The sequence below is a fragment of the Schistocerca gregaria genome, chromosome 3 (genome assembly GCF_023897955.1).
Source record: "Schistocerca gregaria isolate iqSchGreg1 chromosome 3, iqSchGreg1.2, whole genome shotgun sequence".
NCBI classification, from domain to species: Eukaryota; Metazoa; Arthropoda; class Insecta; order Orthoptera; family Acrididae; genus Schistocerca; species Schistocerca gregaria.
Window position 1 is genome coordinate 766,879,631 of NC_064922.1, and position 141,637 is coordinate 767,021,267.

Genomic DNA, 141,637 nt, shown 5'->3' on the forward strand with positions numbered 1-141,637 from the left:
ACACAAACCTACGTTTTTTTAAAAAAAATGGAACCCCTTTAGTTTTGTTAGCACATCTGAAGATATAAACAAATACATAATCAGTGCCGTTTGTTGTATTGTAAAATGTTAATTACATCAGGAGATATTGTAACCTAAAATTGACGCTTGAGTACCACTCCTCCGCTGTTCGATCGTGTGTATCGGAGAGCACCGAATTACGTAGGGATCCAAATAGAACGGTGATGGACCTTAGGTACAGAAGAGACTGGAACAGCACATAACGTCCACATGCTAACACCTTTTTATTGGTCTTTTTCACTGACGCACATGTACATTACCCTGAGGAGTGAGGTACACGTACACACGTGGTTTCCGTTTTCAATTACGGAGTGGAATAGAGTGTGTCCGGACATGTCAGACCAATAGATGTTCAATGTGGTGGCCATCATTTGCTGCACACAATTGCAATCTCTGGCGTAATGAATGTCGTACACGCCGCAGTACATCTGGTGTAATGTCGCCACAGGCTGCCACAATACGTTGTTTCATATCCTCTGGGGTTGTAGGCACATCACAGTACACATTCTCCTTTAACGTATCCCACAGGAAGAAGTCCAGAGGTGTAAGATCAGGAGAACGGGCTGGCCAATTTATGCGTCCTCCACGTCCTACGAAACGCCCGTGGCCCGTGTTTGTTACAACACGCAACTGAACGTCGGAGGTTTTAAGCGTCAACTTTAGGTTACTATATCTCCGGATGTAATTAACATTTTACAATGCAACAAACGGCACTGATTACGTATTTGTTTATATGTTCAAATGTGCTAACAAAACTAACGAGGTTCCATTAAAAAAACGTAGGTTTGTGTTAAAAAACATACTTCCGTGCATTTTTGTATGGTTTGTATTAAACAATTATACTAGACCCTCTCCTCACGTTCGGTCTGTGGAATCGGTTCGTCAGTATTTGATGTGGTTTACGAAATATATCCAGCGGCAACGTTAGGTGACTCACCCTGTATTTTCTTTTTCTTCGTAGATACCTTTTACTGAGACATTGGACATCTCATGGTCTTTAAATTTAACTGCAACAAAAATGACTTAATTAATATATACATGAATTTACGTGCTTATAAACTAGTATGACAAGGATGGGACTGGTAGTCCGCAGTGGGACTATAGACGGAGCCATCCCAGAATCTGCCTGAATCAGTTTTGGAAAACCACGGAAAGCGGATGGCCACATGAACGTTCAAGTCTCCACCCCCCCCCCCCCCCCCCCCCCCCCGAACACAAGGCTATTCAGCTAAAAAGGGGTCAGTGGAAGCGCATCACTGACATCTCCAGCAGAGACGTTTGCTAAAAGAGCGTCCTCCACCTGTCTGGCCATCAAAGGGTTCGATGGACCGTCTGCAATGTCTGCAAGCATCTCAAGGTTAAGGTATTTTCTGAAATAGATGTGACTGTAGTCAACTTCGGAGACTGTTGCGTTGTCCGCCTGTGATACCAACCATCGGCCGGTAAGCACATTTAAAGAACAAATCAGCACTCGTCGACTGCGTCTAAGAACTGCTGTCTTGGCACCGCTTCCACAGACAGTTTGAAAGTCAACAAATCCTTTTGGGCATTGGGCTGCGTCATTTTGAAACTAAAACCGCTATTAAAATAGGCTGTTGTCACATAGCAGCTTATGTCACATTCCCGAACATGTCATTAGACTGTCAAAATGCCTATGGAGTGTGCGACTTTGAGGATGGCTGTTGCCAGTGTCACCCAATCAGACGATTAGCAGGCAACAGTTAATCGATAGCTCGTACACAGAGGCACGGTATCCTGCAGCACTGCAGTTCTCTTATGGCCGTTCGTGAACCCAGGACTTGAGGAGTAGCTGGTTGACGATCACATGCAGCTCATAGTTGTAATGTCCTCGACTGGAAGCGTCAATACCTTTAAACTGGTAATAAAAAAATTACTCTACAATATATTGGATACCAAGCGAGGGAGCAATAATAGATGCAGCGACAGTGAACAAAATAACTCATAGGTTTCAGAATGGGATTTTCACTCTGCAGCGGAGTGTGCGCTGATATGAAACTTCCTGGCAGATTAAAACTGTGTGCCGCACAGAGACTCATAGGTTGTTTTACACGATAAACTACCAACTTAACAACCATCTATATTACATTTAATAGCATACCTTGTTTGTTAACTATCCAGTAGTCTAAATAATTGTACCCCACCTGCAACTATCACTTATATTTGTTGTATTGTTTGTTTCAGCCTTAGGCAATTTTAAAATATGTCGACCTTTGTAGATGTTACATTGTTCCAAAATCAGCGTCGGTAAATGACTCATGAGAATGGCCTAAGGCCGCAATTGTGCTATACTTTTCAAGTGCGGAGGCGATCTAGAGTAATGTGGAATATATAAGTAAAAACTTCAATAACCAAGACCGCACATTATAATTTTATAAATACGTCATTTTGTTCATTAACTGTTTAAAAGCTGCTTTGGGTTAGTATTTTATTTCACCTGCCTAGTTTCTGGAGATGCCCATCATCGGTGGTATCTGCATTGCAGAAAATATACATATTTCCTACAATAAGTTACTTACTGTGTATATTGTAGAGTATCACCAATATGAGATTTTTAAATTCATTGTAATTTGATTTGCCTTATAAGTGATGTTCACTAGTCCATCCCATTCAAAATATTTCGTAATTTGTGTAATAATCCTATTACGTGATTTGTACTGAATATACATATATGCAATCAGTATAAGGATTTTTTTGCGAAATATATCCAGTTGCTCTTGGCAGTTGCTGTACATATTATGTAGATGTACTGAGAGGTATTTGCATAAGATCCGGTGACTAAAACGTACGCCGGCCGGAGTGACCGAGCAGCTCTAGGCACTACTATCTGGAACCGCGTGACCGGTGCGGTCGCAAGTTCGAATCCAGCCTCGGGCATGGAAGTGTGTGATGTCCTTAGGTTAGTTAGGTTTAAGTAGTTATAAGTTCTAGGGGACTGATGACCTCAGACGTTAAGTCCCATTGTGCTCTGAGCCATTTGAACGATTTTTTTGAAAACTTACATTTGCCGTAACCGCCTATCAAAAAGTTGTAATTAGCGATCTTGGTTGTTGAAGCGTTTACTTTTGTATTTCAGATTTAAAAAACTGTAGCAATTATGGACCAAACTTCAATCAAAGCAGTCTATCCAATATTCCTCGAACGGCCAGTTTTCACGCGATTTTTACTACACAAATGGAGTCTTGACCACCGTTTAGTGGCACAGACCTATGACAGGAGAAAATGTTGACAACAAATCGGAGAAACGACGTCTGTAAAACTATTTCTTCTGAAAGCAATGCATCACCAGGAACGTAGCTGACTGCCCGTTATGCGATCATAGATGTTAGAAACAAGTTCTCACTGTTGAGCATGCACCACACTCTCTGTCCTTCAAGACAGATAGCTCATTTGAGTTACTCATGGATGTAATAACGTGAAGATAATCTAAAACTTGTTTTGTTGATGGTAGCATAATGCTAGAAAGAGATTTGAATCTCTCGGAGTAAATGAGAAAGTAACAGGAATTAATTCAGCTTCCTTTGACATCACTGGTGGAAGATCTTCAGTCTTTAAGATAAACTTTACGATCTACGTACTCCAAGATACATAGCAACCGTCCGAGCCATCTGAGATATTAATAACGGCAGTCGAGAAAATACACTCCTGGAAATGGAAAAAAGAACACATTGACACCGGTGTGTCAGACCCACCATACTTGCTCCGGACACTGCGAGAGGGCTGTACAAGCAATGATCACACGCACGGCACAGCGGACACACCAGGAACCGCGGTGTTGGCCGTCGAATGGCGCTAGCTGCGCAGCATTTGTGCACCGCCGCCGTCAGTGTCAGCCAGTTTGCCGTGGCCATCGGAGCTCCACCGCAGTCTTTAACACTGGTAGCATGCCGCGACAGCGTGGACGTGAACCGTATGTGCAGTTGACGGACTTTGAGCGAGGGCGTATAGTGGGCATGCGGGAGGCAGGGTGGACGTACCGCCGAATTGCTCAACACGTGGGGCGTGAGGTCTCCACAGTACATCGATGTTGTCGCCAGTGGTCGGCGGAAGGTGCACGTGCCCGTCGACCTGGGACCGGACCACAGCGACGCACGGATGCACGCCAAAACCGTAGGATCCTACGCAGTGCCGTAGGGGACCGCACCGCCACTTCCCAGAAAATTAGGGACACTGTTGCTCCTGGGGTATCGGCGAGGACCATTCGCAACCGTCTCCATGAAGCTGGGCTACGGTCCCGCACACCGTTAGGCCGTCTTCCGCTCACGCCCCAACATCGTGCAGCCCTCCTCCAGTGGTGTCGCGACAGGCGTGAATGGAGGGACGAATGGACACGTGTCGTCTTCAGCGATGAGAGTCGCTTCTGCCTTGGTGCCAATGATGCTCGTATGCGTGTTTGGCGCCGTGCAGGTGAGCGCCACAATCAGGACTGCATATGACCGAGGCACACAGGGTCAACACCCGCCATCATGGTGTGGGGAGCGATCTCCTACACTGGCCGTACACCTCTGGTGCTCGTCGAGGGGACACTGACTAGTGCACGGTACATCCAAACCGTCATCGAACCCATCGTTCTACCATTCCTAGACCGGCAAGGGAACTTGCTGTTCCAACAGGACAATGCACGTCCGCATGTATCCCGTGCCACCCAACGTGCTCTAGAAGGTGTAAGTCAACTACCCTGGCCAGCAAGATCTCCGGATCTGTCCCCCATTGAGCATGTTAGGGACTGGATGAAGCGTCGTCTCACACGGTCTGCACGTCCAGCGCGAACGCTGGTCCAACTGAGGCGCCAGGTGGAAATGTCATGGCAAGCCGTTCCACAGGACTACATCCAGCATCTCTACGATCGTCTCCATGGGAGAATAGCAGCCTGCATTGCTGCGAAAGGTGGATATACACTGTAGTAGTGCCGACATTGTGCATGCTCTGTTGCCTGTGTCTATGTGCCTGTGGTTCTCTCAGTGTGATCATGTGATGTATCTGACCCCAGGAATGTGTCAATAAAGTTTCCCCTTCCTGGGACAATGAATTCACGGTGTTCTTTTTTCACTTTCCAGGAGTGTAGTTCCTGATCACACAGTCTCTGATGATCGTACTTGAGAAACGAAGTGAATGTCAATTCCTTCCTATGATCAGTGCTTTCTGTTGTTTATATACACTGACAGAAGAAAGTTGCAAAACCAAGAAGGAGTTGTGCGACATATACGAAAGTTAGTATGGGGATTTCTACGTCAGAAAAATGATGTCTAGGCAAGACTGCCTTTAACGCGACAAATACGCCATTATTAACACGCCAGTGAGTTAGAAAGAGGTCGTGTAAAAGAGTTACGAGAATCTGCGATAATGCAAAAAGACTTGGCAGGAATGTAGTCTGTACGTGACTGCTAGCAGAGGTGGTATGGCTGCAAGAAGACTAGGCTCCGGACGGCCACATGGCCCTATCAAGAGGGAAGACGCTCGCGCCCGGCGCATCGTACTGCATCTACAGTGATAGTCTGAGCAGGAGTTGGGACCACAGTGACACAACGACCTGTTAAAAATCGGTTACTTCAAGAACAGGTCCGAGCTAGACACTACGTATCGTGCATTCTACTTACCCCAAACCACCGCTATTTTTGACTTCAGTGATGTCAAGCGAGAACTCAGTAGAGGGCAGGGAGGAGATGGGTTGTGCTTTCTGATGAAAGCTTGTTCTGCCTCGGTGCCACTGATAGCCGTATGTTGATCAGAAGGAGGCCATTTGAGGACCTGCAACCAACCTGTCTACGTGCTAGACACACTGGATCCACATCTGGAGTTAGGTTCTGCGAGGAGATTTCGAATGACAGCAGGAGAACAGTCGTGGTTATCCCGTGCATCCTGACTGCAAATTTGTACGTCAGTATGGTGATTTGACTTGTTGTGCTGCCATTCATGAATAGCATTCTACAGGCTGTGTTCCAATAGGATAACAGTCGGCCACATACCGCCGTTGTAGCCCAGCGTAATCTACAGATCTGTCTCCAGTAGAACACATATGGGACATTACCGGACGGTAACTCCAGCGTCATCCGCACTCGGCATTAATCATCCCTCTATTGGCCGACTATGCGCAACAGGCATGGAAATCCATCCCACAAACTAACATCCTATACAACACAATTCACGCAATTTTGCATGACTGCATTCAACGTTCTGGCGGTTACAATGGTTATGACTGTACCAGCATTTCACATTTGCAATGGCTTATCTCGCACTTACATTAGCCTGTTATCAAGCAGTGAACATCAGTTAAATATGTTACCTAGACAAATGAATTAAAGTAATTTCATCACTCTACACCAATTACTTTTTGGTGTTGCGATTTTTTGTTTCGTCAGTGTATTATGATTTCATAATGGATTCGTATGACTCAAATGTACTGAGTGGAATGTTGTAATCCTTTCTTACACTTGTCAGAAAAAATTTAATTTCTACTGTTTCCAGTTCAAGTGGCTGCTTTCAGGGATTAGCTGATACATGGCAGTAAGTGTAATAAGCTTTATAATTGGGTATCATAATGATATTAGTTTAGATTTTCTTAGCTACCCTGAAATTACTAACTAAAACCCGAGAGCTTTTGTTGTCTTTCGAATATTAGGTAGAATAGTCGCATAAATTCGCTATCTGATATGACCGAGGCTTACTGCTGTTTCCTAGTGTAGTCTGGCGAAATACTTCGCGAGGAATTAAAAAATGTCTTTAAATTGTGTTGTTTATAGAACGAATTATTTTGTCTGTCCACAGATCCACAGAATCCGCGACCTGTACTTGAGGTCTGCCCTGCGGCAGGACATGGCTTGGTACGACGAGAATCAGGCTGGAGACTTCGCCAGCCGCATGTCGGGGTGAGCGCATTATCCTCGCTTCTGATCCTAACATTCTACAAACTTACTTCCTATACACCACGGTCTATAACCATTGTGAATTTACTGAATCAAATACATACTTCACAAGCTTGCGGATACAGGTCGATAATGTAGAGCAAGTGTCTAATTTATTTAAATAAAGTACTGTCAAATGCAGGGTCAAATTCGTTCAAACACTTTCTACATATCCCATGCTGTTCAAGCTACGCCTCACAAAAGCACTAATAACTATAAGAAGTTGGCTGATGCTCCACTGAATAAAATGGAAGACACGTGCAACATCTCAGCGCATTATTATCCCCGTGATGACGTCAACTAGTTCACAGTGGGCTGTAATCATCGTATTGCAGCCTAGATATGCTACTGCGTTTATGGAAAAAATTAGAAATTTAGATGTGCAAAAGGTAGTGTTAGCCCTCGTACAGAGTCGTGACTATTGTACAACCCATGATACACAATACGGAGAAGTTTTCCGGTCTATTTTAGATTGATACCTGTACAAGATCCAAGCGGTGCAGCATCCGAAGCCTCAAGATCCAAAACAATGTTCTGAATTTGCTCTTCGGTTTCTGGCAACGGCCGAAGCTGATGACATGTAGCTGGGAAAAATTCTACCGAGTGACCTGACACAGGGTGCAATGAACCCACAGGACTACCGAATTTTGGGTACTGTTAAACCTCTTGTTGTGCAGGAAGAGCCACTGCTCTCGACATATCCGACTGTGTGGTTTGGATCCACAAGCACCTTTATTCTCGGTCCGTTCTTCTTTCAGGAAAATACGCTCAGAAGAACTATCAGGTGTACTGAGATGTCCGCACGTTATGGAAACCTCCCTGCTTTGTAAAAGGGCAACAGCGTGGGAAGCACCATTTTGATGCAAGATGGAGAAACATCTCATGCCGCTAGGCCAGAGAAAGATCTGCTTAATCCAACCTTCGACAGTCGTGACCAGAGGTTTTTCAGAGATATGACCTGTTAGGTCACCTTATCTGAATCCACATGTGTTTCTCTGGGAATATCTAAAATATCGGGTTCACCAGAGACACTTTTACTCTCTACCTGATCTGAAGTTCATTACAAAGGAAAACATTGTTCGCAATCCATTGGAACTACTGTGAGCAACTTCTGACAAAGTCGTTTTACGAATGAAGGGTCTTGTCGACGTCTCCAGTGCTCGTATTGAACAAATCGTGTAAGCGTCGGTTAATAATAAAATCAACATTATGCCTTCCTCATTCGTTTGACATTTTCTCCCCACGTCCCATTCCTAAATAATTACATATGGAAACATTTCTACATGGATATCTTGCATTCACAGCATCGCCAGATTTACACCTTGTGGCCAAAATTGCAATTAATTTTTTCCAGCTTAAATCAATCCCGCATTAACATACTGGAATACCTACGGGGTTTCGCTGCCATACTGGAAGGCGAAGGATAAAGAACAGCCAGTGATTGAAATAAGTTTGTTTACAAAAAAACGCACATAGCATACTGTCGACATTTGCATTGTTGTGCAGATAGTTTCGTTGTAAAACATATACAACGATGAAAGGGCGTAAGAAAGCAAACGAAACGCAATTTCTCTGTGCCAAGTCACCTGAGAACGTGGCTTCCTTATATCATAACACTCCTAAAGCATCCCTGAAGAACCACTGGAATTTTGTGGACGGAGTTGAGGTTCACCGAGTGTAGTAATGACAAATCGGCTCGCTTCTCAACCATGTGATTCGCTCGAAGATGATGAGCAAATAAATGAAATGTATGCCAATTTCGGCTTGTAACAAGATACAAGCAGCTCCCTAAAAGTATAAGGTAGAGTGGTAGGAAGATTTCTCATTTAAGTATGAATAGGTTACAGATACTGGCGATGATTATAAGGACCTGTGGCAGCAGGATGATGGGAACATGGAGTGGATGGTGATGTTCACCTACAAGTGGGTACGTTGTCACTGTTATGATGGTCAGTCCCATTAGTGTTCAAGACATGTTTTCATTAAATTTAACTGTCATACATAATGAATTTCCTTTGCATCGCGTCTATTGTCACAAATTATTTGACACCAGACTACCGGTTGCGGTCAATAATGACAATCATCAGTTCCATTTTATAAAAAACATGTCCCAATAATTTTATAAAACAGATATGATGAAGGTCATTATAGACCGAAACCGGAAGTCCGATGACAAAAAAAATTGTGACTGCAGACGTGAAGTAAAGGAAATTCATTCTTTATTCGGGTCACTGTTCGATTCGTGACCATGTCGCAGCTTGTGAAGTATGTTGTACACGTTGGCGATGTCGAATGTGGAAGGTGGATCAGGGAATGGACAGAGATGTCCACCAGCGAGATGGCTGAGCATGTGAGCAGAGTGATACTGCCTGGTATATATGAAGTTCGAGACATATTTCAGTTAAATGTACGTCATACGTGTAGGAATGTACACAGGAAGCTGTCGAAACTGGAAAATGGGGATAGGATGGCGACGTTCAGCTTCAATGTGACGGGTTGTCAGCTGCATGATGATGGCCCTGCCGTACATAGGGTTCGAGACGCTGTTCGGTAAAATATACAGTATACAGTACATGTTGGCGATGTCCACACAAAAATGTCGAAGCTAGAAGAGGGAATCGGGAAGATGTTCTGATGTTCACCAGCAAGATGGTGTGCCTAAATCGACTGTTTGGTGTTGGTTTCAATATGCATGGGACTCGAGACTCTTTCAGTTAAACACACGTTATAACTGTTGCCCATGTCCACAGGAACCTGTCAAAGTTGGAAGATGGGATCGGGGAGAAGGTAGTGGTCTTTGCCACCAACATGGTGGGCTGCGTCGGCTGCGTGGTGATGGCCCTGGTGCGTGGCTGGGAGCTGGCCCTCGTCTGCCTGCTGTCCCTGCCTCTGTGCGTGGGCTCGCTCATAGCCACTGACGTTTACTCGTCTCGACTCGCGGACCAGGAGGCGGATGAAGAAGGCAAGGCGGGCGCCATAGCTGAGGAGGTGTTCGCCGCCATCCGCACCGTGGTCGCTTTCGAAGGACAGGACAAGGAAGTCGAGAGGTAAATAGCATAGAAAGTACAGCGCGGCACTATGATGGGGAGCTTCCAATCGATCAAAGGATCGATAACGAAGAAGAAGGAAACGGAGAAATCATTTAGAAAATGGTAGGGAGACAGTGATCTTCATTACAGCTGAATAAATTTTAGTGTTTTGAAAACGATATTATTTCAAAAAATCTTTTTCAAAGCTTGAATTTATCTGGAATTTTTAGGCACCTACGAAATGATAGAACGTTTCCTTTTAAAGAGGTAGTTAAACCACGCAGTCATACAACACTGTAACGCTTCTGACGTCACAGCATTGCCTGGCCCTCTGTCTGCCGGCTGGGGTCGTCACCAGCCAGATTCATGGCGTCATAAAATGAACCCGCAATAATTGCTGCTGCCACTCTTCCTTGGACGGTGCCCAATTTGATCTCCGTGTCCAATCCATATACGTAGATATATGTTTCCCAGATTAATACCAGTTGTACGAAATGCCAAACTCACTGTGCCCAAGAGCTGAAGCTAATATCTCGTTGTATAGAAGTGCTATATCTAAAAACAAATTATTTCACAATATTCGGGTCGTTGAAATGAATTAACACTGTCGCGAAAACTTACAGGAAACTGGTATACGTCTGAAAGTTAATATTGTGGTATTCTTGGAGAGCCTGATAATCACAATGATCAAGCTATTCAGCCGAACTGAAAATATTTCGACGTTGGCCAACGACCTTTGTAAGATGCTTTCGGTGATTATCTCGCTTGTGTTGCCTTCGTAAATTCCAAAATGTCTTTCACATTTTGTCAGCATTGCCTACTTTTTCCACATGAGCTCGTCTCCTAGCGAGCTGATAAATGGATAAGTTCAAGACACCTAATGTAGGCAGTTACTTGTGGCAATGTGCAAAACTGGGCTTAAGGGGCTGTTTTCGTCATTATACATGACTGTTTCTACAGCTGAATATTTCATCTCTTATAAACATAGCCTTGTATACGTAAAATACCGGGTGATCAAAAAGTCAGTATACAGTTGAAAACTTAATAAACCCCTGAATAATGTAGATAGAGAGGTAAAAATTGACACACATGCTTGTAATGACGTAGGGTTTTATTAGAACAAAAAAACATTGTTCACAAAATGTCCGACAGATGGCGCTGGACAGCAAAACGTCAGTGACTGCTACCGTGACGGGTGAGAGGTACGCCGATATGTTACGGAATCACATCATCCCCAGCCTGGCTGATAAACACCTGCTGGAACATACGATGTTTATGCAGGATGACGCTCCACCCCATATTGCCAGACGCGTGAAAGATCTCTTGCGCGCTTCGTTTGGTGATGATCGTGTGCTCAGCCGCCACTTTCATCATGCTTGATCTCCCAGGTCCCCAGACCTCGGTCCGTGCGATTATTGGCTTTGTTGTTACCTGAAGTCGCAAGTGTATCGTGATCGACCGACATCTCTAGGGATGCTGAAAGACAACATCCGACGCCAGTGCGTCACCATAACTCCGGACATGCTTTACAGTGCTGTTCACAACATTATTCCCCGACTACAGCTATTTTTGAGGAATGATGGTGGACATATTGAGCATTTCGTGTAAAGAACATCATCTTTGCTTTGTCTTACTTTGTTATGGTAATTATTGCTATTCTTATCAGACGAAACGTAATCTGTAGGACATTTTTTTAACTTTAGTATTTTTTTGGTTCTAATAAAACCCCATGTCATTCCAAGCATGCGTGTCAATTTGTACCTCTCTGTCTACATTATTCCGAGTTTATTCAGTTTTGAAATTTATACTGACTTTTTGATCACCCGGTACATAGGTAGGAATAGGATGGTAATCTGTACGTCATGCAGCAACCAATATTCAACCTTGTGGAGTCTCCAGCATAATGAATAAGCTCATTTTAAGAATACCAGTCTCCGTCATCCTTGGGTTACCTTACCTAGAAATTTTCCTTATAGGACATTTATAAGGAATTAGTTCAGTCATATAAGGTGGCCAATCCATTCCTGCTGTCTTCGATCTAATTTTTTCCTAAATTACCACTCTTCACCAAATCTTTGCTGGACACCATTGTTGGAGGTTTTACTGTCCACTACATCTTTAACAGGAGCCCATCGCTTCAAGAGATTTCATTTTTCCCTATAGCCCATGCTTCGCATTCATAAATTAGGGTTCAAATGCAGCTTTTAACCATCTATGTTTATGTTGCGTGAACAAAGCTCTTTTCTTTAATTCGTGACCACTGCTGTTTCCTCTCCAATTACTTGTTATATACCTTCTTTGTTTCTTCCTTTTACAATTATCTTACTTACTAAATATTTGTATGAACTTGTTTGTTCTATTTTATTTCCTCTAAAATTAACTTTTATTTATTCTGACTACTTGTAGTTCATGAGTGTTCCTGTATTTTGTGTCATCCGCAAATCTAAGCATCTATATTCCTTCTTTTTTTCATTTATTGTGGTACCTATACAATATTCTTTCCTCTCATGTACTCCACACTGAATGTACGTGTTGAATAGGGATAGGGACAGACTGCACCCTTGTCTAACACGTTTTAGAATTCTAGCATCTTCTTGTTCATTTATTGACTTTATTATCGCAGCTTGTTCTTTGCAAGGTTCTTTAAGGCAAACTGATCTACAGTTGAATTAGCTTCAATTTAGTTCGTAATGCGTCTGTATATCATTCTTGTTAATATTTTCGAAATGTGAGTTAGTGGGCTCAGAGTTCTGTGATTATCAATGGTATCCACTGCCTTATTCTTTGGAAACATTATCATGTCACTTTCCTTAAGGTCTTTATGGGTATTACCAGTTTTCCGCAAATCACTGGCTTGTTTTAGAGTCTGAAACATTTCACGGGGAATGTTAACAATACCATTGCTTCTATTTTATTTCAGATCATTTACAGATTTTTCGAAATTTTCTTTTGCAGTTTGAGGCACCATTTCAATGTTTTCTAGTTTTTCCTAACAAATACTCTTAATAAGGTACATGAAACTACACACCCTTTCTACAATGCTGCAAAAAAAGTTCAAAAAGTTGAAATATGTATTCTTCGAGTTAAGCTTCACCAATTCGGAAAACTAGTTGACCAGTTCGATGTATATATTCCTTCTGAAAGAGAGTAATCTGTTTGTTTATTTATCATAACTATGATTTTTGATTATACCTAATGTGGAGCCTAACTGAATTTTATGATTATCCTATCGACCTACATAATATTCTCCCTCTCCTTCTTTGCTTCTCATTTTAGACAGTAAGCTACCTAGAACAGGAAATGAGTATTTACTCATAAAATCTCAGTGATAAGAGTACTGTGGAGGAACTGTCTGTACCAAGTAGATAACAAGAAAGAGGCTTATGTCTCAGAAACGAAAATAAAATAGCTGTCAGTCACCTTCATACGTTTGCAGTAATATCTCAAAAATAGAGCGTTTTATTCTTGTTTCTGTGTGTTAAAAAAACGTTAAATAATTCCACGACGGAATTTGATAACGTCGTGCCTTGTATCGTTTGTTACTGTCCGAAAAATTTTGAACTGAGGCATACCAAATGTGTTGTTCCAGGTACAGCGAAAAACTGCAATGTGCCGTTAACATCAGCAAGAGAAAGCACTTCGTAAATGGAATAAACGACGCAATCTCGTGGATCTCAATGTTTGGCGGGTACGCTCTGGCGTTCTGGTATGGCGTGGAGCTCATCATCAGAGACAAAGACTATCCTGAGAGTCAAAGAACTTACGACGCTGGCACTATGATTGCTGTAAGTATGAGGGACAGCGTGCAACCTTAGTAAAATAGTTTGACAAATGTGTATCCGCAGAAGAGAATGGATAAGATTAACATGGAAGTCAATTATGTTCCGGCCATCCATCCAAACTGCATATATGTTTATATTCTGCGTGAAAAATGAGAGGCGTGAGAGTCAAAATTGTGACAACGCCAGCAAATATTCGATACACTGATAGTGAGAATAGCAAATGGGAGAAGCAGACAACTGAACGTATTATGTCAACTGAAATTTTCTGACACTAGTATGAAATGACATTCTTTTTTTGTATTCGTATCCGTTAACATCTTTTTCTTTTTCGTCTTCCTCTTCTTTCTTCTGGAGTTTGACATTTGTCTGTTATGTCGTCTTGTTCCGTGCCTTCTTGTCTGTAGTTAGTTGCTATTTGTTCTTTCCGCCTCTTTCTTGGTACAGTTGTTGATCTTCTCCCGCTTGATATTCATTGTTGTTCATTCGTTCTTGTGACATGCTTTATACAATTTAATCTTTTCATTTATGTTTTTTAGTTTAATTCTTGTCTGATTTTTGTACTCCTTATCATATCAGTAGCCTATTACATAATATAAATTGCAGCCTGATACGATAACACGTTTTACTTTCGCATTTATGAGAATGATGCCAAAAATACTTGAGTAAAAATCACATTACATTTCACTAGGTGACGAATATGTAACAAAAGTTGTCTGGTGAATTCCAGAAATGCATTAAATGTTCAGTAACGTTCATAAATTACGTAAGTAATTTATCAAATATTATAAACAGCACTCTTATATTTCTCGAGGACAACGCTCTTATCCTCATGGAAGTACTGTCGGTGTACGGTACTAATGAGTTACGAAACAACTGAGACATTACTGTGACCTGGCATAGTGAAAGTCAGATTTTAATTGAGGATCAGTGGAAAATATCGACTATAAAAAAAGAGAAAAAGTTGATAGTATTTGATTGCAAGCTCACCGAGTCGCATTCGGGAGGACGGCGGTTCAAATCCCCGCCCAGTCATCCAGATTTTGGTTTTCCGTGATTTTCTTAAATCATTCAGGCAAATGCTGGAATGGCTCCCCTTTGCTGAGAACACGGCCGATATCCTTCCCTTCCTTTCGTAATTCGATGATGTGCTCCGTCTCTAATGACCCCGCTGTTGACAGAACGGCAATGTCTAATCTTGCTTCCTTACTTCCTGCTGCTTCCCAAGAAACAACATAATATATGAAGGAGTAAGCAGACCACCACAGGCAAATAAGGCAAGCCTTGCTAAAAGAAGTCTACTTGCATTAAACACTGCAAAATTTTGAGGAAACAATTTCTGAGGATGTGTATCCGTGGCATAAAATTCATGGATTGCTGGAAAAAATGAAGAAAAGAGAAGTGAAGCATTTAATATGTGGTGTTATAGAGAAATGCAGCAAATCAAGTAAAGCGATAAGAATAAAAAATGACGAAATTCTACAGGATCGGCAAGTAAATGCAGTATGCAGACGAGTCTGGATGGAGGAAGGGCCTTAATGATACGACGAATGTTAAGACATTCCCATGATGCTAAAGGACAAGGACTGTAAAGGAAAACAGAGATTGGTGTTAATCCAATAAATAATCGAGGATTTAAAAATTGTAAATTTCTGGTAAGATCTTATGGGACCAAACTGCTTAGGTTAACGGCCCCTAAGCTAACACACTATTTAACTTAAATTATCTTGATCTATGGGCAACACACACCCACGAATGCGAATGCCGAGGGAGGACTCGAACTTCCGACGGGGGGGGGGGGGGGGGGGGGGGGAGCCGCGCGGAATGTGACAAGACGCCCGAGACCGCACGGTTACCCCGCCCGGCTAATCGAGTATGTTACATGTAAGTTCTACTCTGAGACAGAGAGGTAGTGGTAGGCAGCTTAAAACTTGTCTAACAGTGAGGATAATGTCGACTAAAAGGAATATTTGGAAGCAAGAAGACGTTGTTCTTGAGGAATTCTATTGGATACATTAAGAAAACGAGCACTGGAGGGGTTAGTTATCAAGCATGCTATCTTTCACTTCAGTTCTTAAACTACATTGATCGAATTAAGTTTCGACTTGGGGACTTGAGGAGCTGGGCAAAGGATGTATTAGGATATTGGGTTGGTTTTTATTCTTCCTTGCAGATTTTCTATTCTGTGATGGACACGTCGTGGGTGTTCTCTGCTGCGACTCGTCACTTCGAGGCTTTCTCCACCGCCAGAGGCGCCGCCGCCAAGATATTTGCCGTCATAGATCGCGAGTCGCCCATCGACAGTCTATCTGACGAAGGAGAAAGGCCGCATTACGCCCGGGGTGACATCACCTTCAACGACGTCCACTTTGAATATCCGTCACGTCGAGGTGTCAAGGTAACGCAAATAATAATCCCTCTGGACGAATTTTCTCTTCACTTACGCTGTCAGCGTCGTATAGCTTCACTGTCAAGTCCACTGGTAAATGTAGTGTCTGAAAAAGATACTGAACTCATTTTCCGAAGAACGGACTCTAATCTTCATCCTCAATTCCCCATCAGGAACTCCTTTCTTTCCCTCATCGGGTTGTGGGACTGTCCTTTACCCTCTTTCTGATACTTCCCTGTCTGATACATAAGGCAGTGACTGTCATAACTTCCTTTTGTATATGTCCAGTTTTAAACAGACTTTCTGTTGTAAGCAATGAACAGCAGAAACCGTGCATTTGCGCTGCTGCCATATAAGCAATAAAACACCTGCCGGAAAAGTTTAAGAGTCACTAATAAATGCTATGCTTAATTTCAAGCTATTATTACTGAGAGAAACAAATCACAGTGAAAAGAGAAACAGAGCGTTCTTTCAAAGACATCATAGTCACCTTTCCATTACTATCACACTTTTGGCCATTTAGCCAATTTCTGCTTCAGTAAATTGTCTGGCATGTAAATATACGGTGAACCAGCAGGAATGGTCAACATTCAGGAATATGACAAGAACGACCAATCTAAGCAAAATGATCTAGTAAATATGGGCTCTAAACTGCATTCCTTAAGAGCTACATGCACTTTTCATCTTACATACTGTGAAAAAAATCTGTTCTGCTGCAAGTCATTTGCGTCCCATTTGTTGAGAACTACCAGTGTGAAATAAAACAAGAAAAAATGTTCAGTAAACCTAGACTCCAAAATGCATACCTTAAGAGCACTCGTTCATCTTCGCTACTGTGATACACGTGTGTTTTGCTGAGCAAGTGCTCAGAGTTCTTAAGGTGTGCATTTTAGAGTCCATGTTTACTGCATACTTGTTTCTTATTTGGGTCCATACTACTTCCTGGCAACATATGGAAAGCAAAGAGCTTGCAGTAGAAGACATTTGTTACACAATATCGAAGAAGTGCTGATAGTTCTTAAGGTATGTACTTTGCAGCTCTTGTTCAAAAGACTTCTTTGCTTCGAAAGACCGTTCCTGTTATAGCTATGGAATTCTGGCCTACCTCCCTGGTTACATTTAGAAATGTCGGATGTATTAACACAAACTTAAATTAAGCTGTACACAATTTGAAAATGTAATAGGATGTTTTTCGAACAAACAATTTCAGTAAGCTAAGGTATCGATGACATTTTTCAGAAAGTTTTATAGCCTTAACTACTCCAGAGAAAAAAAATCAAGAATTAACTAGAATTGTTAATCCTTCAGGGCCTTATACTGGAAAAAAGTAGCACAGAAGCCAATTATTTATCGTTTACAGAGCTGCTCAGTATTCTGTCGAAGTATCTTGATGCTTGCAGGTCCTTCAAGGCCTCAACCTGAAGATCAAAGCAGGTCAAACGGTGGCGCTTGTCGGAAGTTCCGGCTGTGGGAAGTCCACGTGCATCCAACTCATCCAAAGATTCTACGACCCTCAACTCGGTTCGGTAGGTATTTCATAGAACAATTAGTCTCTGCTTTAGTCAGTGACTTCCCTTAAACGAGTGAGAGTAATGTGAATTACCAGAATAAGTTTTACACTATGACGCTGTGGATACAGTATGCCTCTAGTGTCATCTGATAACCAGATTCGCTTCTGGGTGCACTTGTTCACAAATTTATCTCTTGTGATGAGATTTTAAAGTGAGTGCTGAAAAGGTTAGAAAAAGCTAAGGGCAATGTCATGGGACGTACATATCCGGTTAACAGTGTGAGTGTAGACATATCTGAGTATTCTGTTAAGAAAGAGGAACGTAAAGAACACAGCAGCACGTCGTGAATTAACCAAGTTGAGCGTGTCATGATTAGCGGTGCAAGTTTACACAAAAATACCCGTTTCTGAGGAAATAGTGTCCAGTGTGGATGTTTAGTATCTTTGAGACACTGTTTTCTCATGCATAAACAGCCAATCTGGACCACCACAATGTCTGACGAACAGACTTCACTCAGTTTCAGCAGAGCCATAGGGGCCTCAGGAAACCGTTCCTACTAGAACTGTACGAAGACAAATCTGCTACATAATCTTCATCAGCCCAAGACCGACGAGTGTTTCAGCGCCTTCCACTGACTTTTTGCCACTCAGCGCACATCTTCTCCACCACTTGATACATTCATCCATTATTCTGTATTTTTACTAAGCCTTATATGTGCGACAGTGAAGTCCATTGCCGCCAGTTTTACACTGATAGAAAAAAAAATCAGTATGCCCTTTTCGAGGATTCCATTCATATGTTGAAACACCCATATTTGTACGTGGTGCAGCCTCCACGGGTGTTAATGTAGGCGCTGCCTGGCATCCAGGCGATCATACAGATGGCGAATACTATCCTGGTATACGTTATGTCACGTTTGTTCGACCTGTTTACATAGTTCTTCAAAATGGCTCTGAGCACTATGGGAGTTACCTTCTGTGGTCATCAGTCCCCTAGAACTTAGAACTACTTAAACCTAACTAACCTAAGGACATCCATGCCCGAGGCAGGATTCGAACCTGCGACCGTAGCGGTCACGCGGTTCCAGACTGCAGCATCTAGAACCGCTCGGCCACTTCGGCCAGCTTTACATCGTTCTGTAAGAGTTGTTGGTTAACAAGCTGCACGAGTCACTTCTCGACCCGTCATGTCTCACACGTGCCCGATTGGAGACAAGTCTGGAGGTCGTCCTGGTCAGGGAAGCTGCAGAGCACGTTGAGCTTCACAGTGAGTGGACGAGCATTATCCTGTTAGAACAACACATCATCTTCTTGTTGGGAAAATAGCAAAAGAACGGGTCCAACAACGTACTGCAGGTACCGAGCACTGGTTAGCGCCCCCTGCAGAAAAACCAAAGGTAACATAAAGTTCTGGATTTTCGCACCCCAGACCTATTGGCCTGGGGAGGGGCCAGTGCGGCTTGGGCTAATGCGCTCACCAAATCTACGTCGTACGCGCAAACGGCCATCACTGGGGTCTTTGCAGAATCTACTTTCATCGCTGAAGACTACGGCCCGCCATCTTCCAAGTGATCCTCTGACGGCTCCAGTCGAGCCATTCATGTCGATGCTGTGGTGTGAGTGGAAGACGAGCTAGAGGTGTGCGTCCCTGTAGTCCCACTTCTAGCAACCGGCTCGCAACAGTTCTTGTTGACACTTACGGGCTCACAAGCCCTCTTACCTGTTATGTGGTAGCTGTACGACTTACCTCTGCTGCCCCCACAAAACGACGATCCTGGTGAGCGTCTGTGCTGCGTGTCATCCAGGACCTCGTCTACGTGTGTGAGGATGTACATGCGACCACTGATACTAGCATCATTGCACATTTCATAACATTGATGGAGCATGTCCAACTTCTGTGGCAGTTCTGCGACCCCCCCCCCCCCCCCCACCACCACCACCACACGGGGAAGCCTACAATTTGGGATGTTTCCGACTCGCTCAGTTGGCTGTAGTGCGTGTCCGCGGCATGCTTGCCCGCTTGGCTCTGAGCACTATGGGACTTAATAGCTGTGGTCATCAGTCCCCTAGAACTTATAACTACTTAAACCTAACTAAGCTAAGGACATCACACACATCCATACCCGAGGCAGGATTCGAACCTGCGGCCGTAGCAGTCGCACGGTTCCGGACTGCGCGCCTAGAACCGAGAGACCACATTGGCCGGCTTGCCCGCTTGTTCCGCACGTTTGCAGCACAGTGAACCTTCTAATTGTGAGGATTCCCTATTAAAGGGAGAACGTAGATAGTGCTGCGATAGCTATGTCACAACGCTGTCTGCTGGCGGACGAAGCTGAAATCATTATTAGCATATCCGCTATCCTCCCGGTGGCATATGCCTTCATCGGACCAAAATCGACATCGTCTGTCCAGGTTTAATACTTTATGTCAATGCATTTCAACAATCCAGTGCAACATTTAACATGAGCGTGGGAAAGCGCTTAAGAACCACTCACAGCGTAGCCGATTTAAGAGACCAAAGACCGTTAAATCAGCCACTGGGTTTTGATCCGGGTATGAAACGCTGCCCTGTCACACAAGGTTGTGAGCGGCGCTTTAAGCTCCACTAGCAGTTGACAGTGTGCAGCGCTGTCTGTAGAAACCATTTTCCTGAATCACTTGAATGCTGGGATGTTTCCTTTAACAACGTGACAGGCCTCGGAGTCTTTCGTGGCAGCAGGTCTGGATAAAATCCGCTCGGTTTCCAAGCCGCGTCAATTCGAATAAAATTCTCGCGCTTTCAACGGCCATCTCTGCCATCATCGTCAGGAGCGAAACAACTAACTGTCTAGGCTGGCACGGTTTCTCCCTTATATAGACACGATTGCGGCAACTGGCACTAACGAGAGAGGGTCGAAACGTCACGTGAGCGAAAGCTTATTGGGCAGCTCACTGCAGCTCCGACCGGCTGCGGAACCGCATGACGTGAGTTGGTGCGAGGGGCCGGGGCCACTCTTGAAACTTCCGCTCCTGCCCCGATATAAGCGTCAAGCATTCGTCTTGCTTCTTTTCGACATCCAAAGCCTACCCCCAGTAAGCAATTAAGAATGCTCTACACTTCTAGCGGGATGGAGCGACAGTTTCGGATGTTGTGCCAAATCCTCGCACTAGCTGACGTCACTCGGTCCTCCGCAAGACCCCGAGAAAGACAGGGCGCGGCACGTATGTCACGAAGAAACTCGCTCAGCTCAGCAGACAAAATGCGTTCCCGAACCTGTTAACTCGCAGCTGGGTGTGTACACACTAACGAGAATTGCATCTTGTACTGCAATCTGTTATTATGTAGACTAACTGGTTGACAATACTACAACAAAATTCAATTCTAGGTCAATACTCATTATAAATGATATTACGGCTTGTTAACAGCAATTAGTCTCTTCTGCTTAATAGTTCTCATTTCATACAAGAAGAGCTGCCTTATGCAACTGATAACCATTTTGGGTTGATTTTAATTTCATTGTACCCCAGTACAGCCGCAAAAAATTATTAGTAGGCCTGTGGACTTCCGATCATTGTAGGATTAATTACAGTAAGACCCCATAACAGTGGATTCTAGTAGAAGATGCAGTTCTCGTACACACTCCTAGCTACGAGTTAATGGGTGCAGAAACGCAGTTTGTCGCCTGAGTTGAGCGAGCGAACGAGCTCTAGGCCTACCTTCGTGACGTAAGCGCCGCGGCCTGTCTTTGTCGTAGGTCTTGGTCCAGCGGCTGGCCGGAGCTGCTGTGACCTGCCCAATCAACTTCCGCTCACGCTTGGTTTCGGCCCCGTCTGACTAGTGTCAGAGGCCGTAATTGTGGCTATATAAGGGGAAAACCGTTCCAGTCCCTTTTTGTTCAAAATGGTTCAAATGGCTCTGAGCACTATGGGACTTGACATCTGAGGCCATCAGTCCCCTAGAACTTAGAACTATTTAAACCTAACTAATCTAAGGACATCACACATCCATGCCCGAGGCAGAATTCGAAGCTGCGACCGTAGCGGTCCCGCGGTACCGGACTGAAGTCCCTTTTTGTACCTCTGAATAATAAGTAACGTATTTAGGACGAATTCTCGACATGAAACTGGCATGGAACACACATCTCCTTACCATCCTACACAAAGCCCCAAACCGACTGAAGCTACTAAATTTACTTTCACGGCGTACATGGGGTCTACATCCTTCCGCCATGACCCTCACCTATAAGCCTAAATTACTCATCCACCCCCCCCCCCCCCCCCATCCTATCGTTGCCTGCATGTGTGCCTCCCCTAAATTCTATTGAAAGACATGCACTCCGCCTCTCCTTCCTCATCCGCCTACCTTTCGTAACTCGCATCCTGTACCAACTCATCCATTTTCCACATCTCTTCTCTTCCTAGAACGTCTTCGAATCCGATACGTAAATCGAAAGACTCAGTTCTAGCACCCAATTTCGCTACCCACTGGTCACCAATCCAGGTACCCTGCTGCTCCACTACGTCCATATTCAACCCTCCATCTACCTCCATGCCTTATCCATCCTCTCCCGTCGGATTATTAACCAACTGCTACTCCACAACGATGAATTCCGTCCCGAGATAAACCCCTCTTTCCAACCCTAATCACAACGCTCCACCTCACACCATACTCCAATTTTCGCCTTCCTCTTTCATCCATCTTGCTGACTTGTAGTCGCTACCTGCGGTTCGACAGGGCTCCACAGTCATACTCGCCATAGCATCTTAATCATAATAATTTTTTGTGTGTCACCCCGCGTCACTGTTATACCACGGAATCATTCTCGTTCAAGAGTGACTGTATCTTAACCTTAATATAAAATCATCAAACGAGTTTTAAAAACCGTCAATATTTCCATCGTTTTACAAATCCTCGTTTATTGCCACTTGCTTTTATGTAAAAATCGTCACTATCGTTCACCTACGTATTTTTTACAAAATCATCTCCTGTTGTATGTTTTAACCATTTTTAGAGTTTTTGTAGCCTTTTGCTGAAGAGCGATTTTTTATCTGTTGCCAGCCCGCCTCCCCTGGTGGGGAACTCAAATAACAATAAAGAAAAGAGAAAAAAAAACAGCTCGGCATTCAGTAGTTTTACTCCTGAAGACAAGATTTTATTGACCGAGCGAGGTGGCGCAGTGGTTAGCACACTGGACTCGCATTCGGGAGGACGACGGTTCAATCCCGCGTCCGACCATCCTTGATTTAGGTTTTCCGTGATTTCCCTAGATCACTTCAGGCAAATGCCGGGATGGTTCCTTCGAAAGGGCGCGGCCGATTTCCTTCCCCATCCTTCCCTAATCCGAGCTTGTGCTCCGTCTCTAATGACCTCGTTGTCCGCGGGACGTTAAACACTGATCTCCTCCTCCTCCTCCAAGATTTTATTGACTGTTACACTCATTTCACGTCAGTATTAGTCTATGCCCGTGCTTGGTTTCTAAATCTCGACTGAACGAAACATGAAACTCTAACCTTCTTACGAATCCGAAGAATAATCTGAGACAATATGCACAATTATGTATACATGTAAAGAGTGTCCTGTGCGCTGGCAGGTGGAGCTGGACGGGCGCGACTTGAGGACGCTGAACGTGGGCTGGCTGCGCTCTCAGATAGGTGTGGTGGGCCAGGAGCCGGTGCTCTTCCAGACCACCATAACAGAGAACATCCGCTACGGGCGAGAGGACTGCACCATGGAGGACATTGTTGAGGCTGCCAAGACAGCCAATGCGCACGAATTCATCTGTAAGCTACCGCAGGTAAGGTCTGGTACTTCGTGTTCTTCAAGACAGCAACGTCCGGTTCGCTCTGAATCTTACTGACAAGGAGAGGGGACGCCGTTCGGCTCACAGATTTACTTAGAGTTTGTGTACTTTTAGTAGTCAATTACGACAACATGATGTGCAAGGGATGTTCTATGCGTCAGTGATGTTCCCGTGCGTTGCGACACTGACCACGAGCTCTCGATCACCGTGTGGTTGACGCCGAAGTACCTTAATCGTTGAATCGCAGGATCGAGTCTCGCTCTTGTTTCTTTCTTTTTTTATTATTCACAATTTTTGGACAGTAGGCATATTATTTCACACACATTACATTTGAAACGTAATATGATGACAATACATGTGTATTTCCGTGATCTTTTATTGAATTTCCTATGTTATTTGGTTGTTTGCCAACACTATCAGAGCCGGCCGCGGTCGTCTAGCGGCTCTAGGCGCTCAGTCCGGAACCGCTCGACTGCTGCGGTCGCAGGTTCGAATCCTGCCTCGGGCATGGATGTGTATGATGTACTTAAGTTAGTTAGGTTTAAGTAGTTCTAAGTTCTAGGGGACTGATGACCACAGATGTTAAGTCCCATAGTGCTCAGAACCATTTGAACCATTTGAACCAACACTGTCAGAACAAATGTTATATTTATAATTTCGACACGTAAACGACCAAACGCGTAAAGGTTTTCTGAAAATGTATGTTTCTCGTGATCGAGAAAACCGTTGAACCTATATTCGAGTAACGTACTGAGAACTGCTTTTCATCTGGTCGCTTTGATCTGCAGACACAGGTTTCAAGGACGAGGGACAGGCTTGGCAAGCCCAAGTCAAAATCGGTAAATAAATGTGTAAATACCTTTATTCAATGTTTCTAGTATGCTGGAACAGCTGTGGGGCAGCAACGAAAAACGAGTCCAAAATTGCAATTTTTTAGTTATTCACTCGATCACTAGTTTCGGGCCGAGACCCATTTTCAGGTCACCGTAACATAGTCAGAAATGGTATTTCCGAAGATGTGAAAACCATGTCAGAAATGTGCGACGAACAGTTACAGCGCACACAGATGTAGTGAATTCTCATTTGCGCACAGTGGGATACAAATATCTGTACAGACAGACAAATTTAGGTTTCTACTGGTGTTCCTTCGATTCTTAAGTCAAATGCCAGATTGAATCCTTCGAAAAAGTACGACCTATTTCTTATTCAAGCTTATCCTTCATCTGTAATGACTTCGTCACCAACAGATATAAAAACCTGCCAGGCATGTTCTCCAGATCTATCCTACATTGAAAACATATGGTCAAGTGTTGCAGGGAAACTAGCCAGTCAGCAAACAGCTGCCACTGTCACTGATGAACTCTGGCATATATTTTAAACCGTATGTGTCATCTGAGATAATTTCGATTCGTTGCCTATACAGGTTAGAGCCATTTCACTGCTAAAGAAAGCGACTATGGGTACTATATATCACGTTCTCTATACTACAAAATCACCCATCAGTTTAAAAATGTCTTCTTCCTAGTATGACAAAATTTAGTTACACTCTTGGAAATTGAAATAAGAACACCGTGAATTCATTGTCCCAGGAAGGGGAAACTTTATTGACACATTCCTGGGGTCAGATACATCACATGATCACACTGACAGAACCACAGGCACATAGACACAGGTAACAGAGCATGCACAATGTCGGCACTAGTACAGTGTATATCCACCTTTCGCAGCAATGCAGGCTGCTATTCTCCCATGGATACGATCGTAGAGATGCTGGATGTAGTCCTGTGGAACGGCTTGCCATGCCATTTCCACCTGGCGCCTCAGTTGGACCAGCGTTCGTGCTGGACGTGCAGACCGCGTGAGACGACGCTTCATCCAGTCCCAAACATGCTCAACGGGGGACAGATCAGGAGATCTTGCTGACCAGGGTAGTTGACTTACACCTTCTAGAGCACGTTGGGTGGCACGGGATACATGCGGATGTGCATTGTCCTGTTGGAACAGCAAGTTCCCTTGCCGGTCTAGGAATGGTAGAACGATGGGTTCGATGACGGTTTGGATGTACCGTGCACTATTCAGTGTCCCCTCGACGATCACTAGAGGTGTACGGCCAATGTAGGAGATCGCTCCCCACACCATGATGCCGGGTGTAGGCCCTGTGTGCCTGGGTCGTATGCAGTCCTGATTGTGGCGCTCACCTGCACGGCGCCAAACACGCATACGACCATCATTGGCACCAAGGCAGAAGCGACTCTAATCGCTGAAGACGACACGTCTCCATTCGTCCCTCCATTCACGCCTGTCGCGACACCACTGGAGGCGGGCTGCACGATGTTGGGGCGTGAGCGGAAGGCGGCCTAACGGTGTTCGGGACCGTAGCCCAGCTTCATGGAGACGGTTGCGAATGGTCCTAGCCGATACCCCAGGAGCAACAGTGTCCCTAATTTGCTGGGAAGTGGCGGTGCGGTCCCCTGCGGCACTGCGTAGGATCCTACGGTCTTGGCGTGCATCCGTGGGTCGCTGCGGTCCGGTCCCAGGTCGACGGCCACGTGCGCCTTCCGCCGACCACTGGCGACAACATCGATGTACTGTGGAGACCTCACGCCCCACGTGTTGAGCAATTCGGCGGTACGTCCACCCGGCCTCCCGCATGCCCACTATACGCCCTCGCTCAAAGTCCGTCAACTGCACATACGGTTCACGTCCACGCTGTCGCGGCATGCTACCAGAGTTAAAGACTGCGATGGAGCTCCGATGGCCACGGCAAACTGGCTGCCACTGACGGCGGCGGTGCACAAATGCTGCGCAGCTAGCGCCATTCGACGGCCAACACCGCGGTTCCTGGTGTGTCCGCTGTGCCGTGCGTGTGATCATTGCTTGTACAGCCCTCTCGCAGTGTCCGGAGCAAGTATGGTGGGTCTGACACACAGGTGTCAATGTGTTCTTTTTTCCATTTCCAGGAGTGTATTTGCTGTCCTCCATGATGTAGGGCATTTTATGGCTAGAGGAGTACATAAGATTGTTCAAATATCTGTGATCGGTTTCAGTTTTGTAGGGCTTACATGAAAAACGTCTTTTGGAGTTCCACTTCCAGGATATTATGCAGAAATTGAATGTTGGTAATTCGCATTGCATAATCTGTTCAATTTTCTGTGAATTGTACTACTCTCACAATCATACAGTCATTCAAAAGAAATATTAGATAACAGCTAATGAACATTACACAGCCGTGCGTAGTGGCCGCGCTATTTACGACGCCAAGTCACGGTTAGCGCCCCCCCCCCCCCCCCGCCCCCCTCGGGCATGGGTGTGTGTGTTATCTTAGCATAACTCAGTTTAAATTAGTTTGTCTAAGGACCGACGACCTCAGCAGTTTGGCCCCTTAGGAATTCACACACATTTGAACTTTTTTTAAAGCTTTTTATTTTACAAATCCTTTAGATTTTCAAACCGCGAAGAATACATATAACTCATTTGATGACCAAATAACTGCTGCTCAGGTACGAAATAATAAGCCTCCGGACAGCAAAGTAGTCACCCACAGAGAAACCATTACAAGCATCACTTACGAGAAGTATTCGGAAAGTAAGGTCCGATTAGGAGCGAAAAGGAAACCACTGTGAAAATCCGATGGTCCTTTGCACAGATGTGTTGGGCAGTGTCTTTACAATACATGTCGATCGCTTCACGTCGCTGTTTTCAGATCAGAACGCTGATGAGAGATTTCACATGATGCACTGCAGTCCACATAACGTAAATGTCATGTTTTTCTTTCTTCAAGACAATTTTCAGCCGCATTCTGCAGAGCAATGAAGACGCCCCTGCAGCGTTTTGGATGGGAAGTGTTTGATCACCCACAATACAGCACTTAATTGGCTCTCTCCGTTATTCATCTCTGCTCACATGAACTGCTCCCTCAGAAGGCAACATTTTGGCACAAACAACGAAAGCAGACCAGCGTAGAGATCTGGCGGAATGCACAGGCGGCTGCTTTCTGTTATAAGGGTACTGGAAAGTTTGTACAACGTCACGACAAATGTGTAAGTCGGATCGGCGACTAGTTAGAGAGGTAACTGGAAGGTGTGGTGCCGGCCGCTGAGACCGAGCGCTTCTAGGCGCTTCAGTCCGGAACCGCGATGCTGCTACGGACGCAGGTTCGAATCCTGCGTCGGGCATGGATGTGTGTGATGTCCTTAGGTTACTTAGGTTTAAGGAGTTCTAAGTCTAGGGGACTGATGACCTCAGATGTAGAGTCCCATAATGCTTAGAGCCATTGGAACCATTTTTGAACTGTTGGGAATAAAAAAATTTTGATTTTCTCCTTGGTTTTCACTTCGCGATCGATCGGACCTTATTTTCCGAACAGCCCTCGTAATACCTTGCAGTTCCGCCGCTGGAATTGATAACAGCCTGGATTCGGTTAGGAAGTGAGTCAACAAGGTTGTACAGTTACGTCGCATCCAGTTAAGACATTCGCTGAGAATTCGATAGGACAGTTCCACCCAATTGCGGGGATGCTGATGACGGCTTTTTACCCGTTGTTCCAACATGTCCCACAGACTTTCTGTGGGGATAAATTCAGGTGATCCGACGAGCAAAGGCCTCTTGCGAAGTGACCGACTACAAATGTTCAGTGCATGCGGTTCCCATCGTAATGTTCTCTCGCTAACGGGTGGGGATGGACCTCATTGCAGGCGCAAATTCCTGTCGGCTTTGGAAGCGATTTTGATTCACAAATCGCTAAAGGCGTCTCCATTTCCTCTCAGTCAGGATCTTTCATCGACCACAATTCAGACGTCGTGTTGCGTGGCCACGTGTGTTATACCACTGATTGTAGACACGTTGAACAGTCAGTCGCGAAACACCAAGTCCTGCAACTTCACGCACCGTTTGGGCCACGGCTACGGCGAAATACGACGACCACTTTTTGCCACTGTGCCACGTCCTTACATTTACCGACGTTCACGTACATTGTCCGCATCGAACATAAATGTCTCACTCATCGCTACTGCAGTGTGTTGACGTACAGTCAGTAGTGACAGCTTTTTTATCCGGTGAGCTTAAGAAGAACCAAGAAATTCCAACATATAAAGAAAGAGTTGTGGTAAAACGAAGCCCTCTGAATTCTTACTGTTATTGCGACATTACCGTTGTGTTTCGCGCTACAGTTTTCTATCTGAGATTGGAACCTACTGTCAATGAGATATGTTTTTGCTGAGAAAGAACAGTGTGCTTGATATTACAAGTGTAACATGAGTATACAATGTAATCATCATCATCATATAGCTGTCAGATCCAGGGCAGGCCATATGACAATGTGCAACAGCGTTCTGTATCCGTATCAAGGTCGCATGACCTTGAGGATAGCACACTGCCTAAGAACAAAAGTGAAACGCGAGGAGGCAAGGTGGGATGACAATGAAACTTCGTACTAATACGTACCATCGACGAATATGTAAATGATTAGATTTGAAATTCTCTGTGACCAGTAGAGCGGTCACCTGTGTCCATTTGTGTTATTGCTATTTAGTGCTGTTATCAGGCCCGGTGGAGCATGTAACTAATATGAACAGCATCAAATGTTAAGTAACCTCTGCGAAGGACACGGATGATGTGTACTCGTTAACAGTAATTGACAGTCTTAAATGGGCCTCAGTGTGGTTTTCCATTTGGCCGGCTGCTAGAATCGCGCAATATTCAGATTAGTAGGGCATTCAGATGTGACAGTGGCCCAATGTTGGACTTTGTGGGAACATGAAGGCGAGCATACCCGCTTTCGGTAGACCACATCTGACCAACACAAGGGAATATCGCCGTATTCTGCACCGTCACATAGTAACTCCTTTAAATCTGCACCTGGCATCTGAGAACAAGTAATACCTGCCTCAAATATTTTGTGTCTTTCTGCGCCACTGGACGGAGACTGGAGCAACTGTTAACACCACAACATAAATGACTGAGTGTGGAGTAGTGGCGTGACCGGGCAGCATAAACTCATGATAAATGGCGCTGCATTGTGTTCAGCAATAAATCGCGTTTCTGCCTTAACTCGGTTGACCAACTTCGTCGAGTTTGGCGTCGACTTGCAATGTTTTGGAGAGGCACAGCCGTGTTACACTTGTCATCAGTGCACGGCTGTTAGCGACTGAAAGAACCCTGAAAGCACAATGATATGTCTAAACCTCATGCTGTTGCCTCTCATTGCGGAGCCGTTTTTCATCTGGACATTATTCGTCTACACAAGGCATACGTCTCAGTGAACTGTCTGTGTGATACCGAGGTACACACGTGAGCAGCGAGATCGCCAGATCTTGTCCCAATAGAACATGTTGAGATCAGCTCGGACATCAGCTCCATACCAGAGTCAGTCAGTATCCCGGATATCAAGGACCAGCCACAACAGCTGTCGGACAGCTTACCTCAGGAGGGGTACACCTGCTTTGTGACACTTCCAAAGAGAACTGCTGCATACAACCGAGACAGAGAGCGCACAACGTCACCCTGATGAATGAGCTCACACTGCCAAGTTATTTGTAAATTTGACGCGACATTGTAATCAATGAAATAACAGCACATAACCTCTCAATCTGTGCTTTTTCTTCAGACAGTGTATCTCTCAATCGTTTTCCTCACCCTAACAAGTCCATCAGAATGTTATTGCCTGTCAAGACGTATGCTTGTAAACAGACTTACGATGCCTGTGCTCTCGTAAATTGCATGTAGTTCACGTTTGTACCGCATTCAACACTGTCCAGTATTCATGACTTGCACTGTCCCAAAGACTTTTCTTAAGGCTTTCGGTTCAAGAATGAGGAGGTTATGGGAGTGCCGTTGAGCACACCACGTATGACTTCCACACAATATCACAAGTTGACTGAACATCGTGTAGGTTTTTGACAGTCTGTGTGGCTCAGGAATATGTCAGAGACTGTAAGATAGATTTTGCGGGTGGATATTCGCATTGATCTCTGTATGGAATAATAGTACATGGAAAATGCCAAGATATTTCACTGACACAATGTCTCCTTTCTGTCACAGGCCACAGTAAAACCCTTGCTCCAGTAGTACATCTGATAAAGAGAATATTCTATTTTAGAGTCATTTTTGAAAGATCAGGCCTATGCGCTGCAATCTCTATCGAAGCGCTCCTTCATATTAGTTCTTTCCTGGGCCTAAGCCATATGGCTACATTATGAATACATGTCGCGAAGGTGATGTTTGTATGTACTGATAAAGGTCTGGAAGAACACAAGAATAGAATCGGATTACTATCTTGCAGAAGTTAATTGCCTTTGGATTCCAAACAGGGACAGAATGCCACAGACGAATAGAAGAACAGAAAAAAAGGTAGAAAGAGACAAATTAAGACACAATCGATCCAGATATAAAGAAGGAATTGAATCATTCAATGAATGGGACGACATGAAGCGAAATATGGCGAAACAGACTGAACTATGGGGAAAGGAAGAAAAGAAATGGAAGCACTGGTGGTAGAACAAGGAATGTGAGGAAGCGGTAGAGATCGCAGGAAAGCCTGGAGAGACTGGAGCAGTAAGAAGGACCAGGAAAAATGGGGAGTTTTCTTAGGAGCAAGAAAGGAAGCAGCCCGAACAATAAGACGGACCAGAAGACAGAAGATCAAGCAGGAACTGGACGAGATTTCGGGAAATTCAAAAAGAGTCTTATTGGATACAAGGTTAGAGAACTGTTTATAAGAGATAAGAAAGAGGAGCTGGCTGTCAGTGCGAAGGAGAACTGTTGGATTTTTGCAGAGCACTTTCACGACCTGCTGAACTGTGAACCACTTGAAGAAGAGCTGGAAGTGGGGACTGACAGAGAAGAGAGAGAGAGAGACGCCCTCTAACCAGGGATGAAGTCGCACAAGCCATAAGCTATCTGAAGAATAATAAGACAACTGGAGAAGATGGTACAGCAGCCGACATGATAAAGTGGGGAGGCAACAAAGCAAGAGACAACATGACCAACATAATTCACCAGATCTGGAGAACAAAGAAGTTGCCAGAAGGATGGAAGAATGCAATTGTAGTACCAATACACAAGAAGGGGGACAAGAGAGATGCAAACAACTGCAGAGGAATATCGCTACTAGAGGTCGGATATAAGGTGCTGTCAAAACTATTGCTCAAGAGATTAGAAGAACAGGTAGAAAGTACAGTTGGCGACTACCAAGCGGGATTCAGGAAGGGAAGAGGTTGTGTAAAACAGATATTTATCCTTTAGCAACTGATAGAATGTAGGGCCTTAAAAAACAAAACGACAGTAATAACCTTTGTGGACTTCACAAAGGCATATGACTCCATAGACAGACAGACTCTTGTTAGGATCCTGAAGAACAGAGGACTGGATGGAACTACACAAGAACTCATAAACGAAATTCTGACAGACACAAAAGCAAGGTTGAGATTAAGAGGAGCACTGTCAGAAGAATTTGAGAACAAGACTGGTGTTAAACAGAGAGATGGATTGTTGGTCAATATTGAACTGGACGAAGTGATCCGGCAGTGAAGAGCAATAAACGAGGAAATGGGAATACCAAAGATCCATTGGGGGACAAAAAGGGCAACAGGGCTCAAGTGGACTGCCTAGGCTTTGCAGATGACATAGCAATAGTAAGTGAGATGCAAGAAGACGCAAAGACACAACTCGACAACTTAAGTAAGGTAGCCAGAAAGGTGGGACTGAGGATCGCCTATAGCAAGACAAAGACATTAAACACCACTGCAAACTGGGAAACACAAGAAGGCACTGTGCAAATGGTGGACACATTTAAATATCTGGGAGAATTTATAACAGGAAGGAACTGGAGCAAGGAGGGAATAACAGAGAGGATAAAGAAGATGAGGTCAGCCTTCTGCATAACGAGAGAGATACACAATAAAAAGAATATATCCACAGAGCCACTACAAGACAACAGTGAGGAATGCAGTATTATATGCTGCTGAGACGATGACACTAGGAAGAAATGAGGCAGAACAACTAGAGAAAGAAGAGAGAAAAATACTGAGAAAAATACTAGATCCCAAAAGAGGTGGAGAGAGGTGGATGCGAAGACCTAGGGAAGAATTGTACCAGAACATGAGAACAATATCAGGGGAAATCAGACTCAAAAGGGCAAGGTTTGCTGGACATGTAGTTAGGATGAGTATGTACAGAATGACGAAGAGAGTGTGGGAAACAACAGGGAGGACAAGGGGAGAGACAGGAACCAGGTGGGTTGTTGAATTTCAGAACGACTGGTTGGAATTGGGGTTCAACGTTGAAGGAAAGGACACCGACAAATATGCCGGAGATCAATGACCGAGAAGAATACAGGAAAAGATTAGAATGTCACCAGTGGAGCCGCCAGGAGAAACGTAAACTGAAGATCTCGGAAGAAGAGCGGGAGAGAAGAAGAGAAAGAATCAAGAGGTTCTGGGAGAAGAAGAGGAAAATGCAGTCCACGAAGAGGCCACCCGTGGTCCTAAAGAGGCCGTAACGGAAGAATAAGAAGAAGAAGAAGAAGAAAACGTGAATTCTGTGCAATTTCTTGCTGAATGTTACAGTAAATATTATCTCTAGTGCAAGGTGGAACAACACTTGCGTGAACTACTGTCTCCTTACCTCAGCTTCCTATGTCAAGGGTCGTAATTTTATTCTTGAGGTTTACTTTTCTGGAACTGACAAGCATGCCTGATCCATGACGGTAGAAGAAGAAGTTTCATTTTGTTATTTGTGTCATTTAGCTATGCTGCACTTAACTGGACACTTCATTAAGTTTTACTAGTGAGTCTTTCTGAAACCTACCAAAAGCACGTGTCTCCACATTTTTTCTATGAGTTGTCAGACCACAAACATTTTATTGACTATGGATACGCTCTTACGGGACTACTTTGGTGTGGATTTGCTCTTACGGGACTATTTTGTTAGTCAGCAGACTTCTCCTCCGCTAAGCCCTCTTCAGTCCAGTCCATACTTGCACAGTATCAAATAACACATATTTCGGAGAGCAATTCCACAACAGTTAGTGCTCTTCGTTTTATCATTCTTCTTGCAAATGAGGAAGATGATAGCTATTTTCCTGTATTCTTGAATAAGTACTACTGTCCATACCTTCCCGATCAGTTGGTGAGGACTCCGTCAATCCTCCGTCAATCCTCTTGAATTGCATCCACTCGGATCCCTAATTCACCTGTGCTTTTTTCTCTTCATATTTCTTATTTCAACTGTATACTCTGCACTGGCGAGAGAAGACAGTTTCTTCCGAATAGTGGAATCCATGCGAATACTTTGGTTCATCACAGCTGAGAAGACTGTTGAAACATTGTTTCCACAGTCACTGGAACAAATGTATGCTGTAAGTCCTGTTACATCAATCAAATACAGAATGAAACGAAGGCAGCAGCTTTAAAGACTTTTTATATCAATCGGATACGGACATTGCTGTAGTTCAGCAAGTGAACATTAAAAACTTACATGTTTCTGAATTCCAAGAGTTTTTAAATATTGCCCATGAGAAAGGACGTGATACTGTAATCCTCGTGAAGGATGCGATAGACATGAAAGCCGTTAGTCATTTAGAATCTGGACGGGGTATTAGCTGTCGGATTTTTAATACTGTAGTAATAATTGTTTATGCTCCCTCAGGGAACAATGTTACAGAACAGAAGTACAATTTTTTAAAAGTGATTTAATACTTTTACTTAAGGACAACCCCGCGGAAGCATTTATTGGCGGCGACTGGAACTGTGTTATACACAGGAAATATCAAAGCCCAAATTTCAGCTCCTCCAAAAAACTTGAGGGACTGATTATAAATATGGGTTGGAAAGATGCGTGGTAATTAATGTACCCTACGACAGTGAAATATACGTATTTCGCTGCACAGCCGCAAAGCAGGATCGGTAAAATATATGTTATCAGAAACTTAGCACACAAACTTAGTGCAGTCGAAATGAGACCTGCGGCTTCTCCCGACCACTTAGCAGTGAAGGGTAACATCAGATTAGTTAAACAAAAAACATGCTGGGGTCGTCCCACGTGTAAACTAAAAATTAATGTGCTAAATGAGCGAATATCCTGTACTTGGCAGGCTTATCTCCGATTGCGTAACAAATTACGGAATGCTGTAGCCTGGTGGACACTATGTGCAAAAAGGAAGCTACGACCTGCCTTGAAAGGTTATAGAAGAGAAAGAGCAGGGTTGTTGAACTATAGAATTGAGTTTTACTAAACATGTCTGCGGGAGCGTTAAGAATAGCCAAGATGTTTTAAGAAATATACGGAAGGTTAAGGCTAAATTTATAAGTCTTAAACGCAGCTGGAGGACCTGGAGAATAAATTGCATGTTACGTCAGTTGTGCAGGAAGAAAACACATCACTCTTCCATTTGATACAACTTGAAAAGGACAGCAGAAGGAATTTTATGGAGAGTCTGAGAACAGAAGACAAAGGAGAACTGACGGAAGACAAAGATATTTTAAAGGAGGCATGTAGGTTTTCAAAGATTTTACATGGTAAACGTCAGCTTGAACCACGCTTTGAAAGGAAACTGCTGATGAAAGTGGTTTAAAGAATATAATAAACGAAGAAGAAAATAGGATCTTACAACAGAAACGTCGTGGGATGACGTTTCGAACAGCATTAAAAGTGTCCCAGTCAGGAAGTCACCAGGTCCCGACGGATTGCCCTCAGAGTTTTATGCAGCTTTTTGGCACATTATAGGCAACACCTTTATGGAAGCAGTGAATGGCGTCCTGAAAGGAGACTCTGTTCCTCCAGAATTCAAAGAAGGTGTAACTGTCTTGCTTCCTAAAGGAAGAACTACTGAAATCAACGACCTAACGACTTTTCCAAAATGAGACCCATATGTCTTATGAATGCCGATTATAGGTGGTGGTGCGGTGGTGCTGCAATGGCCTCGCTCCACATCATTCTTTCTTCGTGCACTGAGCTGCCTACTGGAAATTGTCTGTGACGTCTGTTTTAGAAGTTACGATTGAAGGATCCCAACAGAGATAATCCTACCACCCCGTGTCTTGACACACAAAGACAATGCGGCAACGATTTATGTACACTCCTGGAAATTGAAATAAGAACACCGTGAATTCATTGTCCCAGGAACAGGGAAACTTTTTTGACACATTCCTCGGGTCAGATACATCACATGATCACACTGACAGAACCACAGGCACATAGACACAGGCAACAGAGCATGCACAATGTCGGCACTACTACAGTGTATATCCACCTTTCGCAGCAAGGCAGGCTGCTATTCTCCCATGGATACGATCGTAGAGATGCTGGATGTAGTCCTGTGGAACGGCTTGCCATGCCATTTCCACCTGGCGCCTCAGTTGGACCAGCGTTCGTGCTGGACGTGCAGACCGCGTGAGACGACGCTTCATTCAGTCCCAAACATGCTCAATGGGGGACAGATCCGGAGATCTTGCTGGCCAGGGTAGTTGACTTACACCTTCTAGAGCACGTTGGGTGGCACGGGATACATGCGGATGTGCATTGTCCTGTTGGAACAGCAAGTTCCCTTGCCGGTCTAGGAACGGTAGAACGATGGGTTCGATGACGGTTTGGCTGTACCGTGCACTATTCAGTGTCCCCTCGACGATCACCAGAGGTGTACGGCCAGTGTTGGAGATCGCTCCCCACACCATGATGCCGGGTTTTGGCCCTGTGTGCCTCGGTCGTATGCAGCTCTGATTGTGGCGCTCACCTGCACGGCGCCAAACACGCATACGACCATCATTGGCACCAAGGCAGAATCGACAATCATCGCTGAAGACGACACGTCTCCATTCGTCCCTCCATTCACGCCTGTCGCGACACCACTGGAGGCAGGCTGCACGATGTTGGGGCGTGAGCGGAAGACGGCCTAACGGTGTGCAGGACCGTAGCCCAGCTTCATGGAGACGGTTGCGAATGGTCCTCGCCGATACCCCAGGAGCAACAGTGTCCCTAATTTGCTGGGAAGTGACGGTGCGGTCCCCTACGGCACTGCGTAGGATCCTACGGTCTTGGCGTGCATCCGTGCGTCGCTGTGGTCCGGTCCCAGGTCGACGGGCACGTGCACCTTCCGCCGACCATTGGCGACAACATCGATGTACTGTGGAGACCTCACGCCCCACGTGTTGAGCAATTCGGCGGTACGTCCACCCGGCCTCCCGCATGCCCACTACACGCCCTCGCTCAAAGTCCGTCAACTGCACATACGGTTCACGTCCACGCTGTCGCGGCATGCTACCAGTGTTAAAGACTGCGATGGATTTCCGTATGCCACGGCAAAGTTGCTGACACTGACGGCGGCGGTGCACAAATGCTGCGCAGGTAGCGCCATTCGACGGCCAACACCGCGGTTCCTTGTGTGTCCGCTGTGCCGTGCGTGTGATCAACGCTTGTACAGCCCTTTCGCTGTGTCCGGAGCAAGTATGGTGGGTCTGACACATCGGTGTCAATGTGTTATTTTTTCCATTTCCAGGAGTGTATTTACTCTACGTTCAGATTAGAGAGAAATTTATCAATATGCGTCATAATTTGTGTGCGTGATGTCGGGATGTTAGTGATGATTGTGGTTCAAATGGTTCAAATGGCTCTGAGCACTATGGGACTTAATTCTGAGGTCATCAGTCCCCTAGACTTAGAACTACTTAAACGTAACTAACCTAAGGGCATCACACACATCCATGCCAGAGACAGGATTCGAACCTGCGACCGTAGCGGCAGCGCGTATCCGGACTGAAGTGCCTAGAACCGCTCGGTCACAACGACCGGCTTTTTTAATCTTTTTTTTGTCTGAGACAATACATAACATTTTTCCAAAAACTCTGTTACTGGACCTCTTCTTTTATTGTTCGTATAAATGTAATTTTACAGATGTTACTTTAATATTCTATGAGGGACGTTCAAAAAGCAATGCAACGAACACTTTTCGGTTGAACAAATGTGCAATTGGTTGTGATATTTCTTAGAACATTCTCCCTTCAGCCCCTATAGTTGCATGAAGTTCCGATAGGTGTCCGACTATACGTAGCCGTCGAAATGGCGTGTGTAACGGATGTGCGCTCCGAGCAAAGTTTCTTAAGGTGGAAAACAGGAGCATCTCAGATATTTATAGTTACTTGTGGAATGTCTAAGGTGACTCGGCAGTGAATAAAAGCACGGCGAATAGCTGGGCGAGGCGTCTGTCATCATCGTAAGAGGGTCGCACATACCTGTCCGGTCTCCTGCACGCTGGTCGGCCGCACACACTTGTGACTCCTGCAATGTTGGTTCAAAATGGTTCAAATGGCGCTGAGCACTATGCGACTTAACTTCCGTGGTCATCAGTCCACTAGAACTTAGAACTAATTAAGCTAACTAACCCAAGGCAGGATTCGAACCTGTGACCGTAGCGGTCGCTCGGTTCCAGACAGTAGCGCCTAGAACCGCACGGCCACTCCGGCCGACTCCTGCACTGTTGGAACGTGCGGTCACCTTCAGTCGAGGTGATCGATGGATCACAATCAAACACCTCGCTGCTCAATTTGACGTCTCTGCTTGTAGTGCCGACACACTAGCCCATCAATTGGGTTACCCAGAAGTGTGTGCCCCTGGGTTTCTCGCCGCCTACTGGTAGACATCCATCTGCTTGGCCCAATGAAGACTGCAATCCGTGGGAAGCAGTGTGTGGATGGTGGGGAGGTTACTGATCGACCACGCCTTGGCTCCTTCGTCGACCAGTAGAGTGGTATCATGAGGGTATATAGCCCTTCCAGTAAGATGGTGTAATGCTGTCGCCTCGAACGTACATTATGTAGAAAAGTAGCCAAAAGAGCTGGGAATAATGTATACTGGACTCATGAATAAAAACAACCGGCTTTCAGAAAAAAAAGCATGTTGCATTACTTATTCAACGCCACTCGTAGAACAAAGAAACCCACTGATTTCAACGGAAGTAGTTTGAGGAGTTAGAAACGGAAACAATTTTGCATAAAACTCGACCCACACTGCCATATTGTCCCACAAATATATTTAAATAGTCACAGCCCGCCGGTAACAACCAAGATTTTCGGGATGTTTCCCTTGGTTATATGGAAAATGCTTGCACCGACGTCACCACCCAGATAGTCCTAGTTGGGATTCCCTCTGCCGCACTTTTCGCCTGCAGCGACATTTCTCTGAAAATAGCCGCGACTCTTTAATTTGCTGGATCTCAAACAACCCGATGTATCCTTGGAGTACAAAATTATGTTAGATGTGCTCTACAGCAGTCCGCCCAGTTCTCAGGAGAGAGGTTTGAAATATCTAAAATTAACAAAACAAATGAAGATTAACACTCAAAGCAATTAATACCTTACTTTCATGGATATGAGCGACGATACAGGATATGGAATGGAAATATACACTACTGGCCATTAAAATTGCTACACCACGAAGATAACATGCTACAGACGCTAAATTTAACGGAGAGCAAGAGGATGCTGTAATATGCAAATGATTAACTTTTCAGAGCGTTCACACAAGGCTGGCGCCGATGGCGACACCTACAACGTGTTGACATGAGGATAGTTTCCAACCGATTTCTCATACACAAGCAGCAGTTCACCGGCGTTTCCTGGTGGAACGTTGTTGTGATGCCTCGTGTAAGGAGGTGAAATGCGTACCATCACGTTTCCGACATTGATAATGGTCGGATTGTAGCCCATCGCGATTGCGGTTTGTTGTATCGCGACATTGTTGCTCGCGTCGATCGAGATCCAATGAGTGTTAGCAGAATATGGAATCGGTGGTTTCATGAGGGTAATACGGAACGCCGTGCTGCATCCACACGGCCTCGTATCACTAGCAGACGAGATGACAGGCATCTTATCCGTAAGGCTATAACGGATCGTGAAACCACGTCTCGATCCCTGTGTAAACAGATGGAGACGTTTGCAAGACAACAACCATCTGCACGAACAGTTCGACAACGTTTGCAGCAGCATGCACTATCAGCTTGGAAACCACGGCTTCGTTTACCCTTGACGTTGCATCACAGACAGTAGCACCTGTGATAGTGTACTCGACGACAAACCTGGGTGCACGAATGGCAAAACGTTATTTTTTAGGATGAATCCAGGTTCTGTTTACAGCATCATGATGGTCGCATCCGTGTTTGGCGACATCGCGGTGAACGCACATTGGAAGCGTGTATTCGTCATCGCCATACTGGCGTATCACCGGGAGTGATGGTATGGGGTGTCATTGGTTACACGTCTCGGTCACCTCTTGTTCGCATTGACGGCAGTTTGAACAGTGGACGTTACGTTCCAAATGTGTTATAACCCGTGGCTCTAAGCTTCATTCGATCCCTGCGAAACCCTACATTTCAGCAGGATGATGCACTACCGCATGTTGCAGGTCCTGTACGGGCCTTTCTGGATACACAAAATGTTCGACTGCTGCCCCGGCCAGCACATTCTCCAGATCTCTCACCAATCGAAAACGTCTGGTCAATGGTGGCCGAGCAACTGGCTCCTGACAATATGCCAGTCACTACTCTGGATGAACTGTGATATCATGTTGAAGCTGCATGGGCAGCTGTACCTATACACGCCATAAGCTCTGTTTGACTCAATGCTCAGGCGTATCAAGGCCGCTATTACGGCCAGAGGTGGTTGTTCTGGGTACTGGTTTCTCAGGATCTATGCACCCAAATAGCGCGAAAATGTAATCACGTGTCAGTTCTAGTATAATATATTTGTCCAGTGAATACCCGTTTATCATCTGCATTTCTTCTTGGTATAGCAATTTTAATGGCCAGTAGTGTACTTTGTGCAACTCAAGGAATGATGAAAAGTTGGTGTGGTAAGCAAGATGTATATCTGAAAATAAACCTTTTTATTATTATACAGCGACAAGAACCTAATATTAAATCCTAGAAACTTCTGTGGCGTAGCACTTCGCATATGTGAATAATTGCCCGACCGAAAACCATAGAGTAAGGAGATATATGATGCCGGAAGGACATACAGGGTGCCTCAAGAGGAATGGTGTATAATCAGGGATATGATGGGAACGATTATTTGGTGCATCAGAGTCTAGTAAATAAGGGCTTTGAAGCGAATAGCTTAGGAGATACGAGCATTTTTACAGTAGAAAAGTGTTTCACTGTAGCCAAGACGAACAAGGACTCGTAGCCCTTAATGTATGCACCGCGAAGCCCATGATCACACAGAACTTGTTTTTGTTTTGGACCTTGTACATACATCTCAAAATATTGAAAGCAAAAATCCTGCAGTAGAAGCATTTGTTTCACTGTATCGCAAATGGGGAAGTACTCTTAGCTGTCATCGAATGATCGTTCCTATCATCTCTCTGAATATTGACTTCTCTGCTTAGACACCTTGTATATTAAATCATTAAAAAAAACACGATCTAGAGGAAGTGACATTCGGTGCCGTATCCTACTGCAGTCAATTACGAAAAGTAAAGTGAAGAACCTTAGAAGACGACAAATATAGAATTAAATGTCAGCGGAAACTGACTATATAGACTGTAACAATTATCGAGATATGGAAATATTGGCACTACATGGAATGTCATTAAGCTGTATTGAATGCAGATAAATTTTGAAATAGTAAATCTCTCTTCAAAACGCGGTACATTAATTTCGTTTACACATACGGACTTCGACCAACGGTGTAGCACGCTAATTACGGTTGCCATTTATTCTTCGCTGTCAGTCCGAATCGTACAATCGGAAATTGTGTGCTGCCTCAATTAGCAGGATGTATAAGTAAAACGATTTCAAAAGAATATATTGCTATACATTTAGGTAACAGCTGCTTCTTACTTGTTGTGAAATAAGAGTTGATATCAGAAGGCCTAATACGTGGATGCATATGGATGGTCTAGTTATCGTACCGATTTCGTATCTTATCACGTTGACTGGCGTGATAACCAAGTAAAACAGAAGACCAGTTTAACATTTTAGACCATCAACACAATCAACACCCACTTGTGATAGAAGGGTATGTATGAAATTTTAAATCCTCCAGGAATTTCTAACCCCTGGCTCAGAAGCTGTGATGCATCGATGAACTATATTCATTTCAAACATCTTTAGGAGACGGAGTATAGATAAGAAAAAGTGCGTCAGGTATTAAGAAAGATAATAAGGGCCAAGGAAATCTGATGCGATAGAATTTTCCCGAAAAGCTATTCGAAGAAGTACGTAGACCTACTCAAGCGAATTTCAGAAGGGCTACAGGAAGAATTCCAGAGGGTTCATCTACGTGATTACTGTGCTATTCACAATTAACTGTCTGGCAGAGAGTTCAGTGAACCACCGTCAAGCTGTCTGTCTTATGTTCCACTCTCGAACGGCGCGCGGAAAAAACGAGCACTTAAATTTTTCTGTGCGAGCCCTGATCTCTCTTATTTTATCGTGATGATCATTTCTCCATATGTAGGTGGTTGCCATCACAATGTTTACGCAATCGGAGGAGAAAAATAGTGATTAAAATTCCATGAGAAGATCCCGTCGCAACGAAAAACGCCTTTGTTTTAATGATTCCCACTCCAGTTCACGTATCATGTCTGTGACACTATCTCCCCTACTTCGCGATAATACAAAAACGAGCTGCCCTTCTTTGAACTTTTCCGATGTCATCCGTCAGTCCCACCTGATGCGGATCTCACACCGCACAGCAATACTCCAGAATAGAGCGGACAAGTGTGGTGTAAACAGTCTCTTTAGTAGATCTGTTGCACCTTCTAAGTGTTCTGCCAATGAGTCGCAGTCTTTGATTTGCTCGACCCACAACATTATGTATGTGATCATTCCAATTTATGTTACTTGTAATTGTAATCCCTAAGTATTTAGTTGAATTTACAGCCCTCATTTTTGTGTGATTTATCGCGTAATCGAAATTTAGCGGATTTCTTTCAGTACTCATGTGAATAACTTCACACCATACAGCTATTTTATCTAAATCATTTTGCAGTTCGTTTTGTTCATCTGATGACTTTACATGACGATAAATGACGTCACCATCTGCAAATAATCTAAAAGGGCTGCTCAGATTGTCTCCTATGTCGTTAATCAGAAACAATACAGGGCCTCTAACACGTCCTTGGGGAACGCCGGATATTACTTCTGTTTTACTCCATGACTTTCCGTCTATAACTACGAGCTGTGACCTTTGTAATAGAAAGTCACGAATCCAGTCGCACAACTGAGGCGATAATCCATCGGCACGCAGTTTGGTTAGAAGACGTTTGTGAGGAACGGTGTCGAAAGACTTCTGGAAATCTTAAAATATGGAATCGGTTTGACATACCCTGTCGATAGTACTCATTACTTCATGAGTAAAAGATCTAGTTGTGTTTCACAAGAACGATGTTGCCTGAATCCGTGCTGACTTTGTGTCAATAAATCGTTTTCTTCGTTGCTGTTGTTGTTGTTGGTATTGAAGAAGAGAGGGAAAAGACATAACCAGATACAATATGTTTAAGAACAAATTCCAGCTCAACAGAACTTCGTCACGGATAATACAGAAAGAATTCTCTGAAAATAGCCGCGACTCTTTAATTTGCTGGATCTCAAACAACCCGATGCTATCCTTGGAGTACAAAATTATGTTAGATGTGCTCTACAACAGTCCGCCCAGTTCTCAGGAGAGAGGTTTAAAATATCTAAAATAGAAATAACGCTATTTTTGTTTCACTGTTGCTATGAGAAGTTTATTTTTATATATTGTTAGAGTATTCATTGGATTAATCATAACAGAGGTAGAATTTAAAATAAGGTATACATTAACAAAACAAATGAAGATTAACACTCAAAGCAATTAATACCTTACTAGCATGGATATGAGCGACGATACAGGAGGAGGAATGGAAATATACACTACTGGCCATTAAAATTGCTACACCACGAAGATGACATGCTACAGACGCTAAATTTAACGGACAGGAAGAGGATGTTGTAATATGCAAATGATTAACTTTTCAGAGCATTCACTTAAGGTTGGCGCCGGTGGCGACACCTACAACGTGTTGACATGAGGAAAGTTTCCAACCGATTTCTCATACACAAGCAGTAGTTGACCGGCGTTGCCTGGTGGAACGTTGTTGTGATGCCTCGTGTAAGGAGGAGAAATGCGTACCATCACGTTTCCGACGTTGATAAAGGTAGAGTTGTAGCCTATCGCGATTGCGGTTTATTGTATCGCGACATTGTTGCTTGCGCTGGTCGAGATTCAACGACTGTTAGCAGAATATGGGATCGATGGGTTCAGGAGGGTAATACGGAACGCCGTGCTGGATGCACACGGCCTCGCATCACTAGCAGTCGAGATGACAGGCATCTTATCCGCATGGCTGTAACCGATCGTGCAGCCACATCTCGATCCATGAGTGAACAGATGGGGACGTTTGCAAGACAACAACGATCTGCACGAACAGTTCGACGACGTTTGCAGGAGCATGGACTTTCAGCTCGGAGACCGTGGCTGCGGTTACCCTTGACGCTGCATCACAGACAGGAGAGCCTGCGATGGTGTACTCAACGACAAACCTGGGTGCACGAATGGCAAAACGTTATTTTTTCGGATGAATCAAGGTTCTGTTTAGAGCGTCATGATGGTTGCATCCGTGTTTGGCGACATCGCGGTGAACCCCTTTGGAAGCGTATATTCGTCATCGCCATACTGGCGCATCACCCTGCGAGATGGTATGGGGTAACACTGGTTAAACGTCTCGTCACCTCTTGTTCGCATTGACGGTACTTTCAATAGTGGACGTTACATTTCAGATGTGATACGAGCCGTGGCTCTACCCTTCATTCGATCCCTGCGAAACCCTACATTTCAGCAGGATAATGCACGACTGCATGTTGCAGGTTCTGTACGGGCCTTTCAGGATACAGAAAATGATCGACTGCTGCCCTGGCCAGCAAACAACTTAAAACGTCTGTTCGAGCAACTGTCTCGTCACAATACGCCAGTCACTGCTCTTGATGAACTGCGGTATCTTGTTGAAGCTGCATGGGCAGCTGTACCTGTACACGCCATCCAAGCTCTGTTTGACTCAATGCTCAGGCGTATCAAGGCCGTTATTACGGACAGAGGTGGTTGTTATGGGTACTGATTTCTTAGGATCTATGCACCCAAATTGCGTGAAAATGTAATCACATGTCAGTTTTGGTATAATATATTTGTCCAATGAACACCAGTTTATCATTTGCACTAGTGTAGCAATTTTAATGGCCATTAGCGTAGCAACGCAGGCTAACTCAGACGTTGTTTACATCGAAAGAACGTCCGAGGAGAAGCAGTGGAATGTACCGGTCATTCATTCTAGTAATAGTCCTTATCATATTTCGAGGAAAGTAGTGAACAATGGATAGACCACTTTTTCTTTTATTTTACTGTTTTCATTATAATTTTTATTTAGCATATCTCGAAATTTACTACGCAATACTTATTCGATGTCTTTGTTTCAGCAATAATAACAATTAAATACCGAAAATCGGTTATTTCAGAAACTGGTTATTCTGAGTGACTTTATGATTCAGTTTAAACTGGAGTTGATGTTAGCCGGTATAACCGAAAAAAGGTTATTTCAGTGATAACCGCCATCCCTCCCTTACGCAGCCACAGTGAGGAGTTTGCTCTCACGGTCCTTAACAAGACTGTACATCCCTGACGCGGAAGAACGGAATATTCGACACATCTGCACGTCAAGCGTTCGTTCAGTACCCAAAACAGCAGACCCTGTCCCCAGTATACACACACCGAGCGTGGTAATGCAGTGGTTACCACACTGAATTTGCATTCGGTAAGACGACAGTTCAAATCCCCGTTCGGTTAACCAGATGTAAGTTTTCCGAGATTTCCCTTAATCGCTGCAGGTAAATGTCGGGATGGTTCCTTTAAAAAAGGACACGGGTGATTTCCTTGCCCGTCCTCTCGTTGATCCGAGCAGGTGCTCTGTCATGGCTGTTAACGGGACGTTAAATCCTTAACCTTCCCGATGTCCTCTGCTGTGCACAGGGCTACGACACGCTGGTAGGGGAGCGCGGAGCCCAGCTGTCCGGAGGCCAGAAGCAGCGCATCGCCATCGCCAGGGCGCTGGTGCGCCGCCCAAAGATCCTGCTGCTGGACGAGGCCACCTCTGCTCTGGACACCGGCAGCGAGGCCAAGGTGCAGGCGGCGCTGGACAGGGTGAGCGGCGAGCAACTCACGTCCACGTCTGATACGGCTACCATCTTACCTCCACGTACTTTGGTTTAATGCTCGCACATACACAGTCGTCACATGGTGGAAGAGACTCTTTTACCATGAGACAGTATGACGTATATTTCACTGACTTTTTTATGCCATCACATGAAGTTCACAATGCACGTAGCTAAAATAAAATGTTATCAGACTTCCGGATTGAATGACTCATTCGCCGCTCCTACGAAGTTCTCAGTTTATCACATGATATACCCACTGCACCAGCGATGTTCCCACTGTTGTGTATGTATCTGCAAAAGGTCATGCAGCTAGACATGAGTTGGTATACTGTGCCGACGTGACACTGTTTCGGATGAATTATCACCAACGGAGATCCATCCAAAGTTGATGGAGTTTTACAAGTAGATAGCTAATTCATTTTAACACTTAAAATCTTGAATATGGTTGGAGACATCAGATGTAGAATGCAGTCTTCGTGAGGAAACGGTGAAAAACAGCCAAATTAGTTGGAATATTAAAAAAAGTATGAAAACTCCTTGACTTACGTTTCGATGTCTTTAAAAATGTCTGCTTCAGGAGGACAAATGTTGACACTAGTTACAAGACTTAAAAGATGGGTAGGTACACACCAGCGTGACTGTTCGGATCTTGAAGATAAGGCGCACGAAAGACGTTAAAACCACTACAGCAGATGAAAATCAAGAAAGTATACGATATTGTTCTGGACGACGCTCGATCGTACATTTCCACATTTCGTAAGCGTTAAATAAATATCCAAATTACGAAGTGATATCCAATGGTTAATTCCTTGTGTAACATATTCAGTAATTTTTCTGACAATACTTGTAACTATTCTGTCACTTATTTTAGACACATTGAACCAAAAAGATCGTCCTACACTCTGTCGTACATATTTTTTAAGTTTCATCTATTGTACTATTTTTCCTTTATAGTATTCTGTTGTAGTATTCATTTTTCGCGTCGATCACCTTTAGGATACGTACGATCTTGTTCCAATTTAACTTTGCACTTCTTAATTTTAGAAATGAAGCAAGAGTTTGTTTACAAACTTCCTTTAGCATTGCATGAGATTCCATTGGTGATAAACTTTCAAAAATCCACCGTTTTTTATCGGAATGGTATTATAGTTGACGCTTGCCAATGAAACGCCTAAAACTGTATTTCAAAGAAATGAAATTATTTCGTAAATTTAGTTGCCACTTGTCTTGTGGCACTACACGTTGCAGTAGCAACTTTTCATTGAAACGCGATACAGTCTTTGTGGCAGGCTGAGAAACTTTTGATTTCCCCTAGTAATGTAGATTACGATGAATGTGTTCAGTGTCGGCTTTGTGGTAACATTTTGTTAAGTATTTTTGGGATCGAGTAACCCAAATTCAATAAATAAAAAAATAATAAAAAGTGGCTGGAGTTAGCACTACAAAAAGGCTTGTGTGAGTTATTGAAGAGTTGATACATTGTCAAATGGAATACAGCGACCGCGAAAACGTTAAAATAATAATTGTTTGTCGGATACCTTGAGTACTACAATATTCGTATTACCGGTTTCAGTAACTTATTGACATCTTCGTAGATCAAAATTAATCGAAAACGGTTTGGTCATGACGTAAAAAGTTAAGTTACATTTAAGAAAGGAGAGTCTCGCGGCGATAACACTTAATAGACGCTGTGGCCAAGACATCGATTTCGAGGAAGGTTAATGCATTTTGTTTTTCTACCTCCATGACCAACTCGTGCTATTGTTAATGCCTTTGAGGTATTCCAAGAACTCATCATGTTTCTCATGTCCGTGGGACCAAATCACGTAAGTGTCATCAAGGTATCGAAAGAAACAGCTAGGCTTTAATGGCGTCGCCTCTACGGCAGTATCCTCAAAATTTTCGATGATGAGGTTTGTGGCTGCTAGAGCTAACGCTGATTCCCTGTCCCACGTGCTGAGCCACCTGCGCAAGGTCCTCGGAAAGAACGGCTATAACGTTCATCAAAGGAATTAAGTACTTTAAAACAAGAATCTACATCTACATCTACATCCATACTCCGTAAGCCACCTGACAGTGTGTGGCGGAGTGTACCTTCAGTATCTCTATCGGTTCTCCCTTCTATTCCAGTCTCGTATTGTTCGTGGAAAGAAAGACTGTCGGTATGCCTCTGTGTGGGCTCTAATATCTCTGGTTTTATCCTCATGGTCTCTTCGCGAGATATACGTAGGTGGGAGCAATATACTGCTTGACTCCTCGGTGAAGGTATGTTCTCGAAACTTCAACAAAAGCCCGTACCGTGCTACTGAGCGTCTCTCCTGCAGAGTCTTCCACTGGAGTTTATCTATCATCTCCGTAACACTTTCACGATTACTAAATGATCCTGTAACGAAGCGCGCTGCTCTCCGTTGGATCTTCTCTATCTCTTCTATCAACGCTATCTGGTACGGATCCCACACTGGTGAGCAATATTCATGCAGTGGGCGAAAAAGCGTACTGTTTCCTACTTCCTTTGTTTTCGGATTGCATTTGCTTAGGATTCTTCCAATGAATCTCTCTCTGGCATCTGCTTTACCGACGACCAACTTTATATGATCATTCCATTTTAAATCACTCCTAATGCCTACTCCCAGATAATTTATGGAATTAACTGCTTCCAGTTGCTGACCTATATTGTAGCTAAATGATAAGGGATCTTTCTTTCTATGTATTGCAGCACATTACACTTGTCTACATTGAGATTCAATTGCCATTCCCTGCACCATGAGTCAATCCGCTGCAGATCCTCCTGCATTTCACTACAATTTTCCATTGTTACAACCTCTCGATATACCACAGCATCATCCGCAAAAAGCCCCAGTGAACTTCCGATGTCATCCACAAGGTCATTTATGTATATTGTGAATAGCAACGGTCCTACTACACTTCCCTGCGATACACCTGAAATCACTCTTACTTCGGAAGACTTCTCTCCATTGAGAATGACATGCTGCGTTCTGTTATCCAGGAACTCTTCAATCCAATCACACAATTGGTCTGATAGTCCATATGCTCTTACTTTGTTCATTAAACGACTGTGAGGAACTGTATCGAACGCCTTGCGGAAGTCAAGAAACACGGCATCTACCTGGGAACCCGTGTATATGGCCCTCTGAGTCTCGTGGTCGAATAGCGCGAGCTGGGTTTCACACGATCGCTACCGACACAGAACACTGCCGACGAGGCGCCGAAAAAGAATCTATCTTTCTTGTCCTTCTGTGGATTCGTGTCGGGCAATATAAACCGGATGGCCAAAAGAAACAGGATCAAATCGATCTTCAGGCGTCCGACAAAAATCCATGAGTTACTGAGGCCAGTTAAAGATGGAGCAGGTCTCAGAATACCTGGAGTCTACAAGATAGCTTGCGAGTGTGGCCAGTCTTACGTCGGACAAACAATACGCACAATAGAACAACGAAGGAAGGAGCATGGGAGGTTTTATCGCCTTTGCTACCCCAAGAAATCCGCTGTAGCTAAGCATGCTTTAGAAAACGGTCACCGGATAAAATTCGACGAAACCTCTCGCAATGGGGCGCACTAATGACTTCTGGGAATGTGTAATGAAAGAATCTATTGAAACAAAAATCACAGATAACGCGTTAAATAGAGACGGCAGCTAGCAGCTCAGCGCAGAATGGGTTATAGCGATCGCACATTTGAAACGGGTACATTGAACGCCGTGTCAAAATACTGCCATATATGGTGATGCTGCGAGCACCAGTAACCTCACAGCCGGCAGATAGAGTGTATAAGGGATGTACGGCAGGCCACTGGCAGTCATGCCATTTGACAATGACCAAGGAATGCTGCCACGAAAGCTAGTGTAATTTTAACCACTCACGTTGCTGGATACCCGATAACTTCTTGTTCAGTATTAACGCTGAAGACTTTGCATTCTTACATGTAACTTACATTTATAATCGTGACTTTTGTATCGCCCCTGGATGCGTAGGTCTTGCTCATGTAAACTGAATGGGTAGCCCGAATGTCGGAAGTGAGTAGGAGGAGGTGAAGTCAGATTCTCGGTACAGCTTTTTACGTCCAAGTACATTTAATCATTAGTCAATGAGATACGTAACTTTACACTGAAGAGCCCGTAAGTGCGAAACCGTATTCCCGTCGTAAGTGGTACAAAGCCCCAATATCAACGTATCAACTCTTAAATAACTGTAAGCCTAACTCCAGCCATTTTTTAAAATTTTTTCATAAAATTTGTTGGTTTTTGATTATTCAAGTCCATCACTCCTTAACAATATTTTGTCACAAAATCATCACTGAACACGTTCATCGTACATTACAGTACTAGGACAAACTGACAATTTCTCGGCTTGCAGCAAAGATAGTCCCCCAACTGAATGAAAAGCTGCTATTGCAATGTATAGCATCGCAAGCCAAGTGGCAACCAGATCTATGAAATAATTTCATGTATACGGTTTCTTTCAACTACTGTTAAAGGCGTTTGATTCACAAACCTCAGCTACAGCACCATGCTATTATAACACAGTTTTTTGGGTGGTTTACCACGAGCGTAAATTCAACCTATGTTAATGAAAGTTTGCTTTATAATTTGTAACGCAAAAAAAAAAAAAAAAACACACACGACGTCGGAATTATCCAAACAGGACTGAAGTTGATACATGTAAAAATACAGCAATTTAAAAAAAAATGGATGATTTGTTCAGGAGAAATCATTCAAACATTGAGCAAGTCAATAACTCGTTGGTCCACCTATGGCCCTTGTATAAGCACTTATTCGTCTTAGCATTGATTGATAGAGATGTTAGATGTCTCCCTGAGGGATGTCACGCTAAATTTTGACCAATTGGCGCTGTCCAAATCCGTAGCTGGTTGGAGAGCCTTGCCCATAACGCTCACCTGGGAGATATCCGGCGACAGTTCTGGCCAAGGTGGGATTGGCAAGCGGTAGAAATTCTCGTCGTGTGCCGGCGGGTATTACCTTCCTGAAATGGCCTGCGTTGAAGGGGAACAAATCAGGGCGTAGAATATGAACGACGTACCTCTGTGCTGTAAGGGTGGCGCAGAACACAACCAAAGGGCAAATGACATTCGAGATCATTACTCCGGGTTGTGGGACCTTACGGCAGGCCACAGTCAGTTCGGTACCCCACCTCTGTCCACCCCATCACCAGACACGTCTTCTCCCATCACGGAGGCTCAGCGCGAGATGGGACTCATCACTGAAGACAATTCAACTCCAGTCAATGAGATTCAATGCCGAAGATACACACACAACACATAGCACGTCGCTGGTGCAATGAGTATATTACGTAAGTAACTGAGAACGTGTGATAATCGCACGAGTCATTCGTTTTGAACACATAAATGTAATATGCAAAACAACAAGGAAAGTTTCCAGACAGAAATTTTCACTCTGCACCGGAGGTGCGAGACTACTAAACCTCCTGGTAGATTAAAGCTGTGTGGTGGACCGAGATTCGAACTCGGAACCATTGCCATCCGTGGGCAAGTGCTCTACCATCTGAGATACCCAAGCACGACGAGTTCGAGCCTGGGTGCCGCACATAGTTTTAAACTACCACGATGTTTCGTATCAGCGCACACTCGGCTGCAGAGTGAAAATTTCATTCTGGAAACATACCCAGGTTATGGCTAAGCATGTCACCGCAATATGCTTGCTTCCAGGAGTGCTTGTCTTGCAAGGTACGCAGGAGAGCGTCTGTAAAGTTTGGAAGGTAGGAGACGCGGTACGGTACTGGCGGAAGTAATGCTGTGAGGAAGGATCGTGAGTCATGCCTGGGTAGCTCAGATGGTGCACAAGGAGGAGGGACGTACGTTAATGGAACCTTTTACCTCCGAGGAGGTCACTACCGTTATCTTCGTGGGTGGGTTTTGTGATCTCATGTCTGCACAATGGAAGGAGATGTGTAATGAACTGATCACGTCTGCATCTGCGATTACGCCAATCTTTGAGGAGGGCATTATTGTTAGCGTTCACAAACCGCCGCCTGGAATTACTACGGGCCACTACGACCCTGCCGCCTTAATAAATAATGAAGACACGATTTTTTCATGCAGACCTCTCTTGTCCTTGAGCCACCACCCCTCTCCCCGCCGGTTCCGATCGGTACCATCACGCCCGCGTTCGCACGCACAGCGGCCTTCATTGTGGAATTCAGTTGTGCTCGCGCCGTACTCCCAAGAACTCGTCTGCCGCGAGTAAAGGATTTATATGTCCATTTCCTGCGTGGTGTCGACTGTAACGTCGTAGAACGCAAGTTCCTATTGTTGCTGTTGACTGTGGTTTCTGACGCATTTCAGATCGACTTGGTATTACGCGACCTGTGGGAAGTATCCAGCTAATCCGAGGCTCTATGCCATGGCACTGACGGACTCTCCCCTCTGCACCGTTTGTCGTAGTGTCAACTATGATCATCACCGTTCAGCTGTGTAACCGTTGTGGATGTCTGGTTGTTGGGGCGACAAATGGTCGCTTGGTTTCTACAAGTACCTCCGCATGCTACTGACACCGCCTCCTTTCTTTGCCCAGCGGTGGAATATTTTCCTGCACCAAAGTCTCGGGCGGTTCTCTGGATAAAGGACTGGACCTTGGCATATCTATATCTGAGGTGGAGGTTACACCACTAAGTTAAGTAGTGGTTTAGACTTTGTACACATGTACTGTTTGTGTTTTCCCTTTTATTCGTTTATAAATGTATAGCTATTGTGTTCTTTTAATCATTGACAAAGGTCTTCTTAGGCACTTGTGGGTTTTATTGTTCTGAAGAAGGCGTAGTTATCTGCGCCGAAACCTAGGTTAACGCTAGGTGCTTTTTACGCAATCGAGGCGGGTTTTTAGTTTCTCACTATATGGAGATGCTCATCACTCGCTCCTTGATTTTTGGCAATACTTGCAGACTGCACACGCGGAGGTTGCGCGCAGTTCCCCTTATCGCACGTAATTTGTCAGTTATCTCGACAGCTTTTTTACCACGCCTCCACCAATTTGGCGTGTTCCCAGGGTGGCATTTCCTCGCCCAATTCGGAATGAAACATGATTACTTCTATACCTTGGATTCGGCCCGTCTGCCATTCTTTATCACCTTGCGGGATTTTCGGTGTTTCGGACGAGTTGACTTCTATATATGTGCACAAAAAATGAAATAATAACGTAAATAAATAAAATTAATACGAGCAATGTGAGAATGCAGGATGGGGGAGGGCCTTGGTAATCGACCCGTTCCCACCTTGTCTGCTCCAACTTGTAACAGACTGTGACCCTAACAAACCGAAAAAACAAACATAAATAAATTTAAAAATTAAGAGACGAAAAATTAATTAAAATAAAGATATTTTTCTTATTCAAAAATAAAGAGATAGCGTAAAAAATCAAAGATGATCGATCAAAAGAGGGGGAGTTATATCTCTATAAAAAAAAAAGGGTCGGTAGAGCACTTGCTCGGGAAAGGCAAAAGTCCTGAGACTTGGTGCGATACATAGTTTCAGCCTGCCATGATGTTTCGCAATGGAATTGTGTATAGTAATGTATAACGTCATGATCTCCTGGATATATGAAGTACCTGAGGGAAGAAACAACCGCGACACCAAAAGGTAATTAATGCAGAGTAATGGAATTTTGTGAATGCATTTGTCTAGGCAACATATTTAAGTGATTAACATTGCAAAATCACAGGTTAATCAGTGAGCTCTAGCTTGACACCACTGAAATCACAAATGGTCATGGTTTGGGGTTAATAGAATACAAACTACAGGGCGTCTGGCTCGGAGCTGCCCTTGAAGTAACCAGTCTTTAACGGTTTGTTTGTCACTGTGTTGCCAACTGCTACTACTTAGTATGCTACTGCAAATGCAGTACGATACGCCTGGGCCATTTGCGGAACACTATGGTATTCCCTCTCAGTGTTGACAAGTGGCAGTCCGGGGCTTGGTCTTCTTGCGACCGTACGTTCTCAGCAAACATGTACCGTGCCTACATTCCTGCCAAGACTTTTTCGATATCACAGAAGGGATATCAAGCTTCTCTTGGCCCTGTTACAAGACCTCGTTCAAACTCAGTGACGTCTTTGTCGCCTTAAAGACATTAGCATCAACTCACCACGTTCGATATGAAAGGTACCTAACGCTCATGATCGTTACAGCGTGTACTTAAATCAAACCTTATTTTTATCCTCGTAGTGGCTCTACTAGCTTCCCTCTTATGCGACTCTCCTGAATTTGAATCTTTCAGATGTAGAAGCACGTCAGCCAACTTTCTCTTACGTCGTACAACTCCTTCTTGGTGTTGGGATTTTTTTCCGTCGGTGTATGTTCACATTACTAGTTTCGGCAGGTAGCTGCCATCTTCAGAAGCGCTTAATCCACTAAACAGCTTCGTATAGATGTATAAGGAAATATCGTTCGGCTCTTTGAAAATAATGGAATCCAAATATTTCATTGAATGTAAATCATATATTCACATAGTAAAAGACTCAAATGATAGTCTTTTATGAAGTGCAGATATATTTGCATTGATTGAAACAAGTTAAATGACTTCATTATATTATAAAAATGTTTAACTATAATTCTTTATACATAGTTGTACGAAGTTTCTTATTGGGTTAAGCACATATGAGGATGGTAGCAATTTCCCAAAACTGCTCATGCGATTATATTTCATATATCCAAGCGACTGTGATGTAATAAATAATTATACAAACAGTTATAAAAGTTGCTTATTTCTGTCTGGAAATATATCAGATTTTTAGAAACGAAAGAAAGTGTATTTGTTCATTCTTGTTTTCCCATCTCTTTTAGGAAGATGGATGACACATCCACTGGAGACACAAAATGCCTGGAACATTAAATTTGCCTATTCCTTTGATGCTATCAGAGAGAAATGGGCAATGTGGTGGCACTGTGTTTCACCCTTTTACTACAGAAGGAAACAACTCTGTTTGTATCAGAGTCCACTCCTACGTGCTCAGCAGAAATAAGAAAACATTAAGGAGCACAGTACTTGTAAATTAGAATAAAAAACTGTTGGCCAGCCTAGCCTCGACGAATGAGACGCGTATACGATCTGGAAGGGCTAGCAAATTTAAACAGTAGCAACCTGCATTTTTCTATTCCTCTTTTGCGTCATAAATCTTCCGTCTGGTTAGATAAAGTCCATTAATGCTCTACATTTAAAGGTACCAAAATTACATTTCAGGCCATCGAAGGACGTACGACGGTCATTGTAGCACATCGGCTGTCGACAATACGCAATGCGGACAGAATCTACGTGCTGTCTGGAGGGGTCGTGGTCGAAGAGGGCAGCCACGACCAGCTGATGGCCCTCAGGAGTCACTACCATGCGCTCGTCACTACTCAAGTCAAGACTACTGAAACCGGCGAACGCATAGGTAAGTGCACTGAATTATCGTACAATATACTGTTAACAACGTTTTGCGAAGTATGTTTGACACGACAAATTTACAACTGCTCATTGCTGCTTACGATGTTCTCGTGTTTTATTGCGGCGACACTAGAACCATAAGGCAGTACTACGGTGACCATATAGCGGACAAAAATTCTTCACTCGTGTTTGATGATGCATACGTAATGGAAGAGGAGCGAATTCTAATAATCTGACTATCCATAATTACACTATGTGATCAAAAGTATCCGGACACCTGGCTGAAAATGACTTACAAGTTCGTGGCGCCCTCCATGGTAATGCTGGAATTCAGCATGGTGTTGGCCCACACTTAGCCTTGATGACAGCTTCCACTCTCGCAGGCATACGTTCAACCAAGTGCTGGAAGGTTTCTTGGGGAATGGCAGCCCATTCTTCACGGAGTGCTGCACTGAGGACAGATACCGATGACGGTCGGTGAGTATTGGCGCGAAGTGTTCTGTAGGATTCAGGTCAGGACTCTGTGCAGGCCAGTCCATTACAAGAATGTTACTGTTGTGTAACCACTCCACCACAGGCCGAGCATTATGAACAGGTGCCCGATCGTGTTGAAAGATGCAACCAAACAGCTCTTCAACTGTGGGAAGCAAGAAGGTGCCTAAAACATCAACGTAGGCCTGTGCTGTGATAGCGCCAAGCAAAACAACAAGGGGTGCAAGCCCCCTCCATGAGAAACATGACCACATCATAACACCGCCGACTCCGAATTTTACTGTTGGCACTAAACGCGCTGGCAGATGACTTTCAGAGGGCATTCGCCATACCCACACCCTGCCATCGGATCACCACATTGTGTACCGTGATTCGTCCCTCCACACAATGTTTTTCCACTGTAAATCGTCCAGTGTTTACGCTCCTTACACCAAACGAGTCGTTGTTTGGCATGTACCGGCGTGATGTGTGGCTTATGAACCATGAAATCCAAGTTTACTCGCCTCCCACCTAACTGTCATAGTACTTGCAGTGGCTCCTGATGCAGTTTGAAATTCCTGTGTGATGGTCTGGACAGATGTCTGCCTATTACACATTACGACCCTCTTCAACTGTCACACGCTTTTGTGCTGTACGTGTCCCTTCACTTTTCCACTTCACTGTCACACAGGAAACAGTGGACCTAGGGATGTTTAAGAGTGAGGAAATCTCGTGTACAGTTGTATGACGCAAGTGACACCCAATCACCTTAGCACGTTCGTAGTCCGTGAGATCCGCGGAGTGCCCATTCTGCTCTCTCACGATGTCTAATACAGTACTGAGGTCGTTGATATGGAGTACCTGGTATTAGGTGGCAACACAATGCACCTAATATGGAAAACGTATGTTTTTGGGGGTGTCCAGATACTTTTGATCATATAGTATTCCTTAGCCTCAGTTATCGACCTCTTTACAGGACAAGTTACAAACACAATCGATAGCGTCGCAGCCATGAAATGGAACATTAAATGTGGCAATTTACTAATTTTTTATGCGGCCTGTCACGAATTCTTCTCCTGTGCAGACTGTTCGTCTCACAGTAGCACTTGCAATCTACATGCTCAGTTATTTGCTGGATGCATTGAAATCTCTGTATGCCTCTATAGTTTTTAACCTCTACGACGCCCTCTAATGTCTCAACATATATGTTGTGGTTGGCAGGAGAGCCAACCGTGTTTTTCTAAAGGAGGCCGAAATGCACGCGTCTCAGCTCACGCACGCTGGCGTGAGGTCTGGAACATGACAAGGGAATTAGAATTGAGAAAAACGGACGTAGCTGGTGGAATACTTAACTTTAATCCATTAATGGAGAACGTCGCTCTTAATGGTACATGATTCACAATATCAATAGTACGGAAACTGGCGCCTTGCTAGGTCGTAGCAAATAACGTAGCTGAAGGCTATGCTAACTATCGTCTCGGCAAATGAGAGCATAGAAGTCAGTGAACCATCGCTAGCAAAGTCGGCTGTACAACTGGGGCAAGTGCTAGGAAGTCTCTCTAGACCTGCCGAGTGGCGGCGCTCGGTCTGCAATCACTGATAGTGGCGACACGCGGGTCCGACGTATACTACCGGACCGCGGCCGATTTAAAGGCTACCACCTAGCAAGTGTGGTGTCTGGCGGTGACACCACAATATATCCTACCATCCTGTCTCTTCTTCTTGTCAGTGTTTTCCGTATATTCATTTCCTTGCCAATTCATTTCTTACCTTATCAGTATTCCTAATTTTCAGCATTCTTCTGTAGATTCATATCTCAAATGCTTTGATTCTCTTCTATTCCCGTTCTGTCACAGTTCATGTTTCATTACGTGTTATATTGTGCTCCAAACGTACAGTTTCACAAATTTCTTCTTCAAATTAAGACATATGTTTGATACTAGTAGATTTCTCTTGGACAAGAATGCCCTCTATGCATATGCTAGTCTGTATGTCCTCCTTGCTTCGCCCATCATCGGATATTTTGCTGCCTAAGAAGAAGAATTTGTTAGCTTTATCTACTTGGTCATCACCAGTTCTGATGTTAATGTTTCTCGCTCTTCTCACTTCTGCTACTTCCCATTACTTTCTACTTTCTTCGATTTACTTTTAATCTATGTTCCGTATTGATTAATCTCTTCATTCCACACAGTAGATCCTGTAATTCTTTTTCACTTTTTATTTCCATCACTGCTTCTTCGAAGTACAGATTGATCAGCAGAGATGGAAGACTACAACCCTGTCTTACACCCTTTTTAATCCTGGTAGTTCGTTCTTGGCCTTCCACTCTTATTATTCCCTTTCTGGGCGTGTGCATGTTGTACACTACCTAACTCTCCCTGTAGCTTATCCTTATTTTCCTCAGAATTTCGAAAACCTTGCATTATTCGACAGTATGGAATGCTTTTTCCAGTTCGACAAGTCCTACGAAAGTGCCTTGATTTTTCCTTAGTCCTATTTCCATAATCGACCGCAACGTTAGAGCGGCCTCTCTGGTGCATTTAGCTTTCCTCAAGCCAATCTGATCGTCATCTAACACATCCTCAATTTTCTTTTCCATGCGTCTGTATATTAATCTTGTCAGCAGCTTGGATGCATAAGCTCTTAAGCTGATTGTGCAATAATTCTCGCACTTGTCAGCTCTTGCAGTCTGGGAATTGTGTGGATGAAATTTTTTCGAAAGTCTTAAGGCGTGTCGCTAGATTATTACATTATACACATCAACATGGAACAGTCGTTTTGTTGACACTTCCCCCCAACGATTTTAAAAATTCTGATGGAATGTTATTTTTTTCCTTCTGCTTTATTCGATCTTAAGTCTTCCAAAGATCTTTAAAATTCTGATTCTAATACAGGATCCTCTCTTCTATATCGACTCCTCTTTCTTGTTCTATCATAGCCTCACAGGGGCTTTCAGTTTACAATTTCCACCTATCCGCTCTCTCCTCTGAATTTAACAGTGGAATTCCCATTGCCTTCTTAGTGTTACCACCTTTGATTTTAATTTCGACGAAGGTCGGCTTGACTTTTCTCTATACTGAGTCATTATTTCCGGCAGTCATTTCTTCTTAGGTTTCTTCACATCTTCATGCAGCCATTTCGCCTCAGCCTCCGCGTACTTCCTGTTTATTCCATTCCAAAGTGAGTTGTAGTTCTGTATGCCTGAATTTCCCCGAATATTTCTGTACTTCCTTCTTTTTCGATCAGCTGAAGTATTTATTCCGTTAGCCATGGTTTCTTCGCAGTTACCTTCTTTGTACCTACGTTTTTCTTCCCAAATTTTGTCTTTACCCTCTTTAGAGATGTCCATTTCTCTTCAACTGAATTGTCTACTAAGCTATTCCTTGTAATATTATCTATAGTCTCAGAGAAATGCAAGCGTTTCTATTCACTCCTTAATACTTCCATATCCCGCACTGTGCGAACTGATTCTTTCTAACTAGTCTCATAAACTAATGGTTTCACATTGGAACTGAGAGCTTGCCGACATGGTGTTTACTTACGGAAAGGCAAATGGCAACGGGCGGCGTGCAGCAAGGTTGTATGAGGACACCTATCCCCGCCGACAACAATCACAGCAATCAATGCTTGTAAGAATGTTTCGCCGTTTGTCTGAGACAGGATCGTTTCAGAAAGCAAGAAATCATGAAGGACGTACCCGAAATTCTCGGACATCACACCTGGAGGAAAATGTGATTATGATGGTGCTCCAGCCCACTTCGACGATAACGTTCGGACGCATCTCAATCGTTTCTTCTCTGGTCGATGGATCGGAAGCGAGGGTCCTGTAGCACGGCCTGCTCGTTCACCGGATCTCAACCCTTGCGATTGGTTATGGGGCCCTCTCAGAAAGTATCGTGTATGCAGAGCCCATTTCAGATGTGGAGACACTGGAACGAAGTACTCATGCTGCCTTTGACACTGTTCAGATGCAGCCTGCCCTATGTGAACGTATGACACAGAATATTCTACGATGCATACATGCGTTGAGGCGCATGGAAACCCTTTTCAACACATAATGTAACTGTAGCTGCATGGTATTAGACCGTAGCCTCTGCAACCTTGTATGACTGAATAAAGGTCTCTAGCATGGAAACCATTCATTACCGGACATAAGTTCATTAGACCTTTTATGTTCCGTATCCTCTCATCGAACAATCCTAGAGTTTGTACACGGTGGAAAAAATCACCCTGTATAAACTAGACGATCTCGTAAAGCAGAAGCGTTCGCCGATGATCTCCGGTCGTGTATGAATTTACTGGTCATAAATAGAAACTTACATAGAACCCTCGAATACTGATTCGGTGCTATTCAGCCTCGCTTTGGTTGTATGACGTGCAGTTGTAAAACAAATTTCTCTTAATTGCAGCCGGCCGCAGTGGCCATTCTGTTCTAGTCGCTTCAGTCTGGAACCGCTACGGCCACAGGTTCGAATCCTGCCTCGGGAATGGATGTGTGTGATGTCCTTAGGTTAGTTAGGTTTCATTAGTTCTAAGTTCTAGGGGACTGATGACCTCAGATGTTAAGTGCCATAGTGCTCAGAGCCATTTGAACCATTTCTTAATTGCAGGAAAAGACTTTCCCAATTTCCTTGACCATGCTGGAAAATTCACCAGCAAAAGTCACTAACCAAATATGCGAAGTTGCGCAAAAAAGCATGACACAAATTCACTTTCCACGAGTTAACCTGCTGAAAATAATTAATACTGGTAGAACTACCTTTTAACATACCAATATACTCTTGCTGAAACTTACACAGGGGCTTTTTACCTCTTTCTATATTCGTCAAATAGTTTAGTTCCCATCTGTTTTACGTATGGCCTGTAACAATAGACAGTTATTAGCTTCAGAATCGTAAACATATTGACGCTAGCGTCTCTTGAAACAGAGACCCCGTTGATCGCTAATTTTTCACGCAAGCGAACCGGTCACCTCGGAGCAACTATACGTCACGGAGTAAACGCATTTTTCCCGCAGACAAAATGCACTAACTAGCTGCATTTTATAAATTTTCATCAAAGCTTGAGATGAACAAACGTACGTTTCGGTAAACAGCATATGCCCAGGCATCGCCAAAATTTCGGGAACCAGCACAAATTCGGGCACCACCTGCAGCAACGCCAGTGGCTCTGATCCAGCTGGTAATCGCGCTGAATTGAGTTTGGATGACAGTTGCGGCTTCATTATTCTATGCTGCCTAAAACACATGCCAGAGTTCGTCGGTCGTATTGATGAGCGACTGATCAAGTTCCTATCTCCGTGCAACTCGTGGCCATATGCTTTCACTGATGGCAGATGCTTTCAGTCAGTAAGAGATCTGGAGAATGTTATGGCCAGGGTGACAGCCGAACAAACCCTGTATCGAATAATCAAGTAAAGCACAGGTAACATGCGGCGCTGCGTTCCCTTGTTGAAAGATAACTTCACGGAAATACAGGTAGGGAACAACGACCCTCCTCCATTACTAAGCCAGAAATGTTACAGCTGCACTCTAAATAACTAGTTAAGAGATCAGGAGGTGATTGTAATCGTTCTGTGCTCTCAATGGTAGACCATACCGTCACCCGGGCTTAATTTCCGCGGGAGCGCGTTCCGGTACCTCCCGGGGATTTTTCTTTTTTATCTCACTGGAACAAGTCGACACCGAAGATTTAAAATAGTACACGTGTATTAAACAGTAACGGAGTTATAATTTTTCTCCTCGCCGGCACGAATAAACGTGATCATGGATCATGGGTAACCAATGTGAGGGAAGGGCAGAGTTTTGGAGTGAGGTTGTGGTTGTGGTTGTGCCTGTGCATGTGCTTCTGGGTGTGCATGTATGTGCAGTATACCCAATATCAGTGATGAATACAGTCACTTTCCCCCGTCGAGGATATATAGCTTGACGGGGAGAGGGCGTTCTGAAGACGTAGCAACGCTATTAATATTTAAAATTTTTCGTGAATAGCTAATATATAATTAAATAATATGTAGGTTAAGTACTAAGCTGTTAGGCTAAGCCTAATTTAATTATATTAAATAATAAAATAATTTTATTGCATGCAAAAAATTCACATTTACATCAAACTAATACGTCGAGGCTTTTTTACAGCATATCTCTTGATGACGTCACCAATAAAACTTTCTGTTGGCTTGTCGTCCCCTTCAGTGGAAATCTTCACACAAGCTTGGAACGTTTCCTGTAGTGCTTCGTAGCCGATGTCGGCTCTCAGAATGAAAGAAGCAACATCAGAAGACGTATCGTCTAATTTATTACTAACAACGTACCTAAAAGAATGCAAGTCTGCAATAACAGCGTCGATGTTTGTTAAGTCCCAAAATCAAGCACAGTTCTTTACAAACATTATCACTAAAGTCTAGAAATTTTTTTAAACTTTCGAAATATGCACCTAGTTCTATCACTTTTATTGCCTTCTCATCAAACCGTTGCTCAATTTCATCAATCATACTTTTAACAAATTTCCTTGCGCTTTTCGTAGCTTGAGTCTGCTCCTCTACGTTGGTGAATAGCACACATTTAACTTCTGTTGCGTCCTCCTGCAGTTTTTTTTTAATTTTATTAAGAGTTTCATTATCTGCACTATGTCCATCGCAGTCACAAAGACAGTCGATGTGTCTTAAATGTTCCAGAGTCCCAGAAATTTTAAGTGATTGTCTCTGAAAAACTTAACGTAAGTTTGAGACTGCATTTAACGTATCGTCTAAAACCACTAAACCTACAATGTAATTGGAATTCATCATTTCTAACAAGATTCCTCCAGCTAAACTTGTTAAATCCGCGCCGTCCTTGTGTATATGTTCACATGCCATTATAATGGACTCGTAGGTTAGGAAAATAGCATGAACTGTGCTATAGGTACTTAACCATCGAATGTCAACAGCTTCGGGTATTTTTAAAACAGATTGCTCTAAAGTTCACTGAGTTTCGTGCAAAACATTTTTCGTTTGGAAGAACCAAGAAAAAGTTTGTAAATGTCTTCAACAACATGTAATGTGCGTTTTTTAATGGGGTGTTTATTCCTAGAGTCGGTGGCAGCAATTGACAAAACATGTACTCTACAGTGAATGTATTGCAGCTTATGGCATTTCCTCTCTGACAACGGAGCGCGGACTCCTGAGATAGAACCACTAAAATTAGCAGTACCGTCGAAAAAACAAGATAATAACCTGTCGTAAGAAAGTATTCTTTTCTTTAGTTCAGTACCAATTGCTGTAAATATGGATTCAGTTGAAGTGATTTTCAACTTAACGAGACATAAAACCCTTTCCTTCACTTCAAACGATGGGGACAGTACAACATATCGAACTAGCAAAAGACAGTTCACTTTGGTTGGAAACATTAGTGGATTCGTCTGCCAATAATGAAAAATATTTGTCATGGAGAAGTGTTTCACCTTGAAAGTCTAAAGACTTTCTCAAACAAGTCAACAATTCTGACGCAGTATACTTACTAAGGTATGTGGACCTTTCGCTCTGAAATTTTAAACACTTTTCAAGATTAATGTCGCTTTTCAGTACTACCTTATGAATTAGAGGTTCATATTTTATTGTGTGGGGCATTTCATCTTTACTAAGGAAATACAGGCTTTGAATTAACGATGACAATGCTTGGCGGTTTAAAGCTTTTTCATTTTCATTTTGTTTAAATATCTGTATATGAATTGGAGCGTTTAATCCCTGTAATCTACAATTTTTAAGTGCAACGGCTATTTGCATGTTTTTCTGAGTTGGCGTGCTTTTCTTATTTTCCTGTGCTTCCGGTAGCTTTTCTAAATTTAGTGAAAGGTACAGAAATGAACGCTCCTCCAGCTTTCTGTAGGGCTTCGATATCGTTTTTTAAATGCATTTCACACAATTTCCCTAAAGTCACACTTTACTCGTGATCGAAGTACAACCAATTGTACTTACGCTCCCATTTTTGCTGATACTTAATCTCGCGTTCAGTACTTTGTTTCGAATTTCAATTTACGGATGGGCCAGAAATAGCACACTTATCGTTTGAAAACTGTGGAAGGGAAACTGAGGACTTGGTATACCTGCGCAATTCATCGTCACAATCACCAGCACTTCGTTCAGTAGACTCACGCTCGTCTTTATCTTTTGTAATACACGGTCTTTTATCAGAAAAGAAAGAAATTAAAGTTTGTTGTTTCGACATTGTATTTCGGCACTAACACTTCTTTTTATGTTATAAACTGACGAAGACTGCACGTAGTACACTGCATAATCACATCACACTTCCATAGTAACCTGTCGACTGATTGTTACAACCTTACAACAGTTTCAACAATGCACTGAGTTTTTATACAACAATGAAAGCTTAAATTATACTCGCAGACCTGCGTTGCCAAACGTCCCACTCATGGTGGAATGTACCCCTTCTTTAGGCAAAAATTGTGTATCCTCATTGACACTGTCAAAATCATTGTCAAGTGTACACAAATATTTGGTTTGAGCTTTGGACTCATCGATTAGGAAAAATCTATATGGCTATTAAATCTTGGAAATATTCCCAGTAACGCATTAAAACTATTAAAACAATCTTTTATAATGTCAGATGCTACTTCCAATTCCGTAGCAAAACCTGGGGACGTGTTTTGCGACAGCGGGCAAATAAAGTATAGATACGAGTGGTGGATAAGAATAAAGTTCGCAGCGAGGGTGAGCTGCGTAGCTAAGGGATTAGCTTATACGTTAGGCCGTTTGGAGGTGCGGTGAGGGAAGACAAGAGAGAGGAAAGGCTGACTTATTCCACAATCGGCGTTGCCAACACACCTTGCAACGCTTAGCTCTACCGCACACTTACTATACAGCAACTGCTAATTTGCTGGTGTTGGCAATATTAATAATAATAATAACAACAGAAAAATAGACGCTAAGTGTTCTAAACAGATCCGATAAGTAACGAAACCAAACTATACTGACCCAGCCGCTACCTATTGTGTTACACATTCATTTTGCTTGTAAAAACTGCATGTCATCACGACTTCTCCATAGTTGACTCCAAACTTCGTTAGCAACAGAAGCTGGTGTAGTTTAAATTTTGTCACACAGACCAGGTGACAATTTTTATATTTCACCACAACTATAAATCGAATTTCTAGGGGGGGGGGGGAATTTCCAATTTCGGTGGGGGGGGGGGGGGGGCTTGAAAATTGTAACTACTGTAATTTCGAAAGTTTGTCCGCCTGAAAATGTACTGTTGTCCCAAGCATATTGCAACAAACGGTGTATTTCTATCGCTGCTCGTTTAGTTTTTATTGCCGTTTCAAATATACCGGTCATTTTTGAAACACCCTGTAGGTTGTAGAAGTTATGCAGAGATTAAGAGACTTGCACTGGATAGCCTAGCGTGGAAAGGTGGATTAAACCAGTCTTCGGAATGACGAGCATAGAAGTAACAGTGTTAAATCTGTTCTTGGCTGTTAGGACACGCCTTATGCCGATAGGATAGTTGCGGTTGTGTTATAATTGACAAATGTAAAAAAGCACACGATGTTAGCAATTTCTCCTCAGACTAGCCCCTCAGATAACAAACGGTAAGCTTCAGTGAGTCACGATAAAAATTTGAAAGTTTAAAATATTGCTTTCATTATTAATACGAACTATAAAGCTTAGAGTTTTTTCTTTACAGTAATATTTAAGGAACAGATTATAGGGCTTTGTAATCAAATACATACAGAATGTATTAAAGATAACAGTTAGGTAACACATGTCACTATTTATCCATACCAGTGAGGATTAATGGGGACAGTCTCTTAGGTGAATAGGGATAGCGTTACAATATCGTTTCTTATTTTAAGTGTCACGGACTCCACATATTTACTGAGAAGGACAACGTTCGCATTTCTGAATGTCACTTCTTAAAAACACGTCTACCGCTAACTTTTTCCTTCTATCAGCCCCTGCGCACTATTCATGGTACCACTTCTTTTTTCCTTCCTTGGCACTCTATCCAACCTTCCAGTTTTGATGATAAGGGGACACTGTATTTCACACAACAAAATCCACACATTGTATCTTGTTCCTCTGATTTCGAGGATGACGATTCTGGAAGAATTCTCCCTCTCCTTTTCTGCTCCACTTCCCATTCCTGATTTTCACTTTTGCTCCTTTTACCGCAGCAATATTTTCATGAGACGTTAAGAGAACTGTTTGTTTCGTCCTTGTTGATGGACGGCGGTTCATTTGTTTCTTCGGAGGTGGAAGAAGGTCACGGGAAGATACCGAAGGTGACTTGGATTCCGTCTGGTTTTTGGTCCCAGTTTCTTGACATGCAACCAGGAAAAAAATCACGTGCAGAGAGAAAATTTGCATTTAATGGATAAACCCCTGTTGTTTTGAATCCACTCTCACCAATAGCAGCTGTCGTTTCTTTCAACAAGGATGCTTTGAATATCTTTACAAAAGAGAACTTGTTAATTTTTCTTCCCTTTGAGCGTTTCTCGTGCAGATATTACGCTCATTGTCATAAAATGACTTCAGAGGTATGAAAAGGACATTCCTAACGATTGAAGTCGAAGAGTTGTATGGCTAGATAAACAAATTATGTGCACGTAATTTTCCTCGCAAAACTCCAGTACATACCTGTAAACGTCCAGGGCCTTAAGATTGAAAATGACGCAACCTTTTCAAAAAGGCACCTTCATTTATCTAACCTGAGTCTGCTATTGTTAACAATGAGCCATTAGGGAAATCGTCAGGCCTTTAAATATTGCTAATGGTGGAATGAAATTTTATACAGCATTCGTGCAGGCACTCCTCTCTACACAAGACTACGAATGAAAGAGCTTTGCAATCTTTTGCCGCAAACATTTTGTTGTTTGATTTATTATTAATTTGGCAGCCTGATTCATCAAAGTTGTAATTCAATTGTGGCTTGCCAAGAAAATTAAATTCTTCCATGGTTTTATTTAATAGAGTAAGACATTGCTCAATGGCATACTTATTGAGGCCCTGGCAACGATATGAGGAGAGCCCTTCAACCTTCCTGTATGTTATTTCAGGATTGCCCTTACGAAAAGCAAATAGCCAATCAATTCCTGCCATTTAATGTTGCCTCAAAAACTTACGTTTCATTCCATCTTGCTCTCCGAACAAAAAAGTAGCTTTTCTTACAACGTCTGAATCAAATCGGAACCCACTAGCCGACAACATAAGCTTTTTCTTGTTCGACGGTGAACGTAGTTTGTCCACCTTTCTTCTTCAGCTGACCTTCACTACCACTTTGTATACGACGGTGAAGACGTAAACGATGCTCCCCAAATAGTTCTGTAGGATGCAGTGTGCTCAACCCTTGACAGAATGCAGCAACAGCTTTGTGCACATCACCTTCAAAAAATGGTTGAAATGGCTCTGAGCACTATGGGACTTAACTGCTGAGGTCATCAGCCCCCTATAACTTAGAACTACTTAAACCTAACTAACCTCAAGACACCACACACTTCCATGCCCGAGGCAGGATTTGAACCAGGTACCGTAGCGGTCGCGCGGTTCCAGACTGAAGAGCCTAGAACCACTCCGCCACTCCGGCTGGCTCATCATCTTCAGTTCGACTATCTTTATCATAACCCACCTGGGAGAAAATAGTAAATAATAAATCAGCAAAATATGTTGTCTCTATTCAGCTTTTATTTAGTGCCCCTACTCACCCAGAAAGTATTGTTTTTAGTCTATAGAGATCGGTAGCACCGAAACCATTTTCCATGAATAGGAGAAGCAACATCATTTCAGATCTCCGATTTAAAATCCATAAAGAACGAACACATAATCGGACCAACGGCTAAATAATTAAACTAAATTTAAAGAAACAAAAAATTAGGAAAGAAAAGTTTCTGTTCTGCTTACCTTCAACCAGTATTTGTTATGAGGAATTTAGAACACGAAAGTAGACTGACAGCCTGCTAGGTGTTTGTATAATACATCAAGTACAGACGATTGTTATCTGGAGATGGCAGCACCTTCTTCTTTACAGTTCACTTCTATTGGAGAATCGATTTTCTAAAATTATGCGTACTCTGTCACTGCCCCGTGAGCTTACCCTATTCCTTATTCGAATGTTCCATAATTTCTTATTCCCTGTTTTAGTTGCGATGTTTAATATATTTCGTGAAGGTGGCCCCCAAAACTCGAGAGTGTTCAGTTCCCTAACCAGAGCTACTACTAAGTTTTTTATTACTCGTTTCAGCCCCTATGACTAGGTACTGTAAATTGATTTAAAGCGGGTTATGTGGCAATATTAGCCCTATGGCATCAAGTAGCATAAAATCTATTTAAGTCGCTGCTTTCAAGTAGTAAGCTATGTTAAGTTGTCAATAATAAAGAATATCAAGACCTGGAAATATTTGTTCCGTAAGAGATTAACAACTGTAGGAGGAGACTGTCCGGTCCTGGAGCGGCTGCAGAGTGAGCAATGCGACGCTTCCTCGGTGGTGGGCCGCAGGGGGTCGGCAGCTGACGTGTCGGAAAATACGGAAGAGGACGAAGAGGACGGGGCGGGGGGAGTAGGGGTGCGTCGCGTGGGCGTGCTGTCGGTGCTGCGCCTCAGCGCCCCCGAGTGGCGCCTGCTGGCCGCGGGGACGCTCAGCGCACTCGTCGTGGCCGTCGGCTTCCCCACCTTCAGCATATTCTACGGAGACGTCATTGGGGTCAGTACCAAACCTCAAACCTGTGCACCTTTCGTGTGCGTCTCGAGTCAATTTAGAACGGGACCTTATGGACTGGACCTTTACGATTTTTTCCCCATGGCATTTGGAGGTGAGTGGCCACCCAACAGTTTCCTAATTATAAAAACAAAAAAACAAAAAAAATCGAATTCGTTAGCATAGTTGCCAGTATTACGGTATATTGATAATTTTTACTTATAGACCGTCTAAAAGCAACTGCATAAAACACAACTTAAGTGCCATATGTGTTTCGCCTTTATTTTCTGCAAGGCATCATCAGTGGCCTGGAAAATGTACATATGTTAGCTATTTAATTTACATTTTTGTCATTGTGCCTATAGGTTATAAACAGCTCTGGTGGTTGGTATTCCCTATTAAGTAGTAACGTTTTGAACTGTTCTTACAGGTTGTGTGGACAATTTCTTACATATTACGCTTCTCTAGCATTTTTGGTTTTGTTCTTCTTCTTATGAATGCCAATTTGTGTTTTTTTTCCACATTCCACAACACTATGAACTGAACGCTTGTTTCAACGCAATGTTTTGGTTTCTGTTGCCGACTGTCAAATGTTTTTGCCAAAGATCGAATGTTATTGCCAAACTTTTGAGTGTAATTATTGAAGTATCTAGGGTCTGTTCGTGTATGCATTTGTGTGTGTGTTAATCTTTGCGTATGGCACTAAAATTGTGTTTTATTCAGTTGCTGTCAGACGGTCTATAAGTAAAAATTATCAATATACCGTTATATTACACGCAACTGAGGAAGACAGGACTACAAAAGCTGAAGGTAGTTGACAGTAGTTGAGTGTGTAGCATACAATTCTTACAATCAAGAAGTTGTTGCTTCCACCAGCAACATTTTCAAATTTTATTTCTCTTGTATATTAATTTTCGAATGGAAACATTAATTTTAAAATTGATTAATAATTTTAATAAAAATAATTTTTTTGCTTTTAATTATTAGCTATATGAAAATAAATTGAAATTGGACACTGACATGAAACGCCACATTTTAAATGAAAAGATATGTTACGCACATCAGTATCCCTCAAAATAAAAATAAATTTAATTTTATATTCGATTTTCCGCGTTTTTTATCTAATTTTAATACTTTGAGGATAAAATCATGGTCCATGGAGGTTGTGTTCTGTTTATTAGCCGTGCAATTGGGTAGTTTTAACCATGTCTCATTTTCAAGCAACTGTAATCCGTTCCAACAAGGTGACAGTGGTTTACACATCAATTATCTACAAGCTCTCGTGTGTCTTGGGATGACCGCAACTTGTAGGCTTTTGTTGTTGAATCGGATACATTTGTTCAACTTTCCCATGTTGCGAACATGTAGTAATAGTATATAATTTAACCCCGTTCTATATCTGGGAAACTTTTTAAAAATATTATTTTTCTGGTGGTCTTGCAGCTTACTTGAACCATGTTTACATCCTGAAAACGCGTTGACCTTTTGGATACCTACAAAATATTTAGAAAGTTTGCCAGATATAGACAGGGCTAGAAGTACTTACTGTTAATGGATGTTCGTAAAAATGGCAAAATTGAAAGAGTGATTTTAATTCAACACTAAATGTCTACAAGCTGCGATCATCCAAAGATATGCAAGACCTTTGTAGACAATTGATATACAAACCATGTTTTCAATGTATTATAGGTGCTTGAAAATTACCCACAGTTTAAGTTAGCCAATTGCACGGATAGTAAACAGAATACAACCACTATGGGCTATATTTTCTATCTTAAAACACACTGTGACTGTGAACCTCCATAAGAATACGATTAAAAAAATAATTAGCGTATTGCAAAATACTATAATTGGTATTTCAAGTGGTTGCTAATTAAAAAATAAGTAAGTGCTACTTTTATTAAAAACTTGAGCTTCAACATGTGTTGAGATTTCCATGTCTTAATAAATAAGATTCAAGCCAAGAACTGTACGATTAACTCACTTGTATATTACATACCCAGCTATTTCTTTTAAACTAAATCTATTACTAAACTGAAATACAAGAATTGCAATGTTTTTACAAATGTTGATGCACATATTAACCATCATAAGCTTATCCTTCAAAATACTTACATCAAACAATAAATTAATGATAATAGTATAATGATAAGAAGGCCAACTCTACCACAGAACATTCTGATCGTCCTCTTAAGACATTCTCAATGTTCTTTTCCATTATTCCGTTTGTTGTTTTTGTCAGCAACTTGGTTGCATGGGTTGTTAATCTGACTGCGCGACAGTTATCGCACTTGTCAGCTCTTTCAGTCTTCACAATTGTGGTATGTCGCCAGACACATACATTCTACACACTAACGTACATAGTTGTTTTGTTTCCTCTTCCCCAATAATTTCAGAAATTCTTATGAAATGTTATTCATCCCTTCTGTCTTGTTTGATCTTAAGTCTTCCAAAGATTTATTAAAGTCATTGTTTTACTGAACCCATATCTCTCCTACATCGGCTAATGCCTCTTCTTGTATCACGTCCTCAAACAACTCTTCCTTTTAATTTCACCAAAGGTTCTTCTAACTTTTCTATTTGCTGAATCAGTCCTGTCGACCTTTTTTTTTTACGTATTTCATTTCGACGTAGCTTCCTGGCAGTTCCCATTTATTTCATTCCAAAGTGACTTACATTTCTGTGTTCCTGAATTTCCCCAAACATTTTTGTACTTCCTTCTTTCATCGATCAACTCTAGTATTTCTCTTACTACCCATGGTTTCTTCGCAGTTACCTCATTTGTACCAATGTTTTCCATTCCAGCTTTTGTGATTACCCTCATCAGAGAGGTCCATTGCTATTCAACTGAACTGCCTAATCAGGTATTCCTTGTCTCTCTATAGCCTTGAAGATCTTCGCTCGCATCTCTTCATCCTTAGTACGTCTTTGCACATTGATTCTTCCTGACTAATCTCTTCAACTTCAGCCTACTCGTTTTTTTTGTTGTTGTTGTTGTTGTTGTGGTTTTCAGTCCTTAGACTCGTTTGATGCAGCTCTCCATGCTACTCTATCTTGTGGAAGCTTCTTCATCTCCCAGTACCTACTGCAACCTACATCCTTCTGAATCTGCTTAGTGTAGTCATCTCTTGGTCTCTCTCTACGATTTTTACCCTCCACGCTGCCCTCCAATACTAAATTGGTGATCCCTTGATGCCTCAGAACATGTCCTACCAACCGATCCCTTCTTCTGGTCAAGTTGTGCCACAAACTTCTCTTCTCCCCAATCCTATTCAATACTTCCTCATTAGTTATGTGATCTACCCATCTAATCTTCAGCATTCTTCTGTAGCACCACATTTCGAAATCTTCTATTCTCTTCTTGTCCAGACTATTTATTGTCCATGTTTCACTTCCATACATGGCTACACACCATACAAATAAGTTCAGAAACGACTTCCTGACACTTAAATCTATACTCGATGTTAACAAATTTCTCTTCTTCTGAAACGCTTTACTTGCCATTGCCAGTCTACATTTTGTATCCCCTCTACTTCGACCATCATCAGTTATTTTGCTCCCCAAATACCAAAACTCCTTTACTACTTTACGTGTCGCATTTCCTAGTCTAATTCCCTCAGCATCACCCGACTTAATTCGACTACATTCCATTATCTTCGTTTTGCTTTTGTTGATGTTCATCGTACACCCTCCTTTCAAGACACTGTCCATTCCGTTCAAATGCTCTTCCAAGTCCTTTGCTGTCTCTGACAGAATTACAATGTCATCGGCGTGCCTCAACATTTTTATTTCTTCTCCATGGATTTTAATACCTACTCCTAATTTTTCTTTTGTTTCCTTTACTGCTTGCTCAATATACAGATTGAATAACATCGGGGAGAGACTACAACCCTGTCTCACCCCCCTCTCAACCACTGCTTCCCTTTCATTTCCCTCGACTCTTTCAACTGCCATCTGGTTTCTGTACAAATTGTAAATAGCCTTTCGCTCCCTGTATTTTACCACTGCTACCTTCAGAATTTGAAAGAGAGTATTCCAATCAACATTGTCAAAAGCTTTCTCTAAGTCTACACATGCTAGAAACGTAGGTTTGCCCTTCCTTAATCTAGCTTCTAAGGTAAGTCGTAGGGACAGTATTGCCTCACGTGTTCCAACATTTCTACGGAATCCAAACTGATCTTCCCCGAGGTCGGCCGGTACTAGTTTTTCCATTCGTCTGTAAAGAATTTGCTTTAATATTTTGCAGCTGTGGCTTATTAAACTGATAGTTCGCTAATTTTTACATCTGTCAACACTTGCTTTCTTTGGGATTGGAGTTATTATATTCTTCTTGAAGTCTGAAGGTATTTCGCTTGTCTCACACATCTTCCTCACCAGATGGTAGAGTTTTGTCAGGACTGGCTCTCCCAAGGCCGTCAGTAGTTCCAGTGGAATGTTGTCTACTCTGGGGGCCTTGTTTCGACTCAGGGCTTTCAGTGCTCTGTCAGACTCTTCACGCAGTATCGTATCTCCCATTTCATCTTCATCTACATCCTCTTCCATTTCCACAATATTGTCCTCAGGTACATCGCCCTTGTATAGACCCGCTATATATTCCTTCCACCTTTCAGCTTTCCCTTCTTTGCTTAGAACTTGGTTTCCATGTGAGCTCTTGATGTTTGTAGAAGTGGTTCTCTTATCTCCAAAGGTCTCTTTAATTTTCCTGTAGGCAGTATCTACCTTACCCCTAGTGAGACAAGTCTCTACATCCTTACATTTGTCCTCAAGCCATCCCTGCTTAGCCATTTTGCACTTCCTGTCGATCTCATTTTTGAGACGTCTGTATTCGTTTTTGCCTGCTTCATTTACTGCATTTTTATATTTTCTCCTTTCATCAATTAAATTCAATATTTCTTCTGTTACCCAAGGATTTCTACTAGCCCTCTTCTTTTTACCTGCTTGATCCTCTGCTGCCTTCACTACCTCATCCCTCAAAGCTACCCATTCTTCCTCCACCGTATTTCTTTCCCCCATTCCTGTCAATTGCTCCCTTATGCTCTTCCTGAAGCTCTGTACAACCTCTGGTTCTTTTAGTTTATCCAGGACCCATCTCCTTAAATTCCAACCTTTTTGCAGTTTCTTTAGTTTTAATCTACAGGTCATAACCAATAGATTGTGGTCAGAGTCCACATCTGCCCCTGGAAATGTCTTACAATTTAAAACCTGGTTCCTAAATCTCTGTCTTACCATTATATAATCTATCTGAAACCTGTCAGTATCTCCAGGCTTCTTCCATGTATACAGCCTTCTTTTATGATTCTTGAACCAAGTGTTAGCTATGATTAAGTTGTGCTCTGTGCAAAATACTACCAGGCGGCCTCCTCTTTCATTTCTTTGCCCCAGTCCATATTCACCTACTACGTTTACTTCTCTCCCTTTTCCTACTACCGAATTCCAGTCACCCATGACTATTAAATTTTCGTCATCCTTCACTATCTGAATAATTTCTTTTACTTGATCATACATTTCTACGATTTCTTCGTCATTTGCAGAGCTAGTTGGAATATAAACTTGTACTACTGTAGTAGGTGTGGGCTTCGTATCTATCTTGGTCACAATAATGCGTTCATTATGCTGTTTGCAGTAGCTTACCCGCATTCCTGTTTTCCTACTCATTATTACACCTACTCCTGCATTACCCCTATTTGATTTTGTGTTTATAACCCTGTAGTCACCTGACCAAAAGTCTTGTTCCTCCTGCCACCGAACTTCACTAATTCCCATTATATCTTACTTTAACCTATCCATTTCCATTTTTAAATTTTCTAACCTACCTGCCCGATTAAGGGATCTGACATTCCATGCTCCGATCCGTAGAACGCCAGTTTTCTTTCTCCTGATAACGACATCCTGATGAGTAGTCCCCGCCCGGAGATCCAAATAGGGGACTATTTTACCTCCGGAATATTTTACCCAAGAGGACGCCATCATCATTTAATCATACAGTAAAGCTGCGTGCCCTCGGGAAAAATTACGGCAGTAGTTTCCCCTTGCTTTCAGCCGTTCGCAGTACCAGCACAGCAAGGTCGTTTTGGTTATTGTTACAAGGCCAGATCAGTCAATCATCCAGACTGTTGCCCCTGCAACTACTGAAAAGGCTGCTGCCCCTCTTCAGGAACCATAAGTTTGTCTGGCCTCTCAACAGATACCCCTCCGTTGTGGTTCTACTTACGGTACGGCTATATGTATCGCTGAGGCACGCAAGCTTCCCCACCAACGGCAAGGTCCATGGTTCATGGAGGGAGGGCCTACTCGTTATCACTACTAAATTGTGATCTGAGTCCATATCTTCTCAGGGTTACCTCTTATAATCTAGTATCTGATTTCGGAATCTCTACTTTGCGATAATATTATCTGAAATCTTCCCTTATCTCCAGGCCTTTTCCAACTATACCTCCTCCACTTATCGTTCTTGAACAGAATATTCGCCATAATTAGCTGGAATTTTTGCGGAACTCAATTAGATTTTTTACTCTCTCACTTCTTGTCCAAGACTATATTGTCCAGTAATCCTTTCTTCGTCTCCTTCCTCTACAACTGAATTCCTGTCACCCCATGGCTATTTGATTTTCATCTCCCTTAACGTACTGAAATACCCGTTCAATATCCTCATATATTTTCTGTATCTCTTCATCTCCCGCTTGCGACTTCGTCATGTATACCTGAACTATCATCGTCTTTGTTGGTTTGCTGTGACTCATTCTGTGCCTTACATTCCTATTCATAACGAATCCTTCTCCTGTTATTCCATTTTATGCTGCTGTTGATATTACCCTATACTTATCCGACCAGAAATCCTCATCATCTTTCCACTTCGCTTCGCTGACTCCCACTATATCTAGACTGAGCCTTAGCAGATTTTCTAGCTTCCCTACAGTTCAGCCGCCGTATGGTCCGACAACCAGGAGTGATGGTCTGGAATGTCATTTCACTTCACTGCAGGACCCGTTTGGTTGTCATCCGTGTCATCCTTACAGCACAGCGTACGGCGACGGTATTTGTCACCCCTTTATGTTGCCCTCATTGACAAGCCAGGTTGGGGTTGCATTTCAATAAAATATTACCCGCCCACAGACGACGAGCGTTTCTACAGCTTGTCTTCGTATTTGACAAACCATACCTTGGCGAGCAAGGTCGTCAGGTCTCTACCCAGTTGAGAAAAGAAATGGCTCTGAGCACTATGGGACTTAACATCTGAGGTTATCAGTCCCCTAGAACTTAGAACAACTTAAACCTAACTAACCTAAGGACGCCACACACAACCATGCCCGAGGCAGGATTCGAACCTGTGACCGTAACGGCCACGCGGTTCCAGACTGAAGCGCCTAGAACCGCTCGGTCACAACGGCCGGCCCAGTTGAGAAAGTTTGAAGCGTTATGGACAAGGTTTGAGGACCATCTCAGTATTCGGACGACGTAAGGCGCTAACTGGACTGAATCTGGCACGATATCCTCCAGGACGACATCCAAGAATTTTGTCAGTCAATGCCAAGCCGAAGAACAGCTTGCATAGGGGACAGAGGTGGAACAACGCGTCATTGACTTGCTCTCTTGATGAAGCTCTTACGTTTGAATAAATCATAATTTTTTTCGGAAACTGTAATCATTTGTTTGTCTATACATGTACATCACATCCACCGATCCCCGTCCAATGCGGATAATTTCTTCTTGGTGTCTCTTTGTTTTTTATATCATACAGATATACGATATATCTCCTCTATGCAGTCACAGGCAGTGGAATTCGTAGCAGACGGAATCCGAGATGAGTGTGTCTTTACACCTCGCCAGCGCTTAATAACTCGCGTCAAGGTAATTGATTTGAAAGCCATTTTCTAATGAACAGCTTTCATGTCCTATTCGCCGTTCTTGGGCATCTAAACTTCCATCAACATTAACCTGCCTCCCACCTGTTCACAAGTCCTTCAACAGATAACGTTAGTCCCTCTTGTAATTCCTTTTAAATAATGGTAAAGAGGACTTCCTCAGTTACATATTGTTTGTAATCACATCTAACTAATGCAAAGCAGGATTAGTGAAGAACTAAAGCCATATACACTTGTATATTACTTATCATAGGACCGTCAAACAAAAGTAGTAGATACTAAGAGATTTTAATGTATCTTTTTACTTTCCTGAATACTAATTATGTAGGCATAAAGTATATTAGTGTTTCAGAAAAGGAATATTAAAGGTAAATATTCTTCAGTGACTACTACAAACCGTTTCCTTTCTTTCAGGTCCTTTCTCACCCGGACCCTGCTGTTGTCCGCAGTCAGACATATTGGTACTGTGCCGTGTTCATAGTGACAGCGGTCGTCATGGGCATAGCCTCTTTCCTGCAGGTATGCTCCAAACCTATGCTACGATACTCCGCAAGAGGCGAAATCTTGTAAATAACTAGAAGTGTAGGAAGAGAGTGGCCACTGAAAAACTTGTTTTTATGTGAAATACGTTTATGTCTGTAGACAGGTATTTTGAATGATAACGAGTGTGTGTCGAAACAGGAGTCGCTATCAACTTCCTATCTTCCCTTAAAATAGCTGCCCATTTATGGGATAACCTTCTGCGTAATTGTTTCTGGTTGCATGACTTCATTTTCTGATTTTATCCAATTACGTAACATTCTCATAGTCTCGTTGTCTGAACTGCAAACTTATCAAGTATAACTACATACAATTTTTCTTTTTTGTTTCCTAACACTGCATCCTTCAACCAGTTGGCAAATTTACCTGTGTTATCGAACATGTTTTAATAAAGAGTTTGGTATCGCTCAAACAAACTCTCAGCCGATGAACAACTACGGCTTTAACGGATGTTTTTTCACCACTTACAGCACACTGCCACTACATCGACAAAAGTAATTTTCGTCAATCCTTATCTGCATCTGCATTTATACTCTGCAGGCCACTGCGAAGTACATGCTAGAGGGTACCTCCCAGCGATCAGTATGGTCCCTTACACTCGGTTTAAACTCGCCAGCGAATTCTGTGACGTCATCTCCGAATCCGCTGTCTTCGTGTACCCTTAGACTCGACTCGTCAGTCTCCGCTGCTGCGCACTCGTCAGCTGAGTCTGTTGTCGGGTAGTAGTGGGCTACACTCGCTCAAAAAGGAAAGCCAGTACACGAATTAGCAAGTATAACCGCCTACTTGCGGCATTCCCGCCATATACGCCACGGTTTTGAAACCAATTCCCCCGTTGAACTGTAAATTACTAGTCATTTATTTCACACAATCATGATTTCGGTTTTATAGAGGCATTCACAAGCGCAAGTTAAAATGTTACAAAATGTCCGACCTGCCTAAATGACGGAAGCAAATTATACACCAATGAAACTCGTGATCATTAGACCACGGATTTTTAGGTCGTAAAAACGTGTGTTTTAGGCACCTAAAAAAGGCTCCTTCAGTAGCTCATTTAGGCTATATAAAACCTAAAATAGGCTCTAATAAAAATGATGCAGAGAAAATAAAATAAATTAAAATACACAGTGTTGACAGTATGAACATCTTATTAGTCATTAAAACAAGGAGAATGAATATTTACACAGTTACAGAGCAGAGCAATCTACAACAATGTTGAACGTAACTCCAAATATTTTTGAGTTCCTGCAAGATAAAGATCTCCGTAAAAAAGGTGTGGCAATGGTTTAAATAATACATTCGTAGTTTCACATATTCTGACCATAGTTGGCTTCACAATAAATAACCGAAATCTTTTCTAGGTTTTCTAGTGAAAAACTGTGGCGCTTATTAGTCAGAATCAATTTATACGCTGAAAAATAACGTTCTACATCAACAGATGTGACAGGGGTGTACTTCAATTTCGGCACGTGTTGGACAGGAATGCTGCAGTCAGGAGTGCTGGATTTTCCACTAAGTATGTCGTCAACTCCACACAACTCCTTCAGGCCAGTGTTCTTCTGAAAAACCGTTTGCATTTTTCCCCGTACTTTTTCCCCTACTTCACCTGGCGTTTCATTCATTTTCATTTTGACTTCTTCGAGCAAAGAAATATTGTCGTAGATAGGTCTCCCTGAGCCTTCTCATTGTGAAATTATTCTTGCCATTAATGTGTAGTGGGCCCTAATGTAAGATAAGTCCCGTTTTAAAGAAGAATCTTTGAGTAACTCCATTGCTGCAGTTACGGATGCAGCATCCTCCGGTATATTTTCAGCCACCTTCTGGACAGCTGAGAGATGCGTACTATAGTATTCTGCTGCTATCAGCCACGTGGCCCAGCTGGTGACAACAAGCTCTGGCGGCAATGGGACATCTGGAAGCTGTTCTTTGAATGCCTGTATTCTTGACGGTGCCTTAACAAAAATTTTCTTCACCATAGATATTACTTTATTTACTTTAGGAAATTGTAGCCTTACTTGCTGTGCTATGCGGTTGATTCCATGCACTACACAAGTTACGTGCAGCATCAATGGGTAGAATACTTTTAATAGTTGAAACGCTGCTATCATATATGCAGCAGCATCAGTGACGGCCAGAAGCATCTTATTGCCATTCTCCGTTTGAGTGTAGCACCTTAAGCCCATTGTTCAAAAACTGTGCTATTGTTTGTTGGTTAGTTTTTGCAAGCTGTTTTGAGTAAATCAAATGAGCCCTGGATGGAGCATCTGGATCTAGCTTGCCAATAATCACGTTTTGCAGTGTAACGGCCAAGGCTGTCAGATTCATCCACAGAAATCCATATACAAGATACTCCATCATCATCTCTGATTCTCTGCAATGCAGCATTGTAAGCTGAATCCACATAATTCTTACGTAAAGTTGACACTGCAGGAATAGACTGACGGCAGTACTTCTCTAGAAAACCTCTGAAAATAGGGTTTTCTAGTTTCCGAAAGGGGATGTTTGCTGCCACAAGTGCGTGACACAAATTACTGCAGAACTTGTTTTTTTCGGAGGATTCACTAGATTTATTGGTTAAAAGAGTTTGCTTCCATTTCCACTTTCGTTCAACATTAGCTTTATGTGCGATTCCATCTGCATGCTGAGGTAAGTGAGATTTCTTAACACTCGAAACCTAATAGGAGAGAAAAGGGAAATGCAGTTTAGAATCGCATATAAAGAGTATTTCGTATTACTGAAGGGTACCGATAAAAAAAGAAACCTAAGTGACAGGAAAATAAGAAGTCTAAGAAAATCAACTAACCTCCTTGTTGCATGCTTAGCAGAAAATAATTTTCCCATCTGTTGTATAATGCGTAAAATCTTGCAGCCACTGCCTTAGACTTTGAACTAGCTGTTTTCGGCATGACGTAGTATTCTCACACAGAAACTAGAATGTATTTTGCACTTAGAACGTCAGTAACACTTAACACGTCGGTCGCTACACAATGTACTGATTTGTTTTCGCTGGGAAAAAGTGAACGATGACCAGTTTTTTTTTCTCCTTTTACTGCGGTGCATGGGAGCGTTAGTGGAAGTACCGTACTCTTTGGTGGACATAAGGCACCTGAAGATGGCCGCCCCTTCTGAACTAGCGAATGGAATCTAAAAGTGCTTCTGATGAAAAGATCTCACTACTGGCAAATTATTTTTCGACCGGAAAATTCTCATATAATACCTTTCACAAAATAGTAGTTTGATAGGACTGCCTGTAGACAGCAGCGAGAAAATGCGCGAAGGGCAGTAATTTAGCTGTAGAGGGTGTCTACGATTAACATTGTGATTTTTTAATCCGTGTTCAGCTTAAGGCCTATGAAACCGTTTCTTTGCGAAAACACACAGCTGGCCAGAATCCTACGAACGAAATATTTTCAAATATAACATTTAGTACTCCCACGTTCGATTCTAATGTGTGACTCAAATCTTTTACCGGTTCCCATTCGCTCAACGAGGTTAAGCACTGTCACGCTCGTGCTTGTATGGATGACCATTCAAGCGTGCCGAGTGCTGTTGGTAGTAAGGCAAGCAAAGGAATTTTAAACAAGCTCTAACGACCTTCGCCTTCGACGTGACGTAAAGCCCTAAGTTTACTTCCGTTTTTTAATCTTTGAAATCACAAGAACTATGTCAGATTAACGAAATAGGTACTCTCTAGGGTTTTGATGCCGAAATAGGCAAACTTATGCGTCAATTTCGAAATACGCCATTTTAGGTCATATAGAACTAACGGTATTCAGTTTAGTTAGTCACGAAACGCGTAAGTACTAACTTATATGCAAATTGGAGCTTAGGAAAAAAAATAGGTTTTAACCCAAAGATCCGTTATCTATTTTTACATACGAATAATAAAACACCTATAATGAGTATTTGGTATTAACAGGGATAGCGATATAAAAAAATAAAAAAGACCAAAGTTAGGCAAATACGAAGCATGAGCGCATATCAACTAGCCGCCTTGCTACACGCTGGGCAGAAAATATTTTTTCCATCTGTCGTATAGTGTGGAAAACTTGGAGCCACTGTCTTATATGATGAAATAGGCACTTTTTAGGATATTAAAGCCGAAATAGGCAAAAATAGGCACTAACGTCGAAACAGGCTTTTTTAGGTCCTATAGAATTAACACTATTAAGTGTAAATACTCATGAAACGCATAAGGACAAATTTTTATGCAGTTAGGAACTCAGGAACAAAATAGGTTGTTACCTAAAATCCGCGGTCTAGTGATCAGTTAGTAATGAATACTGTTCTGTTTACACATACATTTATACAGCTAAAAATTGTTCATAGACTTCTGTAAACTTATTTTCATATTTAATGTCTGTTCGGAGAATGTCTAACAATTACATACTTTAGAGACGCTGCTGACTCTGTAACAATAGTATAAGGAAACAGGGCTTGAGGATGAAGTGCAATCTCTAAATCGTGTATAATTATTAAAATCAATTGCATAAAAGAATGGTAAGTACGTAGCTCGCCGTAACCAAATGAATACAGAAATGGCGCGCTTTCTTGTCGTGGGGACATAACAGTGACGCTGTCCTCCCTGCCCAGTTTTCTTTTGACGCAGCACATATGTTTCCTCTAGGTGGAAGCGGAATAAACAACAATACAACCATTTTATTTGAATCTGACGAAATCTGTATGTTTTTTCGTCTGAAGCTTGGACTGTATGGTGAAACTAGTTCCAGGTATCATTACTCCTCAAGGGGACACATTTGCAGTCATGTACTTTGCATCAATTAATTTTTGTCTTAAGTCCTCCGTAGTCTCACAAAACAAAGCTTCGTTAAAGGCCATCTCATCCCTACAATGGATCATTTCGCCTGGTTACTGCTACTTTACGGCAACAAGATCGTGTACTCATCTTCCGTACTAACAGTAAGTCACTACTAGCCCTACACTCCTGCATGCTTCAGAAAGAGAGGGTGAGTTCATTAGTATGAAGCTACGCAGTGCCACAGTTGTCAGACTCAACTTACTCGTGGAACTACAGCGGAAACAAAGGAAGCCTGTTAGCACTGATGTAGCAGCGGCGCCTTGATTTATGAAGTATGCAACCGGAACTTAACAGTCGTAACATTTTCGATTCTGATCTCTAGTACTACTGGATAACATAGCCTTTCTTGTAGCCAAAGGAACCTCGTTTTACAAAACGTCAAAATAATGAGGCCATGTAAGACGATCCCGCCATCAACCATGGACCTTGTCGTTGGTGGGGAGGCTTGCGTGCCTCAGCGATACAGATAGCCGTACCGTAGGTGCAACCACAACGGAGGGGTATCTGTTGAGAGGCCAGACAAACGTGTGGTTCCTGAAGAGGGGCAGCAGCCTTTTCAGTAGTTGCAGGGGCAACAGTCTGGATGATTGACTGATCTGGCCTTGTAACAATAACCAAAACGGCCTTGCTGTGCTGGTACTGCGAACGGCTGAAAGCAAGGGGAAACTACAGCCGTAATTTTTCTCGAGAGCATGCAGCTTTACTGTATGGTTAAATGATGACAGCGTCCTCTTGGGTAAAATATTCCGGGGGTTACATAGTCCCCCAATCGGGGACTACTCATAAGGACTTCGTTATCAGGAAAAAGAGAACTGTTGTTCTACGGATCGGAGAGTGGTATGTGACATCGCTTAATCGGGCAGGTAGGTTAGAAAATTTGAAAAGGGAAATGGGTACGTTGATGTTAGATATAGTGGGAGTTAGTGAAGTTCGGTGGCAGGAGGAACAAGACTTCTGGTCAGGTGAATACAGGGTTATAAATACCAAATCAAATAGGGGTAATGCAGGAGTAGGTTTAATAATGAATAAAAAATATGTGTACGGGTAAGCTACTACAACAGCATTGTTGTTCTTGTGGTTTTCATTCCTGAGACTGGTTTAATGCAGCTCTCCATGCTAATCTATCCTGTGCAAGCTTCTTCATCTCTCAGTACCTACTGCAACCTACATCCTTCTGAATCTGCTTAGTGTATCCATCTCTTGGTCTCCCTCTACGATTTTTACCCTCCACGCTGCCCTACAATGCTAAATTTGTGATTCCTTGATGCCTCAGGACATGTCCTATCAACGGATCCCTTCTTCTAGTAAAGTTGTGCTACTAACTTCTCTTCTCCACAATCCTATTCGATACCTCCTCTTAGTTAAGTGATCTACCCACCTAATCTTCAACATTCTTCTGTAGCACCACATTTCGAAAGATTCTATTCTCTTCTTGTCCAGACTATTTATTGTCCATGTTTCACTTCCATACATGGCTACACTCCACACAAATACTTTCAGAAATGACTTCCTGACACTTAAATCTATACTCGATGTTAACAAATTTCTCTTCTTCAGAAACGCTTTCCTTGTCATTGCCAGTCTACATTTTATATCCTATCTACTTCGACCATCAGTTATTCTGCTCCCCAAATAGCAAAACTCCTTTACTACTTTAAGTGTCTCATTTCCTAATCTAATTCCCTCAGCATCACCCGATTTAATTCGACTACATTCCATTATCCTCGTTTTCCTTTTGTTGATGTTCATCTTATATCCTTCTTTCAAGACAATGTCCATTCCGTTCAACTGCTCTTCCAAGTCCTTTGCTGTCTCTGACAGAATTGCAATGTCATTGGCGAACCTCAAAGTTTTTATTTCTTCTCCATGGATTTTAATACCTACTCCGAATTTTACTTTTGTTTCCTTTACTGCTTGCTCAATATAGAGATTGAATAACATCGGGAATAGGCTACAACGTGCCATCTGGCTTCTGTACAAATTGTAAATAGCCTTTCGCTCCCTGTATTTTACCTTTGCCACCTTCCGAATTTGAAAGAGAGTATTCCACTCAACATTGTCAAAAGCTTTCTTTAACTCTACAATTGCTGGTGGAAGGAGTATGTAGAGGGTTTATACAAGAGCGATGTTCTTGAGGACAATACTATGGAAACGGAAGAGGATGAAATGGGAGAAGTGATACTATGTGAAGAGTTTGAGAGAGCACTGAAAGACCTATTCGAATCAAGGCCCCGGGAGTAGACAATATTCCATTACAACTACTGCCGGTCTCGGGAGTGCCAGTCCTGACAAAACTCTGCCATCTGGTGAGCAAGAGGGAAAGCAAGGGTTGGCAGATGTGAAAATTACCGAAACATCAGTTTAATAAGTCACAGCTGCAAAATACGAACGCGAATTATTTACAGGCGAATGGAAAAACTGGTAGAAGCCGACCTCGGGGAAGATCAGTTTGGATTCCGTAGAAACGTTGGAACACGTGAGGCAATACTGACTTTACGACTTATCTTAGAAGAAAGATTAAGGAAAGGCAAACGTACGTTTCTAGCATTTGTAGACTTAGAGAAAGCTTTTGACAATGTTGACTGCAACACTCTCTTTCAAATTCTGAGGGTGGCAGGAGAGAAATACAGGGAGCTACATGATGCGCAACTTCACTCCCGACGTCCATGGCGAGGTCCCTCTTTGCAACCACGACACCATGCAGCACGGTACAGACGGGTTCAACAACATGCCACATGGACCGCCTAGTATTGACATCACGTTCTCTTCACCGATGAGTGTCGTATATGCCTTCAACGAGACAATCGCCGAAAACATGTTTGGAAGCAAGCTGGTCAGGCTGAATCCCTTAGACACACTGTCCAGCGAGTGCAGAAAGGTGGGGGTTCCCTGCTGTTTTGGGATGGCATTATGTGAAGCCGATGTACGCCGCTGGCGGTCATGGAAGGCGCCATAACAGCTGTACGATACCTGAATGCCATCCCCCGACCGATAGTGCAACCATATCGGCAGTATATTGGTGAAGTATTCGTCCTCATGAACGACAATTCGCGACCCCGTCGTGCACATCTCGTGAGTGACTTCCTTTAGGATAACGACATCGCTCAACTAGAGTGGCCACCATATTCACCAGACATGAACCCTATCGAACATGCCTGGGATGGGTTGGAAAGGACTGTTTATGGACGACAAGAACAACCTGAGGGATCGACGCCAAATCGCCGTTCAGGAGTGGGACAATCTGGACCGACAGTGCCTTGATGTACTTGTGGATACTATGAAACGACGAATACGGGCATGCATCAACGCAAGAGGACGTGCTGCTGGATATTAGAGGTACCGGTGTGTACAGCGATCTGGACCACCCCCTCTGAAGGCCTCGCTGTATGGTGGTACAACATGCAATGTGTGGTTTTCACGAGCAATAAAAAGGGCGGAAATGGTGTTTATGTTGATCTCTATACAAATTTCTGTATAGGTTCCAGATCTCTCAAAACCGAGTTGATGCTAACTTTCTTATTCTCTGCGTTTAACAGACTTCCCGCAAACACGTCACATAGTTTAGTACCTGATGTTCTCTGCACGGTCGTAACTGCAGCACTAAGACAGTGGAACACACCTGTCAGTACCGTCTAACCGTTTGGCATCATCATACCCACTCTTCAAAAGCTGACCTAACGACTTGCCAACCTAAAATCATACTATTCTTTATAGCTATAATTATTAGTTTGCAAATGCAGTGAATACTGATGTAAAGTTGTTCAGCATTACACTGCCCTCTGTCACTAATATATATATATATATATATATATATATATATATATATATATATAGAGTGTTTCAAAAATGACAGGTATATTTGAAACGGCAATAGAAACTAAACGAGCAGCGATAGAAATACACAGTTTGTTGCAATATGCTTGGGACAACAGTACATTTTCAGGCAGACAAACTTTCGAAATTACAGTAGTTACAATTGTCAACAACAGATGGCGCTGCGGTCTGGAAAACTCTATAGTACGATATTTTCCACATATCCACCATGTGTAGCAATAATATGGCGTAGTCTCTGAATGAAATTACCCGAAACCTTTGACAACGTGTCTGGCGGAAAGGCTTCACATGCAGATGAGATGTACTGCTTCAGCTGTTCAATTGCTTCTGGATTCTGGCGGTACACCTGGTCTTTCAAGTGTCCCCCCAGAAAGAAGTCACAGGGGTTCATGTCTGGCGAATAGGGAGGCCAATCCACGCCGCCTCCTGTATGTTTCGGATAGCCCAAAGCAATCACACGATCATCGAAATATTCATTCAGGAAATTAAAGACGTCGGCCGTGCGATGTGGCCGGGCACCATCTTGCATAAACCACGAGGTGTTCGCAGTGTTGTCTAAGGCAGTTTGTACCGCCAGAAATTCACGAAGAATGTCCAGATAGCGTGATGCAGTAATCGTTTCGGAAGGATCTGAAAAATGGACCAATGATTCCTTTGGAAGAAATGGCGGCCCCGACCAGTACTTTTTGAGGATGCAGGGACGATGGGACTGCAACATGGGGCTTTTCGGTTCCCTATATGCGCCAGTTCTGTTTATTGACGAAGCGGTCCAGGTAAAAATAAGCTTCGTCAGTAAACCAAATGCTGCCCACATGCATATCGCCGTCATCAATCCTGTGCACTATATCGTTAGCGAATGTCTCTCGTTCACCAATGGTAGCGGCGCTGAGGGGTTGCCGTGTTTGAATTTTGTATGGATAGAGGTGTAAACTCTGGCGCATGACACGATACGTGGACGTTGGCGTCATTTGGACCGCAGCTGCAACACGGCGAACGGAAACCCGAGGCCGCTGTTGGATCACCTGCTGCACTAGCTGCGCGTTGCCCTCTGTGGTTGCCGTATGCGATCGCCCTACCTTTCCAGCACGTTCATCCATCACGTTCCTAGTCCGTTGAAATTTTTCAAACAGATCCTTTATTGTATAGCTTTTCGGTCCTTTGGTTGCATTAAACCTCCGTTGAAAACTTCGTCTTGTTGCAACAACACTGTGTTCTAGGCGGTGGAATTCCAACACCAGAAAAATCCTCTGTTCTAAGGAATAAACCATGTTGTCCACAGCACACTTGCACGTTGTGAACAGCAAACGCTTACAGCAGAAAGACGACGTTCAGAATGGCGCACCCACAGACTGCGTTGTCTTCTATATCTTTCACATCACTTGCAGCGCCATTTGTTGTTGAAAATTGTAACTACTGTAATTTTGAAAGTTTGTCCGCCTGAAAATGTACTGTTGTCCCAAGCATATTGCAACAAACGGTGTATTTCTATCGGTGCTCGTTTAGTTTTTATTGCCGTTCCAAATATACCGGTCATTTTTTAAACACCCTGTATATTAGACAGGTTGTTTACTATCTTCTTGCATATTGTTGAAGTCCTTCGCTACTCCTCTTACTCAATTAATTCACTTCATTTCTACAAGAATAATGTTTGGACGCAATTCATAATGAGTTACCATTTGAAATGGTACACTCCCCGAAATCGCGATTGTGAGACAATTAAGTGGAGAAACAGTGCAGGAGGTAAAAGTTGATACTCTTCATGATGTATCGTAAAGGTTTTGTTCCCATGTGAAGCCTCCATCACAAGACAAGAACCGTCTTGTGGCCCATAGACTTAAGTGACTGCAGCGTTATACTCATTTGAAGGAAATAAAAGGCTGTGATTTCAGACATGTTGTACTTGCTGCAGATGTACACCTTCGATGTCGCCGGGGACAGGTTGACGATGCGGCTGCGCAAACTCACTTTCTCGGCCGTGCTGCGCCAGGAGGTGGCCTGGTTCGACGACAAGAACAACAGCACGGGAGCGCTCTGCGCCAGGCTGTCCACGGATACTTCTGACGTGCAAGGGGTGAGCTACTGTTACTGAAATCTTAGCTCAGTATTCATTATGCAACTTCAAATAGCTTACAAAAAAAAGTTGTACATAAGGAAAAGTGATACTGCGTATAATAATCCATACGCAGGGTCTATTCGTAAGAGCGCGCAGAAATGTAACAAGATATAGGGAATGATCCATTGAACAATTTGAAGTAGGATTCGGGGTTGGAGAAGGTAGCTGGAGGAGATATGGACGTAAACTTGTGTACCGCTTTGTACTGTTTTCCAGCTTATCTACAACTAACATGCGTACATATTTACACGTACGGTACTGTTTATTTACATTTACATTTTTTATTTGCTGCAAGGAAACGAGGAGGTCGAGCCCGTTTACCAGGAAGTCATGATGCAGGTTTTGTTTTCTTTACTTGTCCATTTTGTTGCTGTGTTGTATCGTGTTTACATTGTCCCATGACAGAACGTGCTATGAATCAACGACAGACCCATTCTTTTCTCACTGCTGTGCAGAGACGTACAGTACAGTATTTCCTGGTCGCTGGACTGGAAGGAGGGGTCCTATTCAATGACTGCGACGTCACCTGACATGAATCCCCTTGATTATATCCTATGAGGATATCTAAAGTCACTTGTTTATGAGACCCCAGTGGATACGGAGATGGAATTGGTTACCAGAACTGTAACTGCCTCCTGTGATGTGATGTGATTCGAAACACGCCAGGGACACTTGTCTGGGTGCGTCAGAATCTGTTTCGCCGATGTAATGCTTGACATCGGCCATCAGTCTCAGCACATTTTGTAAAATACAGTACAAATGGTACGTTCATTGTGTAAATGATAGTATTTGCAGTTAAATAATGTAAATTAAAAAGTCCACAGTAACGTGATTTTATTCCTATTATCATCTTAAGCAGGCTTCTCCGACCCCAGGTTCCCTATCTCAAATTGTTCAGTGGAGCATCCTCTATGCTCTGTTAAATTTTTGTATGCTTTTACGGAAACATCTTGTACAGCCACAACTAGCAGTGTTGATGCTGTATATTTCTGCCAGAGAAATACAAGACCCCTTCTTCCTTTCCTTTCTTTGGAGCTATCCCCTGTTCATACGTACAGTACAAGCTATCGACACGCGCTCATTCTGGATTCAGCAATAAATTACGAGGGCACGGAAAAAAACTGACGACCTGCCCCAGTGAAAGCGTTGTATCAAGAATATTTAGCTTACGTATCTAAAGAGGAGACGCCCTCGCTACAGGTGGACCTCCTACTCGTCCTAGGCTCTGCTTTCCCAGAGTGCGCCCCTTTTCTGCCTAAGTAAGGAACTAATAGTTCCGAAAGCTAGAAATATTTCGTTTACTTTCGTATGCCGAGCGGTCTACGGCGCTGCAGTGATGGACTGTGCGGCTGATCCAGGAAGAGGTTCTAGTCCTCCCTCGGGCATGGGTGTGGGTGTTTGTCCTTGGGATAATTTAGACTAAGTAGGTGTAAGTTTGGGGACTGATGACCTAAGCAGTCAAGTCCAATAAGATTTCACACACATCTGAACATGCCTTTCAGCCACTCTAATAATTTCGCCTCCTGAAAGTAAGTAGTGGCCAGCATTCTACCTCAAAATATTTGTTTCTTTTGTTTGTTACATGTCACACAACAATGTAAGTGAAGTGTCAACTTGATATATGTCGCGACCAGACGAAACTACTTTCATCCGGCCATAACTGTAGGTTCTTTGATTGCTGTGGGAGAAGGCACATCATACAAGAACATATGAATTATTAGTTCACTTTATTACACAAATGAATAAAAGATTTACTCTGACATACTTCTTTGTCACCAGTGTGGTCGATAATTTACAACTGCCATTGACTGTGAAAGCATCACTTGTGATGCGCTAGTTAACAATCTGTTCTCTTGAGGTACGATGTTCAGCATTTACTGAAGTACAAGTTCATTAGAAACTTTAACAGCTCGTTGGTCCTACGTTGTGATGCTGATTCCTTCAGGGGGGCGGGATCAACAGGAGCACCTCCGATACGTCACTGCGGATTGCAGCGAGCCCTCGCTAATGTCTGTTCTGTCGATTATACGTTGCCGACCCTGGTGTAGCACCGTGATCTCCGGACGAAACCACAATATGTGCAATGGTTTCGTTTACACAAATTTTAAAGTAGTTAATCTGTGAGTGTTTCGTCCTACGGCATTCTAATACCACACTGCCAGTCCAAGAAGCTTAGACGCTGGATTAATAAAAAATCTAGAGAGAAGTTAAGATGGGAGTTTTAATGCTTCAGGTATTCTATACAGTCTCCTCCCACTTCACTGTATCACACAGAACATTCATACAAGCGTGTGAATCTGACAGAAAAGACTTTATTTTCCGATGTTGTTCAATTCGTGCATACATTGGCTTGAATGTATGTTGACAAAGTGTTTGCTCTTCATATGAACTGGTGCACTTTTTCGTTTTGGGGTATTGATAACGCAAAGTCTCGTCACCCGTGATGATGTTTTCCAGAACAGAATTGTCCCAGTTCGGCATTTCCATCAATTCACAATTCGCAGCAGGAGTCTACATGTCGTTGCTGTTGTTCGGGAGTCAAGGCGTGCAGGGAGTCATTGCGTACATTTTTGCCTTCTTCGTAGCATCCTGGGGAATGTCTTGAAGGCTTGATTTAGGGATGTTCAGCTCGTTGCACCATTGCTATTTGTCACACAGCAACGACACATTACAGACGCACGTCCACTGCTTAACACTGCAACTCACTGGCCAAATTCACACCTGTTGTTTACAGGTACTAGTACCCGAATTAATATGTATACACATATTTTCGTTTTAAGCAGTTTTCATTCTTTTTGTAGTTTTCTACGTAATTCGTGACATTTGGAGTCTGAAAATATAGCTTTCATGTTCAATATTTTTCCGTGTTTCAAAGTTTAGTCCATATTTTTATATCTGAATTTCATAAATCCATATTTTCAACTTTAAGTCATAGAATATGATTTTTTTAAAGTGTAAAATGATTAAAATTTCATTAAATGACGTTTCGAAGCGCGATTCCTAGCCTTGGAATGAACAAGCCGAAAACACAAATCGCACCATCTCAAGCAGCCTAGTCTTTTAGATAGCGTGCAAGCCTTTTAGTGTTGCTTCCCAGTGCTTATGGAAAGAGGGGATGAAGCAAAATCTCTTCCTTGGGAGTGAAACTCTGAAACGACGTTTCCGGAGTGGTGGGAAGGAGAGAGCAGTTTTCGACATTTTGTCCTCTGCTGTCAGCGTACCCTTCCCCATCAATCATTTCCTGTAGTGATAATGCCTCACCAAAGTTACAAACTTTCGTGACAGCACATTTATAAACACGCTATTATCAAATGTCGTACCTATTTGCAGTAGTAAACATGAACATTAAAAAAAGGCAGCTAAAACACAATTTATTTCGCTGGCAAAGGTTGCCGGTACTCTCGACGTCTGAGAAATCCACCAGTCGAAACTAGGGTGCAAGGGCTCACTGAGAAGTTTACAGGCGGTAACTTATATGCCGTCTTCGTCGTAAATATGTTACACATTTTCTATCTCTTCACTTTTCTGTTTTTAGGCCTAATAGTGTGCAACACGAACAAGTTTTGTTGTTAGTTACCGACACTTATCTTTATATGGTTAAAGCTGCAGATGCTGTGAATATTTTATATCCTAAAGTGATCCACGTAACGTGCTTGGCACACGGCATAAATAAATTGATTGAGTGGATAAGGATAAATTACATAAATATTGGTAGTTTAATATCAAACGTGAAAAAATATTTTTGAAAGGTCCCAGTAGGATCCCAAATTTAAAGAGATGTATCTCCATCTTATTTTGCCACCAGAACCAGTTCTGACACGTTGGGGTACATGTCTAGAAGCAGCTGAACACTACGTTGTGCATTTCAGTGACATTAAAACAATTATTTTTCAGTTTGAAGATGAGTCTGCTTCTATTTTGAATGCAAAAGAACTTTTTGAAAATGATACTCTGCAGAGTTACGTTGCTGGATTGTTAAAGCAAAAACTGAACTATGCACATGAGAAAAATTAAATTTTTAATCTGCTGACAAAATTTAACAATATGCTATACGGAAGAGCAGATGACAAACTTGACGTCCCATGCTCACTTCCAAAACTGTGCAAATTTAAATCTGCTCCAATCACATCTTGCGAAGTTTAAAGATCCTTCAGTCGGTACGAAGTGTTGTTCCATTCGCACAGAAATAGTTTTAATTTCGAAAATTAAAAAAAAAGAAAACATTTGGCTGTGTATTGTAACGAGACAAATGACGCCAGTGAGACTGAAGAAGCATAAAATTATTTGTTTTTGGTATAATAAAGTGTGGTTTATTTGAAAATACACTATTGTCCATTGAAATTGCTACACCACGAAGATGAAGTGCTACAGACGCGAAATTTAACCGACAGGAAGAAGACGCTATGATGTGCAAATGATTAGCTTTTCAGATCATTCACACAAGGTTGGCGACACCTACAACGTTCTGACACGAGGAAAGTTTCCAATCGATTTCTTATACATAAACAGCAGTTGACCGGCGTTGCCTGGTGAAAAGTGGTTTATCGTATCGCGACATTGTTGCTCGCGTTGGTCGAGATCCAATGACTGTTAACAGAATATGGAATCAGCGGGTTCAGGAAGGTAATACGGAACGCCGTGCTGGATCCCAACGGTCTCCTATCACTAGCAGTCGAGATGACAGGCACCTTATGCGCATGGCTGTAACGGATCGTGCAGCCACGTCTCGATCCCTGAGTCAACAGATGGGGACGTTTGCAACACAACAACCATCTGCACGAACAGTTCGACGACCTTTTGCAGAAGCATGCACTAGCAGCTCGGAGTCCATGGCTGCGGTTACCCTTGACGCTGTATCACCGACAGGAGCCACTCAACGACGAACCTGGGTGCACGAATGGAGAAAGGTCATTTTTTTGGATGAATCCAGGTTCTGTTTACAGCATAATGATGGTCGCATCCGTGTTTGGCGACATCGCGGTGAACGCACATTGGAAACGTGTATTCGTCATCGCCATAGTGGCGTATCACCCGGCGTGATGGTATGGGATGTCATTGGTTACACGTCTCGGTCACCTCTTGTTCGCATTGACGGCACTTTGAACAGTGTACGTTACATTTTAGATGTATCACGACCCGTGGCTTTACCCTTCATTCGAACCCTGTGAAACCCTACATTTCAGCAGGATAATGCACGACCGCATGATGCAGGTCCTGTCTGGATACAGAAAATGTTCGACTGCTGCCCTGGCCAGCACATTCTCCCGATCTCTCACCAATTGAAAACTTCCGGTCAATGGTGGCCGAGCAGCTGGCTCGTCACAATACGCCAGTCACTGCTCTTGATGAACTGTGGTATCGTGTTGAAGCTGCAAGGGCAGCTGTACCTGTACACGCCATCCAAGCTCTGTTTGACTCAATACACAGGCATATCAAGGCCGTTATTACGGCCATAGGTGTTTGTACTTTGTACTGATTTCTCGGGATCTATGCGCTCAAATTGCGTGAAAATGTAATCACATGTTCTTGTATAATATATTTGTCCAATGAACACCCGTTTATCGTCTGCATTTCTTCTTGGCGTAGCAGTTTTAATGGCCAGTAGTGTAGTAGTTTTTTCCCATATTTTAAATTTTTAAGCACTATTATATTTACGTATTCTGTCATTTTAGAAACCTATTCATCCGAACCCTACAGGTGACGGTTCAAGCTGCCGCTGTAATCGATTGTACCTCAGAAACAAATGCAGTCTCGGAACATCTTGGACGGACCGTGTAAACTGTAACTAGTCTAATACTATGTTATCAATGGTAGTTACTTTGGGTTCAATTGTCGGCTTTCGTTCTCCCTCTAGCTCGTCTTGTTTCAGCGCTAGGACCAAAGTTTTATTGGGATTTATCTTGAAGTCGTAAAACGTCTACTAGGATTACCAAAATCTGCCTCAAAAGCTTTCATTTTGTTTTCTTAAGTTAACTGCTGGTATTTTTCCTAACTCTCTTCTTGATTACTGTGTCGTACTGTACCACTAACACATTTTTAAGCAGTTGTAAATATAAGATAGAACACATCTGGTCATGTGGGCTCCAGTAAGGGAACTGAGCAGACTTTGACATTGTTGCATAGTCTCGGAGCTAACGTCGCTTCCATTGCATCATGGAGTTGCGTGTTCGATTCCTAGTCGGATCGGGGATTTTCTTCCCTCTGGAACTGAGTGTTTGGGTTGTTCTTATCATTTCATCTTATTTTCATCGACACGCAAATCGAGCGAAGTGGCGTCAAATAGAAAGAGGCCGAGCAGTCACAGACGGGGTCTCGCGGCCAATAATGCCCTCCGATCATTTCGTTTCATCGGTCCCCGTGAAGTGTATGGGAAGGGAGAGAGCACGTTCGACATTTTACAATAAATCATGTTGGCACAAATGATTCCCAATAGAGGGCAGTAACATCGAGTACTTTCCGGACTTTCGCCTCCAGCAATCAATATAAGAGAAGTTAAATGTTTTTTTCTTATTCCATCCTGAAATGATACCATTTACTGTATTGGTGATACATTTTTTCCTGAACTCACATAAATTACTCTGGGAAACTAAGGTTTCTCCAAGTAAGATAAACGATTCCAAGACACAACATGATTACATACCTAGGAATGAATGTTATACTTCAATCGAGAAAATCTTGTCAGTACTGCATTTAATAGTTATGTGTTCTACTGTTATTCTTCTAAGCACCAAAAATTATTAAGTAATATCTTATTAAGGAGAAGTATTACCAAAAACCCGTTATAAGCAAAAAAATATGACATATAAGCTATTGGCGGTCAACGTAAATTTTGGTTTTCAAGACTGGGAAAGTTACCAAGACTTTAAAGAAACTCAGTTCCTTTGCCGGTAGCTGGTGTTTCACGATAGAAAACCTTCCATTTCAAGGTACAAGATGGTGCATGACTTATGCAATATGGCTTAACCGCCCACACGCTATGTAACTAGTTCTTAAAAATTATAAATTTTACGAACCATAACACTCTGTGATCGAAAGACTAACAGTGTCCGCCAAGGAGCTGTAATATACTATACAGTATTTAAATATGTACAACTCGTAATATTTACAAATGCAGCACAAACACAACCTTGTGTCTCAGAACAAAAATACTATAAACTGCCAGAAACTGAATATGAAGCTTTCTAGTGCGCATTTCTTCATACAGTTCTAAAAAAAATCACCGACCATGAAACATCATGCGTTCGTAAGCACACTGTTCTCCAGGTACGAAACTCTCCTCCTATAAAAGATACCATTTTACATCGCGATAATAATTTTCGCGAATTTCAAATTAGTGAAGTTGTAATTAATTGACTGTTTACTGTACTACAATTTCAGCCATCTGTAACACTTTATCTCTATCGCTGCGATGTCATACTTCATTATTTGATATATTCGTATGCGCACAATCAGCCCAACATAAATATGATGTCTAAAAATGTTAAAAACAGTAAGATTCTTCTGGGTATGTGTCCGTATTGCCAATGTGTAAAATTCTCCGAGGTTTCGGCTAATATTGCAAATGGCATTCCTCGAGGTATTCTTTCTAACTTCACTTAGCATAAACACCGTGAGGAAGGCTAATTGCAACAGTGGCCGAAGCGTGGGAGAATTTTATAAATTGAGAATGCGATTATGTACTCAGGTGAATTTAATGTGACAACGGCTAAGAAGTGCCTCCGCTCACAAATGCTACAGGATTTAAGGAAAATGTGAGAGATACTTAATTTATTTTAAGTTGTTAGGTCCTGGCAGATTGTAGACCAAAGAATGTTCAGAATAATCTGGGACAAAAAGTTATGATACCTGTAGTCCTGGAATAATCGCGTTCTGGTAAATATCCAAGTTCGTTGTACTGGTCGCGCATTCTCATCAACGAATTTGTGATCCCTTTTCACTTACTGCTGCTAGATTCCCGCAAAGTGAATGACTAGTTCCGGTTTCATGTAACCTGTTTCCTGGTAGTGTTAGCACGCAGCAAAATATTCGGAAATTTGTGGTAAGTTCTATGTGATCAAACTGCTAAGGTCATCAGTCTCTAGGCTTACACACTACGTAATCTAAATTAAACTAACTTACGCTAAGGACAACTCTCACACCAATGCCCAAGGGAGGACTCGAACCGCCCGAACCGTGGGAAGGTGCCCAAGACCGCACAGCTATCCATCGCGGCGCAAACTATTCGTTTCCCAAAAACGACGCACTGAGAGGGCGCTATGTCAATGACTCCATACGCAATTTTGCTTCTTTCTCTGTAACATTCAAGGGGTGCGCGCATTTGCTGAGCTGACTCTTCCCCATAATGCAATGGTCAAAATTGTCAATTATTGTGGCTGAGTAATAGATGTATGATTGCTTTTGTCCAGTGGAACGAGCAATTAAATAAGTTGATGTGTTCTGCAGGCTGCAGGCCAACCTATCAGCTCCGTGGTGCAGGCGCTGGCGACGCTGGTGCTCTCTGTGGGAGTGTGCCTGTACTACGAGTGGCGACTGGGACTGATGGCGGTCGCCTTCATGCCCGTCCTCATGGCGTCCGACCACTACGATGCCCGCGTAGAGGAGGCCGGCGACGAGCGTATTCGAAAATCCGTGGAGAAAGCCACCAAGGTGCCTGTCACATCCTGTCGAGCCGCATCTAATTTCACTTCTGCGACAGAATCGTCTGTCTAACACTAATACAGCATAAGTATAGAGGAAAAGCGATTGTCTGATAAGAAACTTCTTGTTGTACAGCATGAGCACTATTTCAGAGATATTTAGCTGCCATGCCAGTATTCGAGAATATAATCCATCGTCAGTGGAATCTGATGCACAGGATAGACAAAAAGGAAAGTGCACAACGTCGATAATATAGAATATTTTGTACACACTAAAGTAGAAAGATAACATTACTTATATACTGTACACATCAGCAACAAATGACATGTCTGCGGATAACAAAATTCTCCTGCTGATTAACAAAGATTTGGAACTAGTAAACGTGGAACCTCACCGTTATCGCCGGCCAGTGTGGCCGAGCGGTTCTAGGCGCTTCAGTCTGGAACGGCGCGACCGCTACGGTGGCAGGTTTGAATCCTACCTCGGGCATGGATGTGTGTGATGTCCTTAGATTACTTAGGTTTAAGTAGTTCTAAGATCCACGGGACTCATGACCTCAGACGTTAAGACCCATAGTGCTCAGAGTCATTTGAACCATTTTGAACCACCGTTATCTAAACTCAAAATATAACCCTATACATAACCATAACCATGTCACCAAAACACAGTGATCGGCCAGAACATCATGACTACCAACCTAATATCGATATAAACCTGCCCAGACGATAGCAGTGCCACTTGGTAAGCAATGAGTTCTAGTCAGACACACGGATGATGCGTGCAGTATCTGTGAGTGTGCAGTCTGTGTGTAGGATGTAAAAGGTGTGCAGTCTATCTGAGTTTGACCGGAGGCAGGTTCTGATGGCCCACGAGCTTAGCATGAGCATTTAGGAAACTGCACAACTTGTCGGATATTCGAGGGATTAGGTAGCTACCCCTCATTACAGATTTTGTAAGTTGAAGGCTGAGCTGCTTGGTAAAATAGGACATGTGGCTAACTGTGGTGGAACTAACATCGGAGTTTAATGTTAGCAGAGTAAAGGTTTGTGTGAACACAAAGTGCACCGAACGCCCTAACAATCGGACTCCGCAGCCGACCACCCATGCATTTACCAATGTCACCATGAAATTGGCAACTACAACTGAAATCGGCACATGACCACTGGCATTGGACGTTGAAGCAGTGGCTGAGTGCTGCATTGTCTGATGAATCCTGACACCTTCTTCATTACGTCGATGGGACAGCGTGAATCCGTCGTCTTGCAGGTGAACAGCTCCTTGATACCTTTACTGCAGGCTAGAGACAAGCTGGCAGCGGCTCCACCATGCGCTGACTAACATTCGCTTGGGCATTCATGGGTCCAGCAGAGCTCGTGCAAGGCACCATGGCAGCCAAGGAGTATCGTACATTGATTGCAGACCATGTAGAAGATGAAGATCATGTTTCCCGACGACGGGTCACAAGACCAGGATTGTGGTGAAGTTGTTCCAGGAGCACAGCGGTGAGTTCCAACTGGTGTGCTGACCCGCCAGCTTGCCAAATCTAAACCCGATCGAACACATCTGAGATGTGGTTCAACGTGACGTCAGAGCTCATAGGCTCCCTCCCTGTAATTTATGGGAATTAGGCGACTTGTGTGCGCAGATGTGATGTGTTAGATCCCTCCAGCGACTTACGAAGCCCTCGTTGCTTCCATGCCATGATGGGTCGCCACTGTTATCTGTGCCAAAGGTGGACATACTGGATATTAGATAAGTGGTCATGATGTTCTGGATGATCAGTGTAGTATCCATTATATGTTCGCAAATCTAAAACAGCCCTGTGCAAACAGTGCTCCGTGAGTACGAGAGCTCCAGCAACGTTCCTGCCTATAGGTTATGGGGTATGACAGTGTGAATTTAAAGATTTGCACACGGAACCAATACCTTGTTTGGTGGTTCGAGCAGAGTGATCGTTACGCGCCCAACAAGAAACAAACTGTTGATAGGATCATCACTCTTGCTTCACCCATGGCTTGTGGACTTGTCAAGCACATCTAAGACCCAAGTAAATTGTCCCAATATTCATGGCTTGTATTTCTTTTTGTTTTTGTATCTTATTAATCTCACTGATGGGTGCTTCCTTTTTGAGTGTGTACAAACAAAGAATAAGTAAAACTGGGGTTAATATGGATTTTGTAAGAAACGACATCCAGAACTCACTTACAAGGACTTTTCTTTCCTCATTACGTGATCTATTACCTGACAAATTCCATTACCTATTTGAGTTCATGGGGAAGTGATCCTTCCCTAAGCTCCTCCTGCTGAAAAACATAACAAAAATGACTGAAAGGCTGATTAGCTCGAATTCTGTTTTGCACAGAGGTTATTAACTACCAGGAAAGCAGGGAGTGATAGACCTCCCGAAGAAGAGGGAATTGGGGTAGAGTTTTTCTGTGTATTTCGGGTAAGAGCTGTCGTAAAACTGAAGATAAGGGAAACAATACTGACAGTGGACTGACGAGTATAGAGGGGTGTAGTGGGTGCAAGAGCACCGAATAACGGTTTAGAGACATAATACGTCTTTAAAAGTGAAATAATGAAAACGATTGTCCTCTCATTTCTGAGGTAGTACTAAATAACTGCATGTGTCTTGTGTAAGGTCTATTGTAATTTATCTAAAGCAGTTAAAAAGAAGATACCATTTAAAGCAGTGTAAAACAATAAATTAAAAAAATAGTTTCTTAGTTTTCGTTTTATTTCAACATGCAGTTATTTATCACTAACACAGAAATGATCTGAAATCCAATTGGTGAACACGGATGTTCAAACGTATATTTGTACCCACTGCATTAACTAATCAACATATTAAAACAGTACTGAATGAAGATAATTGTCGAACATGTTAATACAGTGAGGCCAAATTGCGTTTCTTAGCCGTCAATTTTCTACTGAAAATGTGCATGGGTTGAAAATCAGTTACATACACTTTTGTGCTGTTAGTACGGAAGGAATCGTGGTGTGGCGTCCACGTATTTGATTCGCGCTGTATAAAGAGGTAAAAATTGGTGCCAGGTGGTATGAACAACACACGGTGTAAGATGATCATAGCAAATCATGGGCTACATACCACAGGACCAGAGTGGCAAAGAAATACTTTTGAATTGGAGCTTATAGTGTACATCAAGATGCCCTTTAGTAAATACATACAAGCTGCAGAGCACGCAACATACAAGATATTGGCCATAACGGACATGACTACATTAGGCTGTATGTCGACAAATGTCTTCCTCACGATTCTGGGTCGCATGATCGGTACAATATAAATAGCACTCGTGCAGCATGTCCCTTCCACCAAACATCGTTGGTAGCTAGCACAGGACTTTTCTAAATACGTAAATGTAAATCTCCTTTCCGGGCGGGAAGGCACTCCTGTCCCCGGCACGGATTCACTCGGCGGAATAGAGTCGAAGTCCGGTGTGCAGGCCAGTCTATGGATGGTTTTTAGGCGGTTTCCCATCTGCCCCAGCGAATGTGGACTGTTTTCTGTTACTTCGCCTCAGTTACACTATGATTGCTGGGTAAACACTTTCTCCACGTACGCGTACACCATCATTACTCTACCACGCAAACATTGGGGCTACACTCGTGTGGTGTGAGACGTTCCGGGGGAGAGGGGGGGAGGGGAGGGGAGGGGGGAGGGGGGGAGGGCCACTGGGGGCCGAACAGCACAATAACCCTAGGTTCGGTGTGGGACGGCGGAGGGTGAGTGGGCCGCTTAGCTCAAATGGTTCATGGTTCAAATGGCTCTGAGCACTATGGGACTTAACATCTGAGGTCATCAGCCCCTAGAACTTAGAACTACTTAAACCTAAGTAACCTAAGGACATCACACACATCCATGCCCGAGGCAGGATTCGAACCTGCGACTGTAGCGCTAGCGCTGTTCCAGGCTGAAGCGCCTAGAACTGCTCGGCCACACCTGCCGGCACTGCTGTAGCCTGTTGTGGGGTGGTGTACCACTGATCCTACGGCCGAGACGAAGCCTCTCCGTCGTTTCTAGGTCTCCAGTTCCATGTAATACAATAAAAATGTAAATCTCGGACAGTTTTATTTTTGTATAGGTTTCCAATCTGATGTGAGCGTTTGACGAAGTTGGAAAACCTTCTTTGAAATTCTGAAGACACAAGAGTAAAATACAAAAAAAGTGGAGTGTTAGCTATGGATTGTACAGAAACCAGACTACAGTTACAAGAGTCAGAGAATGAAAGCAGTAGTTGAGAAGACTTACGTAGGTAGCTTATCCTCAGTGCTACTCAGTCTGTATTTTTAGCAGTCCTTAAAGGAAATTAATAAGAAATCTGGAAAGGGAATTGAAGTACAGTTAGATTAAATAAAAATTGTGAGTTTGCTGATGATACATAATTCTGTCAGAATAGCTAGTATCTTGAGAAAAGGATATAAGGTAAACATAAACAATCCTAAAACAACGGTACTCAAATGTATGTGACTTAAACCAGGCGATGCAAAGGGCAGTAGATTAGGAAATGAAATATTGAGATATTTTGATATTTCAGTACAAAGTAACGAACTTTGACCGCAGCAGACAGTACATAGAACGTACACTAGCAACAGAAAAAGAAGCGTTTCTGAATGGAAAATTTCTTAACATGGAAAGTAAATATAAGTATTAGTTAGCCTTTTCTGAAGGTATCTGTCTAAAGAAGTGAGCCCTGTTCGGAAGTGAAACGCGGAAGGTAAACAGCTTGGACAACGATACAACAGAAACATTTGATAATTTATGCTACAGAAAAATATTGAAAATTAGATGGGTAGGCTATGCAACCAATGAGAAGACAGCGAACAGAACTGATGAGAAAAGAAAATTGTGGCACAGCTTGCCTATAAGACGGGGTCAGTTGACTGGACGAAACTGAAGCGTCAAGAAATAGTTAATTTGGTGAAGGAATAAAAATTGTGCATGTGCGTTGGGGTGGAGGATACAAGTTATAAAAGGAGACAAACTTTTAAGAACATTAAATAGTTTCAAAATGATGTTCGTTGCAATTGTTGCTCAGCGGTGAAGACATTTGCACAGGATTAGGAAAGAGAACTGCTTGAAGAAAGTCTTGGAAGTGAAGAACACAGCAATACACATAAATAAAAACGAAAAATGTTCAAATTGAACTGGATATGGATGTATTTCATTCGAATATTATTTACGTCGTACACTACATATAGTCAGTGCCATACAGTTTAACGAAAACCAAGTCTTAGAAAATTTCGTACCCTTTGTAGCGTCCTCCTTGCTACAACGAAGCGAGACAGTGTTCAGTGCCACTTCGATCCGCTATCCTGTGATTTCTGGGTCATGATGTGGATCGTAGTATCTTACGCTTTCATTGGTTATACAATCTCTTTCTCATTGTTACTTACCTCTTGGCAGTCCTCTCCCAGAGATAGGAATGGGGGTCTAACCCGGAATCTTTTTCGAATAGTGAGATCACATGAAACTTCTTCGAGTTGCAGGCCACATGTCCTGTTGATACACATTGTGTGTTTAATTGAATTTTCTCATTTTGCGAAGACCGAAAGGGAGATCTGTTTTACTTGCTACAAACATTCCACATCCAAGATCGCATAGATATTTCTTCATTTAAAACTATTGGTGTCGATAGACTTTGCTGTCATCTTCAGGTCTTAAAAAAATCTTTTTGTTATGGAACGTATTCATTTTACTTTTCATCTCACGCTAATATGTCACGTGGATAAAAATCAGCACATTATAAAAATTTTGTCACGACTAAATTACTTAGAAACATAAAGTACCTTGTACAAAGGGCCACAAAGATATATTTATGTGATCTTGGGTGTTGAATGTTCTTAGCACGTGTGTTTTTAATGCAGTAGTTTCCATTGCCTTATTTATCCTCATACTATTGACCATTGCCAAAAGTCTCGCCTTTTAGCGGCAGTTTCCGAGCACAAGAGCAGGAAATAGTACTCCTTCGCCATCTTTGAAAAGGCGATAGGCATAACGAGGATGTCGCCTTATAAGCATTCAGCCCAAATTATGGAAGATCTTTATTTATAATTTTTTCACCATTGACTGGATTCTAACCTCTGACCCAGGACGTTTTCATTACTAGTCAAAGACACTACCCTTACTCCAAGGGTCTAAGTAAAATAGTGCATAAGCAAAGAAAAAATGACAGCTGTGAGTGGCACGGAATCATTGAAACGATTTACTGTTGTGGTCTTCAAGTCGAAGAATGGTCTGATGCACCTCTCCACGCATATAATAGAGATGCACGTCTTGAACTCAGTTAAGATGTAGCAATCAATGTACCGTTTTTGAGCAAGTCATATGAAGTAGAATGATCTCAGCGTTCTCATGCTCAATCTACTATTCATACTACGTCCACAGCAGGGAGCTTTAAAGCGTTGCCTTTCCTGCCTCTGCCAGATATCCACGCTTTCGTAGCACTCATTTTTCATTCAGCGCTAGCGTAAATTTGAAGGGCAGCTAGCGTCAAGCAGAGTGACAGCAGTGAGTGGTATAAACAGTAATGAAACTGATAAATATCTATCAGCCCAACCACAAGACATGGAAACATTTATTTCCCAAAACGGAAAGAAATCAACTTAAAAACATGAAATAATTATTATTGAGAATTTCTCGATCACATGAAGGGAGAGGGCGATGCGTGGTAGAAACTCATCTTATCCTGTTGTTACAGGTGGCAGTGGAGGCAGTTGGTAGCATCCGCACGGTGGCGGGTCTCTGCCGCGAGCGTCTGTTCCATGCCCGGTACCTGTCAGAGTTGCAGCCAGCGTTGCAGGTCGCAGAGCGCCACACGCACGTGCGTGCCGCTGTCTACAGCCTCTCTCGGAACATTGGCACATTTACCTACGCCGCATGCATGTACTATGGAGCAACACTCGTCCATGCCGACGGCGTGCCCTACCAAGACGTCTACAAGTGAGTAACTGCTTCTTCTTTGGGCCATCTTTGTCTCCATTAATACACAGCGATAACATTCATTTGCTTGCTTCCTCGCTTATTCTGCTATAACCACGGCCATTATGTCACCTATAGCACGCATAATTCATTCTTTCCAAACAGGTACAACCTAAACCTGCTTAACACATTTTGAAGCTTCTCTTCTTCTTAGAGAGTATATTATCTAGTTTCTTCTTTCTAATGCCCGTCCCACCCATGCCGTATTATAACTTCTGACATATCTACATTTTCATATCAGAGTATTTACACGTCCTATCTATTGCTACGTCTAAAACAAATCCTTTTCTTACCTTCATCTGATCGTTAACATTCTCCAATTTTTCCACTTTTTAACAGTAACTCACGTCCATGCCGGTCTTCCTATCCCATTCCGGTGCACCGTGTATCTTTGGCATCCGCCATACAAGAGGTGAATTCTGTGGTACTGAATAGATCGCTATCGCCCTGTAAACATCCAGATTCCCGCCCCCAAATGGCACACTAATGTCAGCCACTGCCGTCTAAACGCAGAATTTCTTCTACGTTATGGTACAGGTCGATCTAAAAAGCGAAAAAGTTGTCGAAAATTTTGCTGGTATTCTTTAATGACAACAAATTTCTTTTTTCCGCTAACAAAAACAATACAAAATAAATGCAGCATTACATTACGTACATTTCATAGTGTATATTAAAAACAGTCTTTGATTGCACAGCAATTGCCAGTGAAAAAGTCCTTGCGCTGATTACATATGAGGAAGCTCGCATTACAATGAATTGAAAAAATCACATATGCATAACAGTTCCAATGGCTCTGAGCACTATGGGACATAACCGCTGAGGTCATCAGTCCCCTAGAACTTAGAACTACTTAAACCTAACTAACCTAAGGACATCACACACATCCATGCTCGAGGCAGAATTCGAACCTGCGACCGTAGCAGTAGCACGGTTCCAGACTGTAGTGCCTAGAACCGCTCGGCCACTCCGACCGTGCATAACAGTATTAAATAAATGTAAACGTCGTGTGACTAGAGCCTCCCTTAGATCACTCGCCGGGTGCAAATCTTTCGGTTTGACGCCACTTCGGCGACTTGCTCGTCGATGGGGATGAAATGATAATAATTAGGACAACACAACATCCAGTCCCTGAGCGGAGAAAATCTCCGACACAGCCGGGAATCGAAATCGGTTCCTTAGGATTTCATCCTACAGCGCTGACCACTCAATTACCGGGGGTGGACGCACTTTTATACACATTGGAAGTACATATTATAAGAAATATGTGTCTTTTCTGTCACACAGCTAAAGTTCATGATGGGCAACGACTGAAACTAGTGCGGTAAGACAAACCAATAGGAAAAAGCAGCTTCTGTCTAACAGCTAATTATTAATATGACAGATTTAAAAAAAAATAACATTTCTTTCCGTCTGATTATTACCTGATAGCAGTCTCAATACTCTGCCACAACTCTCTAAGCTATGCGATTGCAATGTAACATTTATGTAATACAGTTCAGAACTCAGAATTCCTTTCGCATTAGCCCCTTAACATTCTCGTTTAAACTCTGAAAATATACAGTATACTTTAAAAATTACGTCTTATCCTAACGTCAGCTTAACCTTGGTTCGTAACTAGGAGCGGTGTTGGAAGGAAGTCTGAGAAAACTGTTGTACCACATGGCACTCAAGACTGGTGTTTGTACCACACGCAGAGATAGCTATACGTAAGCCAAGCTTTACCTCTTTTGTATCAAGAAATGAGGAAGTGTTTATCATATTCAGCTGGACTTCTAGACAGTCTGGCCATAACGTCGCACAGCCTGAACCTATCTTCTTGTATGGCCTTGTTTTTACAGAGTGGCAGAAGCTTTGATGTTCGGAACTGGCACCATCTCAAGTGTGTTCTCCTGCACCGCGAGCCTCAGGAAAGGTCTAAGATCCGCTTCAAGAATCTTCACACTATTGGAGCGTCGACCTTTGGTAACGGATCCGCACGAGCTCACAGATGATAAGTGGGTAAGCTGTAGCATTCAGTAACGTATCTTTATATAAAATTATCACATGTAAAATGTTTGTAAAAGTCCGGACAGGCCGTAACGTAGGGGAGAGTGTTGTTTTTAGACTCTCGTCTCTAAATGGCTCTGTAATAGAAGTTTAATCTGTTTTCATATTCCATTTTGAAATAATAACTTTCACTTTATGTGTGCTGTAGTCTTTTTCTGAAATTGCAAAAATTAATCTGCAAAAGTAAGGCTTCTCCAGGTGTGGGAAACTGTTCCAAGCTACAACATCGTCACGTGTCTAGAAACAAATGTTCGACTGAAATTTAAAAGCTCTGCAATCGAGAAAATATAGTCAGTACTGTATGTAAAAGTGTATCTGGTACATTGTTACTCTAAATAAAGGTAAATGTCGTGTGAGTTGGGCTACCCGTCGGGTAGACCGTACGCCAGGTGCAAGCTTTTCGATTTGACGCCATTTCGGCGACTTGCGCGTCGATGGGGATTAGATAATGATGATTAGGATAACACAACACTCAGTCCCTGAGGGAAGAAAAACTCTGCCCCAGCCGGGAATAGAACCCGGGCCCTTAGGTTGACATTCTGTCTCGCTGACCGTTCAGGTAGCGGGGGGCGGACATTATTACTCGACTACATACGAATAATAGTATTTGAAATCAAACTAAACAGAAGTGTTATCAAAAACCAGTTACAAGTTGAACACATTTTTAAATAGAAGCTACAGGAAACAAACACAAATTTTCATTTTCAAGGCGGGGAAGAATTTAAGGCATTAAAAAAATTCATTTCAGTTGCAAATATCACATGTTCCATGGTAAAAGAGTTTCTTCTATTTCAAAGTACATGATGGACGACCAACGAATTATGGCTTAACTGCCCACATGTTTCATAAATAGCTCTAAAATGTATAGCATTTTATTCACCACAGAACTCTGTGCCTGAATAATTTACAATATGTTCCAAATAACTGTAATATATTATACAGAAATTATATGTGCAGAATGTGAAATGAGATTTTCACTCTGCAGCGGAGTGTGCGCTGATATGAAACTTCCTGGCAGATTAAAACTGTGTGCCCGACCGAGTCTCGAACTCGGGACCTTTGCCTTTCGCGGGCAAGTGCTCTACCATCTGAACTACCGAAGCTCGACTCACGCCCGGGAAGGTAGGAGATGAGGTACTAGCAGAAGTAAAGCTGTGAGTACCTGGCGTGAGTCGTGCTTCGGTGGCTCAGATGGTATAGCACTTGCCCGCGAAAGGCAAAGGTCCCAAGTTCGAGTCTCGGTCGGACACACAGTTTTAAACTGCCAGGAAGTTTCAGAATGTAAAATATTTACAAATGCTGGACAAAACACAACCTCATGTCTAACAATAAACAAAACTGCTTAAAATGACGGAAATGGCTTATGGTGGTCTCCAGCATAAATTCCTTCAGGCGAATCTAAAATCAGTACCGACCAAAAAACATCGTGACTCGTGCTACGCTATCCATCAAGTAATACTGTCTCCCCTACTATGTAACAAAAGGTGGATGTATCTTCTTCATAAGAGATACTTCGTAATACAACGGGAACTTATTAGAAACCATAGCCCGAAATTTTTCACCAACTCGCTGGTATTTTCTTTTGGAAACACTTCCTTCAGACCAATGGTGTTTGATGATCTCATAAAAGACAACGAGACAAATAAGATGACCTGTTATTGTACCGTACAAAGTACAGAAAAGACATAGCATTAATCATTGTAAGAGATTTAATTACCAGGCTCAAGTAGAGTGAAATCGCTACTGTAATACAAGTTGCAAAAATGAAAATATAGCACAAGAATGCGTTGCACTGAGTGAGGAACGAAAAGACTCCCTTAAAGTGAGGTCCCGAAATATAATCTCTTTCTTTTCGATATCAGCCAGAAAAATGCCAATTTTAATAGCCAGCTTCCACTTTTCTGACCCTTTTTCTAGTTTCTTCATTTGGTTCTTTTTTAGTTTACGTACTCTATTTCGATATTTGTAATATCTACTCAAGGTGTGTAGTGTGTGTGTGTGTGTGTGTGTGTGTGTGTGTGTGTGTGTGTGTGTGTGTGTGTGTGTGTGTGTGTGTACGTGTTGTATGATGCTGATACGAGAGAAGGGAGAGATAGCAACTGTGTGCCGGCACATAGCCCACTCCTCACGAACGCCATCGAGGGGGCCGCCAAGCTTAACGTCTCCATCCGACGGACAGATCACTGTCAGCAGTGCCACACGCCCTCACTTCATGAGACACTGCGGAGAGGTTTGGTGAAGTCTGGTGACCAGGAACTTCACGCCACCACCTTTCCTCCTCTTGCTGGCCAAATACAGGCAGTGAAAAATTTTTCCACCAACACGATTCGAACCGGCTTAACCGCGGGTCGAGTGCCACCAACCAAGCCTGCGTCAGCGACCTCAACAACGGAGAAGTGTCATTTCGTTGCTCTTATGAGAATGCTTGTCCAGTATCATCTGATCAATACGTTCCGGCCAAGTTTATCCCACAGAGTAATTAAGATGAAGTGGACGATAATGATGAGAAATGAGGAATCCGGTATACGTGTCAGCATAAATCGGGAACTGTCTAACGATATTAAATAGAAAAGAATATGTACTTCGGACTGTCGTTAGAACGATAAAAACTAGATATTTCTGTTGGCACTTCAAGGCATAAATGTAAGTTGATGAAAGCTCACATCGTACCTGCCAAGCATTAGGCAATGGACATCATCATTGTCGTTATCTATAGTTTCCGACATGCTGAAGATGCTTGGAACATAAATCTCCCCATCCTTCCGCATTCACTCAACACACTCCTCCCTCCATCCTGCCACAGACTTCTCTCTTCTTCAAACAGTCCTTTGATCATCAGTCCTCCTGTCTCTCGGTCTTCCTCTCTTTCCTCCTACTGTCATTTCAGCCGCCTGTCTTGATATTCTACCAACTTCCGTTCTTTCAGCGCGTCCAATACCCCTTAATCTATGGTCTCTTGAATGGATTTTTCTTTCACTAATTCTGTACCCATACGAGTTAGTCCCATGCTGTAAAGGTTTTTTTTAATTGCTGCTACGAGTCACATACTGGTAGCGGCAATATTTAAAAAAACTTTACATATTTCTTAAGACAGTCACGGTCGAAAAATACCGAAAATGGCTTCAAATTCTTAGTCCAATCCTGCTTCTTTTTCCAACTTTCTTCTTACAAATCTGTATGGTGCTAACTAACCTTTTCTTCATTACCAATGTTTCCGATGCTAACGTGAGTACTGAAGCGTGAGATGCTCGGTATGACTCTTGTTTGCTTTTTGGCGGTACATCAGTGTTTCAGATCAAGTTTATTAAGCTCTCCTTATCATCCCTCCCACTGTCTTCTGTTGTGCTTTCCCTAGGTATTTGAAACTTACTTCCTTCCTTAGTATTGGCCATCTAAAATATCCGTTGCTGCTCTCATTTCATCACTTCACACTTCTTTGCACTAAATTTCAACCCATACTCCTCCAACACTTCCTTCCCTAAATTTACCCTGTCTCATTCTTCAACTTTGTTTCTTCACACTATTAAATCACCTACAAACACCATCGTCTTCATACTTTCGTCTCCTAGTCGTACTATCACTCATGTCGTTATCTCGGAGCCGGCCGCGGTGGTCGAGCGGTTCTAGGCGTTTCAGTCCAGAACCGCGCAACTGCTACGGTCGGAGGTTCGAAGCCTGCCTATGGCATGGATGTGTGTGATGTCCTTAGGTTAATTACGTTTACGTAGTTCTAAGTTCTAGGGGACTGATGACCTCAGATGTTAACTCCCAGAGTGCTCAGAGTCATTTGAACCATTTTTCGTTATCTCGCCCATAAAGTTGGTGGAAATAAAAGGTAATAGCGCTCTCCCTTGTTTAGCCCATTTTTCTATTCTAAATAGTCTACCGTAACTCCTCCCACATTTACGCAACCTACTCTTCCTTGATAATGCCCTTCATTCTTGCCAAAATCTGGTAATGACGCTTTGCTAGAGGGCTTCTCAAACGTTTTGCATCTTTTCTATCATAATCCTTCTCATTGTCTAGAAACGCCATTACTGAACCCTTTCCATAGTCTTAATGTCCCTCTTGGAGCTGCCTTACCGAAAAAATTGGACCAAATGTCGATATTGCTGATCTAAAGCTATATTGTTACTCTCTCTTTTGCTCTCTCCAATACTCTCGTGTCCTGGGTCTTCACAAATACCTTGACGGTAGGACACATCAAAGTGGAAGCCATATGATTTTGGCATAATTTCCTGCAACCATTATTAAAAATTGACACTATGATTCCTTTTCCCCATTCTTCAGGTGTCGTTTCCTTCCAACTGTTGTCGTGAGAGGAAGAGCGTTAAAAATAAAGTGCTCGTCGCTAGTCATCGGATCGGGTAGTGCCCACCAGTATCTCCTCAATGTTGAAAGGTAGGGTAGAGTTGAAATATCTTCCGCGGAACCAAAAAGACTGGAGAGAAAACTCCGACAGCAAATGCAGTAAGCCAGTAATGGATTAAATGCACGCTTTGAGACATGCAACAAGCCTCTGAAAATGGACAAGATTACGTAATATATTTTCACCGATACATACCGCAGAAAATCGAAAACCTATGTAAAAGGGAATCTCAAACATACATTAGTGCATTTGTATCAGAAGAGGAAGTGGAATTAGGTGGGAGAGCACATCATGCATTCGAAGCAAGACATAATCATCATCTTCATCATCCATGTTTAGATCGTGTTCCAAGGATGATGGGAGTAGGATGTCTACCGTTGCACGGAATCCAGCACCCGGCTTTTAGGCTGTGATTGTCGCATACGCTACCGCTCGTTCCTCCGTCTTGGCAGTTTGCACATCTATTTCAGCCGAACAAGACTATATACAAGGAGCGTTCAATAAGTAATAGGACACTTTTTTTGTGGAAGCAAGTTGGTTTTATTCAGTATTCCAATGTACCATATTATTCCCCACTCTTTTTGGTACAGAAACCTATTTCGTATTATTATCATTGCTCAGTGTGACGGCCTGTATTCTCGCATGGACCTCTCTACTGGTTTGTGTCAGAGCCAACGTCATGCTGTGTCAGTTACCTTCGCGGGGAGTCACTCTTCATAGTGCCAAACAGATCGAAGTCGGAAAGTGTAGTATCCAGGTTGAAGTGCGCATAAGGAAGAACAGTCTAATGGAGTTTTGTGACACGCTCTCGGCTGTGCAGACTTGTATGCGGCCTTACGTTGTTAAAGAGAAGGAGAAATTCGTTTGGATTTTTGTGGCGACTAACACACTCGAATGAGTGGGTCTATACGTTTCAAAATATCTAGAGACACATCTGTGTACGGCCTGCTGGCACATAGGAGATAGGATAAGTTTTCACGATATTGTTGCGATGATGTCAGACGCCGATCCCAACAACTCACCGTGCTTTTGTTGCTGCCATGTCTTCGAAGCCATTCTGCAAACGCCTTTCAGAATCTGCGACGCTCTGTTTTTCCGCCAAAAGAAACTCTATGACAGCTCTCTGCTTTGACTTCACCTCTGCCACAGACACCATTTTGAAGGCTACGTATGTAAGTAGGCTGTTTAGGTTTTTATGTTGGTAACACCACATAGCGCTCTGTATGAAAAACACTGACTGTGCTGTGTGCAGTCTGTGGCAGGTTTGCATTGTAATATTCGCTATTGTAGTGTTGGGCAGTTGGATGTTAACAGCGTGTAGCGTTGCGCAGTGGGAGGTGAGCCGCCAGCAGTGGTGGATGTGGGGAGAGAGTTGGCGGAGTTTTGAGAGCGGATGATCTGGACATGTGTCTATCAGAGACAGTAAATTTGTAAGACTGGATGTCATGAACTGATATATATATATTATGACTTTTGAATACTATTAAGGTAAATATATTGTTTGTTCTTCATCAAAATCTTAGTGACTTCAGTCGTTAGAATCTTTTATTTAGCTGGCAGTATTGACGCTCGTTGTATTGCAGTAGTTTGAGCAACGAAGATTTTTGTGAGGTATGTGATTCATAAAAGGTATAGGTTATTGTTAGTCAAGGTCATTCTTTTGTAGGGATTATTAGAAGTCAGATTGCGTTGCGATAATATTGTGTGTCAGTTTAGTGTTGATCAGAATAAGTAAAGAGAGTAATGTCTGAGTACGTTCAGTTTTGCTCAGTTGTTCGAAAAGCAAATAATGTAAGAGGTTTATCAGCACAGTAATTCATGAATTTTTCTAAGGTGTTACCAACATAAAAACCTAAACAGCCTACTTACACGTATAGTCAACTTTCGGAAATACATGAAACTAAAGTGGCTGAAGCGGGAATATTCCACGATGTCCCACAACAAATTCCGCATTTATGCAACCGAAACTGACCGAGAAAAAAATTTATTGCAATACTTCTTAACCTTGTAGAAGCTTCTCAGCAATAAGTTCAAAAACCTATTTGCATAGCATCTGTCCGCAGAACTGTGTACAAACTTAAGCTGAACTCTTACAAAGTGCATCAAGTGATTAGTAAAGATGCTGTTGCTCAAAATCAGTACTGAGTACTGCAATTGACTATTGTAACCTATTGTTGATAAAGAGATTGATCGTCAAATGCCCTTCTTTCCTGACGAAGTAACGCTGACCTTATTGCGATAAGTGAACTGAAGCACAATGGCCGTTGGAGTTCTGGAAATACGCATCAGTTACATGGAAAACGTCTACATGGTGTGGAAGTAAGAGCCTGGTGCAACACTAATTATTAACCCATGTTTTCCCACGAATCTGCAGCTTCTGATAGGTATAAGATCAATACACTAACTCATGAACAGCATTCGGATAACCGTATGTAATGAGGATGTGGCAGCTAGATGTCACGAGAGACGGTATCGCCAGCGTAGAAGGAGATGGGGAGTACATTGTTGGCAGTAGAGAAACAGTAACAGCAGACTAGGTCACCGGAGAAACATATTCATTGACTGTTGGTGATGTGATTGTGAAGTGGAAAGGTGAAGGAAAACCCACATCTAAATAAAGACCAGACAGACCTCATGTACTAATGGACAGGGCCAGTGGAGCATTTCGGACAGTGACTGTAAGAAAATCGCATGAAGCCAGAGGAAGGAATCACTCGTGAGTTCCAAACTGCTACCGGCACTGCAGGTAGTACGATGACTGTGCGCAGAGGCTCAGGAAGAATGGGGGTGAAATAGTCTAGCATATCCGCGTAAGCCACCCTTCCTATAATCAATACTAAGTGACGCTTGAGGTGGTGTCAAGAGCGATGCTAGTGAACGGTGAATGACCGGAAACGAATCATTTGGAGTGGTGGTTCACGCTATACCCTGTGGCAATCCGATGCTAGTGTTTGCGTTTGTCGAATGCCTAGAGAACGTTACCTGGTTCTAACATTCTGCGTGGTGTCTGTTCGTTCCAAGTCGTGTCTCCCTACCACTTTCACGCAACGACGCTCTGAGCGTGTTTTTTAGGGAACTGACTAGTTTGAACTTGGGACCTGCTGCTGGTAAGGAGACGCCAGACCACACATGACATGTAGAGTTCAGAAGAGTTCAGTGAGACTAGCGATGATATAATCAAATACTTAATGGTTTCAGCGTCAGCTCCACTGCCCTCCCTGCAAAAGAATCTTAATGCTGACTAAATTTAGTAGAAACGGTTCAAGGCTCTCCTATTTTTAATTAGGTGGTAAAATAACGTCGAAAAACCAGTTAAGTTTACCACTGGAATTTTTATTCTACTCACAAAACATTGTTTATAAATTGTACTATTGATATAAGGAAATATTTTAATAAAGGATGATAAAAACCAACTGCGTTCAACAAAAATGTGAACAAATATTCCCTGAATGGGTTTCCAAGTTCTATAATGGATCTAAGGATGACCTATGCCGTATCACATCTATAATCTAGGTTTAAATTAAGTTTCATAAAAGAGAAAACTATCAAAAATGGTATACAGTGACCCCCAATTATCTTTAATTACTTATTTAACTTCTCATACATTACAGTGGTTGATGTGGCTTCTCAATAATTATATAACAGAAAAATGATCAAGTTTCAGATTTTAACTGCAAGTAGCAAATGTGAATACCACGAAGTTTAATTGACGATCGACACAAGTATTACGTAAAAAGGGGATGTAACGGATGAGACCTATGCAGTTCTGACTGAAGCCTTATGTGCTCTTATGCGGCGTCACGTGCGCTCATTACCTTGTCGGCGGTTAGGCAGCGTCAGGGGCAGCTGGCAGCGCAGCTCCACACACCTCGCCGTCTCGGTAGCAACTCTCTTGAACTTATCCTCACTACTACTTACTGAAGTTGGTTTAAGAAAAAGGTATCTGGCTGTGTTTTCAACTGACCAATCAGCGTCTCAATGTTAATATTACGCTCCGCCTACAAAAATTCTGTCCATCCAATGAGAAATGTTATACTTTTCGTGGTGGAGCAATTTTCTTAATGTTTGCTACGTAACAGAGATGCGTATAGTCTCACGCTAAAAACTTGCAGCTGGTGTGGCCCTTTTAGTGTTATCGCAAGATCTATACTGTTCTTCTGGAGGGCTCTATCTTTTTACATGGGCTGGGGGATGGACCTCTTGGCGGTCGGCCAGCGATGCGGGTGTCCCATTGTCCCGCTCTTACCGTAGAGCCTTCTAGCCTACACGGCTCTGCTCTCGGCTTTTGTTCATGTTTCTCCCCTCAGAACTGCGTCTGTTTCACGGTGGGAAGGTATGATATGCATTTAGATGTTCTTGTGTTAGTCTGTGGTATTCCACCTGTTGATGGTATTACTTTGGTTAATCTAATATCAGGATTTATTCAGAGCTATGTGACGTATTGCCGGATTTGCTATGATGTCAGGGTTTCCATGGAAGATGCTGGATTTTCCTGACAGCTTACATGATATCAAGTGTATTTGTCAACAGCGGAGTATGCCATAGGTGGAGTTCCGTTATAAGTGTGATTCTCTTTCCTAGGATATTGTCCCTTTATTAGGGGTAAGGAAATGCTAAATGCTGAAGGATATGAACTCATTTTAACGCATTGTGTACTACATACAGCAGAGGAACAGCTTGCCAATGCACCCTGTCATAAAGCATCATGAGTGAGGCAACTGTTTGTGGACAATAACATTCCTGTAATGGACTGGCCTATCCAGAGTCCCGACTTAAGCTCAGTGGAACACCGTTAGGAACAGCTGGAACGTCGACTCCGCTCTAGACACCAGGTTCGAACGTCTCAATCCTTTCTGATTTTCTCTCTTGTGAAACATTGAACTGCTGTACCTTCATTGAAAGTTTTCCCAACAGAGTTCAAGCCGACATAATGGCCTAAGGAGGACAAACCTCATATTAATATTCATTAATAGGCATCCGTGTACTTTTGATCAGGTAGTGTATTTATACGTCACGAGGTGTGTCGCAATTATTTATTTTCATACCGGTATTTGGACATAGAATCCTTCATCAGTGGCATCCGTTTCGGACGTTGGACGACAAACTAATCCATACTTATTTCGATAACACAAGAACACTTTGTTTACGCTAAAGTAAAAAAAAAAAAAGATCACCTACATACAAAGTACATCAACTTCAGAGGACATGCCTGTCAGGAGTAATACGCTCACAACAATTACCACTTATGTCGAATAGGAAACACAAGAAATCCGTGAATATATAAAAACATAACTACTACCCTTTACATAACCATGCGTACATGACCACAGTAGGATCGATTTCTTAGTTACTCTGTAGACATAGATCGAGTTGTACACATGTTATAAAACTTTGAAGCCCTAAACAGAATCAGAATGATTGTCTCTTTGAAATAAATGTGAACTGGATCACGAGACAGTTTTTTCTTTCAGTTGTGTGTGAAATTCAACATTACTTGTCTCAGCCACTTTTCAGGGTCTATATCGGATGCTACAGTCACAGTAACAAAACATTCTACAAATAAATACTTTGGAAATGCAGCTCTTGCAGTGAAAGAAGAACTCCTTTATCAAATACATGCAAGCTTTAGAGAACCAGCAAACAAGATTTTAACAACACTGTGCTTCATACTTTGTAGACGGCGGAAGGGAAGGTGCGCTACTCGGACGTGGAGTTCAGCTACCCGACGAGGCCCGACTCCCTCGTCCTGAGGGGCCTGGACCTACTTGTGAAGCCCGGTCAGACTGTCGCGCTGGTGGGTCTCTCAGGCTGCGGCAAGTCCACCTGCGTACAACTCCTGGAGAGGTTCTACGACGTCACCTCCGGTACTGTGGTGAGTACCAAGCGGTAAAAGATATAAAAACGTGGAAGAACTGTTTTGTCACATTGATACTACGGAACACAGAATTATTTCGTGATGTTCCTAACTGATCAAAAAGAAGAAAAATGATGGTTCTGACGAAGTTGAAGGCGTAATGAAAAGTGAGACTGGAGTTTAACGCCGATGAAGAGGTAACTAGAAGTGCACCAAAAAGTATCATTAGGACAGGATCAGGAGGAAAATTTTTCAGTGGTATTACCCGATTCAGGGAAATCACAGAAAAATCAGGAAAGATTTGTCCTGTGATTTAACATTGTGCAATCTCTCTCGGCAGTTCAACATAGGACTTGTTAAAGACAGTATGTTGGCGATATGTGAAAAGGCTGGGAAAGGAAGTAACTACGATCTAATGAATCAAGTCTCGTGGACAGCTCGTTGAGCATTACACTTTTAATTACATAAACAAGTCAAGAAATGGCACTTAGTGCAGCACAAACAGACAACTAACGGATTTGATTAATTAGGTAAAAATAGCACAACACGTTTTAAACGAATAAAGAGAATACCAAAACGGAGAGTTTGAATGGTTGATCAGTCTATGGAGCAATAACGTTTAAGATTAAATCGAATTAAAGTGCTTTTTGGTGGAGTCGGTGATATCTGTAAAGCCATCCATTTCCAATCACTAATTTTTGTGTCTGGTGCTGCCCTTGGTTTCGCCGTTATGTACTAAACTGGTTCTGCGGTGATAGCTGTAGGGTTTATGTAGATATCAGTGTTTTAAAGTCTTTGCCTTCAGTTACGTGGTGGTCACTTGGATATCTTCTGTCTCTTTCTCATCAATGTACTTTTCAAGGGAAGTAATTCTAGGATGTTCTGTACTGTTCAAAAATGGTTCAAATGACTCTGAGCACTATGGGGCTTAACATCTGAGGTCATTAGTCACCTATAACTTAGAACTACTTAAACCTAACTAACCTAAGGACATCACACACATCCATGCCCGAGGCATGATTCGAGCCTGCGACCGTAGCAGTCGAGCGGTTCCAGGCTGTAGCCCCTAGAACCGCGCGGCCACTCCAGCCAGCTGTACTATTCTCGAGCTATTAAAATATTATCGAATATTCATCTTAGAATGTTCTAGAATGCTGTCGAATATTCTATAATACTACTTCGAAACGGCACAGTCTGGAAATTTATCTTAATCAATGAACTCAGTTGGACAACGTAATAAAGACAGAGGAACACGTAATCGAAAATCTGTATCCAGTTATAGACATGAACTACACAAATAAATAATGGTTGTCTGAGCGAACAGTTATAGAAACAAAAATGACGTAGTTCAATAAACAACTCAGCGCATACATAATATGATAATCAGAGGGAAAAAATATTTCAGTCCATTCACACAGTGCTGAATCAATACAAAGCATAAAATTACTTATTTTATGTGAGCGATTTCTTCATATCGATTAATGACTTTCTGATATTCGAATAAACAAGAGGTTTCCTTCACTATAGACGTAACGTTCATCGCAAATTATCTTTTTCAATGTCTCTGCCTTGACAGCCATCATCCAGTTCTGCTTCCTAAGAAAGAATGTTAACAGCCCTCTCTACATTACTAATACATAAACACTGCGTACTTTGTTTCTCTTCATGCTAAAGAGACATTATCTTACTCGTAACGTATGTTCCATGTTTCATAACACCTCACGCCTTCTGATGGTTTTTTATTTCTGCTTGGAAGAAGACTCTGCATTGTCACCGCGGTCTAAAAAAAAAGAATGATGCCTATTTTTGCGTTTTAATTGACACTCTCTCTCTCTTTCCTAGCGTTTATACTGTACATAGAATCCGCAGTTTTCATAATTTAAAAAAATTAACAGATTTTTCTGCCGGATTGCCTGGTCTGTGTACCAGAGCAACAGTTAGCTCTTAACACGCCGTGATAATTTGACCAGGGTGTGAGGGTGTCGCTTACATACCCGTCACGCAAGCTACCGCGCTACGTATTCCGATTTATCAGCAGGTTTTTAATTAACTGTCATGATTCTATACCTACAGGTTCTTGGTGACCGTGAGGTGTCCAAAGTCAAAATGTCGTCCCTGCGATCACGGCTGGGGCTGGTGCAGCAAGAACCTGTCCTTTTTGACAGGACGATTGGCGAGAACATAGCTTATGGTGATAACAGCCGAGACGTACCCATGGATCACATCATTGAAACTGCTAAGAAAGCGAACATCCACAATTTTATAGAAACATTACCTCAGGTACTGAAATTAATGAATACTTATCTGGTTATGTAATATCCAATGTAAAGAAGATATTTACAATCAAAAAGTTGTACTTTAGTTGTAAGGCGTAATATTTCTTAAAATAAGTGAAATTCACAATTACAGGGTTACAACACACTTGCGGGAGAAAAAGGTGCTCAACTCAGTGGGGGCCAGAAACAGCGAGTGGCAATTGCAAGGGCCTTACTTCGCAATCCTAGTGTCCTTATACTGGATGAAGCAACATCGGCACTCGACTCTGATAGTGAAAAGGTAACTGATAACTGAATGTTAAGAGCTGAAAAATTATGTGTGTCCGAAAAGATTAGGCATGCTTCCATTAACAATGAGTTTCCTTATTCCTCTATAAAGAAGCAATACTCCGTTCATTTGAACTGATTACGTAAACTGCATAACAGTTGACTGTAAGTGTGGAAACCTACGATATTGCAATATCGTTTGCATCTGTAACAAATTTCCATGCTTCTCCATAATTTGTTTTTGATTGTCTCCGTCATAAAATATAACTTTAAATATGTCACACTAAGAACCGTTAAGAATGTAATCAGGTAATCCTTCTGTCATATCTGAAATCTTAGCGTGAGTTCAGAACTAATATTATTCAGAAAATGTTCCGCCTCTAATGACAGCGGGACGTTAAACCGTAATATCCATTTTCTTTAGCAGCATTTTTTTTACAAATAATAGCTAAGATTATGCACTTATATCCTTCGTTTAGTGACTACTCTTCTAATATGATATGCTACTAGTCATCAGCATTACACTGATCCGTCACTGATTCAGGCAAAAAGTAACAGGCAGTGTTAAGAGTGTCACTCGATTAAGTTACTGAAGCGGGGTCTTTGTTAACACAGCAGTATATCCAAGAAATGTATTACTTTGCATCACAGTTTGTTAGGGATTAATATTTGTAATGTATTATCAATTTCTCATACTCACATGGGGAAGTTCATTTCATACGCAAGACAATCATAAATAACAGTACAGACATGACTGTCAGGAATTAAAATGTGTCCACCTATGGACATACATACTGCCAGAAAAAGATGGACTTCTCAAGTACTGTGTTCAGTGGCACTGTGTTATCAAACGTGCATTCTAAGAGGTTATAATGTTATTACTGATCCATTTAACACAGTCATATGTGATCCAGTGCCACTCAGGAGACCTGTCTCTGAACCCTCTATTTTGACTCTGCAGACAGCAACGCGGTGAGTTTAGAAGTGAACAGTGTTTGCAACACTCATTCTAGGGTACAACCATGTCCCACCAATGAGTACGTACTGTTGTTGAAACTGCTTCAACCACTTGAAAGGTATCACATTCTTGGTCTCCAGGAAGCTGGTTGGAACTACCGACGGATTTCTGCACTTGTTGGGCACAACGTGTCAGTGGTGTGTCGGTGCTTTCAGTATTGGTCAGTTGGACATTACCAGAGCTGTACACCACGTTCTGGACGAACGCGTAGTACGCAAGATCGACGCGTTGAGCGGCCAGCAGAGGTTGTCCAAACATACTGTGTCGTCAGAGATTATTCGGAACCGCCAGCTTACTGCAGGATCAATATCACATACGCTTCTGACACCACGACACCGCCAAGCAAGGTTACTCTGATGTCTTGGAGAGCTGACTGGACAGTGGAGTGGGGCCCAGTGATGAGGGTATCTCCATATGTGATTGATGGGTGTACACGCATGTGGCGTAGTCCTGCTGAGCTGCCTGTTTCAGAGTTCATTCGTCTACCAGGTCCCATCCGAGGATCCATTTTGTGGCGGGCCATCAGTTACAACACGCCGTCGCGTTTGGTGATTCTACAGAGCAAAGTAACCAGTGATCACAAAGCTGCAATGCTGTTATCCCCGTACTAGTGCCATTTTTCGATAGGAATGTAATGTGTTTCTTCAGCATGACAATGCACACACGTGTGGTTCCTGCGATGCAACGTGCTCTTTGTAGTGTACGACAACTGCCATGGCCACTAGATTCCTCGCAAACTGAACATGTATGGGACATGATGAATTGGGAACTGAATGGTCCTCCAGGGCCTGCAAGAACCATTGCCGAAATGCAACAAAAGCCGAAAAATGCTTCGGACAATCTACAGCATGATGTCATTTGGTATCTTTATGATGGTTAGCATGTGAGAATACGGGCCTGCGTTGCTGTCAGAGAGAGTCAGACTGTTTATTGATGCGAGTTAGTCAGTTATGTCTCACATATCATTTGAAAGATTCTTTTATCGAACGTTTGGAATGTAGGAGACTAGATACAGGCAGAAGTAAAGCTGTGAGAAATGGGCGTGGGTTCGTGCTTCGGTAGTTCAGATGGTAGAACACTTGCCCGTGAAATGCAAAGGTCCCGAGTTCGAGTCTTGGTCGGGCACACAGTTTTAATCTGCCAGGAAGTTTCATATCAGCGCACACTCCGCTGCGGAGTGAAAATCTCATTCTGGAATTAGTGTTAAGATTAATGAACACTTTGTTTTAGTCCTACTCATGCAACTACATTTAATTTTATTTTATATTATAAATTTTTTTTAATTTAGTACCTATCACCTCACTTGTCACTAAAATTATTTCGTCCTTGAATATGTTTCGTTTTTTTTTTCGACAATGTATTTTAGAGGAAAAGGTACTCCAACAAAAAATTTTCACATGGATCTGAATCATAAGAACCTTGTTTTTAAATCAGAAACATTTTCGTGTTCCATACAGATTGTCCAAGAGGCACTCAATAAGGCGAAAGAAGGGCGAACTTGCATCACAATCGCACACAGGTTGTCAACAGTTCAAGATGCAGATGCTATATGTGTCATCAATAATGGAAAAGTTGCTGAGATGGGACGTCACGCAGATCTGATAGCAAAGCGTGGCATCTACTACAAACTTCAGTGTCTTCTGCCTACTTAACAAGCTTTGGAAAGAACTTCATTGATTGGTAAATGAATCTGTAACAATGCATCGCTCAAAACGTTACAAGTTTGATGTCTCTGTGAGTGCCAATGTCAGGGTCATTGATGAATAATTCTAGTGATGGAGCATGTCACCTCAGTAATAAACATCCCAGAGTAAGTTTCATGTACAACGTGGACTACATCATAGTCAGATGTAATTGTGTTGAGGAATTTGTTCTTCATTAACAAAATTGCATGCAGTATTTGTTCAATATATTTTAAGTTTGCTGTATGTTTATTGACTGTCATCTTTAACACATTGTTTTCCATCTGCTACATGTTCAAATTATTTTTTGTTTTAAACGATACCTGAAAAGCATAAAAGGATTCCAATCTAAATTACCTGAGTCTAGTAATTTTGAGGCACACTGGATGTAACGTCATCTATAGAGATGGGGGATAGGTACAGATTTTACAGTCCTGCAGAGAGATGTTTATATCAGCTATCATTTTATTTTCATCCGTTGTTAGATGTTTCATAATACCAAAAGTCAAGTTTCAACTTGATATATTTAGTAGTTTATTTTCTACTAATGCTCTTTGAAGTATATGTGATGGATGCTGGAAGAAAACAAAAAAAAATATTACAGAAGCGAGTCATATTTTGAATTTAGTTGAGACTTATTTGTTTCCTAAACAAGTGATACTTTTTTATTCGATATGTCACACAACTTTCGTATGTTACCTCTAGTGTTTCTGGGCAATGAACTTTCTACTAAGTATGAATATTGTTATAAGACTTATGATTTGAATGTTGAACATCAAATTGCTGGATCTCCTTCTGTTAAACTGAGCTCTGAGGGTTGTAAAAAGTAACAAATGAAATGTTTTTCAGTAGGCCTATATTATGAGCTTTTTCAATAAAAAATCCTTATGAAAATGGGAACTCATTATAGCTCATCCAGTTGGGAGCAGTTAGCGGTGGGACTACTCCAATTTTCATAAACATCTGTTCAACAATTAGTTACCTACCTTGCTACGTGACCTACAATGACTGTGCGCCATTATATAGGTATACAATCTAAATTGACATGACTGGATGTAAAAAAAACACATTATCCATTTGTAAGAAGAGGGTGCTGGAGGATCACATTCTGAGTGGAAGCTATGTGGCCGTCTGATCACGACAGGTCAGGACAAGGAGATACCTGGTGGAGAGACTGGCGTCACACATCTGGAAAGCGAGTTCAGGGCTGGTGGCACCACAGGTTGCTGTTTGCACTTGACCGTCTAGACGCGGAATATAGTGTGACTGTAAGAACAAACATGTGTGTATGTGACATCCTGATAATTAAATACTGCTACACACATGCCCATAAAAAGAGTGAAATGTTATATTGGATCAGATTGTTGCTAAATGATTAAGTAAATAGACGTAAGTATTTGTAACTGTTAAACGAGCTATCTCATCATTAAAAGGAGGATTCTTTAAAAATTTCTTTCTTTTTTTACGATGGAGTGTTTACACTGAGACAATAATTCACTAAGGTAGCTATCTTGAGTAGCTATCTTAGTGACGTTTTGACATTCTGCCACATGGGAGGAATCTGGCAAGTAGTCAGGTTGCGCAGCCAATAGGCTGCTGCCATTGTGTGGTAGAGGAGGGGAGGAGTAAGTGGATATGAGGTGGGGGAGGTAGTGCATTAATCGTCGATAAGGATGGCGAGTGATGAAGATAAGGTTGACAGGAGCGGGAGAAGGTAATAAATCACTGGGCCAGAAATGTAAAACTACAATGCCCAGGACTGGTAACTTTTCTGAAGTTCCTGCTCTCCAAATGAAATTGTTATTAGTGATGTGACACTGACCAATTTCTCAATTGTGAAATACCTTGTTAGCTGGAAAATCCATACTCTGATTCCATTCACTGTCGTTTATTTTTATGATAATGGCTGTCCTGATCGTTTTTGACGAAAGTTGGCTGTTACTACATGTAGTAAGCAACAGGGTTAGTACCTAATTCTTTTGCTGCACAAATGCTTCCAACAACTGAGGATCAGTGTAGAATCCAATAATATGCTCAACTATTTCGTTGATTAGACACGAAGAAAACCCTCCAGAATGGCTTTCAAGTGCAAATAATGGTGTCTAGTGGAAGCATATATTTTCTTTTAAGTTCAATTTTCTCCTTAATTTTTTATTCGCTACTCCAAGTGTTATATTATGCTGTTCTAGATGTGGCTCATTATAGAACTGTCGTTCCTTTCACTTAAATACCGGCAAAATGGCAGTATGGACAGAAGATTGTCCCAGCATGGAACTACCTCCTGAACTACTTCCATCCCTAAAAATAGAATCTACAGAGACTTACATCTGAAAGGAGCATAAAGGTAGCAACATCAAAGTAATGCAGTCTACGGACAGATCTGAGAGTGAGTGGACGCTCTTCACTGTTCACTAAGAACTTTTTTCATTTTTTAAGTGATAGAGAATAAGTAGAGTTAATTAGTTAGTTACATGTCCTATAGATTATTTGAACGACTACTGTATTGAAATGATGTGGAACAAGTAAGTTTACAGGAAATGTATACAGCATTACCGTTAGTGAACACATCGGCTTATTCCTACTCATGTAACTACACTACCAAACATTTTACGTTACTAGGCAAACGATCAGAAAGGTCATTTTCCCCTCTAATTTTATAGATATGTATGTCACTGTTTTTCTAAAATGGTGGTTTATGACGAATTTCATTAGGGAAAATGTGTATTGTGACGGCACATATAACATGTCCTGCTCCTGGAAGATGTACCTGCAAGACGTCTGTACGACATTTATGAGTGGTGATATGAAAAATTTGTCAGGAAGTTCATATGTTTGTTTCCAAAATTAGCGATTATACGAAGAGCAAAAGTAGCTGAACTTACCTGTTGGAGAAGCCTGTAACACACTTGTTCCAAATGAAATGTGCCTCGACGTGTACACCTAAAACTTTGGAGCATTCTACCCTACTTACTGTCTCCCATTCATGTGCCACATTAATTGTTGGTATAATTGTGATCGTTGTGCAGAACTGAATTTAATGCGTTTTTCTTTTTCAAAATTTAAGGAGAGTTCATTTTCATAGAAACACTTGATAATTCTTTGGAAAATATTTGTTACTAACTCTTCGTTGCTTTCTCTCTAATAGTATTTATTATAACATTAGTATCGTCTGCAAAATGTACCGATTTTCCTTGTTAAATCATAAGTAGAAGGTAATTCACATATTTTAGGAATGAAATCATGTGGAACGCCTTTCTTGATTTTTCCCCAGTCATTAAAATTGTCTACAGTCTCGACACCGTCTGAATTATCCAGAACAACGTTTTGCATTCCGTTTGTCAAATAAAATTCAAGTCAGCTCTGTGTAAAGCCATCAATTCCTCAAAACTTGTGTTTTTCTAAGAGAGTGTCATGATCTAAGCAATTGAAAGCCCTGAAGAGATAAAAAGAGTACCAGTTGGTGATATATTATTATTTAAGGTTTGACTATTTCATGAATGAACGCACAAGTAGCATTCTCAGTCGAGCAACCTTTCTGGAATTCAAACTGTGATGTGCTAAGTAAAAGATTTCCACCTAAGTGTGCGACTATTCTTGAATACATTACTTTTCCGAATATCTTGGAAGTAAAAGTCAGACAGGAAATTATACGAAAATTTGTGTCTTACGAAGTGATTTAATAATTGAATATTTTAACCGATCTGGAAAAATTCCCTGTGCCTCTGATGCATTGCATGCATTACTAAGGACATTACTAAAGTTGTAACAACGTCTCCGAATTCTGTTAGAAATTCCATCAACCCAAAAAATATTTTGTTTTTAGAACTTCCACTACTGTATTAATTTCAATGAAGGATGTTGGTGCTATTTCTGGTTGCTTGAAGTTCCATGGAGTGTCATTTTTAATATATTCTCTTGCTTCTTCAGATGAACAGTTTAATCTCATATTTGCTGCTACGTTTGGAGGGCTACTGTTAAAAGTACTTGCAGCTTGTGAATTATCAGCTGTAATATTGTTATTTAGTTTGATATTGTTATGGAATTGTGTGTACTGACTGGCTGCCCTGTCTCCCGTTTCACAGTGTCCCATATAGTTTTAATCTTATTATGTGCATTACTTTTGTTAGTGTATGCATACTTTTGGAGATTCAAATGATTCCTTAAAATACTGCAGTATTTTTTGTAGTATGTAGGTAATGTCGGATTCTGAATTACTCTCCTCTTACATAAATTTTCCTCTCCCTCTTACATGAAATTTTAATTCATTTAGTTATCCACGTCTTATCTTTTTAATGGACCCATTGCGTAACTTTTTAGAAAAGCAACTTTCACATACTGACAAATTTACTATGAAATGAATTGAATTTGACTTTAGCATCTCCTTCTAATGTTCCTTACCCCATACCACCCCCTTAGCTTAACCTTGAAACACTGTATCCTATTCTCGTTAATAAGCTTCGCCGCTTTGTTTGAAATTGAATCTTGGTTGTAAGGTGTCATACTCTTTATTTACATTAACTGTACACATGATCAGATAGTTCATTAGCAATTGTGTACATATTAATTGTTTCAGCCTGAACACTGTCTGCAAAAATGTTATCAGTGTCCTACTATTTTGCTAGGCAGCAGTTGGAAAATTGACTACTACAATCGGGTTTAAATACCTAAATAATGATTTCCGCTCCTTTTTTCCTGTCTGCATCTTTTAAGAAATCTACACTGAAATCTCAAACTGCTGTTTCTTCTTGTCTGGTAGGTAGGTAGGTACGTAGATTTCCCATAACGAACTGAAAGTTTCGAAGAGGGTCTTGTAGCCTGTTAGAATTATGAGAGAAGTATTCCGTACATGTTTCTAGGTTCTAATGGACACAAGAAGTATTTTTTTGTGATATTTTTCACTTTGTGTCCAATTTTTATATACGTTGCAACTCCTTTTTTCCATGTTAACTGTACACGGAAATGATACAAGCTTGTGATCCCTGATATTTAACTTCTCCATCACTGTGGTTACATGGTGGAGAGGCACAGAATTCTCCACATCTTCTAGGCATACAATAAGCTGATCTGTATTGTTTCTCAGCCTTCTAGTGTTCTACTAAAACTCTTTTTATTTGTTTGGAAACTGTAACATATTTTATGGTCTTGTACTGCACTATTTTCTTTCAGTACTCTCTGTCTATAACCTGACTAATAACCTAAAAATAAATGTGCTTTTTTGATTCTAGTAATCACAGGGATTTGTTTTGTATGCTTATGCCTCCCCTCCCCCTTATACTTTCTGCAAGGAAGTCAGCTAATTTTACCTTGCCCCTCCTATTTGGGTGGAGGCCACGATTAGTATATTCACATCTCCCAGTGACAGTAATAGGCACAGCACAGGTATGACACTTCGTATCAGTCAAAAGCAACTCTCTCTGCACTTTGTTTCCAGAGCTAAGAGCTGTATAAACCTAGGGCGGGTCAGATTGCTGCAAAATGTGAAGAATTTCAATTTCGCATTTGGTTTTACTCATCCATTTGCACAAAGTTACCTCCAATGTATTAATGTAAAATGGTCTGTGGTCTTTCTTCTGATATGGCTATGGCACCTACCAGTTTTCACCCATTGTCACTGATCTTCCAATTCTTTACTGTGCACCTTCGGCGTGTATTCATCTTTTGATGTCATTTTGGAAAGACCTCTGAATAGATCAAACAGAAGTTTGGCCACTTTTTAAATCATCTGCGTTCCGTTAAATGTTGGAAATGAAATAGATACATTATGAATAATCGGTTTTGGATAACTTTATGTTGGCGATTTATTGTCCAAAACAAAACAAAATTATTACTCTAGTGTGTCCAAGTTAATACAGGAATTTGCTGTGTTTCATTAGAAGGATATCAAATTGTACACTCATATGAAGTTTAACACTTTGTGTACATGTAATGATTTCTAGTGACGAATAATGATGAACAACTGGTTACTAACATGTACATTGGTGGATTGTGCGATTACACTTACGTCTAAGGCTCTAGTTCGAGAGTGCGTGTCGCAGTCCCGAAACTAATCCACACAAAGAAATCACATTTAACGCATCTGCAACTGATACGGGAAGAAAATAAAAATATTTAATAGTAACGTTGCTGGTCCCGTACTCCATCAGAATGTTGGAATTTCATAAACTACGCTATTAGCTTTTTTTATATAAATTTCAAGAAGCAGCTTACACGTGTTAACTGATTTAATTCACTTGAATAAGGTATAATCATTTACTGTCTTTCTGATTTGAGAGTATTTTGTTGCAGAATATTTAAGATGTAAGGGCTCAGTAGCTTTCATGAAAACACCAATATCTTGCCGGCCGATGTGACCGAGTGGTTCTAGGCGCTTCCGTCTGGAACAGCGCGACCGCTACGGTCTCAAGTTCGAATACTGCCTCGGACATGGATGTGTGTGATGTTCTTAGGTTAGTTAGATTTAAGTAGTTCTACGTTCTAGGGGACTGATGACAACACATGTTGAGCCCGCTAGTGCTCAGAGCCATTTGAACCATTTGAACCAATATCTTGCAGGCATCATTCTCTTTTAGCAGTGTTTTAATAGGTAACTTCAAGATCCTGCAAGACGATTCAGTATAAAGGAGGATCCAGTGCCTGCACTGACCTATCTACATACACTAATTGGACGAAATCTTACGAATATCATCCATTCTGAGATCATCAGTGACTGGTACGTATGGAAAGACACGGAAAATTCAGGGGGAATGCGAACCAAAGGCTGCGTTTCCCTGGGGGAATACCAGACTACGCAGCAAATCTACTAAAAGACATATCCTATAACACACTTATTCGTCCTATGCTAGAACATGGTTGCATGGTCTGCGATCCTTACCAGATATCACTGACACACGATGTAAAAAAGTTCAAAGAAGGTAAACATTTTCTATTGTCACGAAATGAAGGAGAGTGACACAGATATGACCAACATAGGTCACCAAGCCGTTTAGTCCTTTGACTGGATTGATGCAGCCCGAAATGAATTTCTAGTCTGTTCCAATCTTTTCATCTCAGAGTAACACTTGCGATCTACTTCCTCAATTATTTGCTGGATGTATCCCATTCTGTCTCCCATAGCTTCTACCCTCTGTACCTCTCGCTATAACAATGGAAGTCGTTTCCTGACGTCTTAACAGATGTCCTATTAGGCCGTCCCTTCTTTTTTGCCAATTTTTACCACATATTCTTTCCTCACCGATTGTGCGCAGTATCTCCTCATTCCTTACCTTATCTGTCCACCTAATTGTCAACATGCGTCGGTAGCATCACATCTCAAATGATTCTATTCTCTTACGTTCCGTTTCTCGCACAGTCCATGTTTCGCTACCATACAGTAATGTGTTCCAAACGTACATTCACAGAAATTTCTTCGTCAATTTCAGGCTTATGCCTGTTGAACAGTAATGTATATATTACCTGTTTTTCCCTACAGGAACATCTTACACCATTTTAGATTGTGGATCGTTTTTGCCACGTCGACAAATCCTAGGAAGTCTTCTTTTTTTTTTTTCACTCTTGCTTCCATTATCAACGGCAACGTAAGAGGTGCCTCTGATGCCCTCGCCTTTCCTAAAGCCAAACTGATCGTCATCTAATAAAACTTTAATTTTATTCTTCATAATTCTGTATGTTACTCTCTTTAGCAACTTCTGTGCATGAACTATTATGCTGATTGTGAAATAATACTCGCACTTATCGGATCTTGCTGTCTCCGAAATTGAGTAGAATGATGATTTTCCGAAGGTCTGATGGTGCACAACCAGTCTTACAAATTCTACACATCAATAAAAAACATTTTCTGTTGTCTATGCCTACTGCCGTATTGCATCTCAAGTCGTCTAAAAATTCTTAAATTCTGATATTACGGGATCCTCTTTCTCCGGTTTATTCTTCCATCACGTCATCAGGCAAGTCCTCCCCTTCATAGTGGCTTTCAACATACATTTTCCAGTTACCCATCCTCTCCTCTGCATTTAATAGAGGAATTCCCATTGCACTGTTAAAGTTACTGCAATCGCTTTCAATTTCACGGAAGGTTGTTTTGACTTTCTAATGAATTGAGTCAGTCCTTCCTTCGTTTGTTCGCAGTTATCTTCCCCGTATGTGCGTTTTTCGGTCCAGTTGCCGTGAGTGCCCTTTTTAGAGATGTGCATTCCGCTTCACCCGATATGTCTATTGAGCTATTCACTGACGCAGTATTTATAGGCTCCGAACTTCAGGCAGACCACTTCGTTCTTTAGTACTTCCGTTTCCACTTCTTTCAACATAGATTCTTTTTGGCTAGTTGAAATGGTGATAATTACGAACTCTTTATTCACCCAGGAAGGAAAACAAGGAAAGACAGGACGGGTGGAATTTTACTCACTTCGCTGGTAGAAATACAGATTTACTACACACAGCTTCAATTACGTAGCAGCCAATTAAGCTTTCTTTTTAAATTAACTGCAAATGTAAGCAATGAGTAACCCATTTAAAATTCAATACCAATTCAAATAATTTATTGAAAATTTAAAGTTAACTTTAACCCATGACTACTTAATATTCTTTAAGGCAAGATACGCCCTTTATAAGCCACAGAATGTAATAAGACCAAAGGCGTAACAAAGGCAAAAGTAAATCTTTAAAAAAAAACTGAGCAGAACTTCCTTAATTACAAATTGGTGAGAATCCAACATGATTTTCACTAGAATAATTACACCAACTTAAAGCCATACTTCAAACAATGTAAAACTATTTAACACCAGTAGCTAGGAAATATAATTTTAAACCTATAGTTTTAACCCATTTTCTAATAAAACAAGAGTAATTAAGTTACAACAGATTAAGGTACACGTTGGCACCCCAACACTTCAAAATTTGCTTAAGGTGGAGGCAACAAGCTAACGGATACAAATTCAGAATTATTCCAAGTATGAACATAACTTGGACAGCAACATTAGGTACTGCGGCCACGGTTGGAGGGAACAGCGTAAGAGACAGAGGCACGAGCTGTCGAGCGTGTGAGCTGCTAATGACGTGAAAAGCCGACTAACCATGCCGACGAGGCGTGAGTAAATAAGGCCTGTTGCTAGGTAACACATACCAGCAATGGCGTACAAGAGATTAACGACAGTTTACTGCAGCACACTTTTAACTAGACAGAATTCTAAAACGCAGCCACTCATCAAATAAATATCTCTTGGCATAGCATTAATGAATCTGAGCTCTTAACAAAAACGTCGACAATTTAACCGCCTTTTAACGAATTGAAAGATTTAAGAAATCAGCTACAAACATTTAAAAAATAATTTCAATAATAAGATAATAACATCAGACAAATTTTGCTTTCTAGCAAACCATTAAAGCAAATACAAGGACACTCATGTGGCATTCAAAGCTCATCAGTAGACACATTAGTCCTAGCGGTTCGGAGGAAACAAATGCGTCCTGGAAGAGATAAAAATTTATGTGAGCCACTGAAATAGAATAGACGCACTATGTTATTTTTTAGACTGAGTAGGGCTTTAGCATTAGCTTCGAAGAAATCAGAACAAAGTCAAGTTATGAGTAGGCCATCAAAACAGCAAAACGGACACACATTCTGAAATGAACAATTAATAATCCTTGCTACCTTTTAATAATAAACATTTCTCTACGCCTCCAGTAAAAAATTACATGAAGAGGAGGAGAAGAACAGGTAATTAATATACTAATCCTCCTAGCCAAGATTCAAAACAAGCTTCCTTCTGGAACACAAATGTTCACAAGCACGAGGGATACATAAGGTAAATACGCAAAGCAAATTATGAGATATCAGCCAATGAATCAGTTTAAAATGTCTACCAGATCTCGGAGTCACATTGCCCTTCGAATAGCATGGAGACACGGGCTTTCACACTACGAACAGAAGCAACGCAGATCAAAACGACAGTGAACACTGCCCTGACAGCTCGGCGGTCTTTTGATGAATCGAGGCAGAAGCCACATCGGTACTAAATAACTTACAAAGGGTAACATGACTCCTGTACCAGTCGCCCGTCAACAGCTAACATCACAGCGAAGAGTCGCCACACAAAGCTAGTTACAGCTTCCTCCCTCAGCTCACACTACCCACCAAACCGGCCACGCTGCCTTAACCCCCACCCGAGCGGGCCCTGCGCTCCAACGGCAACGTGTTAGTCAAAGATCATATTAATAGTGATATCTACATGGCGAGAAAGCCGCCACGGTCACTAGTGTCTTGCACTTCAGCCTGCTCTACAGTATTACTAAATTGTGATCTGAGTATACATCTACCCGTCGATATGCCTTAGAATCCAATATCTGATTTAGGAATCTCTGCTTGATTATGACGCAATCTAAGAAATCTTAGCGTATCTCCCGGACTTTTCTGAATATGCTTCCTCCTCTTGTGGTTCCTGAACAGAGTATTCGCTATTACCAGTAGAAATTTATTGCAGGACTCAACTTGCCTTTCTCCTTTGTCATTCCTACTATCATGCCCATGTTCTCCCGTAACCCTTTCTTCTTCTCCTTGCCCTGCAACCGCATTACCTACTGAATTACCCGATCAGTATTTTCATATACTTACTCTGTCTCTTCATTCTCTGCTTGGAATGTCTGCTTGTTTACCTGAACTACTCTTGTCGGTGTTGGTTATGCTGTCGATTGTGATGAGAACAACCCTGTAACTAAACTGTTCAAACTAATTCACACTCTGTTCCTATTCATAATGAATCCTGCTTCTACTACACAATTTTCTCCTTGTGTTTATATTACCCTGCTCTAACCCCTACTTTCAATTTCAGTTCACTGACCCTCACTATGTCTAGACTAAGCCTTAGCATTTCCCTTGTTAGATTTTCTAGCTTCTCGACCACGCTCAAGCTTCAGATATTCCACGCCCGATTCGTTGAACGGTTTCCCTACGTTGTTTATTCAATGTTTTTGTCATGGTCGTACTCCCTTGGCTGTAGCCTCCCAGAGATCCAAATAGGGAACTAGTTCAGAATGTTTTGTCACTGGAGAGATAAAAAAAATGGTTCAAATGGCTCTGAGCACTATGGGACTTAACAGCTATGGTCATCAGTCCCCTAGAACTTAGAACTACTTAAACCTAACTAACCTAAGGACATCACACAACACCCAGCCATAACGAGGGAGAGAAAATCCCTGACCCCGCAGGGAATCGAACCCGGGAACCCGGGCGTGGGAAGCGAGAACGCTACCGCACCACCACGAGGTGCGGGCCTGGAGAGATCATCATGACATTTTTTCAGTTACAGACTACATGTCCTGTGAATATAAATTGTGTCCTTAACGCACCGGTTTTCACTGCCTTCTGCATCCTCATGCCGTTGGTCATCGCTGATTCTTCTGCCTTTTAGTGGCTGTTTGCCAGCCCAAGGGCGAGGGAGTACCCCGAACCTCTGTCCACTCCTTCGCTCTCTTTGGCAAGGCCGTTGGCTGATTGTGGGAGCCTTCTTACGCCGGAAGTCTACGGCAGCCATTGCAGATGTCTTTTATTCAAAATCTCAGCGGTGATGAGGTTCGAACTCAGGACCCAGGAGGTTTTAATTACCAGCCAAAGACACTACCCCTTCCTTTATTTATCGGCAGCGAAGAGTGAAAATGTGTGCCTGACCGGGAGTCAACCTGGGATCTCCGCTTACTTCCCTTTTTTTAAAATACGCTACCCCTTCCTTCAAGTGACATACTAATTAGAATTTCTCGATGGTTTGAAACAATTTATATATCTGTCTGTAACCTCTCCCTTCCTAATCAACCTACTTGGTTGCGATTCAATTGACCGTGATCGCGCATACCTACTGAAATTTTATACTAAGTAAGGGTATCGTTACCGAAGGAAAATAATACCGGTTAGTAGGAGAAAAGCGTACAAGAGACCCTTCTGAAGGAATAATCTGTCCTAAACCTAATCTAAATACTGATGAGAATTTTGAAGCGGGTGAAAATTTAGTGCAAAGGCTCAAGAACCACATAGGGGGGAAATTCGTAAGACGTAATACTTAATACGAAGGAAACACTGAGTAGCAAAAAAAAGTGTAACTGAACCGTCAGCAGCCTACTAGGGCACTGGATATACAGAATCTTAAGAAAAGTAATGGTAAAGAAAATTAAGCAAATAATTTCTGGCGTGGTAACAGAAGGTTGTCACGTATCTCCACAACACCACAGTTCGCGAGGAAATAAATGAATCACAAAGCGCTGGGTCTACAGTTACTTAATCTGAAATACTAAATTTTGAAAGCAATGTTGAATGAAGTTACTGGTTAAATAAATGACTAGCGTAACAGAAACTTCGTTATGTAAAAAATGACTTTCAGTAATACAAATTTTAGAAAAAGGTAAGCAATTTACTTTAGATCATTGAAAGACTGAATTGAATTTACTTTAAGCAAATATAAGACTTTTAATATAACAACAATAAAACACATATCGAGCCAGCAGAAATCACTCGCTAAGCTAAATACAGAATAAATGAAATTGTACACTCTTAATTTGTGCTATATCTTCAGTTATTAGATTTGGCAGCGAAATTTTATGTTACTTTAACTGATTGAAGTTAATACTTAGAATTGTAAATTAGTTAAGTCTCTGTTATGGAATATAAGAATCAGTTTCTGAGGCAGAAAAATTTAGAATCAAACTGACCATTAGCAAAGAAACAACACTGGCAGTAAGCAGTAAATCAGTTTTCATATTTTTATGCATGGTGGTTTCGGTGATTGCATGGAGAGGAAAGGGGCCCTGCTTGTAATGTCTGAGGACAATGACAACACAGGTTCCCTACAAGTTCTAACTGTTGCAGGTTTTTATTCGTGAAAGTTGGTCAAAAATTGTGAACGAAATGCTCTTGAGTAATACCTCTACAATATTAGTTGTACTTTGTCACTTAATAGCCTTACGATGAGCTGTGCGGACGACGAAGAATGTCGCCGACGACAATGCTGTTGCTGTTGCTGTTGCTGGTAGGGAACCACGATTCTTCTCCAGGGCCACGGATAAGTATGGAACAGGCAATAGTTAGAACTACAGCTTTCTCCGCCTGTTCACTCCTGCCGTGCTCTCAATACGCGGATTAACGAAGTAGGTGGGCCTACACTGGCGCGATCAGAGCTGCACATCGCGTCTGCTGTAGCGCCAAACTAACAGTTCCGCATTCTTTCATGACTCAAGCTGCTGTGCTTCCTCTTTGCTGGCAGCGCCACATAGAGTCTCCATACCCAAATGGAAACAGCGGCACAGCTACTGTCATTTCGTCGTTGCTATCTATACTTTTAAATAAAGTTCCCTTGTCTATTATCCAGCAATTTACAATATTTTCATTATAATTACGATCATTTCTACACAGCCAGAAATAAATACACTATTACATATTGAATACAGTCTCTGAAACAAAGGCTACAGATTCAGAATTAGAAGTGAAGTAAAACTTATCAACGGATTTGAAACGGCAAATACTTTCGGAAGATATTTTATCTGTATTGTCGGTGTTCCACGTCTTTTTAATTGTGTATTTTTTGGTTTTATTTTATATTTTCTTATTTTTCTTATTTTTTTATTAGTTTCACAGTCAGCTACAGACTGAGGGAGACAACATGGGTAGAGTCGAATGCCAAGCCCTGCCCCCACCCCCCTCCCCCCACCACCAACCTGCAATCGCTGTGCTGCAGCGTCACACTGCTCATTTTTATTTTATCTTATTATTTTACACAGAGGAGAACAAATTAAGTCTAGACCACCCATTCGTAACCAAGAAATCCCCGAAAGGCGATAAAGGATAGAAGGCGGCCGAGTCCGAAGTGAAGGTGCATCATGTGTCGTTCAGAATCGACCTGGAAGGTGCCATGCCGGCAACGCGCCAACTTACTGGGGACGTGATAAAAACACTGTTAAGGTCACTGACAAAATACGAGCGACAACTGAAACAACGCGCGACCTCTACAAGTACTGCCAAATATCAAGTGTGTGTGATGAGCATTGCCATGTAGATAAGCCAAGATGCACCCCTTTATCCAAAGAACCACTCGAGGTTTTATGGCAGGAAATTATTACGCCAATGGGTAAAGAAAAGGAGTCGCGATCAGGAACATGTGGCGGCAGTCGTAGAAAACACGCGATCATTTGTCGCCCCAACAAGCAAACATCCGCAATGGCTATGACCATCGTTGAAACTACAGCAGGCGGCGCAGAGTGGAGAGACCGCCAGTGCTACGGCATGGAGTGGCTGATTGATTGGATACTTCCAAAAAAATTGTTCAAATGGCTCTGAGCACTATGGGATTTAACTTCTAAGGTCATCAGTAACCTAGAACATAGAACTACTTAAACCTAACTAGCCTAAGGACACCACACACTTCCATGCCCGAGGAAGGATTCGAACCTGCGAACGTAGCGGTCACGCGGTTCCACACTGAAGCCCCTAGAACCGCTTGGCCACTCCGGCTGACTTGGATACTTCCCACCGGTCGCATAATACCAAGTCGACCTGATATGGGTCAGTAACAAAAAATGATAACAGTGCATCCCAATCACAGTCAGACTCAACATTGGGAACTTGTTTGCTATGACGTTAAAGGCGACGCTAGGCAGAAAAAGGAAATAGAAATTCTTTGGCCGCGGACGGAGCGTTCGGCACGATCATAACAGAGTTCCACAATGAAGACCGCGGCCGGCCGGGGTGGCCGAGCGGTTCTAGGCACTACAGTCTGGAACCGCGCGACCGCTACGGTCGCGGTTCGAATCCTGCTTCGGGCATGGATGTGTGTGCTGTCCTTAGGTTAGTTAGGTTTAAGTAGTTCTAAGTTCTAGGGGACAGATGACCTTAGAAGTTAGGTTCCATAGTGCTCAGAGCCATCTGAACCATTTTGAACACCGCGATGTGTCCAAACGCGACTTGATGCTACCGACCGAGACTGGCCGGGAGAGGGACACTGGCCAAGGAAGGTAAGTACGTGGTGCGTAATGGAGGCCTCGATGCCGCGCCATTTTTTATCCAATGTAGCCATGTAAAGTGCTGCAGCACGATAGCGTACGTTCGTCATATCAAGCCCTCCCGCACGTGGGGTGCAAGTAAGTGTGTCTTACAGTATTTCAAAGGTGGACCCATCCGTCATAAAATATCCGAGTGCCGTTTGACTACAACGTCCTATAGTAATAGGCATCAGTAGAACGTGAGCGATATGAACCATTCTGGATGCCACATAAGCATTCAGGTAGGCAACTCGCTGCAAAGATTCGAGTTGTGACTGATCATCATATGGGTAATTCTCATAACTTGACGAAGGTTAACCGCCGCTGTCCTAAGGCACCGGAGGCATGGAAGACAGGGCAGGGTGCCAGATCTTCCGGATTACAGTGCAAGTAAGTGTGTCTTACAGTATTTCAAAGATGGACCCATCCGTCATAAAATATCCGAATGCCGTTTGACTACAACGTCCTATAGTAATAGGCACCAGTAGAACGTGAGCGATATGAACCATTCTGGATGCCACATAAGCATTCAGGTAGGCAACTCGCTGCAAAGATTCGAGGCCTAAAGGTACAGGAAGAGGGGGCAGCCTTTGTGGACCAAACGTTGGATCGGTATTGGACTCACCACGCGCCCCTTGATCAGGACCAGTCAACATGCGCTGCTAAAGAGCCGCCGAAGGACGCTGTTGAGCCGGGCAGCCAGGTAAGCCCATCCGTTCTAGAACAGAATATGGAAATAAATGGCGCACCCTGTTAAAAGCGTTGTGAAACTGTACGGCTACGATCACCGCTCGAAGAAAATTATGAACGTCGATCGATGAACCCTCTCCAAGGCACTTACATGTGATTTGCATATTATTCACGTAGATGTAGAATACTGCACGTTTCTGCTACCACTGTCACGTCACGACTGTCTCCAGTGGCTGTCTAGACTTTAACTATGCCACCTCCCGTAGTTTGCTCGTTGGAGAGGACACATAGTAAGAGGGGTCTGCAACGCCCCCCCCCCCTCCCTCCAATAACATCTCAAAACTCTTGTAATATACACTCCTGGAAATGCAAAAAAGAACACATTGACACCGGTGTGTCAGACCCACCATACTTGCTCAGGATACTGCGAGAGGACTGTACAAGCAATGATCACACGCACGGCACAGCGGACACACCAGGAACGGCGGTGTTGGCCGTCGAATGGCGATAGCTGCGCAGCATTTGTGCACCGCCGCCGTCAGTGTCAGCCAGTTTGCCGTGGCATACGGAGCTCCATCGCAGTCTTTAACACTGGTAGCATGCCGCGACAGCGTGGACGTGAACCGTATGTGCAGTTGACGGACTTTGAGCGAGGGCGTATAGTGGGTATGAGGGAGGCCGGGTGGACGTACAGCCGAATTGCTCAACACGTGGGGCGTGAGGTCTCCACAGTACATCGATGTTGTCGCCAGTGGTCGGCGGAAGGTGCACGTGCCCGTCGACCTGGGACCGGACCGCAGCGACGAACAGATGCACGCCAAGACCGTAGGATCCTACGCAGTGCCGTAGGGGACCGCACCGCCACTTCCCAGCAAATTAGGGACACTGTTGCTCCTGGGGTATCGGCGAGAACCATTCGCAACCGTCTCCATGAAGCTGGGCTACGGTCCCGCACACCGTTAGGCCGTCTTCCGCTCAAGCCCCAACATCGTGCAGCCCGCCTCCAGTGGTGTCGCGACAGGCGTGAATGGAGGGACGAATGGAGACGTGTCGTCTTCAGCGATGAGAGTCGCTTCTGCCTTGGTGCCAATGATGGTCGTATGCGTATTTGGCGCCGTGCAGGTGAGCGCCACAATCAGGACTGCATACAACCGAGGCACACAGGGCCAACACCCGGCATCATGGTGTGGGGAGCGATCTCCTACTCTGGCCGTACACCCCTTTTGATCGTCGAGGGGACACTGAATAGTGCACGGTACATCCAAACCGTCATAGAACCCATCGTTCTACCATTCCTAGACCGGCAAGGGAACTTGCTGTTCCAACAGGACAATGCACGTTCGCATGTATCCCGTGACACCCAACGTGCTCTAGAAGGTGTAAGTCAACTACCCTGGCCAGCAAGATCTCCGGATCTGTCCCCCATTGAGCATGTTTGGGACTGGATGTAGCGTCGTCTCACGCGGTCTGCACGTCCAGCACGAACGCTGGTCCAACTGAGGCGCCAGGTGGAAATGGCAAGGCAAGCCGTTCCACAGGACTACATCCAGCATCTCTACGATCGTCTCCATGGGAGAATAGCAGCCTGCATTGCTGCGAAAGGTGGATATACACTGTACTAGTGCCGACATTGTGCATGCTCTGTTGCCTGTGTCTATGTGCCTGTGGTTCTGTCAGTGTGATCATGTGATGTATCTGACCCCAGGAATGTGTCAACCAAGTTTCCCCTTCCTGGGACAATGAATTCACGGTGTTCTTATTTCAAGTTCCAGGAGTGTATATTCAACAAGGTGATAGGGTGGTAGTGTGCCCTCGTGATTCTAGGTTTTGGTTTATGAGCGGGAATAACAATTCCCTCGACAAAAGCTTGCGTGGCCACTTCACTATTCACCTTCGTCCGTCACGCAGACTTGAGACCACAAAACGCACGGTAAAATCCAGTAAAGAGTCTGTCAATGCCTGGCGTCTTGCACATTGCACAGAGCATCCCTGAATATAGTAGTAGTGTCTTCCTCGGAGGTGAAAGGTTCTATTAGCGGTAGCCCTCCTCAAGCGCGGATGCGTAAGGCACAGACCACCGCGATAGGATCGATGTCCAGGATGGCCCCATCATCGGGACTGTAGACTCGGCGAGAATATTGAACAAAGCTGTAGACTGTGTCCGCATGGCAGGTCACCCACGGCGCACGGTGACTAAGTTTCGTCTGTGGTGTCGGTTCGTTCACAATATACTGCATGGGGGGGGGGGATTCGCTCGTCACGCAACATCAGGTTTGTGGGAGATCACCAAAGCCCCATGTAGTTTTCGGTGAGTAATAGTTAGTAGCTTCGCCTTAATCATGTTGCATAGTGTGTCTCTCTGAGCCAAGCGGCCACTTCCCTGCTGAAAGTGACGCCATTTCACATTGTCGAACGCTGTTTCCAGGTCAACAAATCCTATGAAGCTGTCTTTATTTTTCTTTTGTTTTGCTTTCATTACCAGCCACTACGTCAGAATGGTCTCTCTGGTGCTTTTACCTTTTCTAAAGGCGAACCCATCGTCATCTAACACATCCTCAATTTTCTTTTCCATTCTTTTGTATATTATTCTTGTCAGCAGCTCGGACGCATGAGCTGTTAAACTAACTATGCGATATCTCTTGCACTTGTCAGCAGTATCAGTCTTCGGAATTGTGTGGATGATATTTTCCTAAAATGAGACAAAATGTTGCCAGATTCACACATTCTACATACCAAAGTGAATAGCCGTTTTGTTGTCACTTCCTCCAACGATTTTAGAAATTCTGATGGCATGCTATCTATCCCCCCTATGCTCTCTTAAATCATGATTGTAATACCGGATCCCCTGTCTCTTCTACAACGACTCGTGTTTCTTCTTTTATAACATCAAACAAATCTTCCCCCTCACAGAGCGCTTCAATTTTTTTGCACTTGTCCGCTCTGTGTTCTTTATTCAACATTACAATACCCGTTGCACATCTCATATTACCACCCTTGCTCTTAATTTCATCGAAAGTTGTTTTGACTAACTATAAGCTGACTCAATTTTTCCGACTATCATTTCTTTCCGCGAGTAGTGCCTGCATGGTCTGTGGCGCCATGTTACGGATTGCTGGGCCTCTCAGGCCGGGGGTTCGAGTGCTCCCACAGGCATGCGTGTGTGTGTTGTTCTTAGCATAAGTTAATTTAAGTAGTGTGTAAGTCTAGAGACCAATGACCTCAGCAGTTCGGTCCCTTAGAAATTCACACACATTAGAACATTTGAATCATTTCTTTTCCGACTTCTTCACATTTTTTATGCAGCCATTTCATCTTAGCTTCCCTGCACTTTCTGTTTATTTCCTATCAACTGAAGTATTTTTTTCTTTTACCCATGGTTTCTTCGCAGTTACCTTCTTTGTACCTACGTTTTTCTTTCCAGCTTCGGTGATTACTCATTTTAGGCATGTCCATTCGTCTTCAACTGTGCTGCCTAATGAATTACTAGTTATAGCAATATCTACAGTCTTAGAGAACTTCAACCGTATCTCGTAATTCCTTAGTACTTCTGTATCCCACTTTTTTGCGTATTGATTCTTCCTGAGTAATCCCTCAAACCTCAGCCTACTCTTCATCACTGCTAAATTGTGATCTGAGTCTATATCTGCTCCTGGGTGCGCCTTTCAATCCAGTATGTGATTTTGGAACCTCTTTCTGATAATGATTTAATGTAACTGAAATCTTCCTCTAACGCCCGGCCTTTTTCAAGTGTACGTCCTCCTCTTGTGTTCTTGAACAGAGTATTCGCTGTTACTAGATGAAATTTAGTGGAGAACTCAGTTAGTCTTTCTCCTCTCTCATTCCTTTTCCCAAGACCATATTCTCTTGCAACCTTCTATTCCTTCCCCTACAACTGCATTCCCGTCCCCCATGACTATTAGCTTTTCATCTCCTTTTATGTACCATATTACCCTTTCGATATCCGCGTATACTTTCTCTGTCTCTTCATCTTCAGCTTGCGACATCGGCATGTATACCTGAACTATCGTTGTTGGCGTTCGTTTGTTGTCGATTCTGACAAGAACAACCCTATCACTGAACTGTTCACTATAAAGCACTCTTTGCCCTCTCTTTCTGTTCATAAGATATCCTACTCCCGTTATACCATTTTCGGCTGTTGTTAATATTACCCTATACTCATCCGAACAGAAATCCTTGTCTTCTTTCCATTTCCCTCACTGATCCCTACTATAACTAGAATGAGCCTTCGACTTTCCCTCTTCATATTTTTTAGCTTTCGTACCACGTTCAAGCTTCTGACATTCCACGCCCCTACTCGTAGAATGTTAACCTTTCGCTGGTTATTCAATCTTTTCCTCATGGTCATCTTGCCCTTGGCAATCCCCTCCCGGAGATCGGAGTGGGGGACTATCCAGGAATCTTTTGCCAATGGAGAGATCATCATGACACTTTTCAATTACTGCTCATATGTGCTGTGGATACAGGTTGTGTGTCTTTAATGCAGTGGTTTCCATTGCCTTCTACACCACCTGGCGTTGATCATTGCTGATTTTTCCACCTTTAGGTGCAGTTTCCCACCCCAACGACAATCTGTCCGTTCTTCCGCCCTCTTTGACAAGCCGTTGGCAGAATTAGGGTGACTTCTTAAGCCGGAAGTCCTCTACTGATTAAACTAAGTGAAAATTACTAACTAAACTAAATAAGTCAAAATTACATGGCAACTTCAGTACGAAAATCTCTGAAATTGTCTGAAATTGTCTGCGTCTGTCCCCATATCGACAGTTTGTATCAGAAAAAACTGTTTTATGTCTTCAGAGCGACAAATATAGTTAAATAATACTGAAAATTTATTTTGTTTTTGATCTGCGTTGAGAAATGAATACAAAACCATGTCGTATGTAGTGCGACCGCACTGCCATTCCAAGGTGCCAGCCAGGTTGAGCGCTAGGGCACTAATGCCAGGGAACGGCTCATGGGCCGAATTTGTGGCCACCCTGAAATACTGCTTAAATTCAAAAATTTTGACTGCTGTCTCTCACTGTAACCCCACGTCATTCACGAAGAGGATTGTCTGCCACGTGTATTCAGCGAATGATGATCCATGATTAGATCTCATGCGAATCATAGACCTTACAGATTTGTCATCTGTCTTGTCTTGTCTTACAGGCGTGGAAAGGACTGACTCGTTCAACACACTGGAAAAACCAAACTAAAAATATCTACCAGAAAACACCAGCTCCTGACAAGTCTTAGGAGAAGCAACCAGCATAGGCTGTATGAAAAGATTGCAAAAAGCCAACGGTCAGATTTTTATTAGCACCATGTGACTAGATGTCTAGATGAAAATAGTCAGTAACAAGTTTCACGT

General features: G+C 42.5%; 1 protein-coding gene across 1 annotated transcript; it reads left to right on the forward strand.

Moving 5' to 3' along the window:
- The first annotated feature begins 13,651 nt into the window (after positions 1 to 13,651).
- LOC126354020 (ATP-dependent translocase ABCB1-like) lies at positions 13,652 to 121,458 on the forward strand. The gene is made up of 17 exons (XM_050003344.1): positions 13,652 to 13,794; positions 15,962 to 16,186; positions 17,578 to 17,703; positions 23,258 to 23,461; positions 28,998 to 29,009; positions 45,496 to 45,666; positions 54,910 to 55,102; positions 67,982 to 68,256; positions 76,527 to 76,631; positions 87,215 to 87,376; positions 95,861 to 96,064; positions 102,775 to 103,016; positions 104,894 to 105,053; positions 115,148 to 115,342; positions 117,398 to 117,604; positions 117,734 to 117,880; positions 120,343 to 121,458. The coding sequence occupies exons 1-17, from the start codon at positions 13,687 to 13,689 to the stop codon at positions 120,535 to 120,537; spliced, it is 2,931 nt and encodes a 976-aa protein (XP_049859301.1). The 5' UTR covers positions 13,652 to 13,686; the 3' UTR covers positions 120,538 to 121,458.
- Positions 121,459 to 141,637: the final 20,179 nt, after the last annotated feature.

Coding starts and splice junctions, on each gene's coding strand:
- LOC126354020 (XM_050003344.1), top strand. CDS start 13,687: ATGTTTGGCGGGTACGCTCTGGCGTTCTGGTATGGCGTGGAGCTCATC. Junction 16,187..17,577: donor CGTCACGTCGAGGTGTCAAG/GTAACGCAAATA, acceptor TGATGCTTGCAG/GTCCTTCAAGGCCTCAACCT. Junction 115,343..117,397: donor ACGTCACCTCCGGTACTGTG/GTGAGTACCAAG, acceptor CTATACCTACAG/GTTCTTGGTGACCGTGAGGT.